Below are 108,429 nucleotides of genomic sequence, written 5' to 3' on the forward strand. Positions count from 1 at the left end.
GAAAGAACAAAAACAAGTGGAGGGGAAAGCAGGGATCAAAGTGGTCCTGCAGGGCTTTGATCCCTGCTTTTCCCTCCACTTGCTAAGCCTCCACTTAGATTTCTTAATTTTGGGTTAGAAAAGTGGGGGCGTCTTATACATGGAAAATACAGTAATTTATTATCATTGTAAGTCTATACATAGTATATACATACAACGAAATTCACACAGACACCCAGAGACCAGACCCACATGCACACATATAAAATGCACGGCTTATAGAGACCCTAAAGAAGCTTTCAAGGGAAGTGAGATGTTTTAGGAGTGGTTTTACCAAGAGCTTCCATGGCTGAGCAGAGATTTGAACTTGGGTCTCCTGGGCCCCCCAGTCCATCGCTCTACCCACAACACCACACTGGGTATCGACCGTCCAATTTAGGCTCTCCAGATTCCCAGAATCCTAGACTGTTGGCCCAGGGGGGCTACATGGAGATTGAAAAGGAAAGGTGCAGCAATCAAGGGGCCCCCCTCGACGCTGTTCTTTAGGGAGAGCTGTGATCCCGGCCCGATGATCATTTCTGTCTGCAGGGCCATTCAGAGGTTTTTCAGAAACAAAGGCAGAGTCTCTCCCAGTTCTGCAGCCTCACGTGTTAAACTCCAGGCCCTAAAGAGACAGGAGGCAGCTGATGCAGAGGCAGACGACGCTCTGAAGGTCATGAATTTCCATCTAGCGCATCTGAATTTTGCCATTCTGGGTGAAAGACTCCAGAGCCTTTGGAAACTGAGATACTGCACAGTAAGGCTAGACGGATCTGTTAGGAAAATCCAAAGAGGGCCGTTAGACGCTAGTCGTTATAATGCTGAATGTGATGGGTTGAATGATTGATGGACTGTGGTTCTCCTTTTTCCTACCTTTTGGTCGGCATCCGCTCTTAAACTTGTCGATTATTTCCATTTCTCAGAGTGGCATTTTTCTTCTTCTTTTTAATATTTGCATACTTACTGTTCATGGCTTTAATGTTCCCTTTTAATGATGTAAGCTGCCTCTTTTACTCATTGTTCTTAGGCTTAACGAGTGTCTTTTATTGATATTGATAACCACCACTGTACTGTATACTCATTGTCTGCCTCTCTGAGCAAATATGGCTAACTTGCACGGGGTGGGGGTGCTTCTAAAAACGGGATGCTTCTAAAAGCAAACCCTTTTAGAATCAAACCCCTCCAAGACCCATGCCTGGAGGGGCTAATTGATCTGTTTCATTTTCTCCAACATTTAATGATTTATATATTTTTTAAAACCAAGGTCTTTCCTGTTGACTTCCCAACCCAGGTATTTGAAGAGCTGTCATATGAATGATGGAGCAGTGCTGTGTGTCTGTTTTGTACCTCAAGAGGACGGGACCAGAAGTAAGGGTTTCAAGTCACAAAAAAGGAGATTTTGACTGTTTCCAATGCTAATGACAAAATTGGGTGGAATAGTTAACACCCTGGAAGACAGAAACAAAATTCAAAATGATCTGGATAGGCTGGAGCACCGGGTTGAAAACCGACAGGATGAAATTCAACAGGGATAAGTGCAAAAGACTGCATCTAGGAAAAAGAAACAAAACACACAGTTACAAGACGGGGGAGAGCTGGCTCAGCAAAACTACGAGCGAGAAGGATCTTGGAAATGTCGTAGATCACAAGCTCAATATGAGCCACAGTGTGATGTGGCTACAAAAAAGGCTGATGCAATGTAAGGCTGCATTAATGGAAGTACAGTGGTGCCTCGCAAGACGAAAAATATCACAAGACGGCTCATCTTGTGAAGCACCAAAAAACTCACAAGACCCATTTGTCTTGCGAGTTTTTCATCCTGCAAGGCATTCGTCTTGCAAGGCACCACTGTATAGTTTCCCAGTCCCATGAGGTGCTAGTCCCGCTCTATTCAGCACTGGTTAGGCCTCACCTTGAATCTTGTGTCAAATTCTGGATGCCACACTTCAAGACGGATGCTGACCAATTGGAACAAGTTCAGAGAGAGGGCAACAAGGATGATCAAGGGGTTGGAAACCAAGCCTTATCAGGAAAGGCTGAAAGAACTGGGCATGTTTGGCCTTGAGAAAAGAAGGCTGAGGGGTGACAGGATAGCACTTTTCAAATATGTGAAGGGTTGTCGTACAGAGGAGGGGCGGGATCTGTTCTCCATCATCCCATAGTATAGGACATGCAACCACGGGCTCAAGTTAAACGAAGCCAGATTTTGGTTGAATATCAGGAAAAACTCTATAACTGTTAGAGCAGTACGACAGTGGAACCTGTGACCTCAGGAGTTGGTGAATGCTCCAATGCTGGAAGTATTCAAGATAAATTTGGAGAGCCACCTGGCAGATCTCCTTTCATTTGTATTCCTGCCTTGAGCAAGGGGTTGGACTGGATGGCCTTAGAGGCCCCTTCCAGCATCATGATTCTAGGTTTCTAGGATGACATGGCTTTCTCCTTAAGAAGGACCCAAGGAAGGGGACAACATCAAGCTCTAGAATGAAGCTTCATGTATGCGTGCTAAATATCTCATATTTGTGATTCATGGAAGTTACAAAGAAGAACATAAGCAACACTAAAACACTTTCAGAGCAGTGAGGTAGAACAATTCATTGAAAACCCAACTTAGGCAGCCAGTCATGGAGGGAAAGCCTGCCTGAGGAGAAAGGTCTTTGCTTGCTTGGAGAAGGACAGCCAAGATGGGGTCAGGCTGGCCTCCAGTGGGAGGGAGTTCCACCGTCTCTGGGAGCAGCCACAGAGAAGGCCCCTCTCCCGTGTCCCCACCCAATGCATCTGTGAGGGTGGTGGGACGAGAGGAAGACCTTGGTGAGATTTATGGAATTGGCTGTCTGACTCTGAGTAGGGTGGTTTTTCCCTTGCAAAGATTTCAAAGCAGAGGCTGAGCGGCCACATGTTAAGAGACCCTTTAAGGCATGGATCACAAGAGTTCTGACTCCTGTCCTCTGAGGATGCCCATGGCCACAGAGACTGGTGAAACGTTAGGAAGAACAACCTTCAGAACACGTCCAAAGAGCCCGAAAAACCCACAGCCACCATCGGATGGCCAGCATTGGGGGACTGGACTCAGACTTTTAGGGGCCCCTTCCAGCTCCACAATCATATAATTCAGTAACCCACTTCTTACTGCTTTCGTGTAGTACATTGCACTAGAGTAGTCCCACTGAAACAACTGGGATTCAGTGAGTTGCGATTTCCTGTGCTAATGTAAGCCATAGAGTAGGCCCATTTAAAGGAGTGGAATTTATGAAGGCGTTGACTCAACAAATACCCATTGATTCCACGGTCCTATAAAGGTAAAGGTAAAAGTTCCCCTTGACAATTTTTGTCCAGTCGTGTCCGACTCTAGGGGGCGGCGCTCATCCCGCTCTTCAAGCCATAGAGCCAGCGTTTTTGTCCGAAGACAATCTTTCCGTGGTCACATGGCCAGTGTGATTTAGACACAGAACGCTGTTTACCTTCCCACCGAGGTGGTCCCTATTTATCTACTCGCATTTGCATGCTTTTGAACCGCTAGGTTGGCGGGAGCTGGGACAAGCGACGGGTGCTCATTCCGTTGCGTGGATTCAATCTTACGACTGCCGGATCTTCTGACCCTGCAGCACAGGCTTCTGTGGTTTAGCCCACAGCTAGTGCAATTTACTACACTAGGCAGTTGGATTTGGGCCAGTGACTGACACAGCCACCTGTGATGTTTGGTATGTACAGGGAGGTTTCTGAAAAGAGTACTGGACCAAGGAACCACCAAGTCCCCACATTCGGTTTTACAAAATCCCATCTCCAGAGCGGTAGCCTTCTTAGCTGATTCCAGCAAAGTATATCCTACAGTATGATGGACCCTTGACGTATTTTATTTGCCATGTGCCTGAAGAAGCAGGCTTGAGTCTGTGAGAGCTTATTTATGCCCAGATAATGGTGGCTAGTCTTTAAGGTGTTGTGAGACTCATTAAATCACATTTTTTTTCCAAAAATAGAATTTGCAAGTTATCCCCAGCAGGAGGATGCTAGGTACAGCAGTCCGAAACCCAATGTGTGCAGCCTCTTTAAAGAAAAAAAAATGATATGGGACCTCCATGTTCAGAGGCAGAGTATCTGTAAGCAGCAGGTGCTGAGAAACCCAAAGGGTGGGGGTAGGAAAACAGCCCCTTTGCTCTTTCCTTATTTTGCAGAATCATAGAAAGGTAGAATTGGAAATATACCCAAAGGGGGGGTTATCCAGTCTAGCCCTGATGGAGGAAATCTATGGATAAAGCATCGGAATCGGGGGCCCTCCAACTTCTCTTAACCCCCCCCCCCAGCAAAAGAGAATCTTCTGCCTCCTGGGGGAGCTCCCATTCTGTTGGCATGGACCTTCCCAGAGGCATCTGGTCGGCCACTATTCGTTGGAAGGAGGGTGTCGGCTGAGAGGGATGGGATGATGGCATGGCTTCACCGTGGTGTTCGGAAGGGAAGCTTGCTCCAGTGAGGAGGCATCTGGAATGCATCTGGAAATGCCCTTGAGATTTCCCAGCAGGTTCACGCTGTCCATTGCAGCAAAGGCTTCACGGCACCTTAGCAGCTTTGGGGGAAAGGCAGAGGAATGCTCTTTGTCTGTTTTCAGGAGGAATCAAATTGAAATAAAAACCTTCTTGCCTTCGAAGGCCCCACAGGGCGACTTCTTGATTCGGCTTTTGAAAAAACCAGGCTCGGGGCTCAGACCACCGTCTCCTGTTGGGTTGACCAAACGCAGCCAAGAGGTGTCTCTTGATTACGCTGCGTAGACAACGGCTCCAAGGAACCAGCAGGTGCTGAAGGGCTTTTGAAAGCAAACAGAAAAAGGACCAGCCGCTGGACTCGGAGTGGGGCAAAGTCTGATTAGAAACCAGGCGCCTATTTTTGGTATGGTGCGTGAGCGTGTAAACACAGTGCAGCCGTTCTGCGTGTGATGCTTTGTTGTATTTTTTTAAAATTATTTTTTTATTTTGTCGCTGTGTGTTGCGCTGATGCAATTCTCATGAAACGGTACTAGAGACGGGGGGGCATGTTTGGAAGGATGAGTCATGTTCACAGAGGGGTTGTTTGAGATGAGAAAAGGCAAGCGTCTTGAAGGGGAGGAATCGAAGGAGTGGCAGGAGGGGGAAAGAAAAATGTAGGAGGACCAGACTGAAGAAAGAAGGGGTGGGGAGCAATCAAAGAGGGAGGCAAAGAGGGAGGGGTGGGGAAGGCAAGATGGAAAAAGAAGACGCCTGAAATCAGCATCCTTCTCTTAGAACTGCAGGACTGGAGAAGGGAAACCTAAGGATCAGCTCTGGTCAAGGAGGCCCCATAGGGGAATCGAACTCCCAACCTCTGGCTCCATAGCTCCATAGCCAGACGCCTAAACCATGGAGTTATCCAGCCGTTCATCAAAGATGACCCTCATTCTTGTCTTAGAACAGCTGGAAAGGGACCCTCTGGATCACTGAGTCCAGCCACGGTCAAGGAGACCCTATGGGGCATCAAACGCCCAACCTCGGGCTCTGCAGCCAGATCGGACACCGTCTGGCCAAGAGAGGGCAACCAGGCCACGGAGGGTGATTTTTTTCAGGGGGGGGGTCTTGCATGAGGTTGGGAAGGGTTGGAGTGGCCAAGCAGTAACCCAGCTTTCTCCAGCTGGAAACCTCTCCAAAGGGGCTGGATCGCAAACGTGAACGCTGCCGCCAACCACCATGGCCCCATAGATGAAGAGAGACTGTGAGCTGGGGACACCTGAGAGAGTGGAGCCGTGGTCTTGGTGGCCTGCTAGGGGGCTCCCACGAAGCCTCTGCCTTTAGGAAGCAGAGTCCTAGCTTAGAGGGGCCTTTGGGAGGTGGGGTGTCGTCTGGCGGTGGTGATTCCCCAGGTGTTTCTCTTTCTTCACCTCCAGTTCTGCTCCCACCTTGAAGCCATCCTGGACAGACGCAAAGGCAAGGGTTACAAAGATCCAGGTTCGCAGAGGCTCGACCCCGGCGGAAAAGTTGACGTTATCGCCAAACCTTTGCTGTTCGCTACCTAGGCCCCCCCCGCGCCCTCCACTTTTTGACGGGGGGAGCATTGTTTGTTTTACACGCAGATGCAGCGCCTGCCTGATGTGGGGCCGGCGCACGCACCCCTCTCTGCTCAGCAGCCCCTTCTGCTCGTAGCAGTCTGCCTGGGCCTAATTGAATTACCGTCCCGGCACGGGGCTGAAGGCTGCCGATAATTGAATTTCTGCCGTCACAGGCTGCTGTTTCTCTCCTCCAGCCTCTGCCTGGTTTTTATTGTTTCTGGGTTGGACTGCCGTGGCACATTTATTTGATCTGTCACAGGGAGCCCTTTCACCCTGGCCAGTTTGCTTGAAGGCATGCTGTCGTCCTCATCGTTGCCTGCTTTGCTGTCCCCCCCCCAAACACAATTAAGAACAGATCAAACAAATTGGTGTGTGTGTGTGTTTCAGCCCTTATTCCTGTGGGGACACAGATATGTTGACTTTTGAGCCAAGCACAATGGTGAACCGGCAGCTTCTTGGATGGTGGGTCTCCGGGACATTCATAAATCGGCAAGGGTCCTTCCTAATTTTGCTCAACTGGACAAAGGGGGGGGAGCAGCAGGAGGCCTTCTGAAGCAGAGGCAGCTGTCCAAGGAGGAGGTTTTGGGTGTTCTGTGGGCGCACGCGCGAAGGAATAGGAGACAGAGGGCTTGGGACCAGGGGACACAGCCCGCTGAGAAGTCCTCTAGAAGCTCCATCCAGCTTCCAAAACTTCTAACTTATTTGAAACTGATTTGTCAGTATTTGATTGCTTCCTTAAGACTTCTTCTGTTCCAGCTGATATCCTGTCCCGGTACTTGATCCACTTCCTGCCTCTTTTCAAAACCGTTCCATTTTGACTGGTTTGGGTTTACTCCCTTGGGCATCTTTTAGAGGGGAAGGGTAAGAGTGAAAACAGCACGTTGGCCCTCTTGTTCTCCAAAAGCAGCTCGGGAGATGGGAGGATCAGGACAGGGGTCTGGACCCGGCGAGACGGAGACAAAACCTCGCTGTGAGTTTTATGGCTGAACCGGGAATTTGCAGCCAGGTTCCCCAAGCCCTGCCCTCTGACTCTCTGCTCAGCACCGTGGGGGTCTGGCTGTTCCCACACGCTTTTCCTTCTGCACAGGTAACTTGCAAGCTCTACAGGAGCCTCCTGCTCCTCAAAGACTTTGTCCCACCCGTCCGATTTCATTGTACCTGAAAGAAGCAGCCTGTTTGCACTTCATGCAGCCGACAAAGGACTGCGTGCCAGACACTGGAGGGGTTTCCCCTCGGCCCCTCATGGTGTGGTGCCACCAGGAAGGTGGCACAGAAGAGGAGGCAGCTCCTTCTTAGCTTCACACCTCGCTCTGCGGTCTTCTCACGGGAATCTGACCGGCCTTTGTGGGAAACGAAACTCTGGAGTGGGCAGGATTTCGGTTCCCGGTCAGATTCCCTGCAGGATGCTTCTCAGGTGGGTGTCATCTTGGGCAGAACCGGTGGGGTAGCAGGCCCTTTCGAAAGGAAGCTTCTCGTGACGTGTCAGGTTCATTCCGACTTGTGGGGGCCTTTTTCAGGGTTTTCTGGGTAGAGAATACCTAGAAATCGTTTACCGTTCGCTTCTTCTGGGACTGCCATGCTGCTTGCCCAGGGCCATGCAGGCTGGCTCTCCTCACAGAAGGCCCATTGGGGGGGGGGGGAGGAATTGAACTCCCAAACTCTGGCTCCACAGCCTGAGACCAAAACCACTGAGCTATTCAGCGAGCATCCTACCATTGTGTGCCATCCAGTCAATTCCGATTTACGGCACCCCTTTTCGAGGGTTTTCCAGGTAGAAGAGGTTCCCCATTTCCTTCTTCTAGGGATGCTTTTTTTAAAATTATTTTTTTATTTTTTAAACTACTGGGAATAGGGTAGGGAATACAAAGGGTAAAAGGAAGTGTAAGGGATGGGAAAATGGTTTTGAAGATAGGAGAACAGAGTATACAATCATCCAATCATCCTTCTTCTAGGGATGCTTTGGGATCCATGTGCAGCTGTGGCTCAAAAGCCTGGCTCTTCTCCTGGGAGACGCAGTGGGGGAATTGAACTCCCAACCCTCCGGCTCTGCAGACAAGAAAGCTAAACCATGGATCTCTCCAGCTAGCCGGCCGTATACAAAGGACAGCAAAAATGCTACAAGGCTCCACAGGGATTAGGGACACCCCAGCTCAGCCATGATGCTCTCCCAGCGTAACTGGGTTGTTGAGCCTGCAGTGGGAGAAGTGAAGACCGTGTCCTCCTTGATGTACAAACACACAACACAAAACAGTCTCTCTCTCACACACTTTGTTTCTGTCTCCCCCTTTCCAGGAAGTGACTATGGAAAGAAGTGACATCACACTGTCATTCTCTTAACTTTTAGTATCTCACATCCCAGTGATTATCTGATGGAAGAACCTGGCTCCCACCATGCCAGAAAGGACCAGTTTTCCCCTTAAGAAGGACGTTCCTGTGTTTATAGGCATTTTATTATCAAACGGGTCATTTACGGCAAACTGGGAAAGACCAGGAACAGGTTTAGAAGTAACAGTCAAACGTCCTTGTTGTTGTTCAGTCGTTAGTCCTGTCCGACTCTTCGTGACCCCACAAACCAGAGCACGCCAGGCCCTCCTGTCTTCCACTGCCTCCTGGAGTTGGGTCAAAGTCATGTTGGATGCTTTGATGACCCTGTCCATCCCTCTCATCCTCTGTCGTCCCCTTCTCCTCTTGCCTTCACACTTTCCCAACATCAGGGTCTTTTCCAGGGAGTTTCCTCTTCTCATGAGATGGCCAAAGGATTGGAGCCTCAGCTTCAGGATCTGTCCTTCCAGGGAGCACTCAGGGTTGATTTCCTTTAGATGGATACGTTTGTTCTCCTTGCAGTCCAGGGGACTCGCAAGAGCCTCCTCCAAACGTCCTTAGTTACTATTATTAGTACAGTACATCAAAAAGTTGCAGGTGGATAATCCACAGTGGCGGTGGGGGAACCTGAGGGGGCAGAGTTTTAGGAGGGTGGGGGACGGAGGGGGAGTGAATTCTTGGTTTTTATCATCACAAGATCGCCACTTGGACCTCCTTCCTTGTCCTGCCAGCACGACACATACCACAGGGTTCTGAACCAGTGCCACGGCCTAACCCTCTTGTACCCTTGAGTACACTTTTATTTTGATTTCTTGAGGGGTTCAAGCCAAATGGCTTTTCCTCCTATGGGACAAATGGCGAGAGCTCCCTCGGAACATCAGAGATGTCTCTCTACCTGCTGGGGAAAGGGAAACACTCAGAACCAAAGCTTTTTTTAAAAAGTTTAGAACAGATTTATTAAACATCTGAGGATTTAAGCAATATTAAATATAGCTCTGTTAATTAAACATCTGAGTTTTTTTTTTCTTAATTTCTGACCTCAAATACTTTACAGAGACTAGAACAGGAATGATTCCTCTAGGAACAGGTGCAAAAAAAAAAGAGACACCCATAGCAGGGGGGAAAACAACAGGGAAGTCAACGGCTTTTCAAAAGATGTGGGATAGGAGGAAACGCCAAACCCCAAAGAGGGGGAGCCAGGATTTTTAAACTGAGCAATGCAGTCCAGACCCTTTGCCGCCTCCACCCGATAGAATGTCAAAAGTCTGCAAGCGCTTTGATTCCCTCCAGCGAATTTGCCCCCTGGCTCTCTCGGGTTTCCTGTTTCCGTCAGCCACCAGGGAGAAAGAACCACGAAGCCTGACCGCTGCAGAGACCGGTCTCTTTTTTTGGCGTGCAAAGTTACAACAATGGCTCTTCCTCAAAGTTTCTGGAGCCCTGCGTGGGGCACTTCTGCCCCCACCGCTTTGGCCCTCCATTTTTGCTTTCTTTCTTTCAATGGCTTTCTCATGCTTTAAATTGTCTTTGTTTTGATCTGCACACCTCCTTTAAGGACTCCGGAGTGGGATGGCATTGCCGTATGCTAATACAAACGACAGAGAAATTGCTAAAGCAAGGGTGTCTCCAGAGTGGCCCTTGCCAGCTCCTCCACCCGAAGCCATAAGCAGAGGGCACAGCCCTCTGAACAAAGAGCAGGAGAGGTCTAGCCAGCTTGGCACTGGTAGAGGAAGGCCCTCTTCTCTATGCCAAGCCTGACTTTAAAAAAAACACAAACACCTTTCTGACCCGCCAAGACTATGGCAAACCATCACCCTGGAAGCAAGACGGTCTCCTGCAGAGATGCCCTGCTGGATCCCGGAAACCACAAGGCCCAAGGCCTGGTTCTTTGCTGTATGGGTGCGTACATGTCAGCCCAACGGAAGTGCTCCAGCATCACACGAGGGGGCTTCCAGGCCTCTGGTTCAAGAGCATGGGCTCCAGAGAAGATGACCTGGGAGAGCCAGGCGGGAGGGCATAGATTCAGGGCACAGGAAAGCCAATGCTTTGCTCAGCAAAGAAGGAGCCATCCCTCAACCCTCTCTTCCTCCTGCAGACTCTTCACTCTCCTTTGCTGCCAACAGAATGGGTGACGGGGCCGACCGATCCAAATCTGTTGCCCTTCTGCTGAGCTTCACGGAGGCCGACGCTCAGCCCTGCCAGGGACGGCTTCCTCATGAAATAAATAAGGAACGTAGAGCGCATTGGGATGCCAAAAACAGGGAGCGCTAAACCTGATAAACAATCATCATAATAAAGGTATTCCTATTCTACTTCTTCCCAGTTCTCAATCCTCTGGCTCTAATCAGATTAGCAGCCAAACCTCCGGGCAAACTCAAATCAATGGGCTGAAGTGATGCTCGCTTATCCGAGTTCTATATGCGTGCGGAGGACCCATTAATCAGCTGACATTCAAAGCGTGTTTGCGCCTGCCACTCCTTGGGGGAAAGCAGGTACCCCATCGCCAGGGAATGCCGCACTCCTGGGTACCTTCGCAGGCTGAGTAAGGGCTCAGGCGAGGGAAAGGACCGCCCGTCTTCCCTGCTCTCCCAGTGGGCCTGGCCAAGCCACCGGCTGTGGCCTTTCCTGGCCAGGACCTCCCTGCCTTTGCTTTTTCTCCTTTGACATCATGAAAGGGAAAACAACCCTTGACACCCTTTGTAGAGATTAAAATAAGCCTAAGGGCAGCCTGGCAGCAGCACATGGGGAAGGAGCAAAGGCGAGCACAATGCCCAAAGGACTCTCGGCAGAAGATCCATGAAACCCACCAGGCTCTTACACAGCTCTCCTTAATTTCAACGGGGCCCGTGGAGGAGGTCTTCCATGGGATTTTAACCTAAGGACAGAGACGGTCGGGGCTCCATGTGTGTGTCAGAGAGGCGTGAGCGCATGCATATGAGATACAGAGAGGAATGTGTGTGTAAGAGACCCACAGAAAGTCCGTCAGACCAGCGACCATGGGATCTACACTGTGCATTTATTGCAATAAATTAATGGCGAAGGTGCAGCTCTTGGAGACGGGAAAGAATGGACCCATGAAAATTCGCTCGAGCAGGGGGTCCACCATGCCCAGGACCTTCTGCAAGGTTGGGGGCGAGTGGTGGCTGGATAGATGGATGGAAGGAAGGAGAAAGGGCATGCCTAGCAATTTGGACGAGGCAAACAAGTTGCTAGGTCAGAGGGAAAAGCCACATCAGCCTTCCAACCGCAGCCTGGGCGGGCACCCTCCTGTCTCCCTTCTGCCGGATCTCCCTGGCTCCGTGGTGGTGGTGGAGCTGGCTTGAGCTGCCAAGCCGACGTGCACCCTCTTCCCTCAGCTACAAGTTCTAGAGAAGCCGAGGCTTCCCGCACAGTCTTTCTAATTGTCTGTGTCTCGTGATTGCTTTATTTGCGACCATACATTCTGAAATCCTGCTTGCAGTGGGGCAGGCAGCCTCCCAGGGCAGGCGCGTCTACAAGGGATAAGACATCTCCTCAGGATTCAGGGGGGCCTGGATGTCCAGCTTCCGGCTTTTGCTGTCCTCCACGATCTCCAGCCGCAGCGTCGGCCCTTTTCTCTGGCCCTCCTGAAGGGATGGACTGTCCTTCTCTTTCAGGAGCTGCTTGTCTGAGTCATCCACCGCGATCCGCAAGGTGCAGCCGTGGGGCAGAAGGTCCTGCTCGTAGGCAGCGGCCAGCTGGTTCACCACCCGGCGCTCCACCTGCAGTGCAAAGGGAGGAGAACCACAGGCATCAAGCGGCCTCCACGGCGACCTGCAGGATAAGCTGCCACGGGCTGAGGCGAGGAATGGTTTAGGTGGTGCAAACCTCTCCTGCTAAAGACAGCAAAGCTCACCCGAAAACTGATATATATATATATATATATATATATATATATATATATATATATATATATATATATATATATATATATATATATATATATATATATATATATATATATATATATATATATATATATATATATATATATATATATATATATATATATATATATATATATATATATATATATATATATATATATATATATATATATATATATATATATATATATATATCTGTGCAGCTTTCCTACATGTTGGTGGTCAAAACTGGAAGAGCCTTTACACAATAACTGCAATGTTGTTAAGCAGTCTCTCTCTCTCTCTCTCTCTCTCTCTCTCTCTCTCTCTCTGTGTGTGTGTGTGTGTGTGTTGGTGGTGGTGGTGGTGGTGGGCGGACAGTGAGACAGCAATTCTCACATTCCTGCACAGGAATTTCCAAGTTTTGCTTCTTAATGCACTGTCACCTCCCATGTTCCTGGTGCAGTGTGGGCTATGGGTGACTTGAAACAAACACACCGTGGTGCAATTATTGCTCTCTCTCTCTCTCTCTGTGTGTGTGGCAAGGGGGGAAGAGGGAGAATTTAGAGGGCTCTGAGGGATCTGCCTCAGGGCAAAACCCTGGACAAGGTTCCCTTCGATTTCAGCCACCGGATGCAAAGGAACGAAGCACCCCACTTCCCCCCCCCACCCCGACTGACCTCATGCTTAATGGAGCGGGCCCCGTAGTGCAGGTTGTATCCGTCTGCCAGCACGTCCATCACCTCGCGGTCCCACACTAAGGTGATGTTGTGCCTCGCCTGGGCCTGCAGGGGGAGAAAGAAGCAGGGGGTTAGCGGAGCAGTGGCCACACTTTCGGCTCTCCAAGGCCGGATGGGTTTTTTTTGGGGGGGAGGAGCGCCTTTACAGTCCTCCCTTCAGCACAATCCTGATGAAACCGGGGGGGGGGGGCTCTTTCTTGCCACCACCAACACCCTGGTGATGTGAAAAAGTGACTGTTTGGGAAGAGAGGTCCCAAGGCGCAGCCTGGACAGACATCTTCACGAGACCCCAAGGAGCTCTCTATGTGGAAAAAGGGAGGGGATTCTATTGCCAAGCACCTTCCTGTCACATTGCAGGAGTTTTTCCAATAGTACATGTTTGGAGTTCACACATCTATCTGGAAAAAAGGCATGCCCACCTGGGGAAGATCTGACTGCACAGAAGCTGCAGGAAATCTCTTCCCCTGCCCCAGTAGAGCTTTTGCAAAAGAGGCCCAGCCACAATACATTTCTGTACATCGTTGCTGTGTGTGTGTTTTAACGCAGAAGTGAAAAACACCCTGCATCGAGAAAGGGGTTTTGGATCCAGAAAGGGCCACAGCAATTCTGCCTTCTGAACCTGATGCCTGTAAAATCCACCTGCAAAATTGGTTTGCTCCACACAGAATTTTTTTTTCAACTTGGAGGATTTTTTTATTCTGAGCTTATTTTACTCGCTGAATATTTCTGGAACTTCTGTATTTCCTAGGAAGCAACTTCATGTAAACGTGAGAAGCTGCCTTCAGATGAAGCCAGGCACCCCTCGTCCCGTCCCAGGCACATCGGGCTCAATACGACTCTGAATGCTGACGGGCATCAGCTCTCTGGGATTTTAGCCCCTTCCCAGCGATCCCTGGAGAGGCCGGTGATTTAAAAGGGCACCTCCTGAATTCCAGGTGTGCTCTCTAACTTGAGCCACGCAGCCAAAACTGCCTCAACGAAGGAAACATATGGAAAAGTCCTAAGATAGAGAGGTTTGAGATTCAAAAACCTCAGCTGGAGTTTATGAAGGAAGACAGGGTAAGTGAGCAGGGTGTGGGACCTCCACCCCATTTCAACACTGATAGTTTTTACAGATAGCCTTCAAACAAGTGTTTGCCATCCCATGGCCCCGAAAAAATGTGCTTCATCTTTAACGGGAAAGCTTAGAGTCCCAGGACTGGAGTGAATTCAGTGAAAGGGTATAGGAAAAAGCCATTATTGATTCTAGCCATCGTCAAAAAGAATAACCATGCGCCTTTGACTATTTTGATTTCCCCCAATTCCATTCTTTGCACCGGCCGCTTTTCAAGAGGAGGTCTGTGTGGCATCGCGGACCGAGCGCTGGGCCAGGCCTCAGGAGCCAGGGGCGCGTTCTCTCCGCTCAGCCACGGTGCGGTTCTTGTTGTTGAGGCAACATTTAAGCCTCCCCTTACCTCTCTCGCGTACCTTGGAAACCCTCCTAGGGTCTCCACAGGCTTGAAGGCACATTCACTGACACATGTCTGTACCTTTGATCTCTCTGGTGAAGGTGGGGGGGAGGGAAGAGAGAGAGAGAGAGGCCCCCTTACCCGCTTAGCCCAGAAATTCAGTTCCTTGTTGACCAGCTGGATGAGTTCCGAGTGGCAAAAGGGAAGGAAGTAGACAATTTCATTGATCCTTCCCAGAAACTCGTCTCTGCGAAAGTGAGCCTGTGGAAGGGAACCGGGGAGAACGGCAAAATTAGTGGCTGACCCAAGGAGAGGGTGGGAAGTCCTGGCCAACAGGAGGCAAGGGATCCAACCCAGATAGGGATCAAAAACGGCCACAGAGGACCAATGCCCTTCCTTGTGATTATTTCGTGTGCTTCTGGTGGGGCCCTTCTTCGTCCTCAGGGACTCCCCCACACTGAGGTTGGGTCAAGGACACAACTGTGTAGCTTTAACAAGGTCATGGCCTACGCAGGCTGGCATCTGCTCTTGGCCCAGAGAGAAGAGGCTGAGCTCTGGAACCAACCTACCAACCTCCCTCCCTTCCTTCTTCAGGCAAAGTCTTAGCAGCTTCCCCCTCTCCCTCCCACGCAGTTAATACCCCTTTTTGCACCACAGCTCTGCTTTGTAAGCCCAGCTTGAAAACTAGCACCAAAGCCCCAGGCAGCTCCCAGATTCCCGCTGGGCCAAAAGGCAGGATGAGTGATCAACCGCAGCGTCTGTACCTTCAGGATTGGACGAATCACATTCTCCTTGAACTGCTTGGAGATGGTGATCTTGTCCCGCATCTGCACATCGTCTGAAAGGCAAGGCACAGAGCGGGCTCAAGGATCAGGGCACTCCAAACACACCTGGGCTCTCCCCTCCCTCCCTCTCCCCCGGGAGGGGGAAGAAGACGAGACGTCCTTGCTTGTTTCTTGGCAGAAGCCCAGCCCAGGGGGCACAGCCGCTGCTCCCAGAGCATGGCCGCTGAAGAGAGCTTCAGGTCACAGGGCTGGGAAGGCCCATCCTTTGCCTGAGACTCCGGGCAGCCCCTGCCAACGGATGGCCAGCAATGCAGCACCAGCCCAAAGTCTTGGCAGACTTCCGGGAGAGTGAGAGAGTCTGCCGGTGAGACAGGTTTAAGGCAGTGAGACCTGAGTGAAACTGGATGTAGACGACGGGGGACCCTGTTCCCCACCTGGCTTAGGGAGAGGAATTCTGTGCTGGAAACGTCCAGGGGCCATTTCCCGGGTGACTCAGACCTTCTACTCCTTCCTGGCAAGCTGGGTGAGCAGAGCAAGACCCATGATCATCCTGTGCCTGGGGCAGCAAGTGGGCAGTGCCACCTCTCTTGTGTCAGAGAAGCTTTGTGGCCCCCGGTTGAGGGGTGCAAAGCTCCCCTTGCGGACTCTGCTACGGGGCAGCCAACGATACCAGACCTGCACAACGCCTGCTCTGCTCTTTGGGAAAAATTCAGGGTTCTTTCCTCGTACAAAACTAACACCCTGCTCTCTACTCGGAGTTCCACTTAAACCAGTGCCACTAAGGTCCCTTAATGTATCTGCCTCGTTTATCTACTTGATTTTTATCCTGACCGTCCGGCTGCCAAGGGCAATACAAACCATACAGCTACAGCCAACCCAAATTAAACAAAGGGGCACAGGTGCCAAAGCAACATACGGATAGACACGGAAGCAACGTCCCTCATCAGAGGGATCCAGAAGGGGGCCCTGCGTGTGGAGCTTCGCTGGTCTTTACCCACTGGTGTCCCCAAGATGAAAACCTGGCCTCTGCCCGCGTTCTCCTGCCTGAAGGGAGAGATGGCCCTGTGGCTCAGGGGAGGGAAACATGCCGGCCCACAGACCCATCAGCCTGCTGGGTCAGCAGCGTGTGCTCCTGCCTGCCTGCCAAAGAAAAGTCTGTGACACCCGATGAGCTCCGGAGGAGGTCTCCACGTTTATGCTCTGTGCCAAGTTTTCATAGCAGGGCCCCGATTCTTCCACGCCAAGGGCTCCTGACAGCGTTTCCCCCTCCATGCCGCTTTCCAAACATCTTGAGAGCAACCAAGACCCATTCCCACACACGCACAGGCTGGCTTAGAAGGCTAGCCACAGTGGCAAGCAGCGCCACATCAAAGGCTGCGGCTTTACACAACTTCCACGCTCAGGGGCAGTCTACCTCTCCCTGAACAGAGATATCTACTAGCAACAAACCAGCAAAGTTCAGCCCCTGTGGGGTCTTTCTTCAGAGCATTTCAGAGAAGCATGGCTGGACAGAGAATACTGAGCCAGGTGGATCTTTTGTCTGTTCCAGGAAGGAAGGATCTTAGCAAGCGCTTGCTGGGTTGGCCGTCAGTGGACGGATCAGGACGTTGCTGGGCAGGGGACGGGGTGGGGTTGGGCAGTGGGAAGAGGGACGAGCCGATGGACAGAAGGAAGCCTAGTACCCAGCTTTTCAGCAATCCTCTTCCGGCTCATTTCCACGGCCTCCTGTCTCAGCTGCAAGGCGTGCTGGGCGATTTCGTCGCTAGCCACGTTGGAGGTCATGATGAAGATGGCGTCTTTGCAGTCAATGGTCTTTCCCTTCCCGTCTGTCAGCCTGCCCTTCAGAGGAAACACGCAGTAACAACAACAACAACACACTGTCATGCAAGGAAGGTGACTGAGAGCCAATTCGATGTCTGGCTCTCCCTCCTTCCTTTCGCAGGAACGGCTGTGGAAGGACTCCCAGGGAGGAAAATAGGAAACCCATAAGGGTTTGTTCCTAAACATTTTGTGAGCAGAGTTTCTGCTTGTACCCGTGTTTGGCTTGCAAGACAGATGGACAGTTTGACTTCTTCCTCCTGGTGGGTGATTCCAAAGAAGGGGGAAATCAAGAGGTGTGTGTGTGTGCACGTGTGCGCGTGTGCAAAAGGGGGGAGGCATGGCAGTTTAACAGGCCGGTTTTGAAGCTGCTGAGAGCTATAAAGGACTCTCTCCACTGGTATAGTGGGACTGTTCCAGCTGCTCAGGCTGACCCAAGATCATAACAGTTTCCAGTTCTGCCCACAGAAGTGTTAACCAGAGAGGAGGGCAACTGGTACGTGGGATCTGCCCTGGAGGAGCCATCACTACTGCTCATCTCCTCCAAGAAAGCTGGGGGGAAAGAAAAGAGAGAGAGAGAGACAGCCTTTTGGAACTCAGCCTCTTGTCTCTCTCTGCCCACCCTGCCTGCAAATGTCGCCGGAAGCCCCTGCGCCCAGCAGAACGCCGCACATCTGGCGTCGGTTGTTTGGGATTAACATTTCGGGTGCTGCTCTGCCAGGCAGGCAGTTCAGGAATTGATTTCACATTTAGTGACTGCCACTGTGATCTATGCAAGAAAAATGACAACATTATTAATCCTTGGAAGGAAAAAGAAAAAGGAACGGAAAGGAAACACCACCAAACATGAGCCAACCGACGCTTCCGACCGAATGTCCAAAGCGGAGGATGGAAGCAGCAGGGCCGTGAAATCTGTATGGGCTCAGCCCTCCCCAAGAGATAAACAGTCGTATGTGACTGGTTCAGACTGGAGGTGCTTCTTTCTCGGCTTTCCGGCAGACATGATCTGATGCCTGATATGCAATTGATCAAGTGGTAAACGGAGGCAGAAAAAATGGGGACCCAGGAAGCAAAGAGGAATGTGTGTGTGTGTGTGTGTGTGCGCGCGCGCGCACACACACATCCATCCTGGGGCGCTCAGTTGTAAAAAGAGCAAAACAGGGCAAGTTCCTAGCTCTCTGTACAGGGTGTCGGTTGCTCTGCAAAAGCCATGCACTAGAGACACACCTGAAAGAGAGCCTCCAGCTGCTAGGAGATGGGGCTTACATCTTTACCAAGCCTAACACCCCCACCTCCCCACAAGGAACAGAAACAAAGAAGACAAATTTGGCTGTGCATCTTCTTAAAAGCTGCCTGATTTAACCAAGGAAACACAAACCCTTCTAAATTCAGACAAAGTTCCTAGATATTACTGGGGGCAGTGATTAGGGAAAAAAATTTTTTTTGTAGATGCGAAGTGTTTGTTTAACACACCTGGAGGACACAGATGCGTGAGAGGGCAGGGCTGGGCCAAAGCACATTGACTAGTGCTACCGGACGGTCCATTTGACGTCCAACAGACAACGGTGCGAGACCATGGATATCACAAACTCCACATGCATGTGTTTCATGCACAGTGTCAGGATCCTGGGTTCCAGAGAGAACCAAGGGAGCCACGGAGCTGTACAGACGTCCTCCTCTCTCCTTTCCACCATTATGCGGAATGTAAAGACGCAGGCCATGCTGCGGCACAAGCTCTTTGGGCTAAGGGGTGTGAGTCTGCTGCCTCCTCCAGAGGCTAGACCTAGGCATTAGGGGTGGGTGGGGCGAGGCAGGGATTGGAGTGGAAGGTCTTATACCTCATCAAACAGCTGCAACATGATGGTGAGGACATCGGGGTGGGCTTTGTCCACTTCGTCAAAGAGGACCACGGCATTTGGACACTGCTTCAGCTTCTTGGTGAGTTGCCCACCTTCCTCGTGGCCAACGTAGCCCGGGGGAGAGCCAATAAACTTGGCTACCTGGAAGACAAAGAGACTGCTGAAGGGGTGGCGTGGTATTGTCCTTGGAAAACCTGCCGTGGTTTGAAGTGGGATGGCCTGCCTGGGGAATTTCGGCATCTGGTTTCCATTCACGGGCAACACCCAAGCAGCCAGAATAAAAGGACACGCTCTGGGCAATTTGCAATGGAGGAAATGTTAACGGCCGAGCCAGTAGCAGAAGAACGCACATTAGGCCAATCCACTCCTACCTGCTTCTATTGTGGATTATATTTGGACCCCAATTGACTTCTAAAGGATGGCCAAGTTTCCCCTTTTCTAGTGAGAGCATAAGAAATGAAAACTGGACAAAAATGTTTCACTTGTGGGAAAAGAACCAAAAAGGCTTGGGTGGGCAGATTCCCAGGTTTGAAATTCCAGAGGATTTTTTTTTTTTTTTGGGGGGGGTGCTGCCAAGGAAAATGCCCCACTCCGTAGCCCATTCATCTTGTATCTGAGCTGGAAGGAGATGGGAAATGAAAGATTCCTTCCTTCTGATCTGGGGTGGTGGTGGGGGCAGCGGGATAATTACATGGGAGGTAAATGCTTCATTCAGTACATTGTGTACAGGCTAGGTATTATTTCAACAGGTGTGGTGAGAGGGAGAAAGCTGATGAGGTGGAAAGAGCTTGGTCCCGAGGGGTCTGGAGCAGGAAAGGGGGTGATGCCTGCTGAGGGAAGGGGCTCTTCCAGGATCTGCCAGAGGCTGGTCATGGGAACGGTAAGGTGTCTGTCCTGTGAGAGTAGAGCATCGGCCTCTCTTACCAACCTCATGCCTTTCCTGAAACTCTGACATGTCCAGCCTGATGAAACCCTGTAAGCAGAGAGAGAGAAAAGAATCCATCAGTCCTCTAGGGAAAGTTCAGAGGGGACCCTCCTACGAGGGAAGAGAAAGCAGCAGCTGCTTTCTGCAGGGAAAAACAGGGTTTGCTAGAGACGGCCGCCAATCCTGGACATCTCCACCGAGGACACTTCCCCAAGATCTGCAACATGCAAATTCTGCTTTGTTGCAGCTTCCCTTCAGATTTTTATCCACATGCTTTAAACATGCCAGAGGCAGGAGAGGTAAAGTTGCACCGTGTGGCATCAAAAGGGGTCCCAGGTAGGACCTCTGGCTAGGGCCTGGAAAACCCCACTGCCCTGAACCCCACTGCTGCCAGCCCGTGCCAACAATGCTAGACATGATGGTGGTAGTGGTCTGGTTAAAGCTAAGGCAGCTTCGACCGCAGGGGTGGGGTCCCTCCCAAATAGTGTCCTGGCAGACATGCCCGGTTTGAAAAGCACGGCTCAGCAGAGGTTCTTTGTGACCCAGTTTTTCTGAGACAACAAGGTGCGAGGGCCACACCTTAATTAAAGGGAGAACTCTACACCACTGCCACCCCCAGAGTTTCTGGAGATGCGATTCTTCATCTTTTTTTCCCCAAACAAAAACATATCCCTGTGGAGGGAAATGTACGAAGAGGTTAAAATTTACTGAGTCCCCCCCCCCCCGCCTCCATACTTTTAACCTCTGAAAAGCTGTAGTTTCATTGCAACAGATGACATTTCCTGGGTTTGGGAGATGCAACCTTGCCAGCGCTGGAATGAAATGGCAAGCAATAAGGCTCTTGTGCTAAGCGTGACTGCTCCCATTATTATCATTATTCTTGAGGCACAGGAGAGAGACAATTTGCAACAGGCGACCCCCCCCAGCTGGAAAAACACAAGCCAGCAGAAAGGCCGCTTGCATCCCTCCCAGAATGAAGAATGCCACAGGGTTTCCCTCACATTCTTCCAAGAGATTAGGCCACCCTCTGGCTCCAGTCTCAGTGGCAGGTAAGACTTCCAAGGCATCCTTACCTGGACACTGCACACCTGCTGGAAACTTTTAAATACCAATCTTGTTGCACAATTTTTCTGCACAAACCAAAGTACTGTACTAAACCTCACACGAAGACTCGACCAAGCACACTCCGTTCTACTGTTACTCAAACCCCAAAATCAGTGCTTCCAGAGATTCAAGAATTAAACAAGCTGGTAGGAAAAGAAAACAAGGGTCTCTGACACTTGGTCAAGAGAACGCCCTTCCCAGAGGCCTCATCCTCTTTTATAAGAAGAAAACGCACACGAAGCACTCCCAGGCTTTGTCTTGAAAAAAAGAGAGGCCAATATATCCTTCCGTGTGACTCCTATCTAGCTTTCCCTCCCCAGTTTTCTGCCTTTTAATGTGTACCTTGCGACCAACGATCCGGGGTGCAAAAAGGAGTAAACGAGGGTGAAAACACCAAGAAAAGGTAAAAGCGGAAACAAGATGTTTGTCCAAAACAAAAGTGGTGGAGCTGAAGATCAACTTTTCAGCTGGCACCGAAGCGAAATCTCTGCTGTGGTGGATGTGTGCCATTCTTTCTCAATGCTTTTTTTTTTCACATTCTGGGCCTTTCACATCTCTCCTTGGTGCATTAATTAAATAAATAACCACCAAACTGATTAGGGACTAATAAACTGCCTGTTTTGAGCATGCCTTTGAATTAGCTTTGTCCTTGGCCACTGGGATATTTGACATGGAGCCAATCCCGTGGCAATCAGGACCAAAGCAGATAGGAAATACGAGATGATTTTTTTTTTTTTTTTGCTTTGGAAACTTGCATGGGCAGAAGACAGTAGAACTGAAGCAGAGGAGCCTACAGAAGCTGCGATGGATGCCCCATGGATATAGCACTCCCGGGATACTTTCATGGGACCCCATTCAGAACGGGTTTTGGGGAGTCCCTGTGACAGGCCCTCTGAGCATAACCCAGCAGCAGTCTACGGTCCTGTTCAAAGGTCTTTGCAACCTGACTGTTAAGTCTTATCAGTTCCTTCTCATGGGCTTTGGTTTGTCCAGAAGGAAGTTCCTTGTAAAGGATCCCAACAGGACGCTTTCCCTGCCCTGTCTTCGGCCAGCAGCTGAGACTCTCCAAAACTCTGCTGTCTTGACCCTCTCCAGGGGAATCATTTCAGAGCAGTTTATAGGAAGAAAGAATTACGTACATGGGAAGCCGCTCTATGCCTCTGTGGATCCCTGCTCTTCCCTACATGGGAGTCAGGGGAGAATAAAACGGTTCATGGCAAGAGCAAGGCAGAGACCTCACCTTCTTGACATCTTTGTGCAGGTACTTGGCAGTCTGCTTGGCCAGCTCAGTTTTACCTGTTTAAAAAAAACCACAAGATGTTAAGCAGGAACATCCTAGAAGAAGCATTTTGCCCAAAGCACTCACCGCCTTCTGTCCCCGCAAGGTCCCTCCCTCCCATACAGCCTGCCAGGGAATAGGAGCCTTGAGCAACGTAAGGGAGTGGCCAGGACTGGGCTGGTCCTACGAAGACCAGTACCGAAACTGATTCCATAAGGCTGATGCCCACATGGGCGGGAGCTGTTGTGTGGGCTTCGCAGCCTCCGATTTCTGCTGCAGGAGGTTGCTGTGGTTGCAGCGGCTGCTACTGCTGCTGAAGAAGGTCTGGTTTGTTTTGTTAAACTGCATTCAAAAACAGAAGGCCCCATGGCACAACCCCCCAAATTTTGGATGGTTTCTAATGCCCTGTCTAGAAAATCAGTGTAGTAGAGGAAGGTGTACCCTTAGTAAACCACCTGACAAGAAAGCCAATACTTTCCAGAATACTGGACTAGAATTCAGGAGAGTGGGTTCAAATCCCCTGTGGCTAAGAGATCTCACTGGGGACTGACTGGCACGTGGCAATTCACTTCGTTTGTTATAAGCTTCAGGCTGCATTGTCGCTTGCAATTCGCGTCTCTTGGAGCTTGCTGTCTGTGTGTTGCTTATTTGTTTTATTTAGTTCATGCTTAGGGTGCTTTCATTCTATTGTAAACCGCCTAGGGTACTGCCCTGCACTAACGAGGCGGTATATAAATATAAGAAACAAACAAAGAAAACAACAACAACCCAGTTCTTGAACATCTTAAATATCTTTAAAAACCCTAGTCAACATAAGTAAGGAGTTGTTTTGGCAGCACATGGAAACAGCTATCTGGAAGTTTGTGTGAGTGTGCATGCAAAAGAGACAGAGAGATTGCTGGCTTACTGGCTTTTAGATACAATTCTGCCACACCTACGTAGATGTCAAAGACCTCCTGCGATGGAAATATTAGCTTTGTAACAGAAACCTAGTTCTTAAAAAAAAAGCAAGCTCTAAAAGAAGGCAATCCACTCAACAAGTTAATAATAAAGTTTCGAGGGTTTTGCTCAGAATAGTAATTGGCAAGCCAGACGACCATCAGCGCTGGTCTTGGCAATCAACACAGGTTTTCTCCAAGCCAACGTCTAAGCTTTGAGAGCTGATTCCCTGGAAAATGTAGTATTCTCTGTTTACGAGCAGTTTATATGCAACACTTGAGTTACAGAGGTCTAGGCAATTTCCAACTCAAAATGCGTATAATGAAATAGATTTATGTCAACATGGCATCAACCATCACGCTTGCCCAAGGCTTGTGGATGGTGGCAGCTGCCCTCCAGTCAGGAGACATCCTAGAGTCCTACAGACCTAAAGCAGCCAGAGATCTATGGGGTCTTTATGCTTTTAATACTTCCGAATACCTCCCCAAACTGCCCTCCTATTTCTGTGCCTAAAAGTTTTGACCATATGGATGATTGCTCACGTAAATTTCTGTGGCTCCTCCCACTAGTCTAATTCCTGAGAGGATAATCCAAACAGAGACCAGGCTGAACCATAGTTTGCTCAAAGCACACTGACCCTGTTGGCTGAGACATTCTGGAAGCTGAAGTCAGGAAAACGGGAATTCATAGAAATCACAGAAAAGTGAAGTTGGAAGGGGGGGGCTACAAGGCCATCCAGTCCAACCCCCTGCTCAGGGCAGGAATACAACTCAAATAGGATCAGACAGGTGGTCATCTAAGTTTCACTTGAGGGCCTCCAGGGTTGGAGCACTCACCCACTCCCCTTGAGGTCACGGGTTCTGCTGTCACACTGCTCCAACAGTTTGCAAATGTTTCCTGATATTCAACCAAAATCTGGCTTCCTTTAACTTGAGCCAATTCTTGCGTGTTCTGCACTCTAGGATGATGGAGAACAGATCTTGCCCCTCCTTTGTAGGACAGCCTTTCAATTATTTGAAAAGTGCTATCCTATCTCCCCTCTGCCTTCTTTTCTCAAGGCTAAATGTGTCCATTTTTTTTCAGCCTTTCCTCATAAGGCTTGGTTTCCACCCCCATCCACCCACACCCTATTGTCCTTGTCACCCTCCTCTCTGCTCTTTATTAGGTATTTCCGGTGCTCTTTCCAGCTTTCTTTAATGACCAAGATGCTTCTGTTTAAATAATAATAAAAATCCAAAGAGATTCCTGGATGTGGATTTGACAGCCTGGTACCAAACTCTGCACTTGTACAATGAGACCAGGGAGACAAAACACACAAGATCCAAAGGGCCTCTATATGCCAGCTCAACCACAGAAAAATGTGTGGGAGGCAATACAATTTCAGGACTTCAGAAAGGATTCGTCCACCAAGGTTTTTAAGTGTTTTGAAGCAGTTAATTGGCCAGTGGTTATGCCTTCTTCTTTACATGTATTCTACCTAAAGACTCTTGTTTCATTTGGCCTCAGCCTCCATGTGGATAATGGACAAATCAAAATTGTTAAAAGATCTGTTCTGTTCCAGTCTCATCATCAATCTAAACAGAGACTGCAGCATCCAAGGAATCGAAAGAAGAGTGAGATTCAGAAGGATGACATTGAAGGAACTAGAAAAGAGGAAAGAAAGAAAGAAAGAAAGAAAGAAAGAGAGAGAGAGAGAGAGAGAAAGAAAGAGAGAGAGAGAGAGAGAGAGAGAGAAAGAAAGAAAGAAAGAAAGAAAGAAAGAAAGAAAGAAAGAAAGAAAGAAAGAAAGAAAGAAAGAAAGAAAGAAAGAAAGAAAGAAAGAAAGAAAGAAAGAAAGAAAGAAAGAGTCTGTTGCTGAGGATGTGTCTCTGGAGACCAAGACCAAAACCACCCGCACTCTTGTATTCCTGGTGACTCAATATGGGTACGAAAGCTGGACACTGAAGATAGCTGGCAAGAAAAGAATAACCGCATTTTAAACAACTAATTAGAGGGCAGCTTAATGGATACCTTGAAGTGCTAGGGGAAAAAAAGAGATCAGGCCTGAACACTCATTAAAAGCTAAAATGGGCACATCATGAGAAGACAAGGTTCAATGGAACAGAAAACGAAGGATGGGAAAAGTCGAAGATGGTAGGAAAAGGGGAAGACAAAACAGAGATGGATTGTCTCCCTAGAGGAAGCCACAACCTTGAATTTACAAAGAGTAGAACAGGGTGGTTGAGGACAGGACACGTTGGAGATCATTCCATCACAGCAATGCAGTAAGTCAGAAATGCACGGACAACAGCAAGGGTTGTTGTTGTTGTTGTTGTTTTTAATTGCTGCTTACTTCTTCAACTGAAAACCCATGAAAGCTAGTTTTGAGACTCTTGGTTGTTCTTGGTGCAAAACACTATCCTGGATAACCCTGTGAAGGTTTTCCGATTTTTGTACTTGTCCTGGCTGGCATGATGGATTTTTGGAAACGGCTGAGCCTACAGGAATGACTGTGTGACTCTTGTCTTCCTTCTTCGGTATGGAAACAAACGTGTCATGAGGACCCGCAAGCTGCTTGGGTGGCAGTGGGAGACACGCCAGGAAGACTGGAAAACCAGCCTCCGGCGGGCATGCCCGAGGGCTTGAAGGCTGGTCCACCAGCCTGGACGGAACGTAAATGGCCTCCCCTTGACCACACACGAAACAAGGAAAAGGGGTCTTATCTGAAGCAGGATTCGGATCGCCCCGCAGGGCTGTAAGACAGCAGGCCGACTTTTTTTACCTATTCCGGATGATCCCAAGAAGAGGAAAACCAGCGGGTGCTCTTCGTCGTACCAACCATTTTCCTTCCTCCGGATGGCTGCAACCGAAACGCCAACAAAAACAAAGGAAGGAGTTATATATCTGGGCACATGAAAAAAAAAAAAAAAGAACAACGGAAAAGCATATAAATCAATGACACAACAGCAAGTATAATTATCACTAAGTATACACTATGTTTTACTGCTCTCTGCCCACTCAAAGTCCTCACTACCATTAGAGCTACCTAATTTGATTAGCCAGTAAGGCCCCCAGAGAGACCTAATCAGGTTAGCATGGATTTGGAGCGATGCCCAGAGCAGATTTCGGATAAAGTTTTCCAGGATGTGCACTCAGGGTTGCCAGGGAAACGAGGAGGGAGGATGGACACTGAATGAACCAGAGAGGGACCCGTCCACCCCTGGACTGGGAGGGAGGCACAAAAGGGAGCGCGTGAGGTGTGTGTGTGCGCGCGCGTGTGTGGGGGGAAGAAGATGCAGGAGGCTGAATAGCTCTTCCGCTGGCAAGCGCCCTCTCTGTCTACAAAGACCTGGCGAGGAGACAGGGGCTCCCTCTTTTTTACTGACGGGAAGGAAGGCTGCCATTCAAGGTCACGGCTGCCTCGCACGGATGGGAAAGGGAAGGATAGCACAGGAAGCACCAGGGAGATGCAGGGTTGGTCTCGGCAGGCCGAAGACCATCCTTTAACCCTAGGGTACACGCAGCCGCTCTTCGACGGCTTGCTGCGATGGGGACACCAGCCCCGAAAGGGCCGAAGGGCTTCTAGGCACCAACCGCATCCTAGTGCTGCCATCAGAGCTCAGAAGAACTAATGGGTCTGCCACTCCCGGTCATACTAGGTAGCTGGTCGATTTTGAGAGCCGTAGTCTAGGAGAGCAGACATGTCCAAACTCTTCTTTGCAACTTTCCATTAGGGGATGCACAGTGTAATCCCACTCCCTCATTCCACCCACGTCCCCGCGAGGAGACCTCTGTGCTTTCCAAAGAAGCAGAAATGCTCAAAAGATGCAAATGCTCAAAAGATGGCCTTAGCCATTCCTGCCTTTCTTTCATCATCCTTCATCAAAAGCCAATCTAATCAGCTTGAACACACCAACTCACATCCTGAGGGAGGGAGGGAGGAAGGAAGGAAGGAAGGAAGGAAGGAAGGAAGGAAGGAAGGAAGGAAGGAAGGAAGGAAGCTGATGATGGGAGGAGGGAGGGAGGAAGGAAGGAAGCTGATGATGGGTGGATGGAACGAAGGAATGAGTTGATGGTGGAAGGAAGGAAGGGAGCTGATGATGGGTGGATGGAACGAAGGAATGAGCTGATGAAGGAAGGAAGGAACTGATGATGGATAAAAGGAAGGAAGGAGGGAGCGAGTTGATGATGGGTGGATGGAAGGAAGGAATGAGCTGATGATGGGTGGGTGGAAGGAAGGATTCTATTTTGGTAAATGTGATGGATCTACTGAAGCAATCTAGTTAAAAAGCCATGGGTGGGAGTGCACAATTTGTGGTTGCAATGACCAGATAAGTGGGGCATAAATAAAATAAAATAAAATAAAACAAAATAAAATAAATAAATAAATTTCCGCTTAAACCTTTTTGCTGGAAAATTGGCAGCCTCTTATTAGGTTCTGGACTAGAATTAAACCCTAAGAACCTGCTAAGGCAAGAAGTTATGCTAATGTTATGGAACATTTTAGGTAAAACGATGGTTTAATTTCTGTTTTACAGTTCCCAGTGAAATGAGACAGTTTGTAATAAATTTAGATAGGGACTTCAGGGAACGTATTACGACCACCATGAAATACAAAGACATATGTTAACTCTGTTGATTATTTTTATATTTATGGCAGTTCTATCACTATGTGTATTATATTGGAAAAATAAGAAATACTGCTGAAGAGGTTACCACGTTATACATTTATTGCATTTATACCCCAACCTTTCTGCCAAAAAATGGCACTCAGGATAGCTGACGGTAATAAAATCCATATTAAAAACAAACACAAATAAAACACAAACACAGATTAAAAACACAATTTAAAAGCACATCAATAAAAAGAAACAAGTGCACCCAACAGATCTAAACAATCCTCCAGCAACAACCAAGTTTGGATACAAGACTCCGTGTGCCGCGGCTGAGTCATGGGTTCCTTGGATCGGGGCCCCAAAACCTTGAAAGACACCCAGCAGATAGATAGGCCGTCACGCTTCCCAGTGAAGCTCCTTTTAAAAACGAGACGGCTTCTCTTTCCCCTGGCACTTCCCACCTCCTTCGTGGCCTGGAAGAGGAAGGTTCCCTATTTTGTGCAGAGGGAGGGAGGATGCCACGGAAAAAGAAACAGAAGACGTTGGCTTAGGCTGGAAACTGTGATTCCCCCCCCACCTCAGCAACCCACTGCCAAGATCTCCTTTAGTACACAGTACAGCCTGCTTTTAAAAATTCCACACTGACCCATCTCCGCAGTTCTCAGGGGCCAACATGCTCCGTTTGAAAGAAGCACCACTTAAAGGAGGCATAATGCCAAGGCTGACAATAAGCAAGGCGTGCTGCTTATATACCGCCCCATAGCGCTTCAAGCACTCTCTGGGCGGTTTCCAAGTTAATTATGCAGTCTACACATTGCCCCCCCTCCCCCCCAGCGAGCTGGGTACTCATTTGACCGACTTCGGAAGGATAGAAGGCTGAGTCAACCTTGAGCCGGCTCCCTGGGATTGAACCCCAGGTTGTGAGCACAGTTTTGGCTGCAGTACAGCGGTTTTAACCACTGCGCCACGAGGCTCGTGTGGGCAACAATCTTGATTGTGATAGCAGAGGAAAGCAACATAAGTGGAGGGGGCCAGGCAGAGCAAGGAGCAAAAGAGGACCACCAGCGGAAAAGAGAGAGAGAGAGAGAGAGAGACAGAGACAGTGGATGATGGTTTACAGAAAAGCAGAAACAGTGTGGGCAGAGCCACCCTCCCTCCTAGACTGTGGAAGGAAAGAAGAGTAGTAAGGAAAGTTGGATGAGTGGTGGAATCATCACAGCCACGCAACAGAAGCCAGAATAACAGTGGAATCTCTCAGGTGAAGAATATGATAGGCAACAGAAACTTTAAAATGGGTTTGAGAATGCTACGTTTTCTCATTTCTACTGTATGGCATGGATTTCATGCAGGAACTTTAAAAGAGAGAGAAGCCTCTGAAATAACGGATTTATTACAAAGTGCTAAGAATTTCCTGGAATGAGAGGGTGACCAATGAAAAAGTACTAAAGGTACTGAATAAAGGCTAAGCAATTGTAAAGCACTTCAAGCAGAAAATGTGAATATTGTGTTCATTAACTGAGAAGCAGAAAGTACAGATTGCTACAGTTGATCACAGAATTAAATAAATGGGAAAACAAATGCTGGAAGCAGAACATACAGGCTGAAAATCTCAAGGATTAGTCTGGATACAAAGCAGTATTACTGTTACTGTTACTGTTACTGTTACTGTTACTGTTACTGTTACTGTTGTTGTTGTTGTTGTTGTTGTTGTTGTTGTTGTTGTTCTTCTTCTTCTTCTTCTTCTTCTTCTTCTTCTTCTTCTTCTTCTTCTTCTTCTTCTTCTTCTTATTATTATTATTATTATTATTATTATTATTATTATTATTATTACTTAACACTATTTTCGTCATCTCCAAAATCAGGGCAACCACGATGCTCTGCTCATGCATACCTTCTGGTGTGAAAGCAATGGGAAGCAGGCAATGGTCAACCTCAGTCAACATCGCATTTAAAACATCAGCGCTCAGCATCATTTGCACAGCCACACGGTTAATGTTCACCCCTGGTCATGCAAGGAACCCAACCCATTTTTTTTGGCATGTGTGTTCCTGCGCTCACTCCCAACAGGATGGTAGTGGCGGAACTGGGGCACAATAGCCCTGGCTTAAATCTGACCCAGAAACCCAAGTGAGCAAGCCAGAAAAAGAGGAAGCCACGGCAGGGCCCCCCGTTGCCAGCCTTCACATTATTCGGCCCCATGTAACAGCTGAGCCACCATGCCGGGTCTCCAAGAGGCCTTTCAGCTGGCTATTGAACTGATAAATTCACTGTATTACTTTACACAAATCAATACCCCAGCAGTTATCAGTGGTTGACGTGACCAAAATTGGTTTCAGCCAATTTGTGAGTGTAATAAATGTCCATTTATCAAATCAATTCATTCTGTGGAGCTTCTTGATCTGGCCAGGCTTGTGATACTGAAGGGTGACATCCTCCGGGTGTGAATCGAAGTCCAACATTGTCCTTGTGCGTGAGAGAGCGAGAGAAAGCTGGTATCCTGGCATTCAAGAGGCACTGCTTCCTCATGGCTATGGTGGTCTTGTGAGCTTGGCCCAGTTGGGTTAGTGGTTCAAGACATAAACACGGCTGGAACTCTGCTCTTCTGTCCTGCCAACACTGGGTTCTCGTGGGCTAAAGGCCAATACAAAGCGCCCGTGAACAGCCTATTCGTTGTTAGCAAAAATGCCCACCGAACAGTGCTAAATCTAGTATGGCTCCACCATGGCATTCCTCTCTGGGTGGTCACCGTGACTCTTGGTCCTTCAGAGAGGAGTTTGCTAAACGTCTGCAACTCCGTATAAGATAGGGATCGGTGTAGTCACGGCCAGGGTCAGAAAAGCACCGGTGGCTCCGCTGATCTACGAAACACAAGGACCACCACCTCCCATCCCGTTCCTTCAGGGTTGAAAAGCTGCCGTTTCCCAAACATAGCCTAGCAGTAAGTAGCTTCTTTTCCAAATCTGCCCGGCTGCTCCCCCACTCACTCCAGTCAAGCCGTTCTGGAGGAACAGGCAGGCAGATTTGCAGAGGGAGATTTCTAACCTGTCCCATCCTGAGGGTCTCATTAAAGACCACGATGCAATTCCTGGGCTCTTCATTTATTCTATGGCAACTTGTGCTCCTTCTGAGCCCCGATCAGCTCTTTTAAGGAAGAATAGGAAATATTCAGTGATGGGGGGGTGTGAGAGGGAGATATCAAAGTAAACCCCTTACAGCACAAGAACAGCAACAGAAGAATACACCTTAACGGCAACAGGTGTGGCCCACACCATTGCACATTTTAAAAATTCAATCCCGAATCAGTACAAAAGCACACTTAGAAAAAAAAACCTGCCAAAAGCCAAGACAGCTGGTGGAAATTTCCTGCTCAAGAGGCAGTATACGCTTTTGAGTACCACCAAATATAACTGGGCAAGGGTGGGAAACCTCCCTCCCTGGAGGGGCCCTGTACTCTGGTTCCCACAAGCCTCAGCCAGTATGACCAGCGGTAAAAGATTTAGCTACTGGAATTATAATCCCAAATGTCGGGATGTCTGAATTGGGAGTTGTGATCCCAAACACCTGGAGATTCAAAGGTCACCCACCCCACCCCTGCACAGGGAAAGCATGATAGACCCCCCCCCCATCACCACCACCACTATGTCCTGCTTGCCCACTTCCAAAGGCCGCTGGGTGCAGAGGGCAAGGTGCCCACTATGGCCTGGTTATGAAACTCTGAGCAGAACAAAGAGACCACCCCCCTTGATGTTGTAGCACAAAGGTGGGCAACTCTGCTACCTCCCAACGTTCAGGGGGGCTACGACTCCCATAATATTTCAACACTGGGTTGGTCAACGGGGCTGATGGAAGTAAATTCTCAAATCCTAACCTTCCCTTCTGAATGGGAATGTGAGGCCAGTCAAGCAAGGTATGGGCTCTCCTCCCCTGCAAATAAACAAGGCGTGGATTTCTCCCCAACACACACATACATCAGGCCCTTGGAGGGGAAGATATTGCCCATATAGGGTCATGGGGCTAGAAAAATGGTCTGTAGATGCCCCCAGAGCTTGTGCAGCCTTCATTGAATAAATTTACACCTTACCTTTTGGCTATAAATAGCACTGATGGTGGCAAACAGGAATCCCTTACAGATAAAACAAGATCTCAGACAGCAACAGCTGGCCTTGGTTGATACTCGCAAATCTCAGTGTACACTGAGATTTTAAAAAGACCAAGAACGGTGAGCACACTATATATACTAATACACTCATTTTATAGTAAGTACACTTGGCTTATGTTGTTCGGCTTGGGCTCTTTTCCTTGACTCCACTCTAATCTCAGCCTAATTTTCGGAATCCAGCTCCACTTGAGGGATGGCAGACCTCCTTGAGTATCTAATGACAGCTGAGCCAATTGCTCCTCTTGGCTGTCTATGAAATTCTGACTTTGAACGAACATCCATTATGGGCACGAGGAAGGCCCTCATTAGTGGTGCCGCTGCAGGTTAAACCGCAGAAGCCTCCGTGCTGCAAGGTCGGAAGACCAGCCGTCGTAAGATCGACTCCATGCAACAGAGGGAGCTCCCGTCGCTCGTCTTAGCTCCTGCCAACCTAGCCGTTCAAAATCATGTAAAAATGCAAGTAGATAAATAGGTAACACCTCAGTGGGAAGGTCACAACGTTCCGTGTCTAGTCACGCTGGCCATGTGACCACGGATACTGTCTTCAGACAAATGTTGGCTCTACAGCTTGGAGACAGGGATGAGCACTGCGCCCTAGAGTCCAACATGACCGGACTAAACGTCACGGGGAACCTTTACCTTTACCTAAGGCCCTCATCACTTGGAAAGTTCATGGCATTGTGAAAAAGGGTGAAAAGCCCTCTTGAACAAAAAACCTGAGTGTGTTTGCTGCTGGCAGGGTAACAAAGAGGGAGCCAATCCTGCCTCCCCGGGATCAGCCGCTCTCCAGGGACCCCTCACGCCTGCAGGGAGAAACAGGTCCTTCTACCACCACCTTCAACCGCTCAGGACCAGCCCCTATGAAGGAATCACCTCTCCCACAAGCTTCTTGACCCATGACCAACATCATCCTCAGGGGACTTTCTCTGTGTTCCTCTTGCACACAGCGGTGTGGTGGGGAGCTACCCCAGAAAGCGCCTTTGCCTTAATGACCCCCCCAGATCATGACCATCCTCCTCCCGCCGAGGAGCGCGGCCTGGCAGCCCCATAGGTGGCATCTGGAAGCTGAGCTAAGACCTGCCTCCTAGCTTCGTTTTGGTTGAGCTGGATTTCAAAATCCTTGTCTTTTGGTTTCTTGATGCCACCCAGTTTTTTTTTACTGTAAAGTCTGTGACTCATCAACCCTTTTTATATTTCTAAGCTGCATGGAGGACCCTGCTAGACAATAAGCCAGTTAAATCGAAATCATAAATAAAAATCGGTGGACAGAGAGGCAGAAAAACAGCAACCCAGCGTGGACAAGCTATAACAGGAGGTGCCTCCACACCTGCCGACACTCCACGCCTTCCTGCTTTTAGCAAGACGCAACGGACGACAGCGGAAGCACCAGCCACGAGCCTTTCCTTGCCAGGGCAAGATGCGAAGGCCGCAGAAGCAGAGCAGGGCGCCTGGTCCTGTCTAATTTAATAACGGGTGCTTGCAGGAAAGCAGCTGCTCTCATGTGCCCCCACCACGACCACCTGTGTCAGCGGCCCAACCCATTCATCACAGCCCCCTAATTAGCCCCCGCTGCTGCTGCCTCGAGGTCCTGTCTTTGTCCAACTCGGGTGTGCATGGAGTGCGCGCTTGTGGTAGAAAACGAGACTCACCCTCCCCAGCCAAGGCCCACGCACAGATCCTGCGCTCACTGATCTCAGTGGACTGCAGAGCCGCATCCCCTTTTCTCCCAGTTAGCTGTCAGAACTAAGAAGCCTTTGTGTTATAAACGTGCGCTTCCAGCAACAGCTGAAAAAGTAGGGCAGAAGGGCCAGATCTAAGCTTTGCTCGCTTTTCAGATTCCTCTTCTGTTCTTGTTTATTATTTATTTAAAATATTTTTGCCCTGCCTTGCTCCTTAGAGGGATCCCAAGCAGCTGTGATTTGCCAGCGTCTAACGCAACCCAGTCTGCTTTCTCCTGCCGACAGCATCTCCATGCCAACAGGTCACAAACAGCCTTCGTTTGACCACAGAGCCCGTCTCCTGCCTCCAAATGCATTTTTTTTTAAACTTCAAGATACACATGACTTCTGCCACTGGGCAAAAGACCTCTGAATGGACCTCCTACCAGGACTGAAGCATTTTTACATATGATAAATATGATTACTATGAACGATGCAAATCCATCAGATTTGCACCTGAACAGCCCTTCCTTCTACTTTTCTGCTTTTCCTAGCAGTGGAAGAAACGTCAATAGCTACGGAAGATTCTGAAACACCCAAACACGCCTGAGTTTTCCTGATTCTAAAAAAGCAAAATAGGATTGGACCTGGCTTATAACAGGATGGGAGACCACTAAGGAATCCCACGGATCTCTAGGTAAGGGGTGAGAGAGGACTTTTCTGCCTGAAACCTCTCCTCCTCTTGGCTTTCTGCACCCTCTCTTTGCAACAGGAGGGGAGTGTGTGTGTGGAGGGGGGATTTCCATGCTAGGAAGGAGGATCTGGAGTTACACGTACTTCCTCCTCACTGTTCACAAGAGCAAGGCTGCCGGAACACCAAAAGTAAAATGTGCCACTGAACCCCTTGGGAAATGGCTCTGATGCCATCAGGGAGTGTGTCCATCAAGAAAAAGACAGATCTGGTTTCAATATATTCGCGAAGGCTTTCACGGCCGGGATCTAGTGGTTGTTGTGTGTTTTTCGGGCTCTTTGGCCGTGTTCTGAAGGTTGTTTTTCCTAACGTTTTGCCAGTCTCTGTGGTCACGGGCATCTTCAGAGGACAGCAACCCAGAACAACCATTAGATCTGGTTTCCCTCTGGATTCTGAGGGCCCTCCAAGCAGGCCCTCTGGTCCTGGAATAGAAGACACTTGCACCCAGCTTCTGCATTTATTATGAAGGGTCTCACCATGAGCACAAGCAGAAAGGAGGGGGGACCTTTAGCAATAGGAGACTGAGAAACAGTTTTAATATTATTGTGGGTTTTTCGGGCTCTTTGGCCATGTTCTGAAGGTTGTTCTTCCTGACATTTCACCAGTCTCTGTGGCCGGCATCTCCAGAGGACTGCAGTAGGAACTCTGTCCATGATCTGTTGCAGTTTGTTGGATAGTTGAGTATTTATAGCTGCGGGAACATTTTTGTTCTTTTCAGGAGATTGGGTGATGATGCTGATCAGCTGTTTTAGTTGTGGATGTATTGTTGTGATAAGTGGGAGAGATTATTTGTCACTGTGATTGATGGGTGTCGTTAGCTGGTCATTTTTTGTGCAATGATCCCTGGTCCTTATGGCGGGGTAGAGTTCGTTGACCTAACCTAGAGGTCTTGTGGTTTGTCCAGATGCAACTTGGCAAACCTAAGCCATGCTGTCATGTTTTTTTTAGAGAGAGGAGGCTTTCTCCCAGCAAACCTTCTAAACAAACCATACTTTTTTTTCCTAATTGTACCATCATGAACTTTAGTAGAGTCTGAGGCGTAACTCTTGGGGTTTTTGTAATTTCTTTGAGCACTGCATGGTCTGATCTTTGGGTGAATCTGCTTGGACATCCACTTCTGCGAAGACTGGCAACTGTCTTAAATGTTTTCCACTTGTGAATAATTTTCTTCACTGTAGAATGATGGACTTTAAATAGTTTGGAAATGGTCTTATAACCGTTCCCAGATTGATGGGCAACAACAATTGCTTCTCTATGATCATAGCTGATGTGTTTCCTCCTTGGTATTGTGTTAACACACACCTGAATGCTCCAGATCAGCACTTGCTAAAACTTTGGCTTTTATACAGGTGGTCACACTTGCTGATGATCAAAAGCATTTGGTTGTCAGCACTTGGCTGCTACTTAGCCTCCTAATTCCTATGGAAGCAGTAGGAATGTACTTAGTTTTTACACCTGGCTTCTCTATTCGGGCTTTATTTTTGTAAAATAAATCATTACAGTGTAATAAGTCATGTGTTGTTGTTCATCTGAGGTTGTATTTACCTAATTTCCAGACCTGCAAAGGACCAGATGATTTTTATTATGTCCTGATAGGTAAAACTATAGAATTCAAAGAGGGTGTCCTTTAGGGAGGAAAATCTGATATCCACGGTTCTGGAACTTTCTGCCCACTGAACTCTGCAGTGCCTCCATTCTGAGCATCTCTAAGAGGACCATAAAAACTCATTCCTGCTTTGCTTTTTGTGCTGCCAGTATTTTACTACTAATTTTGCTATAAATTAAGATTACGTTTAGCTTTGTTGCCTTGCCGATAAAGCCTTTTCTTTTCTCCTGTATTTCCAATTTTTAAAATACCACCTCCAATTTAATTCTGTCTGTCTGACCTGGAGGCATAAGCTTTAGAAGCTAATAGTTGCAGTATGTTATCGAGTGAAACACTTCATGAGGACCTGATCCTATAAGGCGGTATTAAAATGTCATGAATAACGCATATTCCGCTTGTGCACCCAATCACCCCCTGGGACGTTCACTCATTCTGTCCACTTTGAGCTTCTCAGAAGGACATACAGAGCATCAGGTTCACAAAATACACGCCCTGAAACCTTACCTGCTCCAACAGTTGCTATGGCACTCTCCTGCCCAATGATATGTTCCCGCAGCCTCTGCTCCAGGGGAAACCTTCGCCGTTCCTCGATTTCTCTCTTTCGTTGCTCTTCCTGAAACTGCAGAAAGTGAAGGGGAAAAGAAGTGAGAAATCAGCCGGCTTCAAAAGAGGTCAAAGAGCTTCAGTACAAGTTTGCTTGTGAGACAAGGTCCCTTAGGACCTGGTTTAAAGTTGTCTGGATATTTATTATTATCTATTATTTCATCTTTTATCTATTATTCGTATTCTGCTTTTCAAGATGTAAATCTCCCCAACCTACCTTGATAACCTATTACAGTGTTTCTTTTCTGTTCATACTGTTAATTTCTAGAGGAATCAACCCCACTTCAAGAGCAAGTAACAGACACATACAAAACCAGCGATAGAAACATTCTCAGAATCAGAGCAGATTCCATAGCGGCAGGGAAAGATCAAAACCATAAATTAGCAGGTAGGCGGCAGAAGAAAATGATCCTTCAGAAAAGATCATCTGAGCAATGCTCTCTCTCTCTCTCTCTCTCTCTCTCTCTCTCTCTCTCTGTGTGTGTGTGTGTGTGTGTGTGTGTGTGTGTGTGTGTGTGTGTGTGTGTGAGAGAGAGAGAGAGAGAGAGAGAGAGAGAGAGAGAGAGAGAGAGAGAAGTGCTGCAACCCTAATGACAAGAATCGGGGTTTGGCTGAAAATATGAGAAAGCAATTATATCAGCTTGAAAACAGTGGAATTTGAGAGAGAGAGAGAGAGAGCGAACTCCAAACCAATGTGATGAATGCTAAGATCCAAGGAATTAGTGTTAACAGCAAATGTAGGCTCTGCCAAGAAAAAGATGAAGCAGTGTCACACCTCATCTGTGAATGTCCAAAGATTGCACAAACAGATTACAAAGTTAGACATGACAGAGTGGCACAAAGTTAGTGCACTGGCTGTTACGCAAAAAAGAGAACTCGTCGGACTCCAAAAACTTGTGGGAATGGTAAAAACTGTGTCAGAAAATGAGGAAGTTCCGATCTTGTGGGATTTCCGGATCCAAACAGACAGACACCTTGAACATAACACATAAGACATGCAGTAGTAGTAATAGAATTAAGAAAGGTCTGGATCATTGACATTGCAATTCCAGGGGATGCCAGAGTTGAAAATAAAGAATTGGAAAAACTAATCAAGGACAGAGACCTGGCCATCGAAACAACTCGCCTGTGGAAGAAACACACTTCAATGGTCCCCATCGTCATTGGGGCTTCGGGAACCATATCAAGAAACTTCACACAGTACTATAAGCAGTTGCAGATCTCAGAAATCACACCATTAGAGCTAAATTCTGGCTTATGGCCACCTTTTCAAGGTTTTCCAAGTATAGGATACTCAGGTTTACCGGTCCTTCTTTCTGGGACTATGCAGCTTGCCCAAGGCCACCCAGGCTGGCTCTACCAGAAGCAGACACAGTGGGTGAATTGAACTTCCAACCTCTGACTCTGCAGCCAGGTACCTAACTCACTGATGTTAAAAACTAAAAATGAAAATATGTGAGTAGCCAGCAATGAAAGTTCAAAATCAGCAATAAAAAACCTAGAATAATTGAGCTGGAAGGGGCCTCTAAGGTCATCAAGTCCAGCCCTCTGCTCAAAGCAGCAATCCAAACCAAAGGAGATCTGCCAGGTGGTTGTCTCAATTCCTCTTGCATGCCTCTAGCATTGGGGAGCTCACCACCTCACAAGATCATGGGTTCGATGGCCGTACTGCTCTCATCACACCCTGCCCAGTGGCTGGAATAGGAAGCTATTAGCTGGGCATTTAAATGCCTCTGAGGAGGATGCCAGGCACCTGTCTCATGGGAGGGCAGTCTTCCCTTGTGGTGAGGGCGGGCGGGCAGGCAGGATGACGGGCATGGTTTTGCTGAATGGGCTCTTCTTCCTTTGCACAGTGTTGAAGGGTAGACTCCTTTCTGTGCTCTTCGAGACCTGTAGGCAGCTGGTTTTGTCTCCTTCTCACTCCGTGCTCCTTCTGCAGCCCTGACCTTCTCCTCTTCCCTACAGGCTGCCTCTTTGATTATGCCAATGATCTGTGTGTGCTGGAAGGCGCTTCTCCTCTGCCCTCAGAGACGCTTCTAGCCCGAGAGTCTGCAGGAGGGATGGACTGTGAGCTCCCCTGACATCTTAAAGAGGGAGCCAGGAGCTGCACAAGAATGCACCGTGAAAGCACCCTGAGCCACAGTCTGGCTGTTCCTTGAATATGATCTCTGAACCATCACTGGCATGGTCTGGAAGGCTCACAAGTAAGGGAACCATATCTGCTCATGAATCCAAGTAAATGGTAAATCACAAGATTACATATTGGGATTCAGAGGGTAGGGCGTCTTCTTCATTTCTGCTCTGTTCCAAACTAGAATTATTTCAGATTAAACAGGAAGACAAGAGTCCTGAACGCTGCCACAGATTCCTGAAAATGCATGGCATTTTCATGACCCCATGGACCAGAGCACGCCAGGCCCTCCTGTCTTCCATGGCCTCCCAGAGTTGGGTCAAATTCCTGTTGGTCACTTCGGTGACATTATTCATCCATCTCGTCCTCTGTCGTCCCCTTCTCCCCTTGACTTCACACTTTCCCAACATCAGGGTCTTTTCTAGGGAGTCTTCTCATGAGATGGCCAAAGTACTGGAGCCTCAGCTTCAGGATCTGTCCTTCCAGTGACCATTCAGTGTTGATTTCCTTCAAAATGGATAGTTTTGTTCTCCTTGCAGTCCAGGGGACTCCCAAGAGTCTCCTCCAGCACCACAATTCAAAAGCATCAATTCTTCAGCATCAACCTTCTTTATGGTCCAGCTCTCGCTTCCACACATCACTACTGGAAAAACCATAGTTTTGACTATGCAGATATTCGTCGGCAAGGTGATGTCTCTGCTTTTTAAGATGCCGTCTAGGTTTGTCAGCATTCCAATCCCCTAGAATGAAAAGAACATCTTTCTTTGGTGTCAGTTCCAGAAGGTGTTATAAGTCTTCATAGAATTGGTCAATTTCAGCGTCTTCAGCATCGGTAGTTGGTCCATAAATGTGGCTTACTGTGATGTTGAAAGATCCGCCTTGGATTTGTATTGAAATCATTCTATCATTTTTGAGATTGTATCCCAGTACAGCTTTTCCCACTCTTTTGTTAACTATGAGGGCTAGTCCATTTCTTCAACGGGATTCGTGCCCACAATAGTAGATATGATAATCATCTGAATTGAATTCACCCATTCCCATCAATTTTAGCTCACTGACTCCCAGAATGTCAATGTTTATTCTTGCCATCTACTGTTTGACCACATCCAGCTTACCAAGGTTCATAGATCTTACATTCCCAGTTCCTATGCAGTATTTTTCTTTGGAGCATCGGACTTTCCTTTCACTTCCAGGCGTGTCCACAGCTGAGCGTCCTTTTGGCTTTGGCCCAACCACTTCATTAGTTCTGGAGCTACTTGTCCTTGTCCTCTGCTCTTCCTCAGTAGCATGTTGGACGCCTTCCGACCTAAGGGGCTCATCTTCTAGCGTCATATCTTTCAGCCTTTGGCTTCTGTCCATGTAGTTTTCTTGGCAAAGATACTGGAGTGGCATTGCCAATTCCTACTCCAGGTGGATCATGTTTATTCAGAACTCTCCACTATGACTTATCCATCTTGGGTGTCCCTGCACGGCATAGCCCATAGCTTCTCTGAATTACTCAAGTCCCTTCGCCACGACAAAGCAGCAATCCGTGAAAGGGCCAGCAACAACACCACAGCTTTTTAAGAAACAGAATGGTGGCCCCTGCTTTGCTTCCTCCCCCCAGCTGTGGACAATACCAGGAAAGCTCCAGAACCACCACCCCAAGCCTTCCACCAGTTTGCGAGTGTTTTCCCATTATGGTAGTGACCTTGACAGAAGTTTTAAAAAAATAAATAGCAAGCGACCGATCCAATTTGGGCTGCTGCTATCTGTCTAGCATGTCACCAAGACACCCCCATCGCTCCTGATGCTTCAATATGGAGCAATAACTTCCTGGCTGATCCCAGCGGAGCACAACTTGCTGGATTGAATCCAGAGCCCCACCGGTGTTGCTTTGCTCCCCCAGGCTCTGCATATATCACCAGCTGCAAATGGCTTCAGCCTCACCAATAGATCTATGTCTTCCTAAATATATAGGCCAATCCCTTTTCCCTTGCCTTTCTATTTAAAAAAAAACATTTCAAAAGAAAATACCACATAAAATCAGCTTAGTTATAACATATATTATTATCCAGACAGGCATACTGAGGGGCTAAATAAAATCTCAAATACCAGTGAGGAAACTTCCCTTCCCATCCCTGGTCCTTCTGGTGAGTCAGAAATGTTTAAAAAACAACATTCTGAGGAACTGTGCCTTCCCTCCCTCCCTCTCAGGATAACTAAAATCCAGAATGAGGGTTGAAAGCAACGGTCAGACTACGAGTCCAGGCTTTTTTTTTTTAAAAAAAATGGCATCAGCCTGCGGAACTCACGGCAACATGATGCTGTGAATGGCAACAAGAACATTCTGCAGAGGAGGCAATCTTGCACACATTTACCTTGGAATCAGACCGAATGGGGCTTATTTCTCAGTAAACATCAAGAAAACCAGAGACTGTTTATGTGTTTTGACTGGCATGGAGTGGAAACACTCAAAATGCAAAAGCCTGTCATCGTTCCTTACACTTGTTTAGAATCTAATTTTATTGTCCCCACCTCACCCCACATGCATGTGTCTGCTGAAGGCAGGTTTCTGGCTTTTGTTCCATTTCTAATAAATGAGGAAAAATTCATGGGACAGAATAACATGTGCAACTGTTTTTGTAAGGCAAAAGCAAAACAGAACAAAAAAAATCTTGATATCCTGCCTGATTTGATACTGCAACACACTGGGGAAAAAGAGTCCCATAACTCGGGTTTCACAAGCGAGACTGTTGTTATCTCTCAGGAACTCACCATAAGTACCTTCTTCGGGAAAAGAGACCTCTGTGAAAAATGTCTTGCCATGGCCTCAATCCATAGATCACAACCCAGAGAACCCTAAAAGGATCATTAAGGGGAGCTTGGAGAGGGCCAGAAGCCCCCCCCATCAGCTGGGCTCTCAGCGGCCGAGGCAGGTGGGCTTCCTAACCCATTCAACAAACTGTATGGTGCATGAGCGAATGCTTCTGAACTGAGTCCCAAGAAAGGTCCACACTGACAACAGGAGAAGAGCGACAAGAAATGGCAACAGGCATCTTTGCAGGACGCAGCAGGCCACACCCTGTGTGATGGAGTGGAGGTCCCCTGTAATCCTTCAGGTAGGAGGGATACCATCGCAAAGCAGATTCCGTCAGAGGTCTTCCAGAAGGACTGCAGGGTCGATGGCATGAGAGACCCACCTACGACTGATCCAGAAGCACCTAGGAATGGTCTGGGCCACCCACGCGATGAACAGGCTCATAAGCAGCAATTTAGAACCTGGTGGGTCGTTCTGCAGATCACCGAGCAAAGGGAAAGACTCTGTCCATGTGGCATCTCTTGAAGAAGAGCAATGACAGCTTATAAAGGCACAGAGGGCGAGCCCCGAGGGAAGAGGCCACAGCTAACTAGCAAGAAGACCCTCTGCTCCAAAGCTGGGAGGCCCCAGGTTCAGTCCTGGAGTCTCCCGGAAAAGGACTCTGCCTGAAACTCCGTGGACCACGGCGGCCAATTCGTTTCATAGATGATGCTGGGCGAGGGGGATCCATGTTCAGCCTCCAAGTGCTCCGTGTTGCTGCTTAGGGGCCCTCAGCCTCTCTGACGGGGACTCAAGAAACCACCGGAGCGCTGAGGGCCACATGCTCGGTGAGTTCTGCCAGGAGGCCTCACCTTCAGACAGGGACAGAAGGCTCTTTCCTGGGCCAGGTAATTGCGTTCTCTGCCTTTTATTGCTCATTAACAAGGCTGGCATCCCTCCCAGTCACAGCTCCATTTACGGGAAGATTTGCGGAGGCAAGAGGCCTGGCACACCCTGAGCTGCTGGAGGCACGGCTTCCTTTTTGGCAAACAAAAGAGAAAGCAGACCAACCAGCTCCTTTAGCAGCGAAGGGGGAAAAAAGGGAATTTTAGAAAAATGGATGTAATCTTTGCATTAAGGCAGAGAGTGCTCCTTAGAGAAGTCATAGGCACTCCGGTAAGGAAGAAGATACATTTCCCTGAAAGGCACCCACAGATCATTCCCAGGAAGTCCTGATCGAAGAAGGCATCAATTCCTACTGCCTTACATGATATCCTTCAAGAAGGCAGATTTTTAAAATACATCCTCCCAGGCAGCCTGCTCCTTTGGAAGACTGCTCCTCCGGTTATCTTCAGGCGGGTTTCCTGCGATTTACACCCTTTTTTGCTTATCTTGTGGCCCGCAGGGAACAGAGTGAACAATTGCTCTAACGTAGAACAGACCAAATGGACTCCTGGACTGGGGTGGAGGCAGAGACCGTCTTCAAGGTATCAGTGTACTCAACCTGGCAGGTTCCAGCCTGGGAAGGCTTCTCCCTCCAATAACCTGCCCATTTTCAAGCAAGCTGTGAAAGACACTCGTTTGACTTGCAGCAGCCTGACATAGCTATCCCTCTGAAAGGGAAAATTCAAGAGAACGTATAGAATTCTGTTCACAGAGGCTTTCAGGCTGTCAACAGATGCCTGGCAGGTGAAAACACGGGCACCGCGGGGTTCTCTACTTGGGCAGCCTCCGCCATCCCCAGGCAAATCAGGCAAAAGCCCTTGGAACCGAAGCAACGGTCAAAGACTGCCACGTGGGCAAAGTTGGAGGAAGCAAACCAACCACACTCTCGTGGCAACAAGATGAATGCAAGAACGCAAGACGAGAAAGAGCCTATTGCGCCAACTTGTCTGTACCCTGCAAAACAGTAAAGGAAAACTGGGCTCTGCTACCTGCCAGGGGGGTCTGTTTGTCTAGACGTACACCCCACCCATTTCCTGGACAGGCCAACACTCTGGGCGGCTTCCAGAAAATAACAACAGAATTTTAAAAATGAACACACAAAAAGGAAAACTCCTTATCAAGCCTCCGGTCTAACAAACAGCCCAAGACTCAGAGTGGCAAACCATGAGCCAGCGCAAACTTATGGCAAAATTAGGGAGAAGCTTGTCAAGGTCTGGGGGGGAAAAGCCAGGTTTGAACTTGCTCAGGACGGAGGGAGCCCATCGCACCTCCAGAGGAAGAGAGTTCCAGAGTGGGGAGGCCACCACCGAGAAGGCCCCGTTACTGGTTGGCGACCCCTGGCGTGGCCACCCAAAGGATCAAGGATTGGGAGGGGAGGGAGGATGGCAGGAGGGAGAGATGCTCTGACAGCTACTGAGGGCAAAGAAGAGTCCACCTCCTATAGAAAGAAGGGAGCTGGGTGTCTCCCCCCCCCAAACACAAAGTGGAGAACCCCCAGAGAAGCAGGTGCTGTTTAACAACTGCACTGGTGCACAGAGTTACTGGATCAGGAAACCCGATGTGTCAAATGGCACAGGGAGCTGGCCTGGTTACCACACCGCGTGTCCCAAAATCATAGGAAGCTTGCGGTTTTTGCAGCTGCTATAGTCGGAAAAGACAGAAGACAGCCTTCCTCTCGCCTGTGGCTTGTACACGACTTCACGCAAGGAGAGCAGGACAAGAACTGATGGCTTTATAGGGTTTTCTCTGAAGGTTCCAAACGATGGCCTACCACTATGTAGGGATAATTTCAGACCCTGCCATGTCCCCAAGGGCCTTCAAATCCAGAGGCCCTTCTGATTCAATGGTAGTCTGTTCCATCTCCAGGGGGAAATTGCTTCTGATCCCCTTCACGCACAAACTCTCCTTCTAAACCAGCAGCGGATCACAAGCACCCTAGAGGCCAAGCTCCGTGTCCAGAGGGGCCTGGGGGGCCCACCCCATGCCCATGGCTTCCGAGGTGAGGCAGCTGGCTATCCAGAGCCATTCAGTCTCATAAAGCTACTAACCGTAGAAAGCGACTGCCTTCCCCTACAAATGACTGCCATGCTCTCCTCCTCGTGGGCCTTCCCTTGGGATGGCAGTGGGTCCAGGAGGCAGCAGCCATACTGGAGAGTGAGCAAGTCTGGTCATGTTTCCCCAGTCCTGGCTGGTGTTCACTGGTTACCTGTTGCCTCCTGGATCAGGCTCTAGGTACTGATGCTCCTCTATAATAAGCCCTTCCAGGATTGGGAGCACCTGGCCTGTCATAACGTCTTTCCCCAGAGCAATCTGCGGGCTCCATCAGGTCCTCCCAGGCCAGGCTCCTCTGAGTAGCCACCCCAAAGGAAGCCAGGAAATCATCCACCAGAAAGAGGGCCTTCTCTGAGGTGGCACCACCAACATTTGGGAGCCAGCTTCAGATGGAGCTGCGCCTGGTTCCGCCCCGGCCCCCACATTTGGAAGAAAAAAAACTGCTTTACCAAGAGGCGTTTTTCCTGTTTGTTTTGTGCGTTTACATGCTTTGCGCTCCACTTTTTATTTTACAACATATGCCTCTTGGGAATTTTTGGGTTTATCTGTTTTTTTACTTAGCACAATATGATGATGATGTTTCAAACTTGGTGCAAACTGCCCAGAATAGTTCATGAGGTGGTATATAAGTTTTTAAAAAATGAATAAAACGCAATGTAAAAAAACATGAGACGGCAGAAACGAGGAGCAGCAGGGCGAGGGGGCCGGTGCCCAGCCTCCTCCACGTGCAATCAGATCCCCAGCCAGCCCAACCGCTGCTCACGGACCTCCCACGCCAGAGGTGGCTCTGAATGCTGATGTTGCTAACCAGGACAGCAAGACCCTCCTTGAATGAGTGAGGAGACAACCTTCTTAAGAACCAACGGCATCCACATATGGATACCTGTTGCTGCTCTGTCACCAGCGCATCCAAGAAAACTTGACGGGGTGTGTCTATCTTGTTAATAGTGCCACCACCTCATTCTCCAGCAGCGATTAAAATGGGCAGTAAATTCTCAAAGGCTCTTGGCGGGGCGAGGAGTGAGGCTGTACCACTTAGCTGATATTCACCACTGAGTGGCTCTGAAGAACACTTTTTAAAATATGCACGTCGAGATGGAGAGGGTGGTTTCAGCAACGCTGATGTGCCTATCTGCACAGTTCTTTTCTCACTGTCCAAAGAGTTTGTAGGTGATGGTTTTCCAACCATTTATAAATCAACAGGCAGCTCGGCTTCATAGAGGCAAGCTCCAGAGACCCCTTAAACTCAGCAAGCCCTTCTCTCTTCTCTTTCTTTGCTGCTCGTACAGATTTAAGAGTGAAACGGCTCATGCCTTCTTTATAAAAATATGACGACTCTCACCATGGCGTCCAAGCTCTATCCCCAGGTGAGTGCAGGTGGGGGCATGCTCAGCAGGACGCCCGCAGGCAAGCCCCACTTTCGACATGAACGGGATCAGCCAAAGAGCTTGTCCCGTCCCCCTCTGGGGGAGGAAGAGTGACTTTTCTGGCTTTGCGGTGGCAGCGTTACACGACCACCAAGGCTAGAGTACACTCAGATCCCTTCTGAAGTTGCCTGAATTTGGCCAAAAAAAGGGCACAATCAGCTGATGGATAGCAGAAAAAGGGAGGGCAAGAAGAGCCAATGACCAGAGGGCTGGAGAAAACCAGTATTTTTAGCAAGCCACCACCCTCCCTGTGGAGGTGCTTCCCAGCAGCTTAGCCAGAGGCATGGAGGTTTATTTATTTATTTATTTGCGACCCTTCCTTGGTGGTACAAAGTCCTGACCATAGAAGCAGCTGCTAAGGAGGGCTCCCCGGCTCCTAGCCTCGACTACGCCCCCATTCACACCCAACTGCCCCCATCAGCCAGCCAACTATAGGGCAAGAAAGAATATTTTAGCCCTGAAGGTGACTTGGAGGCCCCACAATGGTGCCCACGGAAGCACCCGCATGGCATTAAGAAAGACCAGTGTGACTCTGGAGGGGCCTTTTAGCTGGTTTCAGAAAATGCTATGGTAGTTCCAGGTGTGTCCCCCCGCCACGAGGAAATAAAAACTAACTGGGCAGGATCCCAGACCTGCTTATCTGCATCTCCATGCCCTCCCTTGCCCATCTCTGAAGGACAGAACGGGCACTTAAGATGACAACTCAGGTTGACTTGAAAGGCTGCTTTGTGGAACTTCTCTGCAAAGCCAGTTAAGATCAGAAATTTAGAGCACAGAGAAGATTTGCAACCTCCTCTGGGAGACCAAGAGTCTCTCTCACCCTCAAAGTCCTGCTCAAGATTAAAGAAAGAGAAGCTCACAAAAAACAGATAGATAGACAGACAGACAGCACGCTACCATAGTCTTTCGAGACTGAAGGATGCCCATCAGACAGACAGACAGACAGATAAATAAACACACACACACACACACACACAGTGGTGCCTCGCAAAACAAATGTAATTTGTTCCACGAGTAGCGCTATCTTGCGAAATTTTCGTCTTGCGGGAAGCGGTTTCCCATAGGAATGCATTGCAATGCATTCCTATGGGAACCTCGCAAGACGAAAATAATTCATTCGTCTTGCGAGGCACATCCATAGAAGAAGCTGTCTTGCAAGGCACCACTGTATATACATATATACATAGTATATATAGAGAGAGAGAAAGAGAGAGAGGGAGAGACATAGAGAGACTCTTTGAATGTCTCACCTTTGTGACTGATGCCTTCAGGAATTTCATGACTTCTCCCTCCCGGGCATAATCCATGGGCGTATGCCCCATTTCATTTCTCTGCAAAGGGTTGGCACCTGAAAAGGAGCAAACAGAACAGAAGGTGTGGGACAGAATCAGACGATGGGCCGCTTTACAGCCTCTAAGCTGTCTCGAGTCCTCTTCAACCACAGCTCTGAGCAGGCCTGGGACCACAAAAAGAATCACGTGCCACCCATGGCGACCCATACAGATACCAAGAGAGCCGATGAAAGGGAGAGGTCAGTATGAACAACAGGCCTGGGCTAGGAAGGACAGGAGGCGCCACGGGTACGTGAGCATCACCCCCACCCCCAGACCAAGGCCATGATGGCAAAGGAGAAAATAGGGCTTGGGAAACAGCAACAGGTCCGGGAGGAGTCAATCACCTTGGCTCCTCGCCACTTGCCATGCCCTGAGACTCGGCTAGCAAACCCAAGGGACCTCCGCTTCACCTTTTATCACCAGGGGAACGGGAATTTGGCATCGCCTACTCAAGAACCACCAAGGGAGAAACAACAACAACAACAACAACAACAACAACAACAACAACAACACAGTCCATGCACACCACGTGTCACACACAGTTGCACAGGCTGTTCATGTAAAAGAGCAGGTTTTTCGTGGACTGCTCACAGGTAAGTAAGGAATTCTTATTCGGAAATGGTGTGCCCACTCAAGACCCTAGAAAAGTTACTTCTTTGGACTAGAAAATCCAGAATCCACCAGCCACCTATCTGATCACACTGGCTAGGAGTTCTGAGTATTGTAGTCAAAAGAAGTACCTCCCCCCCCCGCCAAATTCTATACCTAAGAAGAAACACAGGGATAGGAACATCTGCTTGGCATGCGGAGAGGGAAGACCGGAAAAATTCTCTAGACTGAGCCTACCGACCTGGATGGGATGTGAGAGGACAAGGCCTGACTGGGGAGACCACAGGGAGTCATAACAGGTGGCATGGAGTGGGGGGGGGAGGAGAGTACATTTATTTCCATTGTGGAGTTATGCTATTTTTTGAAGTGTACATTTTATCTTCTACCTCGCCTCTCCGTGCATCAACCTCTGATCTTGTTCTGCCTGTAAAGGCGACTGGGTAGCCGGTGTGGGCTTATCTGCTACTCTGGACCCAAGTGAAACGGAGGCGGCCAAGCCAGACAGGGAGACAGACAGAGATTAGCTCGGTCCAAGAGCCGGCATAAAGAGATCTCTATTTGCTTACAGATTGAAAAATGCACTCCATAAATGTCCGGCTCAGAGTAATTTCTGTTCTGAGCCCTTGTCACATCCAATAAAGGATATGAGTGGAACAGGTGGGATTATATACTGCCTCTCCTGACCACTCAATATCTTTTCAAAGAGACAGTGACCCCCACGTGGTCCCCTACCCTTTCCTCGTGCTCTTTTGCTGCCCATCTGGATGTACCCGTTGTTAAGAGGAAGAAGAGAAACAGGGCGATTTCCTCTGCCCCAGCAGGAGTGCATCCTCGGGGCCAACTCCACCACCACCTTACGAGACCTAAACTTCTGGCCGCTGATCTATTAATAACGGCTAACCAATATTGGTCTAATTCCCCTGTTAATGGCTTTGACGACTTGACTAATTGCTGCAATAATTGATAGAACCAGGCTCATACAACCGGTCGATCTCCACCTCCGGTACGAGCGGCAATAAAATATTATTCTGTCATAAATAACACGGTGTGTCAGGACGCCTGGGTGGGCCATCACCGACAGAGAGCCATTGGTCTCCCTACGAGCCCCAGCCTAACCTCACAGCCTCCACCGCAGTCCAGAGACAGCTGGTCCCACAGATAGGAGGCCTTCCAAACGCAGCCATGGAGTCCTCACTAGCTATTGTACGCCCGCTGAGTGCGCGCGTGCGTGGGGTGTATGTCTTTCAGCGTCTTTATGGGACACCATTTGTCACCTCCCACACTCCTGTCTCTGGCAGGGAATCAACACCTGGGCAACGCCTGGGGGAGTGGTGCGCGCAAAGCCCCCACCCTCCCTCCCACTGTCAACTTTGCTCATAGAAGGAGTGCCCCCCACCGCTTATAATATTTGATAAATAGCCCGCCGACTCATGGCTAGCGCTGCGGCAGCAAGACCGAACCCGAGCAGCTGCATAAGGTCACTCATTGGGGAAATATGTTTCTGTCGGTGGTATTGAAAAAAGTTTAGCAGAGTGACAGGTCTCAATTTTTCAAATTTTATTAACTCCATCCTCTTAATCATTTGTCTTGGATTCCTTCAGATCCCAGATAACTGTCAATAGAGGGGGCTCAGGGAAAGGATTATGGATGTATATGCCCGGGCTGGACGGCTTTCATTAGTTAATAACTTTGGGGTGAGGAAGGGGAGGCAGGAAGCCAGTGGGGAGGAGACCGACTGACGGCTCACTCAAGGAACCAGGTTGGGAGGGAGACTTTCCCAACTCCTACACTGCCCCCCCCCTTTTGTTACAAACTTGTGTCGGGGGGGGTGTCAGGTGGGAGGGGTGCCCGTTTGTGTTACAGATAATGTATGAACCGCAGCCTCCCTTGCTCTCGAGGGGCTCCCTCCATCTCATACAGCATCGTGTTCACCGCGGTGGCCAGCTGGAGGTCGGTCTCCTCTGGACCACCCACCAGAACAAGACCACCAGAGCCACAGGCCGGGCAGTGGCTTCCCTTTTCTCCAACCCTGGCACAATAACTGGCTTGCCTCTAACACCAATCCCTGAAGAGACAGACTGCACACTAAAACAATAATAATAATACTAAATAAAAAGACAGACCACCTCTCAAAAGGGTGGTTGCAGGACCCCCATGGGGTCGTGACATGGGCCTAGTCCCGCTTCAGAGGCATCGCCCATCAGAGGAATTCACATCTTGCAGCCGCTCATTTCAGAAGTTCCATTCTGTCCTCGCAGTCTGCTTTTTCAAAAGTCTGCTTGTTGCTTGGGACGGCAATGTTCTTGTTTCTTCTGCTCCAGTTTTGAAATGATCATGAGTTCCACCAGTAACTTAAAAGGTAAAGGTAAAGGTTCCCCTTGACATTGAGTCCAGCCTTGTCCGACTCTAGGGCTCAGTGCTCATCCCCGTCTCCAAGCTGCAGAGCCAGTCTTTGTCCGAAGACCATTTCCGTGGTCACGTGGCCAGTGTGACTAGACTCAGAATGCCATGACCTTCCCACCGAAGTGGTCCCTATTTATCTACTTGCATTTTTACATGCTTTCACACAGCTAGGTTTGCAGGAGCTGGGACAAGCGACGGGAGCTCACTCTGTCACATGGATTATAACTGCTGGTCTTCTGACCTTGCAGCACAGAGGCTTCTGCGGTTTAACCCGCAACGCGACCATGTCCCTTACCAGTGACTTTTACTTCCCTCACTTTTTAATAGTATGTTTAAAGGGCTGCTGTTGGTTACCCTGGGCACCTAGCACAGAAAGACAGGGCATAAAGCATCCTCGCCCTCATCCTCTGCCTCTCTGTCGCTTCCCTTTCCATCTTCCATTTGTCCTTCAACGTCACCTAAGCTTTCTCACCAGCGGCACGAGCAGCTGCTGCTCTCCCCTGCAGCCCGTCTCTTTAGCGTGCAGGTGTCAACCCTGTCAGGATGTTGTTCAAGGGATGAACATGGACAGACAATGCAAGCAGAGTTAAAAGAATTCATTTGGTTTAGAAGGAAGAAAAGCAGAAACAGCACCCAACCAAGATCTGAATGTGGGATTTGTGACCCGATGGAACCAAGGTCACCGCTTCAAATCGTGTGTGACCCCTGGACTTACCGGCCCTGCGCAAACTTCCCTCTCCGCCCCCTTTGTTCCTTGGCCTGGCTCCAATATCCAGGTGAGAGAACCGGCCTATCTTATAAGGCTCTCGTAAAAATTACAGTATGTATATGAAGCTCTCTGATCTTGCAAATGCTTCTTCTTACAGCGGTCATCATCGTCACCATCATCTCTATTATTATGATTGTTGCTTTTGGAAGGATTTGATGAAGAATTTCTGCTTACATTTTCAGTAGAACACATGGTGGGCTCTAGTGACTAGTGACTCTGTTGTGCACATAGGGCTGGCGAGGGGGAATGTAGTTTGGCTCACTTGCTTGAGCTATCTGGAATTACTTCACTAGGTGATTACAAAGCAAAAGTGCCAGGTGACTCAGAGAGAAACCTCTGGCTTGCTTCGGCTGGAACCTCAGTGGCCGCGTGGCACCTGGCTGGTGGGTTTGTGGAGCTGTAAAAGTGAGCAAGATCCCCTCGCATTTCTGCGTGGGGCCACGGAGCCTTTGGCCTCTCTTCCAACTTTGTGATTCCAGAAATACCCGGACGGCACTTCTGCCAGGTGAAAAGCCAGCCAGATACACTCAAAGATCAAACGCGGCGATTGTCCTGTCCGATAATGAGGAACGGACGGTGAAGCCCTCCTCTTGAAGGCCATGGCACCTCTTTAGAGGCCACCACGTGACCTCCCAAGGAAGCCCAGGACGTTGTGGCTTGCTGCGGCCTGACCCGTTTGGCGCTCCAAACCCATTCCAGCCACCGCTGGGGAGAGGAATCGGCCCTCTTTGCCGCACAAGGGAGGATGCTGTGTCATCAGCCATCATCCCTGACAAGCCGCGACATCCTTATAGCTCTGCATGGCTAGTTAAAGTAATAGGAAGAGACTCCTGTCCTCCTGAGCCTCCCTCTGATTGAATTAACATGATCACCCTCTTTTCCAGGAAAATAAACGGGCTTCCAAGATGGGCAGCAGAAATACTTCACAGGTAGCTTCTGAAAAGCAGGCCGAGCGAGCGTGAGCCCCACACCGGGGACAATAAATTCACCCCTTCCTGCTGCCAGGGAATCACTGTTTAAATCCTTTCTATCCACGTCACACAGACATACACACTTGCTTATTTCAGCAAGGAGAGATTGGCCTTCTCTTCTGCCAGTTGTTTGGACATCCCCCAGTTTTCTGCAGCTATAATGACAATTATTGACTTTTGTTGGAAGTATTTTTTTGGGGTGGGTGTGTATGTGCGTGCCTTTGTTGCCTTCTGATCCATTGGCTATCCTTCAACAAGGTTTCAAATGAACAGATTCTCCATATAAGACAACATCTGTTCAGAAAAAGCACCATTTTTTTAAAAAATATAATGGCTGGAACTCTAGTGGTTTTCAAATAAGGTTTGTATAATATGCTGCAAGCAACTGTAGCTAACTGATGAGGTACCAGGGCACTCCTTGGTGGCATCAGTGGACCCATGCTCAGACACACCATGGCCCCTTAGCGATTAGCTACTGTTAGCTCCGACAAGTTATTCAATTATGGAGCACACTAGAGCCGTAATAGCTTCATTAAGAAAGGGATAAAAGAAGGCCTGCAGTTGAGAAGACGCCTCTAGAACATCCTCCTTCTCTGCATCCTGGCACCATTCAGCCTCCAGCACCCTCAAGCACCATCGCAGACCAGGAAGCCTGTAAATGCAACTCCAACCGTCCCGTAGGTCCCTCAATCTTAACGATCAACCCCAAAGCTGCATTGGTCCATGCAGCTTTGTTTCTTCCTACGTGCATTCCTGGGCCTCACCGTCTCTCTTTGGCACAGCTAGCTATGCACCTCCACGGCTCAACTGTCTTGTGACCAATGGAAGGGGGGGGGCTGAGGCTCTGGAGCAGAAAGCACGCACACGCATGCACACACACACACAGAGAGAGAGAGAGAGAGAGAGAGAGAGAGAGAGAGGCCCCAAGAGATGCTTAGGAGAGCAGGCCTCACCTCCCATCCCCGTGACCTCTTCTCCTCCACTAGGAAGCAGCGACAGCAAATACTACGGTGGCACCTTGGATGCACCCATCTCAGGATGTCAGAGGCTGAGCACCATCAGGCCCGTGTTAGTGCATGAAAGGGAATCTGCTAGGGAACACAGGCAGGCAACATCCAAGGAAGAGCCAGGAAAGACAACGGCTGCCCGTCAGAGCTCAGACGTCTGGCTGAGGTGCACCAAGGGGCTGATTCGGGAGCAGGCACCGTCCCAAAGCTCAGGAGACCGGAGGAAAACGGCTGAGAAGCAGGGAAGCCCTGGCCATCTGCTCAATTGACTACTGCAATGTCCTCTACGTGGGGCTCCCCTTGGAGGACCTGACCCAGAGACTTCGGCAGGTCCAGAATGCGGCGGCCAGACTGCTAGTTGGGGCAAGGAAATTGGACCACATTGCTCCGGTTCCGGCCCGCCTTCACTGGTTGCCTGTGGCATCCTGGATCAGGTTCAAGGTTTTGACACTCACATACCAAGGCCTCCATGGTTTGGGCCCATGTTACTTGTTGGAGCATCTCTCCTTAAGGTCATCTGCCCGACCCAGCAGATCATCCCAGTCGAAGCTCCTCCGTGTGGCCACCCCGAGGGAGGCCCATAAACCCTCTCCAAAAGGCAGGGCCTTCTTCGTGGTGGCTCCAGCTTTATGGAACCTGCTTCCAGAGGAGCTCCACTTAGCCCCCTTCCTGTGGATTTTTTAAGGAAGCAACTAAAGACATTGCTTTTCAGGGAGGCTTTCCACACTGACCCCAGCTGACCACCTCCTCCCTTTCCTTCTCTTCATCCTCCAGCCCCCTCTTTTCCTCCATCCACTCTGGGGATTAATCGGTGCCATCTATTTTTTTTAAGGTCACTGTTGCTTGTTTTAATGTTAGTTTTAAAAGAACAAACTCAAGGGACCTACTACTGTGTAGGAAGAGATGCTCCTGCAGCTGAAGCAGAGCAGGCTGCTTTTTTGGGCCAGGAGCTACAGCTGGGAAGGAAAGGACGGGCTTAAGGTGTGCGTGATTTCCCAAGAAGACAGGTGGCTGCAAACATTGGGAACATGGATGGGGTCAGAGTGTGTTGTGGCCATGGTTTCTTTTGGTTTTGACCCCAACGTGATGCAGACTCTGAAGTGCAGCCACGAGGGAGACAAAGAGAGACCCGTCCAGGAATCCGCCCTGATAAGGGGTCCCCTAATGTTTCAGGCAGAGGAGGTCTGTTCAAGCCCACCTTAAGGAGATAAAGGGACAGAATCGGAGGCCTCACGATGCACAGCCCATGCCCCACCACCGAGCAACATAATCGGCGGCGGCAGAAATAGGTGCCCGCAGGAAACTCCGGGAAGGAAATGAGTAAGTACCTGTTGCACAGCGGGATCGAGGGAAGGAGAACCTAGTGTGCTGGTTTTAAAATATTCATACGATGCCTTTTTCCTAAAAAGGATCCAACTGCAGTCAATCTTGTCAAATACGTGAGTGTCATTCAATTACACGAATCTCGGTATCCATTAGGAGTTACTTCCCTTTAGGTTTTCAGAAACAGAACACAGGGCACTCCTCGGAAACCCGACCAATTCAAATGAGCAGATAAAAGGTACCATACAGGACACAACTGTCTAAACTGAGAGGAACTCCCAGGGGCACGGACGTTCAGGGACCCAGGAGAAGGATCTCCGCTGAGCCAGCTCCCCGGGGCCCAACTCAATGTTTATGTACAGAAAAATTCAAGGACACCTGGCCAGTGGCGGAACTAGGCTTTTCTCTGCTCCTTTCCTCCTTGCAGGTTTGAATGGATTCCATATTTTTTCTTTCTTTCTTTTGCCTTGCATGAGGGGCACGTGAAGGTAAAGGCTAGTTTCGTCGCCTGTCGGATGCAAGCCATCTCTCCCACCTCCTCGCTCTTTCTCGCTCTTGCTCTCCCTCCGCCCCGCCTGCTCCACAAAGTGCTATTAAATGCCTTACAAATGGCCGTGTCAGTGTGAAAACCTCTGTGCCCAGAAAGACTTCCAAGGGCTCAATTTCCTCCCCACCCTGTGGGGAAACTATTCTTAAAAGCTTCGACACCGACATAAACCTGCGGCTGCCGGCCGGCTGGCCGCTTATTGCGCTCCCCGTGTCGCCATGCCGGAGCCCTCGGTGCCGTGACATGATTGGCTTTTACATCCTGGTCTCGCAGGAGTTTAATTACTGGTCTGGGGCTCCCGGGGTTGGAGCATCGTCGCCTTTAGATACAGGGGGTCGATACCGCCGGCCCACAACATATTGAGCCCTGGCGCTGGCAGACTCTATTGCGCTATTTAATCATCTTTTGCAAAATTTACAGTGCAACAGAAGGAATCAATACGGAATTTATCACATTCCCTTGTAAATATGAGCAGAATGAGAGGGAGAATGAGGGAGGGAGCGGGGGGGGGGAGATCCAGGCATGGAGCAGGAAGTCAGGGACGGCCCTGGATGGCGCAGATTTTGGCATCCCTCTCTTAAGGACCAGGTGATATCAGCAGCGTGATTCCCCCCCCCCCAGCCCGCTCTCAGAGGCTGCCGGCAACCGTCCAAGCAGGATCCTGGGGGTTTAACAGGGAGCCCTGATCGCACAGAGTTAATTCGCATGAGATATAAGTATAACAGCGGATGGAAACGACCAGGCGGTGCATCTGACCACAATGGGATGTGGGGGAGCCAAAACTATGCTGATGACCTACGACCTCGTCCTCCTCTTCACAAGGGCCTTTGCTGGCTTTACTTGGCCGGTTTCTCCCGCAATCGGCTGGTGGGCTTTGCCTTTCCTTTATGGGGAGGGAACGTCACGTCTCTGGCCTGCCAACACCAGACAGGGTTGCCTATAGCTCGACCCACCCGTTCTTGTCATTCTGGGCTCGGGAGCGCCTCTCTTCCCTCGTTCATGCAGCACCCTTCCCGTGTCTCACCCTGGCTATCCTATTGGCATCCTATTTCTCCTAAGAAGAACAGCCAGGCTGAACAGGTGCAGTCCTTCCGTTTGCTTTCCTCCCAGGATTTCATCCCTAGGGTCCCTTGCTGTCTCTCCTGGCCTCCTCTAGAGAAACATCCCTATTGAACAAGGATGCCCAGAGCTGGATGTGTTCCTGTGAATGAGAAGGCCCATCTGTGCTCATGATCGGCCGCCTTACGTCGGTTTTGGCCCACTTCTCTATCCTCTCAAGATCCTCTTGAACTATCATAATATAAGCGATCCCTGCCAGGGTGGTGCCCTCTCAAACCTCGATCACCCTTCATTCTTGCTCCCCTGCCCATGCCATTTATCCAGATGCTGAACACCTCTAGGCCCAGGACAGGTGCTCTCCCCCCCCCCCACAATGTCACTGTCATTATCTCTGTGGTCCAGAAGGCCTGTGGGGTGTCAGTAGGGCAAAAGGACAAGCTGCCCACATGGCCGTGTTCATTTGTTCACACCCCCCCCCCGACGCCTCTCGGGATGTAAATGAAGAAACGGTCTCTGTGTCCGCAGCAATCCACAGCCCTACAAACCTGGACTGGGGGGTGGGGGTGCCGGGGGGGGGCAGGAAAAAGAGGAGAAATAAAACAAAGGGCCTTGGGCAAAAGAAATGATGGAGAGCAGCAGGAGGGACCAACGGGAAGAAGCGTGGCTTCTACCCTCTTGGCCCCTCCAAGCCCTGTTGACATCCCGGCGTGACGAGGGACGGAGTCCGGCCTCCTCAATCCAGGACCGAGGGCTCCAGCATCTCGCAGGACACGCTTGAGCTGCCAAAGGCCCCGGAGTTGACCGACATGCAAGACGTTTGCACCCCTGCCAGGGAAATGCCATAATTATACACACTCATTGAGAGAGGCGGCTTGTATTATATGAAGTCCCACCGACTTGCACGTGTCGGTCGCTCTAGGCCCCTTTTTCCAATAAAAGGAAGACAAAACCCCGGGATCGATTGGAGGATGAAACCGGCTGCATCGAGCCTGCAAACGGGTTTGCCGAGCGGAGGAGGAGGAGGAGAAGGAAGTTCTGGCTCCCACACACTCCATTGACCGATGTCAGCTCAGGTCAGGAGATGGCGAGTGTCCTGAAGGAGGACAAGAGGGAAGGGGCATGCCTCTCGCGGTCTGCTGGGCAGGGACAGACTGTCCACCACAAAGGGTCAAGTGATTCAGCCACGAGGCCACGACAGGCCAAAGCAAGGGGGGTTAAGGGTGAGAAGGTGGACGGCTGAAAAAGGAAACCCCCCTGCGGCAGGTCAGATTGGCTTTGGAAGAGAGGCGGGGAGCCTAGCAGGTCAATGGCTTTGGCCCTAAGGGCAGAGCCGGCCAGGGGTGGAGGAAGTGTCGGCTGGAGAAGAGGGCACTCTGGAAGAAAAGGCAGGTGTGGAGGAGGGCAGAGGGCGCCTGTTCTGCCTGGGGAGAGAGGAAGCCCCCACGCCCAGCGCTCAGGCCTCAAAGCCCCCGTGGCTTCACAAAGATGCCGGAGGGTCGGCATGCTTTTGAAAGGCCTTGTCAAGCCGATGGAGGAGCTGGTGAGGCCGGGGAACCAAAATCACAAGAATGAATGGATGGCCCAGATAGATCTCCGTGGTGTGAGCAAGACATGGGTGGCTCAGCGAGTTAGGGATCTGGGTGCGGAGATAGAGGCTGGGAGTTCAGTTCGAATCCCCCACCCTGTGCCTCCTACGAGGAGAGCCCCAGCCTGCTTGTGGCCTGGGACAAGCTGCACAGGGGACCCCGGGCACCCCCAGAAGAAGGGGATGGGGGACCACTTCTGAGTACTCGGAAAACCAGGGAAAGGGCTGCCATAAGTCAGAACGGCCTTGATGGCGTGCAATTATGATGATTGCTGTAGCTCAGTGGGATGGTTGGCGCCCCTTCTGAAGCTCCTTCTGGGGTTTAGGCAAGGCTTTGGAGTTAAGACGCCAAGCCCTCCCATTGTCCTGCTGCACCCAATGCTGTGGCCAAGAGCCCTGGGCTCGAAGGCGGGAGGCTCCCTATCAGGCCAGAGAAGCTCAGGCTGCCTAACCCACAAGGCCCTGATAAATCCTGGCAGAGGAAGGGGCTTCGCAGAGCCCGGGAGCGCCTCGGGTCCCCTGCTTTGCCTCTCTAGGCAGCTCTGCACGGAGAATCCAAAGGCCAGCCTCATTACTCAGACGACCCCGACTAGGCACTGGTGTTTCTCCTTTACAAAAGACGGTTGCAAATGAGGCTTTTTGTGCTACCGGAGCAGAATCTCACCCTGGGGAGCTGATCTCCTTACACCTCCCCAGCAATGCCTCCTCTTGGACAGGAGGAGGGAACCACCTCAAAACCCCCAATGTGAAGCTCCTGTCAGGGAAAAGGGCACGATTCGTGGAAGACCACCCCTATTTCCAGTGGATTCTTCCTGAGTTCTTGCCGTGAGATTGCCCAGGCGACTTCAAGCAACGCTAACAGTTAAACAAAACAAAACAAAACAACACCCACAGACGCGGAGCAAGAAACGTGGGGCCAGACCCTGTGCAAAAAAAAAAAGAAAAAAGATCCAGAGGCCAATTCTGGTCAATGGAACAGAATCTTGCAAGGCTTTCGGGCAACAGATCTTAGAACAGTCAAGCATTCTGCAAAAACAAACCACACGTTTTCTCGAGTATCCTCTTGGTTCCCAAATCAGGGTGGCTAGATAGAGCGAGGCCAAAACCAAAATAAAAATAAAAAAAGAAGTCGAAAAAGGTTATGGTGTCTTAAAGACTAACTGCTCTGTTTTAACGTGAGCTTCTACAACACTGTCCACTTCCTGAGACACAAGAGTGGGACTACATGGCAAATCTTTAGACATTTATACACCGCTGCAAAACAAAGAGGCAGTTTGTTTCCTAGACACCCGTGGTTGATGGTGTGGCATTTCACAGCTAGCAAGGACCTTGAAGACTCCTATTTTCATTTACATGTCTGTAGGCGTAGGTGTCCCCATCATGGATGGCTGCCTTGTCATGGCGAAGGGGCTTGAGTCATTCAGAGAAGCTATGGGCTATGCCATACAGCGACACTCAAGACGGACAGGTCCTAGTGGAGAGTTCCAACTAAATGCAATCCACCTGGAGCAGGAATTGGCAATGCCACTCCAGTATCTTTGCCAAGAAAACTACATGGACAGAAACCAAAGGCTGAAAGATATGACGCTGGAAGATGGGACCCTCAGGTCGGAAGGAGTCCAACATGCTGCTGAGGAAGAGCGGAGGACAAGTACAAGTAGCTCCAGAGCTAATGAAGTGGTTGGGCCAAAGCCGAAAGGACGCTCAGCTGTGGATGTGCCTGGAAGTGAAAGGAACCTGGAATGTAAGATCTATGAACCTTGGGAAGCTGGATGTGGTCAAACAGGAGATGGAAAGAATAAACATTGACATCCTGGGCATCAGTGAACTAAAATGGACAGGAATGGACAAATTCAATTCAGACAATTATCATATCTACTACTGTGGGCAAGAATCCCGTAGAAGAAATGAAGTAGCCCTCATAATCAACAAAAGAGTGGGAAAAGCTGTTTTGGGATACAATCTCAAAAATGACAGAATGATTTCAACATCACAGTAATCCAGGTTTATGCACCAACCACCAATGCTGAAGAGGCTGAGATTGACCAATTCTATGAAGACTTACAACATCTTCTAGAACTGACACCAAAGAAAGATGTTCTTCTCATTCTAGGGGATTGGAATGCTAAAGTAGGGAGTCAAGAGATAAAAGGAACAACAGGGAAGTTTGGCCTTGGAGTTCAAAACAAAGCAGGGCAAAGGCTAATAGATTTTTGTCAAGAGAACAAGCTGGTCATCACAAACACTCTTTTCCAACAACACAAGAGGCGACTCTATAAGTGGAAATCACCAGATGGGCAATATCGAAATCAGATTGATTATATTCTCTGCAGCCAAAGATGGAGAAGCTCTATACAGTCAGCAAAAACAAGACCTGGAGCTGATTGTGGCTCTGATCATCAGCTTCTTATAGCAAAACTCAAGCTTAAACTGAAGAAAGTAGGAAAAACCACGGGGCCACTCAGGTATACTCTAAACCAAATCCCTTATGAATACACAGTGGAAGTGAAGAACAGATTTAAGGAAGTCAGTTTGGTGGACAGAGTGCCTGAAGAACTTTGGATAAAGGCTCGTAACATTGTACAGGAGGCAGCAACAAAAGCCATCCCAAAGAAAAGGAAATGCAAGAAAGCAAAGTGGCTGTCCAACGAGGCCTTAGAAATAGCAGAGAGAAGAAGGGAAGCAAAATGCAAGCGAGATAGGGAAAGCTACAGAAAACTGAATGCAGACTTCCAAAGAATAGCAAGGAGAGACAAGAGGGCTTTCTTAAATGAACAATGCAAAGAAATAGAGGAACATAACAGAAAAGGAAAGACCAGAGATCTGTTCAGGAAAATTGGAGATATTAGAGGAACATTTTGTGTGAAGATGGACATGATAAAGGACAAAAATGGGAGGGACCTAACAGAAGCAGAAGATATCAAGAAGAGGTGGAAAGAATACACAGAGGAATTATACCAGAAAGATCTGGATGTCCCGGACAACCCAGATAGTGTTTGAGCCAGACATCCTGGAGAGTGAAGAGGGCCTTAGAAAGCATGGCTAACAACAAGGCCAGTGCGGGTGATGGCATTCCAGTTGAGCTATTTAAAATGTTAAAAGATGATGCTGTTAAGGTGCTACATTCAATATGACAGCAAGTTTGGAAAACTCAACAGTGGCCAGAGGACTGGAAAAGATCAGTCTACATCTCAATCCCAAAGAAGGGCAGTGCCAAAGAATGCTCCAACTACTGTACAATTGCACTCATTTCGCATGCTAGCAAGGTTATGCTCAAAAACTACCAAGGTAGGCTTCAGCAGTATGTGGACCAAGAACTCCCAGAAGTACAAGCTGGATTCCGAAGGGGCAGAGGAATAGAGACCAAATTCCTAACATGCACTGGATTATGGAGAAAGCCAAAGAGTTCCAGAAAAATATCTACTTCTGCTTCATTGACTATGCAAAACCCTTTGACTGTGTAGACCATAGCAAACAATGGCAAGTCCTTAAAGAAATCGGATTGCCTGACCACCTTTATCTATCTCCTGAGAAATCTATATGTGGGACAGGAAGCAAGAGTTAGAACTGGATATGGAACAACTGATTGGTTCAAAATTGGGAAAGGAGTACGACAAGGATATATATTGTCTCCCCACTTATTTAACTTATATACAGAATACATCATGCAAAAGGCAGGACTGGAGGAATCCCAAGCCGGAACTAAGATAGCTGGAAGAAATATCAACAACCTCAGATATGCAGATGATACCACTCTGGTGGCAGAAAGTGAGGAGGAATTAAAGAACCTCTTAATGAGGGTGAAAGAGGAGAGTGTGAAAATGTCTTGAAGCTCAACATCAAAAAAATGAAGATCATGGCCACGGGTCCCATCACCTCCTGCCAAATAGAAGGGGAAGATATGGAGGCAGTGAAAAATTTTAATTTCTTTGGCTCCATGATCACTGCAGATGGTGACAGTAGCCACAAAATTAAAAGACACCTGCTTCTTGGGAGGAAAGCGATGACAAACCTAGACAGCATCTTAAAAAGCAGAGACATCATCTTGCCGACGAATAGTCCGCATAGTCAAAGCTATGGTTTTTCCAGTAGCGATGTATGGAAGGGAGAGCTGGACCATAAAGAAGGCTGACTGCCAAAGAATGGATGCTTTTGAATTGTGGTGCTGGAGGAGGCTCTTGAGAGTCTCCTGAACTGCAAGGAGAACAAACCTATCTGTTCTGAAGGAAATCAACCCTGAGTGCTCCCTGGAAGGACAGATCCTGAAGCTGAGGCTCTAATACTTTGGCCATCTCATGAGAAGAGAAGACTCCCTGGAAAAGATCCTGATGTTAGGAAAGTGTGAAGGCAAGAGGAGAAGGGGACGACAGAGGACGAGGTGGTTGGACAGTGTCATCGAAGTGACCAACATGAATTGGACCCAACTCTGGGAGGCAGCAGAAGGCAGGAGGGCCTGGCGTGCTCTGGTCCATGGGGTCAGAAAGACTTGGACATGACTTAAAGACTAAAGAACAACAAATGCGTAGGCGTAAACACGACTATATAATTTCAAATATATATTTGTAAGAAGTATGTATGAAAACATGCCCACATATTTACACACGTCAACCTTTTCATACATTGGTTGTGAATAGCTTTAAACCTCTGCAGCTCTTATGAGAATGTGCGCCATACGATGGGTGTTCAGCTCCACATGGCAACTGCAAGTGAAGGGACGCACCTTTCCCAAAGCCACCCCCCATTATGGTCCCCAATATCTGTGACCCTTCTCTTACCTCCCTCCAGGAGTAACTTGACGGTAGGGTAATCATCAGCGAGCACCGCATAATGCAGAGCCGTGCAGCCCTTGAAACTCGCCCGGTTGTTCAAGCGGTTGTTGAAGTCGTCTTCTCGGGTGACCAGAACTGGAAAAGGAAAAGGTGAGAGGGGTGAGGGAAAGAGGAACAAAGCAGAAGTCGCCAGGAAGCCCAAACTCCATGTTTCTCAAATTCAGGGATGCCAGAGGTGTGGGGGGGGTGAGACTCCTCCGCCAGCCATTCTGGGCAAGAGATCCAAATTCAAGGTTTACTGAAATATGGCTTGCAATCTCACGGGGATGGCTGAAAAGGAGCCACTGCTCCACCTACTTGCAACAAGGGGTCTCGGTTGTGGTCCATTTTCCGACAAGCAGCCGGGAGACAGTCACAACGGGGCCGCGAAAAATGCAGGGGTTGAGCTAGAGGGCGTTTTGAACCCATGTCTGTTTGGGAGGGTCTCAGAACACCTACAGTATGAGGTGCTGAACGGAAACAACGCCATTTCTGAAGTTGGCAGGACTGCAGACTGACGGATCTCAGCAGGAGTATTCCTGTTACAAGTCATGGTGCCAAGCAAGAATCATTTATGGGGGCGAGGGGAGGGCCTTTGGGCTGTGGAATGTCTGCTCCCAAAACAATCACCTGGCAATGACCTCTCTCTTCTACCCAACACTTAAAAGAGGAAGACTTTTAATACATTTTAAGGAGGTTTTAAGTTTTGGATTTAAAAAATATTTTAAAAGGCTGAAATCCTTTTGCACAGCTTCGTCGGCCCAACAGGAACGTGGCCATCACTGTGCAAAGGGCTTCCTTCGGTGATTTTAGGATACTGGTGACGGGTACACAATGTGACAATCCCACATTCACTCTGAAACTGCTGTCAAAGGAGCCAGCAGCCAGCAGCGATCTCCCGTGGCTGACAACACCTCCCAGGGTGCAGATGGACCCTGCCCAGCAGGATCATGGCCAGTTACCTTCTAACTTTGTATAGGGCACACTTTGAAGGTTTGGCTGGAAATACTCTAGAATTTTTATAAAGTGCTAAAAATAGCTTTCTCGTGTCAGATTCTTGCTCTGGTGATCTTCCTCGCTACTGCCTGAGTTGAAAGGCACTTTCACTTTAATATTACTAAGGAACGCAGAGCACAAACAGTTGTAACAGCAGCCATGGAAGAGCTGTTGTGTGGGATCTGGACCGAGGGCCCCTCCTAGCACAGCGTCTTACTCTCTACAGTAGCCGACTTGCTACCTTATGGAAGCCCCCAAGGAGGATGGGAACGGCTCTCTTCCAGGGATGACCCCCGTACTAACCAGTACTGTATTTAGAGCAGAGTTTGGACATTTTAATTCTGGGGATTACAACTGGCCGCAATAGCCTGGAAAGTGAAGAGGCTCTGGGAGCTGAAATCTGAAAAGGCATTTTTCCAGCCTGTGACCGAAAGGTATAATGCCACGGAAGAGGATGGCTCCATATAGCTGTGACGCTAATTTTTACTTGCAGCCCTTTCCTCTGCCACCGATCTGTCTGAAGTAACTGCTGTGGCCAGATCCGGCAACAGCAAGGAAGTTGCAAGCAAGTACATTTACACGTTTCACTCTTTTATGCCTGCGCCTATTCTGTCTCAGACCACAGGGACACACACCAGAGAGCCCAGTGAGGATGCCTTTGCTCCGTGATGCTGAGGCTCCCTCCTCCGAGCACTGGCCAGAAATCACGGTTTATGTCTCCCGCTGCCGAACCTCCCCCTCCTCCTACAACCACACTGCTGGGGGGTGGGTTTCTGCATGTCAAAAATGATCGCTTCACAACCAACGAAGCTCCTTGTGAGGCACGATCCAAGAACAGAACAGACTTAGATAGAATTAAGCTCTACCTGGTGAAATATATCTCTTAAAACCAGGTTGGGAAAGTGATCTTAGGAAAGGCACCAGGAGAAAAAGGCCTCTGTTTTGTGTGTGTTTTGTTTGTTTGTTTAAAGGATGCCAATTGTTTCTAGGGGGTGAAACGACAACTTTGCATTCCTGGGGCTGGCACTGCAAGGGTCACAGACAAGAGGCGGCAGAGGAAGGCGAGCCCAGCCCAAGCTCAGCCTTGCCTTGAGCCCCGCATCGCAGGCTAAACAGGCGGCCCTCCCACCCCGGGAGCACACCAGGGCCCATGACGTTCGTCTCCTGCCTTCCCTCCCAGGCCTCACCGTATTCTTCGAACAAGACAGTCTGACAACTCCTTCCCCCCGTGCTCCCACCACTGTACGAGACTGTCGCTGCCCTTAAGCCACTGGAAACCGGGTTGATGCTCAGGACATTCAAGGCCCTGCACACACTTTGTGGAGGAGGAAAGGATCCTTAACAAGGACTCCCGGGGGGGGGGGAATGGACAGCCATGGAAATGGGATGCACCCCCCCACTCCACCCCCAGAGGAGTACCTTAAAGGGGCAAGAACGGCTAATACAGTGTAAAGCCGTTTCTCCTGCATTTTCTGCTTAGACAATCCTCAAACTTGAGAAACCTCCTTTCCCTGTCATCTCGGACGGAGTGATCGTTAGCAAAAACAGGAAACAGAAAAGGAGATTTGTCTCTCCAGCAGCAACAGGGGCCAGATCCCTTTGCTGTGGTGGCAACTGCTGCCAATGAGTCCCGAAAACGCACATTATGAGACGTGTCCAATCTAAAATATTGTAATTTATAGCCAGACCCCTTCCCAGCTGGCATCACGCCTCGACCCCGACAGAAGAAGGGGCAACCGAGATGACAGCCTTGATCCTCCTTCCTGCTCTAGAACTTTTTATTTTTTGGTATGTGCATGCCTGCAGTGAGGTAGGAGAGGCAGGGTGGACGGGGGGGGGGGGGAAATGTATATTTATTTATTTCCCTCCTTTGCCTATCCAAGGAGGGGCAGGATAATCAAGTGGCTGGTGTCAGAGAAGATGAATCTGAGATACTAGGGAGCAGTGCAGTAAAAAGATTAAAGTGTTATTATTGTTGGGTTGCTTTCCCCCCCAATGGTCCACCGTGACAGCTCGCCCGTCATCTGTAAAAAATGTCTCCACCAGAGATAATCATCGGAAACTCAATAAAGCGTCAAAGGGAGCCTCGTCCGCCATCAATCACGGGGAGCCTGGAAATTTTCGGCTCTCTGTCTCCCCGCCCTGTCATCCATATAAATGTCGGTAATATATTTTGCACAGCCTGCGTGGTGTGCAGCTTTCCCGATTTGGATGTTTTTATGAAAAAATATATTTATACACAAAATATGCAAATCGTTAAAAATAACCCTGCAAAACAAAGGCCGTTTTTCTCTCCCCTCTTGCATGTGTGATCCTTCTTTCTTTCTTCTTCTTAAAAAAAAAGAGACTGCAGCTGAATTTATTTTTTTTAATAAAACATGTCAACCAAAAAAAATGAATGCAACTTCCTTGTGAGTAGCTTCCTCCCTCCCCCCCCCCCGGTCTTTTCCAGCCATTCCCTTTCCTCAACCAAAAAAGTAGCATGCACTTGGCGATGGAGGGGAGGGCAAAGAGAAAATGTCAACTCTACGTCTGGGTGGCTTTGTCTTTGCCTGAGATGAAGTCTGACAAGACCCATCAGGTGCTGGCGCCCCATGTTGTGGCTTTGCATATTCAGTGCAAAGATGCGCATTCAGCCCCACCCAAGGTCCACGTCCCCCTCCGCTCCTCTCCCCTCCCACGTGCGCACACAAGGAGGGGGACTAAGGACGGCAGGTTGCGTCCCCTTCTTTCCCCTTTTGAAATCTGATCGTCTGGCCTTGACTTTTAACCTCCAGTGGTGTTTCCTAAAAGAATGGGTGAGACTAGTTAGCTTTCAAAGGACTGCCACTGCTGGGGGAAGAAAAGGAAAGGAAAAAGAAAAGCACTTTGCACTTTGTTGGCTACAGAAAAAAAAAATACCTACCCAGCCTGGAATCTTATGGAAGGCGGCCAAAAAGGTCTGTTGCTCTCAAACTGGAGATGATGTCGAGAGCAAGCCTCCTAGATAGCTCTTGAAAGACACACACTGCACACTATCCACCCAGAATGTGTAAAACACATAGAGCTTAGAAAAAACTGCTTTCTGGAGTTACAGCTCTTAGGACCCTCCAGAAGGACTCTGGGATTTGCAGTCCAAAGAAGTACCTTTCCATGCTTGGATACTGTGACTACTATTACTACTTCTTATTTAACTATGCAAACAAGCGTTTCGCTCAATTTTAATTTTTTTTTATTTATTCATTTGGTATTTATCCTGACTTTCTCCCTTAGTGAGGATTTGTAATACTGAGTCTTTAAACATGCTCTATGTGACTGCAAAAGAGGTACAGAGAGGAAAGCAGTGTTAGGACTCGGGAGCATTCATATGCAGGCCGGTGACCACAACAAAGACACGCTTCCAGCATCCGGGGCCAAGCCTGGCAGGAGAGACGCGAGCAAGTGGTGCTGTGAAAAGGGACAACCCCAAAGGTTACCTTCAAGGGAGTGGAGCCCCTTCTCTTTGGCTGTTTCATAGACGCTGCTGAACTCATCCCCCAGGCTGGGGTCAGCCCTGGCTGCAAGCAGGAGGCTCACCACCCTGTTGGAAAAGCAAACAGAAAGAAGAAGAGTGAGAAATGCATTATTATTATTATTATTGCAAAGCTGAGAGGGAAAAGAAGGCTTGCTTTATGTCCAAGCGGGAAGAAAAACGCTAAACCTAAATCAAACCATACAAGGCTTCCTGTAGCCAAACACCCAGGGGAGGGATCCATGAAATCTCCACCTGCACTCAACCAAAATCCCACAGTGCAACTGAGACCATGGGCAGAAAAGTGTTCAGAGAGAAGGAACCAAGAAGAGAGCAAGCTGCAGACCCACGGATGATGGCCTGACCATGCTCACCCACCCCCTCGGTAATGGCTGCAACTCAACTATGGAGACCCACAAATCCTGGGTTAATTTCCATCACCCTCAACTGACTGAAGAAGGCCCAAACACATAGTCAGATGCTCCGAGGTTCTGCCCGTCCAGATCCCTCAGTTCCCTCATCCCTAGAAATATGACCAGCAACATAAAGCCCCCGCCAGACTCCATCAGGACCGACTGCAGTTCTCAAAGCAGGCGTGAGCCCCGTCGTTTCGCTTTTAGAGATGCGTCTGTTGCTTCGAGAAACTAAAACTGAAGAGTTTTTTTTTTTTTTTGCTATTTTAAAAGACAAATGTTTATAATTTTACAATAGTAATGTTTAAAATTCCTTTGTAACAATCCAGGAAGCTTCCTATAAATAATATGGACAATGCATTGATAACAGAAAGTCAGAGACGCGAGCCAGACTATAAAAGGCCCTTCTTTTCTCAAGCCTCCTCTCTCTGCTATAGCTTTTCAGTCTCACGTCCCTGCAAAATGGCAGGTGACACACCCCCTTTTTTCCAGGCGACTGGCAAGGCCGTCTTTCCCTTTTACAGACTCAGTCTGACATTTGAGTGATCGCAGGTATTGATTGACCCTGTCTAATTTGCAGGTAACAAAACATGCTCCAACTTTCAAGCAAATTAGCCTTTGCAAAGGTGAACAGGGAGGAAAGCAGCCATTAAACAGGGATTTTTATTTATCTATTGTATTTATATCCTGCTGCAGGGCCTAATGTGAAGCCAGAGTGGTTTAAAAAAAGTGAAACAAAACGCAATTAGAATAATGTCGGGATGCAACCAAACGATTTCAAATAGAATGTATGTTTGATTTACTTTGCAGAAGAATTCAGAAGACCAAATACAGAAATACACAAACGGTCCCATCATAATAACAATGCCAAACCAAAACGGCCATCAGACATAAAGAAATCCATGCTCTGCTTTCAGACAAATCCACATATTTATTATTTATGCTGAATACTGAGGTTCGGCTTGCGGGACGGTCACCACCTGACCAACAGGGTGGACCTCCACTCTTGTTTTTCACCAGCTGGTGGCAGAGAAACCATAGGACTCCTGAGTTAGTGGGCTTGGAAGAGGCTTCAGGATAAACAATGCGAGAAAAGCATAAGCCAGAACTCCCTCCCAATTGATTCCATTTTTATTTATTTTATTGCATTTTAATCTCATCTTTCTCCCAGTGAGAAATATATGACCTCTCTCCTGTGTGGATACTTTATCTGGAAAGGGCTTTAAAAAACATGCCTGCATTCTTTAAAAAAAGAGGTGTTAAATAGCTATTGTTGCATATATGAATTACTGCCTTCCTTTCTTTATTCATTCATTCTCTATACCAACCAATGAAAAGCCACCGCCATGGGAGGTTTAAGTAAGATAAAGGTTCCCCTTGACATTTAGTCCAGTCGTGTCTGACTCGAGGGCGCGGTGCTCATCCCCGTCTCCAAGCCAGCATTTGTCCGAAGACAGTTTCCGTGGCCACGTGGCCAGCGCGACTAGACACGGAATGCCGTGACCCTCCCACCATGAGGATACCAATTTATCTACTTGCATTTTTACATGCTTTGGAATGGCTCAGTTGGCAGGAGCTGGGACAAGCGACGGGAGCTCACTCCATTGCATGGATTCGATCTTATGACTGCTGGTCTTCTGACCTTGCTGCACAGAGGCTTCTGTGGTTTAATCTGCAGCACCACCACATCCCTGGGAGGTTTACAGCACCCCTAAAACACAACCAGTCTCCCAATCATAAACTATAAAATTTAATTCAAAATCAGCAACAAAATAAAAGGACAGCAACAATAAGGCCGTGTGGCAACAGCCTCTGTATCATCTTAAAGGGCAGCCCCACCAAGACAGCATTTGCAGTAATCAATGCATGGACCGGCAAGGTCAACAGATTTCCCATCCCTGCTGGGCAATCTGTCACAACTGGAGCAATTCTGACCTGGTCAAGGCAGAGATTTGCTTCTCCACAAAGAGAGAGAGTTGGGTCGAGGATCACTTCCAAGGTACAGGCCTGGTCTTTGAGGAGACGGGACCCCATCCAGACCAGAGAGGATGCCGCCTTATAACAAAATCTCCATCTTACCAGGATTCCATTTCAGCTTATTAGCCCTTTAGTACATTACTGAGTGGACCATAAAGAAAGCTGACTGCCGAAGAATGGATGCTTTTGAATTGTGGTGCTGGAGGAGACTCTTGAGAGTCCCCTGGATTGCAAGGAGAACAAACCTATCCATTCTGAAGGAAATCAACCCTGAGTGCTCACTGGAAGGACAGATCCTGAAGCTGAGGCTCCAATACTTTGGCCATCTCATAAGAAGAGAAGACTCCCTGGAAAAGACCCTGATGTTGGGAAAGTGTGAGGGCAAGAGGAGAAGGGGATGACAGAGGACAAGATGGCTGGACAGTGTAACCGAAGCGACCAACACGAGTTTGACCTAACTCTGGGAGGCAGTGGAAGACAGGAAGGCCTGGCGTGCTCTGCTCCATGGGGTCACGAAGAGTCGGACACGACTAAACAACAACAACCATTACCGAGGCCAGCATTTAAGGTGAGTTTTATAACTTAGGGGTTGAGTTTTACTGTTTTAAGATTACAAGCCACCTTCTGCCAACTATGGCAGCTGCAAAATATTAGCCACAAGGTAAAAAGCCAGTTGAGCTATTTAAAATCTTAAAAGATGACGCTGTTAAGGTGCTACTGTCAATATGCCAGCAAGTTTGGAAAACTCCACAGTGGCCAGAGGACTGGAAAAGATCAGTTTACATCCCAATCCCAAAGAAAGGCAATGCCAAAGAATGTTCCAACTACTGTACAATTGCACTCATTTCACACGCTAGCAAGGTTATGCTCAAAATCCTACAAGGTAGGCTTCAGCAGTATGTGGACCAAGAACTCCCAGAAGTACAAGCTGGATTCCAAAGGGGCAGAGGAAGAGACCAAATTGCTAACATGCACTGGATTATAGAGAAAGCCAGAGAGTTCCAGAAAAACATCTACTTCTGCTTCATTGACTATGCAAAAGCCTTTGACTGTGTGGACCACAGCAAACTATGGTAAGTCCTTAAAGAAATGGGAGTGTCTGATCACCTTATCTATCTCCTGAAAAACATACGTGGGAAAGGAACCAACAGTTAGAACTGGATACGGAAACACTGATTGGTTCAAAATTGGGAAAGGAGTACGACAAGGCTGTATATCGTCACCCTGCTTATTTAACATATATGCAGAATACATCATGCAAAAGGCTGGACTGGAGGAATCACAAGACGGAATTGCCGGAAGAAATATCAACAACCTCTGATATGCAGATGATACCACTCTGATGGCAGAAGGTGAGGAGGAATTAAGGAACCTTGTAATGAGAGTGAAAGAGGAGAGTGCAAAAAACGGTCTGAAACTCAACATCAAAAAAACTAAGATCGTGGCCACTGGTCCCATCACCTCCTGGGAAATAGAAGGGGAAGATCTGGAGGCAGTGACAGATTTTACTTTCTTGGGCTCCATGATCACTGCAGATGGAGACAGCAGCCATGAAATTAAAAGACATCTGTTTCTTGGGAGGAAAGCGATGACAAACCTAGACAGCATCTTAAAAAGCAGAGACATCATCTTGCCGATGAATAGTCCGCCTAGTCAAAGCTATGGTTTTTCCTGTAGTGACGTATGGAAGTGAGAGCTGGACCATAAAGAAAGCTGACCGCCGAAGAATTGATGCTTTCGAATTGTGGTGCTGGAGGAGACTCTTGAGAGTCCCCTGGACTGCAAGGAGAACAAACCTATCCATTCTGAAGGAAATCAACCTTGAGTGCTCCCTGGAAGGACAGATCTTGCAGCTGAGGCTCCAAGACTTTGGCCATCTCATGAGAAGAGAAGACTCCTTGGAAAAGACCTTGATGTTAGGAAAGTGTGATGGCAAGAGGAGAAGGGGACGGCAGAGGACGAGACGGATGGACAATGTCATCGAAGCAACTAATATGAATTTGACACAACTCCGGGAGGCAGTGGAAGATAGGAGGGCCTGCTGTGTTCTGGTCCATGGGGTCACGAAGAGTCGGACACGACTGAAGGACTAAACAACAACGACGAAAAAGCCATCTGTAATTCTTACATTTACCAGACTCAGCCAGTAACTAAGCTTCTAAATGGCTGATTCTTCAAGACACTGCAGCCTCCAAAACTTTGGAGTTTGTCAGCTCCAGTTGCCAAAGGGGGAAAGGAGGCACACTGGAGTCTACTGGTTTCCTGATCAAGGGCACTGGTGAACTGTCCCAAGTCTATCCAAAAGGGAGACTAACATCTGGCATCACTCTGGGTTCCTATTTCACCTATCACAGCATCACAAAGACGACTCAGCTGCCCGACCATCTGGAGCGTGTCAGGGTGTGAGCAAGGAATGTCAACTCGGAATCACAGAGTACTCATTCCATGTGGAAACAAGGCATGGCTGTCAGAAAAGGAAAAAGAAAAAAAAAGACCCAACCCGCATTTCCCTCTCTCTCCTGTTGTTGGATTGGGTGCAAAATGACTTGAATGATTCCCGCCGTGCCTCATTCCTCTTGGAACTGGGAGGGGGCACGGGCAGCTGCCCCCAACACAGACTCTGGAGCCCTCCTGGAAGGGCCCCTTGCTAAACACATTAGGAAGCAGGGAGTCTTGCAAGTTTCAATAACTTGTGATTGAGCTGCTGCTCAACCGCCTCCTCACCCAAGTAGGGCTTTAATTTGCTGATCAGTTCTTAATTGCATTAGCAGCCAACCTCCTCATCTGCAAACATATAAATCTGCATTGACCCCAGAGGGCAGCCTTTAACTAAAGTTCACCAGGCAGTTAAATCAATGTCGGTAAGTGCTTTCTGCTGTTTGTGGCATGCGGGGGGGGGGGGGGGGACAATATGAGGGAGAGGGAGGGGGACTCACAGAGAAGCTCTGGGTGTGCTAACTGGACTTGACTGGGCACACACAGGAAGCCGTTCCAGAGTCTGGCTGATCTGCCAGCAGCTGGTGAACCAAGGCAGATGGCCCAGATCAGAGTGGGCTCTTGGTAAGCAAGAGTCAAAAGAGAGAAAGAAGGAGCTTCAAGCTGAAGCGGTGGGCCTGCTGGCCTGCCCTGTTCCCTGGGCAAAAAACAAACATATCCTCTGTGCAGTTCTTTCTTAACCACCCCATGTGATCACTTGGGAAAGGCCAGGAGAAGCGCTCCTCCTTCAATGCCAAGCGGTGCCCCTTCTTGCGCCCTGAGAAATCAGCTTGGTGGGTGCCGAGGTCTGCCCTCGCTCAGGGCTTTCCACCCCTGCATCACGAGGTGTGGAACCGCACCTTACCTAATGGCCATCATCCACCCTAGGAGCCTTCCCAACACTGCCGGGGGACCTAGGGAGAGAAACCCAACGGCTGCCATGAACAGGGCAAGAGGGACACAGGGAGAACGTTACCCCCGTCGCTTGCCAGGTAGGCTGGTCAGCCAGCAGTGGGCTACCTGCCTCCCACGGATGGCCCCTTGCCTCGCATCCCTGCTGGCTGACAGGGGCCGCCGGCAGTGGCCTAGCCCCCAGGTGCCCCTACAAGGTTCTGCAGGTGCTGGGAAGCAGAAGACAAGAGGGGTAGGGAGAAGGGATGGAGATCTGAGGAAAGCACAGGCTGCAGAAGGGTGCCCACTCCTACTGGAAAGCCTTTCTGAGGAACGCTGGGAAGCAGAAGCCACCTGGGAAGGAAAACAGGTAGAAACAAAAATACACAGGGCGAGCGTTGCGGCCCCTGGGAAGCCTAACAGATGCACTGAGATGCGTGACCGTTGTGGACTGCAGTCCTTCGCTTCCTCAAACACCTTCTATGACCATCCCTGGAGGGGACCGGGAGCCACAAAAACTTGCACTGAAATGAACCCGTCTTTAAACTGTCACGGGTCTTCTACTTTTACTTCTGTCCTATAAGCTGACAACAGCTCTCTCTTTGAAAACTCCTCCTGCATTAAAGACTCAATCTGCGAGGGGGCACGTTGTTCTCAACCGAGGGACCCCATGGGCTGAGCGAGAGCTCACACGGTGAGTTTGCACCTCCAAAGTTCAAACCGCAGCCCGGTCATGAACCTGCAGGATCCCAGTCAAGGCAGACCTTTAAGGGTCTCACAAGCGAACAGGACACCATCGAGGTGATCAGAAATGTAAGTCTGAGAGACACAGGAAGGGCCAAGGCGGAAGCACAATATAAGGAGCAGCAGGAATGCCCAAGAAGCATCTCACTTTCAGGCAGCAGTTAGCAACCCAAGCCGATGGCTATTTCCTCCAAGAAATGGCTGTGCATGAGACTGAGTGGTTAGCTAATAAACGTGGTGAAATTGCTTTTAAAGAAAAGGTTCTCAGAGCAAAGGAGCGTTTCAGGAAGAAAATCCCACCCCACGTGGTGCTAAACACTGTAAGCTGTGGGTCCAAGCAAACGTCATGAGTCCCAGTCCTAATGGAGGGATGTGGAATGACAAAGAAGCGGAAAGGGGGGGGGGAGGAGAAGGAAACTTCTTCACGACATCCAGGAGCTTCTCTGCATATTCTCAAGAGTCTGGCCCTGCAGAGGGTCATCCAGCCAAGGACCTTGGGAAAAAAAGGGGGGGGCAAGGAAATACGAAGGTGTTGATATGAAACCGCCCACTCCCACCAACACCTTGTGCCAGCTCTTAGCCAAGAATCTGCAGGAGTAACACTGCCCATGAGGGTCAGCGGCGGCAGGGTCAGCTTCTTAGCGACCACTTCAAGGGCCCCAAACTGGGGGAAGCGCTGGATGGGTGGATGGAGAACCATCTGGGGCAATTATTGTACCATGAAGAGCCTTTTCTCCTCATCTCCTCCAAGCCTCTGCACCTCCAAAGACCATGTTCTGGTCCACCAGTCACTTGGAATGGTCAACAACCGTCACACTCCACCGCTGGCCATTGTCCACCAGCAAAGGTCGGGGCGCTAAACCCATCCTTCCACAGCCAGGCAAACAAGGGAGCCCGCTTCTACTGCTGCTGCTGTTGCTCGGACATCAAAGTTAAACAAACAGGCCTCGGGAGGCCCCTGCCTCTTGGCCTGCCTTAAGGAGCAACCCCAGGGGGGTCACGACTTTCAGCTTGTCATACCACACATCAAAGTTTGCACCACACACGAACTCGGCACATGGATTCGTATCTTGTCGCCCGAGAGCGGATATCCAGCCTTTGTATGCCATTTTAATCCTGTGTTTTCCCAAATAATTAAGCCTTTTTTTGCTTATGAACTTGTGACTAAGTAAAGCACCCCTGAGAGGGTGTAACATCAAAGCCCATTCCAACTGGCTGTCCCACGTCTCCTAAAATTGGATTTCTTTCTCCTTCTTTTTGCTTCGTGTTTAAACGAAAACTAATTGAATTTAGTTGTGGACTGAAGGCATTGAAGGGCTGCCTTGAAATGTTACAAGAAGACACAAGGGCCGCCCTGGGAACTCTTGGGAGACGAGGCCAGGCTACAGGGAGCGCTTCTGGCCTCCGAGACTCCAGGCAGGGCACAAAACACAAAGGGAACCTGCTCAGCAGGACCGTTCTGGCACGGAAGTCCAGCATGGGGGGGGGGGAGCCATTCCCAACCCAAAGAGGAGCTACCTGAGTGGAGATGGATCAAGCACTAAGTCCCACTCCACCAAACACCTGGCTTCCCCCACTTCCCAGGGAAGGATGTCCACTGGAAGGAAAGACAGCCCACAGGCTAAAGAAGGGTCGGAGCTCAGGGGAAGAGCACCTGCTCTGCTTGCGCAAAGCCCCAGAGTCTGCCCCTGTTCGGGTCTCCAGGAAGAAAAAGCCCCCACCTGCAACAGCCAGCTAATGCTCCCAATGCTGGCGCCGACGGATCAAGTAGCAGGAAGCTTTCTCTACCCACGCCTGGTTTCCAAAGCCATGCAGAGAACTTAATCATAGCAGAGAACTTAATCATGCGACTTTTGTATTTTATTTTATATTTTTTTGGGGGGGGGCGGCAACTCCCAGAATTTGCCAGGTATTCCCTCTATCAAAATTCTGGAAGCTGCAAGCCAACCATTAAAGCCCACAGAGTTTGTTTGTTTGCTGTGCCCCTCAATTTTGGAGGACGTCAGGTTTGGGAGGATACATCCTATTTAACTGTTTGTAAATCAAAACAGGCTTGCTGCCCAAAATATGGCACAGCTCTCATCGATACTCTCCTGGCATTATCTGCAGCTATTTTATACTTAACCCTCCTTGTCTATACTCATGTAGTGGCTGTCCAATGGTCATTGCTATTACGTTGGGGTGGGCAACCCGTGGCTGAATCCAAGGCTAGATTCCAGTTCGGTCAGCAACCTGGAGACTGCACCCCCACTCCCAAGAAACAACACCCCCCCCCCAAAAAAAGCTGTCCAGCAGACCTATGGAAGAGCAGCATAGTCCTGCTTCCCTACCTCAGTGGGTGGTCAGTTGCTAACCCTCCCAGAGATGGTCTCCTCACTCATTCTCCTAACCTTGCTACACAACCCAGGTACTTGCATCAGCACAGGCAAATATCATCCTCTTTCTCTGCCTCAAGAATATCACCTTAATCAGAGCCAGGTTGATATTCTACTCAACCCTTGCAGTTCTTCCAGTGCATTTAAAATGGTTCCAACGCGTTCCCCCACACCCAAGCCTAGTTGGTTCTCTTCTCTTTCTACATCTTATCTTTTTAATTTGGCCTCTTTAGCTGCCACTCCCAGAGCGTGAAGCCCAAAGGAACTCTGCATGCTGCTAGCAGACCAACCTTTACAGTGGGGTCTCTACTTTAGAACGTCCCTACTTAAGAACAATCCAACTTAAGAACAGCTCCATTTGCTCAATTTTGCTTCTACTTGAGAACAGAAATCCAAGATAAGAACAGGAAAAAAAACCTTTCCTGCTCTTTTTTTAACCTTAGGTCATCTTAGGTTAAAAAAAATTCTCCCCCTAGTGGTAGAGTACGTATTAACCAGCTTTGCATTAGTTCCTATGGGAACTAATGCTTCAATGTACGAACGCACCTCTACATAACAAAAAAACAGCCAGTACGGATTAATTGATTTTCAGTCCATTCCTATGGGAAATTTTGCTTCAACTTAAGAATGTTTCAACTTAAGAACACTATTCCAAAACGGATTAAGTTCTTAAGTAGAGGTTCCACTGTACTTGGCTTGCCATCATGACAAAGTGGTTCTCTGCCTTCCCCTGGGTTTGTCTCCATCTTTTGTAGGCCATCATTCTTCCCCAGATTTCCTCCTCTCCCAACACAGGCTTGGAAGGATCCCATGCACACCCTACCTTGGCAACAAGCACTGACTTTTCTTCAGCATTATCATCTTGAGACCAGATCTTTGAAGGATGCTTCCTTCGGCAGAATAGCTTCCCCTGCCATTCCCCACAGGTGCCAGCTAGCCTCCCTCCATGAGTCTTTGCTGGTCATCTCAATAGTCACTATCCGTACAAAGGATGCAAAGAAACCAAAACAATGAAAGAACAAGTTGCATTCCTCTAGGGCTGCTTCTTTGAGTGATGACCTGCCCTTCATCCCCTCTCTTTGGCAACTGCGGTTTGACTGCTGCCTTGCTGCTTCGTCATCTGAGTTCTGAACAGAGGGACGGTCCTTTCACGCCTACCACCAAAACCTCAGAAGATTCTGAAGCATTTCTCTGCAAGGTGGAAGCCCACAGATATTAAAGCACTGATGACGTCTTGAAGAAAGCACACCAAAGGGAAGTAACCTGGAATTTACTTTCAGTTTTTTGGAGGGTCCCCAAATTTTGGCAGTGTGTGTATACAGGGTTTGGAATTGAATACCCTCTTCTCTTAATTTGTGAGCTCAACTAGGGTCCCTCCATTTACAACAACACAGAAGCTTGTGGCACATTAACATGTTAATGGGGACCTTTGGCTTCCATTGGCAAGAACTGTTGTTGTTTAGTCGTTGTCTGACTCTTCGTGACCCCATGGACCAGAGCACGCCAGGCCCTCATGTCTTCCAGGGCCTCCCAGAGTTGGGTCAAATTCATGTTGGTTGCTTCGGTGACCTTGTCCAGCCATCTTGTCCTCTGCCGTCCCCTTCTCCTCTTGCCCTCACACTTTCCTAACATCAGGGTCTTTTCCAGGGAGTCTTCTCATGAGACTGCCAAAGTATTGGAGATCCTCAGCTTCAGGATCTGTTTATTTCCTTCAGGGTTGATTTCCTTCAGAATGGATAGATTTGTTCTCCTTGCAGTCCAGGGGACTCTCAAGAGTCTCCTCCAGCACCACAATTCAAAGGCATCAATTCTTCAGGGGTCGGCCTTCTTGATGGTCCAGCTCCCACTTCCATACATTGCTACGGGAAAAACCATAGCTTTGACTATATGGACCTTTGTTGGTAAGGTGATGCCTCTACTTTTTAAGATGCTGTCTAGGTTTGTCATTGCTTTCCTCCCAAGAGTACTCTTGGCAAGAGTCCTCTTCATCAACTGTGCGTCAGAATGAGACGTCTATTCTTCTTCCATAGTTTTCCATTGCCATCATCTTCTCCCCCCACTTCTGTTCAGTATTGTCAACTGTCAGGTCCTCAGGACAGGACCATCTGTTTCCTTATTCAGAAAAGCACAGTGCACACTCGTAGCACTGGATTATTAATAGTTAATAATGGTTCCCACTTATTGGTTACATATTTTTATCTTGCTATCCAGGAAAAGGTACGTGGTGGCGCTGCAGGTTCAACTGCAGAAGCCTCTCTGCTGCAGAGTCAGAAGACCAGCAGTCATAAGGTCTAATCCACGCAATGGAGGGAGCTCTCGTCGCTTGTCCCAGCTCCTGCCAACCTAGCCGTTCGAAAGAATGTAAAAATGCGAGTAGATAAATAGGTACCACCTTGGTGGGAAGGTCATGGCATTGCGTGTCTAGTCGCGCTGGCCATGTGACCACAGAAACTGTCTATGGACAAATACTGGCTCTACAGCTTGGAAACGTGGATGAGCACTGCGCCCTAGAGTCGGACACAACTGGACTAAATGTTAAGGGGAACCTTTACCTTTACCTTCCAGGAAAAAATGAGCATTCAAGGCAGCTCACAAACATTTGTTTAAAAATCCAAAACAAGCAAATAGAAAACAAAGAAAATAAAGAAAACAAAATCCTAAATGATCAACTCGGTGCTGATCAGTTAACATCAAAACAGTTTAAGGTGCCCGATTTAAGAGCTGGGTTTTTGTAGCCTTCCCGAAAGCAGGACAAATAGGGAACGGATGCTCGCGCCGAGAGGAGGACAGACCACAGCTGGAGCAGAGCCTCTGAGGCAGGACTCTGCAGGTGCTGCTGTGGTTAAAGGGGCCTGTCTTGAAGACCTTAATATCTAGTCCATGGTAATGGATTTACAGTGTTTCATGAAGTATTACGACGTGGGACTGTGCAGAAACTTTGCAGTTTTGTTGGCTTTCAGGGAGCAGCCAGGCCCTGTTTTTTAAAACCAGAAGCCATTTCTCCCAGGCTGGCCTCATCTTCTCGAACACCCGCTTTTCTTCGGGTGAGAGGACCAAAGGAGGCTCACAATTTTAAAACCACCAATACCGAAAGTGCAATAAATGACAGATTAAAAGGTAAAAGGTTTCCCTTGACATTTAGTCCAGTCGTGTACGACTCTAGGGTGCGGTGCTCATCCCCGTCTCCAAGCCATACAGCCAGTATTTGTCTGTAGACAGTTTCCGTGGTCACGTGGCCAGCGTGACTAGACACAGAACGCCGTGACCTTCCCACCGAGGTGGTACTTATTTATCGACTCACATTTTTACATGCTTTCGAACTGCTAGGTTGGCAGGAGAAGTTACAGATTAAAGAACAATAAAAAGGTGCAACAATAATTAAAAGCCCATGAATTATTTTAAAAGCATTTAAAATTTAAAAAACAGACTTTGAGGATACAAGAACAACTACCAGCATCCAGGGACTGCATCAGTTCTTAAAAGACTACCCGAAGAGTTGGGTCTTTGACTGTCAGTGGAAGGATAAAAGGTAGGGGGCCAGGCTGATTACCCGAGGGAGAGCATTGCCACAACCTGGGAGCAGCCACAGAGAAGGTCCTCTCTCCTGTCCCCATGGACCATGCCTGTGTTCGTGACGGGAAACAGAGGAAGGCCGCTTCTCAAGATCTTAGAGACTGGGAAGGTTCATACGGGGACACAGGCTAAAGTGTGGCATTCATTTCCTATGCTCACTTTGGTGTTTTTTCATTTTCTTTTGTTTTTCTCATTTGGCCAATCTGTGTGCCAAATAACATTTTGCCCCTGCTTTTGATGGAACCCCAAAATATTTTATCCAAGCAGACTCACAAAGGGTGGATTTCTTTGGCTGGTGCAGATTCTGGCCATCGTGCTGCTATTCAGTTGCTTTAACCACTGCACTCACTATTTGGAGTTATGGCTTAAGATTTCAAATAGTAAACTGGCTTGAAAGCACTGACAGAAGCTTGTCACAGATCTGTAGGCCTACGTGTGTTAAAACTCCACACTTACGTGGCATTTCGGTTTATGGCTGCTACCATTAGAGCTGTCCAGCCGAGCTTGTGTCGAGCATTTACACTGGCTCCTTCCTGCAACAACCTGGAGCGAAGAAAGAGAAAGAAAGACACCGCGCCTATTAGCAAGACAGCCAATGTGCCGGTTTGCGTTGACTCACAAACCAGATTTTGGCACTCTGTGGCTAAGCCTCAACAGGCCAACTGGGCTCACTCATCTAGCCCTGCATCCCAGACCCACAAGGGTACCAGAGGCTACTCATCGTAACAGTTCCATGCCACACCCAGGATCAGAGGACAGACGGGGTGCTGCTGCGCTTCCTTATGCCTTGGTTGTGGCTTCCCTGGGCTATGAGAGTCACCGCCATGGGAAGAGAAGGCCGGACTAGAAAGACCTCTTGCTCCTCCTCCACTCTGCCTGCTGCTACCAGGATGTGTGAAATAGGGACAGTGGGGCACAACTGCATATGTCCTTGTGACATATCCCAGTAGGTGACAAACCCAGACCTACTGGGATATGTCACACAGTTACACTAAGCTGCCACCAACCATTCCCTTTAAGAAGTCACACAGACCAGGGATGGATTTTCAAACAAATAAGGAATAAGGTTTATTTAAATACACACATGGAAAAATAAAACGATCAGGTGAATAAAATAAAGTAACGTGGCTTATTCTCACTCATCCATACATACAGTTTGGTTCACACAGAACCCTTAACTTGAAGCACAGACCCTGAACCTATCAGTTCTGGCTAACCAACAGACACCTGAACCTATCAGGTTGGTACTCTGACACACAGAAGTACCCTGTCTGACACACAGACTCCCACAACAGCTTCTTCTTCCCAGCTGCTGCTTCGTCACATCCCAGTGTCTCTCCAGCATCTCTCAGTATCTTCCTCTTCACCACACAGGCATCACATATTTATACAGTACAGCCCCTCCTCCTGATGTCCCGCCTTCCACTCCCCATAGGATGGAACTTTCCCTCCAAACCCATGACAGACAGGTAACATCAGTGCTGTATGTAACACCTCCCCTCTTTATAAGTTGTTTTGTAGGGGGAAAGCTAACGTGCTTTTCACCAAAAAACAACCTGTATAAAATACACAACAACAGTTATACATACCATATTATACTTACTCATACTTACATTCTAAGTTAACCATAGCAATTAAGCATTTAAACATTTACCATATACATTACATCAATTTTACCTTTATTCATACAAACCAAATTCAGAAAAACCAGGTACATTTAACCTTTGTGTCATCAATATATACACATAGTCCATGTTCTTTCGCCGTCTTCATTCTTCAGGTCTTCTTGACAAGGCGTCAGCAACACAGTTCACTGACCCTCTGACCACCTTCACTTCAAAGTCATAGTCCTGTAGGTTTAAAGCCCACCTCATAAGTTTGCTATTGTGGGTTTTCATTGTCTTTAACCATTGCAATGGTGAATGGTCAGTACACAGAATAAAATGTCTTCCCCAGATGTAAGGCTTAGCCTTCTGGATCGCGTAGACTATGGCCAAACACTCCTTCTCCACGGTTGCCAAATGTCTCTCACCTTTTTGAAGTTTCCTACTCAGGTAGGACACTGGATGCTGGTCACCATTCTCATCCTCCTGGCACAGAACTGCTCCTACCCCGCTGTTAGATGCATCGGTGTAGATGATGAACTCCCGGTCGAAGTCTGGAGCACGCAGGACAGGATAGTTGATTAACGCCTCCTTCAACCTCTGGAACGCCGCCTCACAGTCGCTGGTCCACGGGATGCGGTCATCAGCCGTCTTCCTCGTCAGATCGGTCAGCGGAGCCGCAATCTCGCTAAACCTCGGGATGAACTTTCTGTAGTAGCCCACCAACCCAAGAAATGATTTGACTTTTTTCTTGGTGTTGGGTCTGGGCCAATCACGAACAGCTTCTATTTTGGCCTCCAGGGGTTTTATCACTCCTCCCCCTACCATGTGACCCAAGTATTTTATTTCTGGGCTACCCAGCTGACACTTGCTGGCCTTTACTGTTAGCCCTGCTGCACTTAACCTCTGCAGCACTAACTCCAGGTGTATCAGGTGATCTTCCCAGGTATTACTGAAGATCCCTATGTCGTCAATGTAGGCCACTGTAAAGTCACTGAGCCCTGCCAAGGTCTGGTCCATCAGCCTTTGGAATGTGGCTGGTGCATTTCTGAGACCAAAGCTCAGGACTCGAAACTCATAGAGACCAAAAGGGCTGCAAAAGGCAGTCTTTTCTTGATCCCTGGGATCAATTCTTAATTGCCAATATCCCTTTACCAGGTCCAATGATGAAATGAACCGACAACCCCCTATGGTTTCAATCAGGTTGTCCAGCCTGGGCATTGGGTAGGCATCAGGAGTGGTTACACGGTTTAATTTCCTGTAATCGACACAAAACCTAATGCTCCCATCAGGCTTGTCCACAAGGACTATCGGAGAGGACCAAGGACTAGAAGAGGGGACGATTATGTTCTCCCTCAGCATTTCGTCCAGCTCCTTCCGCACCTTGTCCCTATAGGGTCCCGTTACTCGGTATGGGGATACTGCCTGCGGGGGTGCATCCCCTGTGTGGATCCGATGCATCACTCCCTTCACTATCCCCGGCTTGTTGGAAAACACCTGTTGATATTTACTAAGCAGCATTTTTAGTTCTTGCTGCTGGTCTTGGGTGAGTGCAGGACTGATCTTTACCTCCTCTGGGTTGTATTTTACTTCCCCTCTACCCTCCCAGAAGGGTAATTCCGCTTCCTCACTCTCAGCTGCTTTTATCGCGAATAAAACCCTCTGTTCCCCTCTGTAGTAGGGTTTTAGGGCATTCACATGAACCACCCTCCTTGCTTGGTTCTCCTCCTGCTCTATTAGGTAGTTCAGGTCTGACATCTTGGAAATGACCCTATATGGTCCTGCCCATTTGAGCTGCAGCTTATTCTCTCTGCAGGGCCTAAGCCAAAGCACTTCCTCCCCTGGGTCAAAGTGCCTCTCTCTAGCTTTGTGGTCATACCATGTTTTCTGTCTGACCTTCTGAGCTTGCAGGTTTTCTGCTGCCAGCTCTAGATTTCTCCTTAGGTCATTCATCAAGGTGTCTATGTAAGTCACAACGTCTTGTGGGTCATCCTGGGTGATCTGCTCCCAATTTTGTTTGATCAAATCAAGGGGCCCTTTCACCCCTAAGTGTGCAGCAGACATGTCAGAGTGACCCCTTTGTAAGATCATGGGGCGATACTTTTCAGGTACCACCAGCTGACTTCTGATCCCATCTCCCCCTTTTGAGATATTCCTCAGGGCCTCTCTATATAAAATCCCCTTTTCCTCCAGAAATCTCACTGGGGTTTCAGGTGTTAGCTGGGCGTCAGTCACCTGTTCAAAACACTTTTGGAGAGTGGCGTCTGCCTTTTGCTCCTGTCCAAATCTGCTGTCTGTGGTTAAGGTTTCCACCACAGCTTCTGAACTCCCCTCTGCTTCCGTCTCTGGCTCATCATTACCCCCCTGAACTGTCCCTGTGGTGGCTTGTGAGCGTGTAATCACTAGCACCCGTTTCACATGTTCAGCCAGGTCATTTCCCACGAGCACGGCTGCTGGCAGAGTCGATGAAATCGCTAGCCGCCAATCTCCCCTCCAGCCTTGAAAGTTGACAGGTACCTCTGCTACTGGCAGAGAGATTACCTGCCCCTCAATCCCTGCCACCTTCATGCTCTCATTTGGGATTATAAACTCCCTAGGAATAATATCTGGATGGCACAGGGTTACCTGGGAACACGTGTCCCGCAGCCCCCTATACTGACGGTCAAGTATTCCTACGTCCACCCCTGCTGTCTCAAACAACTGAGAATCTGTTTTTATCAGCAAGCAGCGCTTTACCTCCACAAGAGGACCATTTTCCTCAGCCTGATCAGCAGAGGTAGCTGTTCCAGACTGAGTAGCCATGGCAACAGGCTCCCTCAGTGAGACTGAGCCTTGCTCTTTCTGGACACAGAACACAGCTTTTGGCTTGGTCCCACTAGAATTCTGAGGCACCATTCCTTTTAGCTGCTTTAATTTCTCACACTCTGAGATTAGATGACCCTTTCCCTGACAGAAATAACATTTTCTGGTGTATTTTGATTCTCTCTCATCTTGTTTTGGTTTTCCCTCCAAAATCTGAGGTCTTAGTTTCATGTCTGAGGGCTTCCCTTCACCATGGGCCCCTCCCCCTTGCTGGCTTTTCCCTGGTCCCTGAGAGTACTTGCTGTAGGTTTCTTTGGGTTTACCTACAGATTTCCCCTCACCCAAGGGCTTTCTTATTTGGGAAATAAAATCTGCGATCTCTGCGGCTGCTGCCACAGATTTAGGTTTCCTTTCCCTCACCTGGAATTTCAATTCCCCATGCAGGACTGAATAGAACTGTTCCAGCGCTATCAAATCTTTAAGCTGCTCATAGGTCTCTGTCCCTTCCTGCGATAGCCATTTCTCAAGCAGCCTCACCAATTGGGCCCCCACTTGGGTAAAAGTCTGTTCTGGCTTCTTGGTGAGGGACCTGAATCTTTGTCTCAGCTGCTCTGCATTTATCCCATGTCTGGCAAACACCAGTTTTTTAAACTCTGCAAAATCTTTCATCAGTTCCTCAGGCATCTCGGCATAGACCTCAGCCAGGCTACCACTGATTAAAGATCGCATGATGGTCATCTTCTCAGTTTCCCTCACTGAGAAGTCCACAAACGCTCTTTCCACTAAGGAAAAGAACACCTCAGGACAATCTCCCTTGTGGTACACAGGGAATTTCTTCAGGTCAGCTTTAGACAGTTGGCCTCCCTCAGAATCCCTATTATTATTATTGTTCTGGTTCATCAGTTCCAGTTTTCTTAATTCAAACGCCATTCTCTCTCTCTCCAATCTTTCCTCCCTCTCCATTCTCTCTATTTCAAATTGCCGCTGTTTCTCTCTTTCCCTTTCTTCTCTTTCCCTTTCCTCCATTTCGAATTGCCTCATCCTCAGTTCATGCTGTTGGGCTATGAGCAATTTTCTAAGTTCTGGGTTCTGCTCTCCTGTGCTGTCACCCTGCACTGAGCCAAATTCATCCTCAGAACCTTGGTCAATCTGGGGGTCTTTCACTTCACTCATTTCGGCCATCTGGCTTCGAGTCAAGGGCATAATCCCCCCTCAGAACAGGCTGCTTTAAAAAGTCAAGCCTCAAAATAAAACGACCACTTTTTTCCTTTTGCCTCAGAACCAGCTCTCCCTAGAGATTGCTGCTGTTCTTCAGCACTAACTTGCAACAGTATCGAGTCAGAGCCTACCCCCCTCTGCTGGGCCTCTCAGCTGGCAAGCTAGCTCACTGTTACTATGCAGTTTTGCCTCAGCTTTTTCCCGCCAAAACTAGGCTGCCTCAGAGCACCTTAGTCTAAGTCTCCCCAGTTGGCACGTTCTTCTACTAGCGCACCTCCCCGTGAGGTACACCTAGAAGATTACCTACGCGCCTCAGACTGTCCCTGACTAGACCCCCCTTGCTCTGGGCACACTTGCCAAGGCTTTGCTGGACCACTGGACAACTGGACCAGTCGTATCCCACACGCTGGACACCAATCAATGTGACAAACCCAGACCTACTGGGATATGTCACACAGTTACACTAAGCTGCCACCAACCATTCCCTTTAAGAAGTCACACAGACCAGGGATGGATTTTCAAACAAATAAGGAATAAGGTTTATTTAAATACACACATGGAAAAATAAAACGATCAGGTGAATAAAATAAAGTAACGTGGCTTATTCTCACTCATCCATACATACAGTTTGGTTCACACAGAACCCTTAACTTGAAGCACAGACCCTGAACCTATCAGTTCTGGCTAACCAACAGACACCTGAACCTATCAGGTTGGTACTCTGACACACAGAAGTACCCTGTCTGACACACAGACTCCCACAACAGCTTCTTCTTCCCAGCTGCTGCTTCGTCACATCCCAGTGTCTCTCCAGCATCTCTCAGTATCTTCCTCTTCACCACACAGGCATCACATATTTATACAGTACAGCCCCTCCTCCTGATGTCCCGCCTTCCACTCCCCATAGGATGGAACTTTCCCTCCAAACCCATGACAGACAGGTAACATCAGTGCTGTATGTAACAGTCCTATGCACACACCCCTCTCGCCTGCGCATAGAGGATATGCACCACCCCTGGCCTGTATCGGATGACGGAATCAAACAGCTTGCTCTATATAACTCCGGTCATACATGAACAATGATGATGAAGGTGGGGATCTACCCTAACAAGGGCTCGTTTCTACTTCACACACTGTGCATTTAGGAGCTCCAAACATTTGGCAAACATTGCTAACTCCTGTGAAGTTAGTTAGCTAGTATGTCCCTTATGTTACCAGCCCTGGCATAAATTCACAGTCAGAGTGGGAATCAAACTTCTGGGACTTCTGAGTTTGCAGCTGATTCACTTTAGCAGCTTCCATTTTAATCAGGGCAATGTAATAAAACGGTTGAGACTATGAAACTCAAAGAGATATTGCCCCTGCTTCAAAAATATAGTTATTAACTGTTCCTAACGGTCAGAGCAGTATGACAATGGGACCAGTGACCTGGGGAGGTGCTGAGTGCTCCAACCCTGGAGGCATTCAAGAGAAATTTAGAGAACCACTTGGCAGATGCACTTTGATTTGGATTCCTGCCTCGAGCAGGGGGTTGGACTTCATGGCGTTGCAGCTTCACTATTCTATGATTTCTATGATTCCACTGGGTGTACAGGACAACACTTCCTATTTCCACCCCCTCTCCCGTTACCACTGCCCATGGTGGCATTTTAGATGTTACACTCCTTGGGTGCAAAGGGGCCACATAAACAAATAAGTACAAGCACAACAGAAACCATTTTATGATATCTTCCTGCATAAATCATTTATTTATTTATTTATTTATTTATTTATTTATTTATTTATTTATTTATTTATTTATTTATTTATTCATTCATTCATTCATTCATTCATTCATTCATTCATTCATTCATTCATTCATTCATTCATTCAATTTATATCCCGGCCATCTAGTATATTGTACCACTCTGGGCGGCTATATATAACTGTATAGCATGCTGTTTCCCAAGGCCAGGTTCCACTGTCCAAAATCCTTTTAAATTTTTATGCTGGTGTAATGTAATCCACATAAATCTTGGTGACAAATTGCTGTGGTTAAGAAGTTATCGCACGTACTTGCTGTTGTTGCCAAGTCACACAATTCAATGCTCAGCAGCAAATGCCTACACTGCCTACTTAATTTATGGCCACTGGCTGCCAAAATCTTATATAAAGGTAGGTAGGTAGGTAGGTAGGTAGGTAGGTAGGTAGGTAGGTAGGTAGGTAGGTAGGTAGGTAGGTAGGTAGGTAGGTAGGTAGGTAGGTAGGTAGGTAGGTAGGTAGGTAGGAAGGAAGGAAGGAAGGAAGGAAGGAAGGAAGGAAGGAAGGAAGGAAGGAAGGAAGGAAGGAAGGAAGGAATGAGATGATGATGGGTGGAAGGCAGGAAGGAAGGCAGGAAGGCAGGCAGGAAGGGAGGGAGGGAGGGAGGGAGTATGCACAAGGAGGAGGGCCTCATGCATAACTCTGGAATTGGACAGCTTTAGGGGAAAAGACCATCACTCCTCCCTAATCCCACTGAAGAAAGAGGACATGAAAGAAAATTTAACATTGCTGTTAGTCGTTTCCTTTCTGTCTGCAAGCCTCAGATGCAAGGCTCTTCCATTCTCAACCCATGGAAGCCCTTAGATGTGCAGGTCTCTGAGAGAGAGAGGTGCACGGAGGAGGGAGAGACATGCTACTCAGCCCCATATTCTCGCTTCTGAGTGATGGCCCTGAGGCCCTCCCGTTTGTAAAGGGCCAAGAGAACTGTTCAGGGCTGCCTGTTCAGCCCAGCGGATCTCTGCACCTCTGTCCTCTGATAGAGATCACTACAAGAGCGAAAGGTATTTTTCTTTGCCTGAAAAGAAGAAAAGGAATACGGCCTGGGAGGCTAACCAGAGAGCTGAACTGGCCCTGCTGGATGGTCAGCTCAGGTATCCCCTGGGCAGATGGGGCTGTTTATAGTGATAACAAGGATGCGCTTTGTGGACGGATGTCTCCAGAGCGCCTGCAAGCCTGAGTCAACACAGCCACTCCATCTGGAAGCCCTCGGCGGAAACTTGATTGATTAGCATCACAGCACAAACCATCAGAACAATCTTACTCGGGCTTACCATTCCCAGGTAACTTCCTACTCAGTTCTATGATGGCTAATTTTAAAGAAGCACAGCTTAAAACTGCATGGTCAATTCAGGAGACTGCGCCCATACCTTCCAATCTGCCATCTTGGTGGCTTACTGACCACAGAAGTCTCCTTCTAGGTCAGCAGCACGCCTTGTGCTTTGCAATCCAAAGGTTCTGGGTTCAACTCCCGACATACCCACGGCAGGACCAGCAAAGCCTCTTGGGTGAGAACCCCTAAATTCAGAGGCTGTGGAGTCAAGATGGGCCAGTCTTTTCTTATTCCAGCACCATGGGCTGTTATTCATAAAAGCAGACGGTCTAAAAAAGCCTGGGCCATCAGCGCCCAGGGTCAGGGCAGGTCAACATCCGTCCAATAGTAGGATAGAGGCAATCTGAGTTTAAGGGCAAAAGATCCCAAACAGAGGGCAAGTCAGTCAGGAGAGAGCGATCCAAAGGCAGAGGCCCCGGCTGTCCATGGTCAACTGCGCCTGGCAGAGCAGGAGCCACAAAAGCCAGGCCAGGCTGGAGTCGGCAGTAGCAGGAGATGCTGTTTGCAGCAGCCTTCCTTGCCTCCTCCTCAAAAGGGAACCCACCATCCTCTGTCTTAGTACCCCAGGGCCTTCAGGAGCGGCCTGCTCCATGGCCTTTCTCCAGTCCAGGAGCCTCTCGGCAGATTCCCCTGGCAGGGACATGATGCGTTAGCCACACTGGGAACCCTTTTCAGGTATCTCTAATAAAAGAGATCTCTTGAGCAGCGTGCACTCAGCTTCCTGGGTGGTGGGGATGTAAAAGCATGCTGCCTTATCTGGGATTCCCTGTCAATATGCCACTTTAAAGCAAAAGCTGTACCGACAAGGTATAAACCTCATAGGTACCTACTGTAGTATCAGATTTTTGTCTCCGTCAACACAGTTCATATTCTTATGGTGCCTTATAGAAACTATATGTTGGTACAGTGGTGCCTCGCATAACGAGCGCATCATTTAACGACGAATCCGCATAGCGATCGATTTTTTTAGATCGCTAATGCGATCGCATTGCAATGTTTTAATGGGTAAAACATTGCACTGCGATGAGCGGTAAGCGTTTCGCTTGCCGATTTTTGCGCTGCAATGTTTTTTTGAACAGCTGATCGGCAGTTCCAAAATGGCCGCCGGGTGCCCAAAATGGCCGCTTCAAGTGTTTTCACACCCTGCCCTCGCTTACCGAGGGCGCAAAAATGGCGACGCTATGGAGGAACTTTGATGAACGGTGAGTTTGGGCCCCATAGAAATGCATTAAACGAAGTTTAATGTGTTCCTATGGCTTTTTCCGTTCCGTTTAGCGATGTTTCCTCATAGCGACGATTAATCTGGAACGGATTAACGTCGCTATGTGGGGCACCACTGTATTTTTATGTTTGCAAGCATGCATACACACATGCAGACCCAAATACACAGTAGAATCTCAGGAATATCATTTTCACTGTATGGGTTTTCATTCATACACGGAGACGGCAAAGATCCTTATATGCCTATAAACTTTTACCATGGCTTAGTGAAGACAGCAGCATCTCGGTTTAATTTTGTTTTAAACATTTACAACATTTTCAAGACTTATGCACATATTCACATGGAAGAAGCCTCCTGCTTTTTGTCCAAAAAACACACAACACATACACATGTTTTATTAGTTCCTGTTAAAAACACAATATAGACAAAATGAGAACTAATAATTACATTATAAACACATAAATTAGATGTGGTCCAAACAAAATGTAAACACAAGCGACTTCTTTTCTTCTTAGAAACAGGATTGTTCAATGCATCAGTGAGACAGACTATCCTGTGTAATATTCTGGTATTTTCTTCGACTTTAAATTTACAAAGGTACACTTTTTTCCCCATCCTCCACCTTCATAAAAAAGCAAGTTCTCCGTTTTGTCATTTGAAACCTGTAAGAGTCCATATCTAGGAATTATGTATTCTGCACTCAAGGTCGGGCGGGGGGGGGTTGGAGGGGGGTTTGGAGGTGGTGTTGATGCTACTCATACTGTCCCTTCAAACTACCACTCACCTCTCCGAGGTTCACATTTCCACAAGAAGTAAAGGAAACTTTCTGTAAGCACCCTTTCCCAGAGGCTCCCCTCCTGCCCACAACTCCCATTCTGTTTGCTCTGCCCCAAAGCCCACCCCAGAGAGACAACCGGCCTCCTATCCCTGCTCAGGCCCCCCCCCCCCCAATTTTGGCCGATGCTTTTCTTTGTCTTACACTCACAGGTCGCCTTTCTCCTGACAAGGGAACTCAGTCCTATCCCAACTTCGCCATCAGACTTTCTAAGTACTTTGAAAGCTCCTGACCAGTTTTGAAAAGCTATAATGGCAAGCAAGGAATGCGAAAGAATTTGTTTTTTGTGGAAGTTGCCTAATCCAGAAACAGCCAATTTTAGAAACATATCGTGAATTGTTATGTATTACCGCTTTGACTGGATTTTTAGTAAAAAAAAAAATTGGTTTTTTCCCCCAGTTTTGTATTTTCCATTTCTGAGAACGCATTTTAAAAAAAAAACCCACATTTCTATTCTTATTGTTCTTAGCTCTAAAATTGTCTTTTAGTGATATAAGTAAGATGCCTCTTTCCTCACTCTTTTTAGCTTTACATATTATCTTTTAATGATGTTAATCACTGCTGTATACTCATTGTTTTCAACTTTAAATATTGTCTTTCAATGCCGTAAGCTGCCTTGGGTCCCTTTAACAACCTCCTTTTCTGGGGCGAGGAGAAAGGTGGGGTAAAAACATTTTGAATGAAACAAACAAACAAACAATAATTGGCATAAGGCATCAGGGGGGCTCCAAGCAGAGAAACGTGTAGCAAATCAGAATCACTCTTAGAAAGCCCCAGCCAGCCAGCACAGCCATGCTGGTTGGTGAAAGGATTCTGGGAAGTGAAGTGCTACACCTGAGTATACCAGGTCACGGGATGCTCTTGGGGGGGGGGCACCTGCAGGGCTCTCTCCCATGGCGCTTGAAGACCAAACAGGCACCTGTGGGGAGTGGCACTCCCTCAAATGCCCAGGTTCCAAGGTGATTAGCCATCCTCAACATCTTGACTTTAGACGGGAAGTGCCTGTTCGTTCAGAACGGTGGGTTCAGAATGGTGCTCCTACAAGCTCCTACATATGGCACTCACTGCAGCATTCACGTCATCTTCAAGGGTAGCCCCAAGAAGAATTCATTGCAGCCGTCTACAAGGGAAGTCACCTGGTGCATGAACCACTGTGTCCATCCCCAGGAATGGCTGCAACCGGCAGACCAACAGAAGCTGGCCCCAAGCCGTCTGAAAGCGGTGTGTGCCAGTGAGTTCACCTGTTGGCCTCCAAAGGCAGAGATGAACCTAGAAGGAGGCCCAAGCTACACACCCGATCCTTTGGGGATTGTTCAGTCTCAACCATCTACCAGAACAGGCTGCCTACCCAGCTCGTGGACGGGGTAAACGCTAAAACATAGAACTTGGCGTGTTTTGTCAGGATTCGCTTTTGGTTAACTGGCTCCCATTTAGCCCTTTCATCACCTGGAGATTGTTCCCACCCCTGTAGGCCTCCATTCGACTCTAACAACAAGGAGAAACGGAGTTGGTGCCATCAAAGTATCAGCAGGACCCAACGGCACGACCAGACCTCACTCGAGTGGTCTTTGTACAAAGGACACAAGGGATCGAACAGGGTCCTGAAGTGCTTGGCTGCTTGACAGCCATCCAAGAGAACCTCTCCCTTCCGCTCTCGCTCTTTGCCACTGACTCTGCATGGTCAAGCGGAGCAGCCGGCACGCACTGCCTACAACTCTCATTCCAGACCACCACTTCAATAAGATCTCAGAAGCCGCTCAGAGATCTTGGAGGATCTACAAGGTTGTACTCCCTCAACTCTTTCCTGAAGCAATGGAATCTACTGGGTGACCACCCTGTTTTGATCCCAAATCCCAGATTGAAATGGGTCTAGAATCATCTATTTCCTCCTTGAACATCCAAAGCTTGTCCAACTGCCACTCTCTCCAGGAACTCGCCCCAGAAAAGGAGGTTGTTAAAGGGATGGTAGTTCTCACATACCGCTGGATATTGAAGTTATTTCCGGCAGAGGGCCCAGCACGACCTCTGTCAAGGTGGACGTTGCCACCTCCAGGCCCAATAAGCCCTGTAACACCACCAGGACCATCTCAGCCAACTCACCGCTGTTAGTTTTATGAGCCACAAGCTGGCAAGGGTAGAACTTCCATGGCGTGGGGGTGTCAAGATTCAGGTATCCAGTCCTCGTCACCAGCTGCAAAAACTGAAATTGATTCCAAGCAGCCTAACGAGGGACCACGCTGGATGCCTGCTCTGATGCCGACACGGACGCAGCCTCAAGTCTCCAACGGACAAAGGCAACCTCCTTCTCAAAGGGCAGCACAAATCTGTCCTGACAAGCGAGAACGGGTTCTCCTCCTAACCTCTCTGAGCTGGGTCCCAACACACTCTTTGGAGACAGCTCTGCTGGGCGAACGCTTGAGGTTGTCCTTGAGGGAGCAAAATATGACTTCTTTGTACCCTCAATTGCTGCAATTACAAGCACCACGTAACGAGGCTGTCACTCGTATTTGATCCTACTTGCTCCTTGACTTAAACCACTCTAATGGTTGACCGGCCTTGTTTCCCTGCCTGCAGATCTTCCGTAAGCTATCGCGGGTTCCCCGGTATGAGAGTGGGTTCTTGGTACAATTATGCTGATGGCTTTTCTGTCCCCCAGTTCCACAACAACGCTACACATTTTGGAAGAAGAAGAAGAAAACACCCAAGAGCTTTGCAGGATTCCCTGAGATTTCTGTCTCTAAGGACGGGACATCTTAACCAGTCCTCTGTCCCTGAAATGGAGTTCTCCTACTCTTTACTCACCCTTCACAGAAAAAGGGCTGGTGCATGGCCAGGGGACGGTAGAGAGTTACGTCTCTCAGCCTGAAATCACTCTCTCTCTCTCTTGCTCTCTCTCTCTAGGAAAACCCACATCCAGGGTATGAACTGCCAGATATACTGGGCCAGCGATGTACTGTGATAGCCTTACTGATTGCATTAAGTGGACACATGGGCCTGAACAAACTCTGTAAAGGTAGCCTAAGTGTGAATGCTGGAGCCCACCCCCCCAGAGAGGGAGTCCTAGAATTCTCCAGTCCAGCTTTCAAGGTCGTTTTGGCCCATCTGGATCAGGCTCACTGCTGGGCAGGGAGCAGACCCGTATAAAAACCAGAGTAACAAAACAGCAAATCAAAAATCATAAAGTGAAGCAAAGATAAAATTACAATGCAATAAATACCATTAAAAGCGTAAAAAAGAGATAAAAACATGGAGCATGGCAGTATGATAGATGTTATATTATCGGGCACTATTGCAGAAAGGCGTTGTTTGTTCAGGGAAGGCCTGTCCAAATAGCCAGGTTTTTAGTAGCTTTTTGAAGGTGCCCAGGGAAGGGGGGGGCCAGGGGGACTTCGGGCGGAAGAGAGTGGCATCGTTGTGGGGCTCCCGCCGAGAAGGCCCGATTTCTAGTGGCTGTTTTCTGGGCCTCTCTCGGGATCAGAACTCTCAGCCGCCCTGCCCTGCGACGATCTTATAGGGCGGGAAGACCTAGCTAGAAGGAGGCGCTCAGCCAGATATCGAGGTCCCAAACCATTTAGGGCCTTATAGGTTAGTGATACCATTACCTTGAAACTGGTACAGAAGCCAAGAGGAAGCCAGCGTAAGGCGGCCAAGTATTTTCTAACCCCACTCAGAAGTCTGGCTGCCGCCTTCTGGACCTGTTGCAGTCTCCGCAGCAGTCCCAAAGGCAGCCCCACGTAGAGGCCATTACAGTAGTCTAATCTCAAGACAAGCAGCGCATGAACCAGCATGGTGAGGGACCTGGTCTCAAGGTAGGGGCACAGCTGGGCGATCCACTAGACCCCCCCCAAAAAAGGCTGCCAGGGCAACCAAGATCTCAAAAGATGGGAGAAGAAGAAAATATGTTTCCAGACACCGATCCCACCTTTCCCTGACTTAGTGCGTCTAAACTCCAGGCAGACCTCTCTATGCCCCCATGGGCTCTCACCCCAACCTGGAGTTCCCCCCAAGCAAATACTATTAATTGCAAGATTCCAAAGTCCTGCAGAATCAAACCATTTGAACATGTGCGATTTGTTTAAACACCCTCTACAGTCATACAAAGTAAAGTAGACCTCCACCTCCAAACAGTGCTGTAGTGGCTTAAGAACAGCCTCCTAAATTTGAACTTCCTGTGCATTAAATACCAAGTCATAAAGTTTAAGAACCACAGAGTTCACCCATGCATGCCCTTCCTCTTTCCGCTTGAGGGTAGTTGTTGCTTAGACTTCTAAAGACACAGGTGGGCGCACAGAAGAGCCAACGGGAGGAAAGCAGCCCAGCACAGGTGAAATGCTCAGAAAGACCCATTCAGATGCTGCTGGACAGTAAGTCCTGCTAGACCCAGGAGAGCCAAGAGATGGGGAGAGGAGATGCATTCCAGCAACATCTGGAGACAGATTTTACTTTCTTGGGCTCCATGACCACTGCAGATGGTGACAGCAGCCATGAAATTAAAAGACACCCGCGACGACAAACCTAGACAACATCTTAAAAAGCAGAGACATCACCTTGCCAGCAAAGGTCCGCATAGTCAAAGCTATGGTTTTTCCAGGACTGTTGTATGGAAGTGAGAGTTGGACCCTAAAGAAGGCTGACCGCCGAAGAATTGATGCTTTTGAATTGTGGTGCTGGAAGAGACTCTGGAGGGTGCCCTGGACTGCAAGGAGACCAAACCTATCCGTTCTGAAGGAAATCAACCCTGAGTGCTCATTGGAAGGACAGATCCTGAAGCTGAGGCTCCAATCCTTTGGCCATCTCAAGAGAAGACTCCCTGGAGAAGACCCTGATGTTGGGAAAGTGTGAAGGCAAGAGGAGAGAAGGGGGCAACAGAGAATGAGATGGTTGGACAGGGTCATCGAAGTGACCAACAAGAATTTGACCCGACTCCAGGAGGCAGTGGAAGACAGGAGGGCCTGACGTGCTTGGGTCCATGGGGTCATGAAGAGTTGGACACGACTTAAAGACTAAACAACAACAACATCTGGAGGGTTCCAACGCGCCACCCTCTGTTTCAAGAAGACATGTTTCAAGAGAAGCTTGGGCTGCTCACCACCAGCAAGCTACAGTGGCGCCTCTCTACTCTCCTTCACCAGTGGCAGGAAGTCCCATGTTAGAAGATGGGAGCACATGGACAGAAACACCATGCAAATCATTTCAAGCTCTCTCTCTCTCTCTCTCTTTTTCTCTGGAAGAATGGAATGAAGAAAGCTGGAAGGCCGAACAACCGCAGGGCCTTCAAAGAGCAGAACTTGCATCGACGTTTCAATTAGGGGCATTTTTTAAAATCAGCACATTGGGGCTGAGCAACTTAGCAGCCTCCTGAAATGGCTGAACTTTATGTTTGGGGCACTCGTGATCATCATTAATATATCCCCAGCATGATTTAATCACAACAGATCAATAAAGTGACGGCCACTGTTCAGCTTCTAGACAACCAAATATATTTTTCTGCAGGGTTATTTTACTGTTAATTAAATAAAATACTCTGATCAATCTTTTAAGAATGCTCGTCCACATTTTAACCAAATAAGGCCCGTGGAGCTCTGCTAAATGGCTTCCAAATGGCATCCGCACACAAACACACACGTACTCAAGCACATGCAAAGCACTGACACAAACGCCACAGAGGCAGGGATATCTAAGTGAATGATAAGATAGTTTTATGTCTAAGCCAGGGTTGAAGATGATTAGGCATCTCTGATACCACTGAGGAAACAGCAACCTCGCAGGAAGAATGTCAAATTTTGAATCCCGTCTATACAAACGTTCAGGCTTGCCCATCAGGGTGGATTTAAATTACAATTTTATTTTATTAAAATCACTGATTTTGTTTTATTCACCTGGCTGCTCAGCAATCCCCCAGAGAACCCCTTTTGGAGATGTAAGCAGGAGAGCTCAGGAACAGCTCCAAGACCCACCCCGACACAGCTGCATTTAGTTTCTTCTCTGTTGCTTTTTAAAAATGTTTTCTCATTACTCTAAAACTATCATTCTTGCTTTTCAAACAGGTTTCCTTAAAAGTTTACTTGTGCTACAAGCTGATGAAGTGATTCCCCATTATGCTGTGTCTCAGGTGCACAATAGTTATGTTCTTGTTACTACAAACAGAAAAAAAACACTTAACCCCGAGTAGGTTCTTATTTAGAAATTACTGGGGCAGGGGGAGGAGGAGAAACAGGTCTTTGACAACCCCCCCCCCCAAATGCCTAAGATACCTTTTAAGAGGCATCCTGACCTGGGAGCATCCCCGCGGGCGCCAGAGATCTCAGGGTCCTAGGCAACAGGTATCTCCGGTCTCGTGCAGAGGCATGCTTGTCCCTTGTGATAAAAAAAAAAAAAAAAAAGAACAGACCCTCCCCTCCTTCCTTCCTTTCCGGAGTGAAGGCAGATGACCCAGAGGCTCGCTTGTCTTTGGGCATCTCCGGCTGCAGCTCAGGCCCTTTGCTCCCTCCCCCACCGCGGACCCCCCCCCCCAGACATATGGGGCTTCTATTCAGGCCTCCGATCCCATGAGTTCTGGGTGAGCGACTCCGGGTCGCCTCTGCTTGAAAGAAAGAGCCCAAAGGGCATGTTTGAGTTTGGGCTCAGTGCCTGCAAACCGACCGCCTTCACCCTCTTGACAGGTGGATGAAGAGGAAGCTGGAAACTTGAACTTTCGCCCACAACAAAAGCTTCTGTTCCCTGCCAGCCCGTTAAAAAGGTGGCTTCTCCTCCCCATCGGTTACTGTTAAACAGCTGGGGCAGCTGACACTTGCGGAAAACAAGCCCCCCCCCACCGCTTTGTCCGGATGGCTGCAACCACTGCAACGCCTTTGGCCCCGATCTTAAGGGAAATAAATGGCTTGCCGGCTCCTCATACACCGTCGGACCAAGAGAGTGCCCGCTTTCTGCCCCGTGGCCCGTCCAGGCCCCTGCCTTCAGAAGAGAGAAACTTCTAAGTCAAACTAAATCAACGCCAGGCTCCCGTATTTTTTCATCCCTGCAAGCACTGAAACAGCCCGGTGCTCATTCTAGAGACAGACCAAGTTAAAACTTCTTCTGAAAAGCACAGTTCAATGTTAACGGTTGGGTATCTTCTATATAACTGAGAGTCAGGGTTGAAACACTCTCACGTGGCCAGAAATAACCACCACCCGATTTCTGTTGGAGAAGAGGACACTGTATGAGGGCAGAAGGCTAAGATGCAACCCAGGGTCTCTGGACAACCCTCCTCAACTGCCTTTCCTCCCGATGAGTTGGACTACAACACCTCAAATCCCCCAGGTGGCTACTGGCTGCAGGATCCTGGGAGCTGCAGGTCTAGGAAGGGACACATATACGAGGGCTGAGGCGGCAAAGCAAACTGAAGGCAAAGAGCAGCCAGACTTCTGTTCGCGGCGCCCGCCAGCCTAACTCTACTGGATAAGTTTCCGAGAACGGCTGTAAGTCAAGAAACTGGTGTAAGCACCCCATAGGACACCCTAGTCATCAAACCCAATGTGTGACAGAAAGGCCTACACTGACTTCTTCACTTGCAGCCCTTCACTACTGGACGTTAACACAGATGCGAGCGGTGGGAGAAGAAATACACAACAGATAACTACATTCTGAATAACAGAATAATGCACTTAAGAGGACATTTGATTCTCTTAAAAACAGCAGACAGCATAGTTTACAAGAAGCAAAAAGAGGAGCCAGAGACGTCTGACAGAAGCACAGGGGTAGTCCTCTGTCCATATGCACTTCGGCAGAGATGGGCACCAATTCATTCAGCCTGTTCTGACGAATTTGGTCAGTGGTGCTGGGTGTTCCCTCCCCTCATCTCTCGCCCAGCTGGCCTTCTTACAATTCATCATGCGCCGCCTGAGTCTTTCTTCTTCAGCGGCCGTCCAGACCGGGCAGGAGCACAGACTTCCCTACCCTGCCTCCTCTAGTAGCCACCCACTCAGACAGGGAGGCAGGATGGGGATTCTGCCTGTGCAGCCGTTGAGTGGGCAGCTGCCGGAGGAGGAGAAGGGAAGGGAAAACCATCTCTCATGGAAACATCTTTGACAAAAGGCAACACAAAGCAAGCTGATAACAAAATATTTTTTAAAAAGAGATACAGTGGTGCTCGCTTAACAATTGCCTCACTTAACGAAGAATTCGCTTACCGATGGATTTCTTTTAGGAATTTTCCACATCGTTTACCGATGTTCTCTATGGGGGATTTTCACTCAACGATGTCTGTTTTCACTCCTGTAAAAGTGTCTTAAACTGTTTGGTCCGTCCAATGGCTTTCAATGGAGAATAAAAAAATTCACCAAAAATTAACAAAGATTCAGAACAACACCAAATTAAGTTTGCATAGATTTCAGGAGGTGGGCTAGCGATTGCAAGCATTTAAAACAGGTTTCAAACAGTTTAAGACACTTTTACAGGAGCGAAAAGGGACTTCGCAAACCCATTCAAATGCACTGAGTCGGCTTCAATGCATTTCAATTGGGGAACCGTGTTTCACTCAACAATGTTTCCTATGCCGATTTTCACTGAACGATGGCAATCCGTTCCAATTGGAACGGATTAACCGGTTTTCAATGCATTCCTATGAGAAATGGTGTTTCACTTAATGATGTTTTCACATAACGATTTTTAAATGGAACCAATTAACATCGTTAAGTGAGGCACCACTGTAACTGGTAACCTGTACTGACAACAAAAAGCTGCAGTAAAAGGTGAAGCTCAGCTGATGTAGAATATATGAGATAACCCCCCCAAAAAAAGACTACAACAAGGATGCATTCTCTTACCACTGCTTTTCAACTTGCATGCTAATACCATCCTTAGAGAAGCACTTGCAAATTCAAATGATGCCACTGTGAATGGCGCTTACAAATGATACTCCATATACAGATAATATAGTGCTGTCAATTTTTAGATGATCTGAAAAAGTTACACTACGAAGTCAGCAAAGGTGCAAATAAACAGAAAGAAACTAAGTTTGTGGTAATGAGTAAAAGTAAGAAACGCATTTGAAGATATAAAACAAAAAGGTGCAGTATGCTGGCAAATATAAGTATCTTGCAATCTAGCAGAATGAATGGGAGCATAGCAATGCAACAGAAGTCAGAATAACCATAAGCCTGGATCAGTTTCACTCACACACTCACTCACTCACTCACTCACTCACTCACTCACTCACACACACACACACACACACACACAGAGACAGAGACAGAGAGAGAGAGAGAGATGCAGCAAAAAATAAAAATTAAAAATTTGCCTTGAACATACACAGCACGTCATGGAATTGTAGACTTTAATACAGCCTACAGTGGTGCCTCGCTTGACGAGGATAATCGGTTAGAGTTAGCCCTGATAACCCTCCCTTACTAGTGCGATGTATGCCTTGCCTCTCTGCCAAACAGAGCACTGCGCTAACCAGGGTAAAGTTTCTAATCACTGCTACAGACATAGGGGGCCCCTAAGTAGAGGGCAACGTGATGGCCCATAACAACAACAACAACAACAACAACAACAACAACAACAACAACAACAACAACACAGATGTGGCCTCCCTCCTTCAGAAGCATGGGTTGGGAAAGCAAAGGAGGAGAAGGAGGCCAACAGGCCCAGGCTCACTCAAAAACCATGCCACTTCCTGGAAACAGGGCCAATCCCTGCCGGCTCCCTGCCTGCAGTAACCGTGATGGAAGCCAGACCTGGACTGCACCGTCATGAGGCGCAAAGACGGCTGCTGCCTCAGGGGCCCAGCTCAGAAAAGAGGACACCGTCTTTGGCAACACGCCAGACAACCCAAAAGCAAGGGCCTGTGCTTCGCAGCGCTTGAGAGATCCACCCTTCTTGCTCTGCCAGACACCTCTCAGGCAGACAGAGCAGTGTGTTTGTGCAGGCCCCACAGATCCAGGAATCACAGGGAACGCTGCAAGTGACCCACTGGAGCACAGCTGCACACATCTCTAGGAACAAGCCCAACCTTTCAGACCTTAAGGAGTTGGAGAAAGAGGCCCCGTGAGCACTTGGGAGGACCTGCAGGGTGGCTGAAGCCAGGATGGCAGCCCCACGCCTCTCAAAATGTGGCTCTGCAGGTAAGCTTACTTACACACCTGGTCGCCCTGCTTCTCAGCATGGAGAGCGGGCGGGGGGGGGGAACACTACTGCCTTCGGATGGCATTCAACCCATGTGACATCTCGTGGGCCGGCACCAGTGGCCAGAGGGAGGGAGGAATCCGATTCTAGAGGGGAAATGGCCTCACACTCACCCCAGAGCAGAGACCGGGCACAGCAGGCTCAGGTTCGAGCAAGGACAACACCTGAATCCCAGGAAAAAAAAAAAAGAAGCAAGCCTGCAATCTACTTGTTGTTTATAGCTTGCCCTCACGCTCCCCTCAGAGCCTCTATCTTGAACCCTCTTGTTCCCTAAACCACAACGTCTATAATGTTATGGCCGCGGCTGTGTTTAGGGGGAGAGGTGATCTGTGTACACATGAGGGCAAACACAGGTCTTCTGACACACACACACACACCCATGTATACCTTTCTGAGGACCTCAGCTGTTCAGTCAGACCCCATGACTGGACAAACAGGCCACCACCCTCCCGAAAACAGCGATCCCGCGGGCATCATCACACAGCCTACAGGCTTAATGCAGGACCCTGACTAAGCAGCAGAAGGGGTGCTCACCTGTCCACTTCAGAAACATTGTTGACCCGAGCAGCTTCCAGCAGAGCCTCTTCTGGAAAAGACACAGAGAAGAAGTTGTGGGTTGCTGTTCTGCTGAACCAGAAAGGTGAAGCATGACGAGTTCATAAGGCCAAGGAAAGTCGTATTCAGGTGTCCTGAGAGTCTATGGACATCCTGCACAGAGAGAAGAGGGCGCTGGCTTCACCCCTGCTCCCTCATCACTGTCAACAGATGAGAGCCGCAGTCTGAGGAGGAACAGCCTGCTAACCCTCTGCACTCTCTGCGTGAGCCAGAATCCCGTGTTTCTCATGTTCCGTGGAAAGTCTGTGCAGAAAAGAAACCTCCCCTCTTTTCTGGCAGTCATTCTTGCGCCTTGTGTGACAACAACATAACATTATTTTCACATCAAGGCTGCCCTGGGATTCAAAATGCGCCTTAGAAACACCATACATAAGATAGCAAATTAAAAAATGAACATGGATCTATTCATTAAGGGCAGATCCTTAATTACATGGCTGCTCTCCAGACACTCCCGGCCTCATCCTCCCCTCACACAGCTTTCTGTGGAAAAGACACAGACCTTCGCTGTCCATCCCAGGTACCAAACTCACCCACCACCTCTCCGCCTTTCAAAGTGAAGCCCTCCAGGTCCTCTCCGGAGTGCCATTTTGAGAGAGAGGATTCACGCCAAAGGCTCAAGGATCGCCTCTCGGACATAGCCACAACTACATTGCCAAAAAGAATGACTGCTTTTGTTGTTGCTTTTTTGCAGAATTTGTCATTTTCTTTTCAGAACACATTTCACACCCACTCTAGCCTCCTTGCTGGCCAAAGCTTCACAAGGCCTTTAAAGCAGCAGAGTTGGGGGGTCTTTCGCACCCACCTCACCAGACTGGCTTGCCTTTTCTACCCACCAGCAAAGAGAACCAGAGGCAGACAGAGCGGGCCTTGTGCCACAGCAGGAGATACAGATGTCGTCTTTAAACCACCACCTCCCATGAAGGGGCTGGGCCTTGAACTTAGTGATTTTCCTACCTAGTTTGGCTCTTGTGTTGCAACCGTGGACGTTTCCTAACCTGAAGCAAAAGGAAAACCTGAAAAGATGGCTTTAATGGTATAACAAACAGCAAGGATGATTTCATTATCCGTAAATAATTCATGCTTGCGATATCCACAAAGTCACCCTTTGGAAGTTTTAGAACATGCAAACAGAGCTTCACCAGGTTCCGGAATAAATACTAGATTAATTCATTAAGGAACCCTTCTGACCAGGTACCACTTGTAAAGACCCAGCCTGATTAACAGTCTCCATGAACGAGGCAACACCCTGGGAGTCAGTGAGGTGGGATCCCTGGGGCTCTCTGGAAGAGCGCACAAGGCTATCAAGGAAAGGGCAACAGTGGACCTGAAGCGAGGGCTCGGTGCCAGGGCCACCGTGGGATAAATGCAGCCCCACAACGCCTGCTGCTCCCTCTGAGGAAGGAGGCAGGAGGACTGGAGGAGGCTCGTTCGCAAGCTGGGACCCAGGTCAAAGGAGCACTGGAGCAGCATCAGAAGCCCCTGCCTTGCCCAGGGAGAGGCTGAGGAAAACGGGATAGGCCTTTTATGGAAGAGCCTCCAGCGGTCCCCTGGAAAGATTCTCAGGCAAGGAGGGAAAGCCTTCGCTTAAAACCTACCGCTGGGCACAACCCAGGAATGGGGGAGGATGGCAGGCCCTTGGATGCATAGAAAGGGAAGTGTAGCAAGAACCATCCCAAGGCAGAGCGTCTTCGAGACAGCCAAAGGTGTCACTTAGCAAATCTTAGAAAAGTTGGAGCTTTGGATTCCAATTCTGGGGCCTGGGGCCATGTGGGCTGGGGGATTTGGGGACTTGTAGTCTAAAACAATAACCTCCTCAATTCTGCCACTGAGAACAGGGGTGAGTCAGCAGTGAAGGAGAGCCAACGGAGACGAGCTTGTGATTCTCACACGGCTTGAATAGTATAGAGCCGTGTGGTCCAGTCAGCCACAAGACCGGGTCCAGAAAGGATTGGGGCCACCCAGTCGGATTCATCCACTACCCTCTGCCTGCCATAGCCGAGGGGAGGCCAACCCACGATGTACAAAAAGAAGAAGCGGCAGAGGACATGTTAGAGAAGCAGCATCTTCCCCCAATAGCTGAGGAAATGTTACAGCATCTCACGGCGGCTGGGCAACCAAGTGGCCTGGATGCCAGGAAGAAGATGAAACTGGTCACACTTGTTCCACAGCTCCTGAGAAAAAGATGGCTTGTTAACAGGAAAAGCCCCTCCCGTTTCAACCCCGGGAAAAGACTCTGCACCTACGTCAGGAGTTTGGGAAACTGTGACCCTGGGATCCTCCCTTTCCAATCCCTCCTCAAGCCGACCAAGACTGTTCTGGCTCGTCAAGAAAGGCAGGCGCTTACGGACCAAATACCCGCTTTACATGCAGCCCAAACCCTGGGCTTGTGGTATGGCTGCTTTCTGGGTTCCTAAGATCAAAAGCCCCTTAAGCATAGGGAACAGGGGGGCTCAACCCTGGGTCACCCGCGTATTTTTGGACTGCAGCTCCCAGACGCCTTCGTCGCCAGCTGTGCTGGCCTGGGTTTCTGGAAGTTGCAGCCCAAGAACACCTGGGTGACCCAAGGGTTCAGTATCCCTGACCTCTATGCCACTGATCGGCTGCCCCTCCAGCTCTCCGGTTGCCAACTTCTCCTACACGCTTTTGCTCCAAAACTGTAACAGCCCCCCCAAAGGCCAAAGAAAGCCATCAGAAATCTCTTTCAGGTTTGGAAGCAAAGCAGGTCCCCCCCCCTTTACAGTCACCCACAGACCCAAAGAGGAACGGCCAGTCCTATGCAGCCTCACTGAGGACTAGCGGCTTGCGGAGCGGCAGGAGGAAGACAGGAAAGACATTCTGCGGTCACCTTTGGAGACGTGGCCCTTGCTGTAGCAAAGCGCCAGCCCGGCGGCTGCAGCGGCCGCAGCAGAGACGGTGAAGGCGGGCATCCTGGCGGTCCGGCTCCGGTGCTGCCGGTGGCTCCGCCGCTGGCGGCCGGCGTGCTCCGGGTTGGGCCACAGGCGCAGCCTGCTGGGCTCCTTGGGGATGGCCGGGGTGGCGGGGACCGGTTTCCCTTCCCGGCAGGGCAGCCTGGGCAGCCACCCGCCGCCGCCTTCGGGGCCCAGGGAGGCCAGCTGGGGCAGGGGCCCCTTGGAGCCCGCCAAGCTACCAGGGGCCGCCCCAGGGCTCCGCCTGCCGGCCGCGCCGGGCTCCTGCCGATCCACTTCCGCCCGGCTCGGCGGCGGCGACCATCGCCCGTTCTCGCCGCGCCCCCTGGAGGCCGCGCGCCGGCGTTGCAGCGGCGCATGACGCACGGCCACGCCCACCGCCGACGACGACTGGGAAGGCAGCCCTGGCTCGCGGCGACCCCTAGCGGTCTCCTCTCGGAACGGCACCTCTTCGCGCCCGGCTAAGAAGGACCCGGCGGAGGCCGCACACGAGGCCTCGGCCTCTCGCCGGCCGAACTCCCGCGCCGCGGCTCCGCGTATCGCCGGCGGGCACCTGGCTCCGGCCCCGAGCAGGCGCGCCAGACCGGACGGCAGCGGCCTGGTCATGAGGGAGGCCAGCATCTCGGGCCCCGGCTCCCACGGAGCTCCTTCAGTCGCCTGGGAAACCAAGATGGCGGAAACCCAGGGCGCCTCCGCGCTGAGAGGGACGTGCGCCTCACGCCGGGCGGCGCTGCGCGAGGGCACTCCTGGGAGCTGTAGTCTCGAGCGGCCCGAGACCCCGCCCTCCTCCGCCTCGGCCGCCGGAGGGGAGAGACTACCATCCCCAGGGGCGCCCGGGGGCGCATGCGTTAACAAAGAGCAAGTGCGTCACGGGAAATGTAGTCACGCGGCCCTAAGGAGGGGTGTGGGTGGGTGAAGCCGGCGAGGCTCTTTTCGATGGAGGCGGGGCCTCGTCGTGCGCGGGGGGCGGGGCGAGGCGAGAAGCGCCCGGCGATGGCGCGAGTTCGAGACTCGCCGGCGGAAAGGGACCTTGGGAGGCCCGGGCACCTCGGGAAAAATTGACCTGGGTATCGAGATGGGCTCTTAAAAACACATCGACGTTTAAATACATAGATCTCTCTTAAATACACATGTGCCTACACAGACCTACATATGTACATACCTACCTGCCTATTGTATGTATGTATGTATGTATGTATGCATGTATGCATGTATGTGTATATATATATACACACCTACACATGCAAACAAACACACAAATAGTATGTGTGTTTAACACAGTATATGCACAACATGAGTGACTTGCAGGACTGGAATATTGTGGCAAGAACAATAAAATAGGGTTGTATTCAAGGCAGAACTTATTACTACCTTGGTAGGCACAGCATTCAATTGACATTGTGTGTGCGTTTGCACGCAACTCAGCAGAGCTTTGAGGAGTCGACTCTCCCTGATTCAATGGGCCTCTTGTTGGAGATTGGCCCCCTTACAGGGTGCTTCGGGTAGGAGTGGCTGGCTGGGAGGGACCTTTCCGGTCTGGGGTGATTGGCAATCTCTCCAGCACTAGCCTCTTTGTTCCTTCCCTGCCTCTGAATTCGAAGAGAGCTCCCTCTTCTGAGTTCTTTCTTTGTGGTCTGCAAGCAGCCTTCTTTGGCAAGCTGGCTGGTGAGGCCTGTTGCTGGAAGTCAGTCCTATTTTCCAGTTTGCTGTTGATCTGTAACTAAATAAAAGTTTTTTCTTCTTTCTCATGTCTCACAGTGAGTTGTTGAGACTGTGCCAGTTGATGAGATGAAGGCGGTGCACTAAATTGGGGGACTTGAAGCTGTTCTGCTCAGTGAATCCCTTGCACTTCGGCTGCGCAGCTGGAGGGATTTAACCAACATTCAAAGTTTTGCAACAAGGCAGTGCTGGATTGGGACCCGTAAGGTCCAGTTCAAGAGCTCACCAAGCCATGAAGCTCGTCAGGCGACCTCGTCCCAGTCACCCTTTTTGTCAGCCTGACCTACCTGATGGGGCTGTTGTGAGGGAGAACTGGAGAAGAGGAGAGCTCTATACACTGCCTTTAGTTCATAGCAGAAAAAGTATGAATGTAGAGGTAACAATCTATATGTTATTATCTTCCATATTCAAGAGAGAAAAGTGGAGGCTTGCCAAAGACTCCCCAGACATTTTGTGGTGAACTGGAAGCCTCTCACCTGACAGCTTGTGGGTTGAGTTACTATCTAAGGAAGATATTTTGGAGACACTCTGCACACGATCAAAGGCACCCTCTACATCATGATCCAGGACTAAGCCTCAATGGGTTTTGCAGCCATGGCCTGTGATTCGTGGGAGCTTATTCAGCAGGAAGGACCCCCCATCTCTATTGCTCATAGGTACCAGCTCAAGCAGACAGCGCAGGCTTGCCTGAACTAACGAGCAGCCCAGATCATTACATTCCAGACCAGGAGGGACCGCTGTTGGCATGGCAGTAGCTGACTGGGAAGCCAGAGAAATACGCAAGCAAAGGAGAAGCCGTGTCTCTTCCCTGAAGGACAGGTGAGGCTTGTCCAAGAGGCAGGGCTGTGCTGGAAGGAGAGGGGGAGCGATCACGGTACGGCCGCTGGTGCTGCTGCCCCTTAAAATTCAGAGGAGCCCTGCCTGCAGGAGCTGAGTCATCTCTGGCAGTGACTTAGTGCCATCTCCTGAGAGACAAAGCCAAGCCAAGGAGATGAGGAGGCAAAGAAGAAAGCTGTGGGGGCAGGGCTGGCATGTGGGGGGGGGGAGGAACTGTTTGCCTACCTGTGTGCCCAACCGTGAGTTGCCAATTTTACTCTCAATTTTGTTAATGCAGAAGCGCTGTGCTGCCTGATGCTCCTCATAACTGAAACCAGGCACATAAATATAACTTAGGAAACTTGCTGTGTTGGATCACAAAGCCCAGCATCCTCAGCCAATCTGGTCCTGTCCAGAGGCCCTGCTGGCTGGTGCATTCCAGAACTGTAGTCCCCCAAAGTCACTGGGTGCCCACAATCTCTTCGTAATACTTAATCCCCTTTGATCAGTCTATAAACAAAAGGCGTACTCCTGCCTTGTTCTGACCTCTGAAATCTGCATAACCCTCCAGGATCCGAAGCAGGCTAGCTCCTGGCCAGGCCTTAGATTCCCTTTTGAGGCATCCTTGTTACACAAAAGGTAAGATGACCATTCTTTATTAGTGCCCTGTCAGCAACATGTGGTGAAGTGTCTTTTCCAGAAACAGGAGATCAGGCGAAGGTGTGAACTGGTCTGTTTATAAGTTGATCTTGTCCCTAGCAGCTCACATTCCCATACCCTCACAGAAACACTGAAGAATCCAGAAACTAGTTTTTTTTAATTTCCTATTTGCCAAGTCCTCCACAGGAAGATTGATGTTATTCAGTGTGGTGTCGTGGATAGGGTGACACACTTAAGATCCCAGAGGCCTGGGTTCGAATCCCGACTCAGCCATGGAAACTTACCAGGGTGGGTGGTTGAGGAGCTGCTCAAGCCAAGCCGGTCCTTAAACATCTCACTTACCTTGAAAGCCCTCTTAGGGTTTCCATCCTCTAACACAGTTGACTCTCTGTTGGTGGGCAGTCAAGCTGGCGCAGCCCTCTCTGTGTTGGACCATCAGCTTCTTTTTGCTCTTGTTTCTCAAAAGAGATTTATGGAACACCAGGATTTGCTTTTTCGTCCCGAGAAAAGCCAGTTGAATAATGGCTCAGCCTCCCCCTTCCTTGGTGTTTTGTTTTCTGGGCTCCAAAGAACAAGGAGTGCCAAATATATATCCCGACCGCAATCGATAAAATGAAAGCTGAGAAACTCTGATTTCTGGAAAAGGCATCATTAGCTTTCATCCGGGAGAAGCCACACTGAGCATGAAGCTGATCATGGGCACCCTCCTGTCCTTAATGGCCCGCTTGCTGTTTGAAGCTGCCTCCTGCGGTGGCCCTCACGCCTGTGCCGGCGACAGGATCCTGATCTCCCGCTTCTCTTTTCGTCTTTTTCTGTGGGTGGGTTTCTGTGCTCCAAGATCAGTGAGATGTTCAAGGAGTGCTTTTACCTGTTCCACTCCCCCCTGGTGAGTTTCCACGGCTGATCAGGGATTCGAATCCGGTTCTCCAGAATCCTAGTCTCTCCCTCTGTCCACTACACCATGCTGGGGATCCTGATGATGATGAATCAAACCCCCAACCACTGGCTCTGCAGCCGGAGACCTAAAACCACCGAGCTATCCAGCCGGCTTTTTATACCATTTTTTTCTATATGTCTTTTAATACATTACTGTACCTCGTTCTGTGGTGCAACATCAGAATTAGCCGCTAGAGGGAGCCAGAGGGTGTGTTGTTGCATTTTGTGTGCCTTTGGTACTGACTCACATCTCACAACAGGTCCAGAATAATGGCTGCAAGGGAATAATGAGCCCCTTTTAAGAGGCATCCTTTCGAACTCTGGCCCTAGGCGCAGCGGGTGTCTGCATGGGGTGACCTGAAACGAACTCCTTGGGTTTTTTGCCCCATCCATGTTCAGAAAAAGAGAGAGCATTGTGAGATATTATTACTAGCTGGAACACCCTCTCTTTTTTTGGAGAAACTGGTGGTGCTTTCACTCTTAGCAGTGTTTCAGTGTTTCTTGATTCCATCTTTCTCGTAGCTGCCGAATAGCCCAGTGGTTTAGGTCTCTGGCT

General features: G+C 49.0%; 1 protein-coding gene across 2 annotated transcripts; it reads right to left on the minus strand.

Moving 5' to 3' along the window:
* Nucleotides 1-11,383: 11,383 nt before the first annotated feature.
* On the minus strand, nt 11,384-104,433 carry CLPB (ClpB family mitochondrial disaggregase). 2 transcript variants are annotated; one of them, XM_078390559.1, is made up of 17 exons: nt 103,661-104,430; nt 100,735-100,786; nt 79,679-79,765; nt 66,740-66,843; nt 62,256-62,384; nt 47,124-47,221; nt 36,441-36,555; nt 25,929-26,006; nt 22,190-22,245; nt 19,849-19,893; nt 18,900-19,061; nt 16,926-17,082; nt 15,223-15,296; nt 14,600-14,719; nt 12,951-13,055; nt 11,874-12,126; nt 11,710-11,838 (listed from the first exon to the last, which is right to left on the minus strand). In XM_078390559.1, exons 1-16 carry the CDS (start codon nt 104,361-104,363, stop codon nt 11,878-11,880), a joined length of 2,334 nt encoding a protein of 777 aa, XP_078246685.1. In that variant the 5' UTR covers nt 104,364-104,430; the 3' UTR covers nt 11,710-11,838; nt 11,874-11,877. The 2 variants fall into 2 exon arrangements, with proteins under 2 accessions (XP_072849494.2, XP_078246685.1); XM_072993393.2 differs by having other exon boundaries at nt 11,384-12,126; nt 103,661-104,433.
* Nucleotides 104,434-108,429: the final 3,996 nt, after the last annotated feature.

The sequence above is a fragment of the Pogona vitticeps genome, chromosome 3, assembly GCF_051106095.1.
Source record: "Pogona vitticeps strain Pit_001003342236 chromosome 3, PviZW2.1, whole genome shotgun sequence".
Taxonomy (NCBI): Eukaryota; Metazoa; Chordata; class Lepidosauria; order Squamata; family Agamidae; genus Pogona; species Pogona vitticeps.

Excerpts from the sequence above, each read along its gene's own strand:
- CLPB (XM_072993393.2), bottom strand. The coding sequence starts at position 104,363 with ATGCTGGCCTCCCTCATGACCAGGCCGCTGCCGTCCGGTCTGGCGCGC. Across the intron at positions 62,385-66,739 it reads GGGGCTCCACTCCCTTGAAG|TTCTGGTCACCCGAGAAGAC; the intron begins GTAACCTTTGGG and ends TTCCTTTTCCAG. Across the intron at positions 15,297-16,925 it reads GAGGATTGCTGAAAAGCTGG|ACGATGTGCAGATGCGGGAC; the intron begins GTACTAGGCTTC and ends CTTGCCTTTCAG.